Source organism: Sturnira hondurensis, unplaced genomic scaffold (assembly GCF_014824575.4).
Source record: "Sturnira hondurensis isolate 20B ecotype Veracruz unplaced genomic scaffold, ASM1482457v3 Scaffold0001120, whole genome shotgun sequence".
In the NCBI taxonomy this organism is placed as follows: Eukaryota; Metazoa; Chordata; class Mammalia; order Chiroptera; family Phyllostomidae; genus Sturnira; species Sturnira hondurensis.
Window position 1 is genome coordinate 3,493,022 of NW_028073751.1, and position 137,533 is coordinate 3,630,554.

Sequence of the window (137,533 nt, forward strand, 5' to 3'; positions counted from 1 at the left end):
TAAAATGAAGGAGAGAATCCTAGAAGCAGCAAGAGATAAGGGGACAGTCACCTACAAAGGAGTACCCATCAGACTGTCAGCGGATTTCTCAAAAGAGACCTTACAGGCAAGAAGGGGCTGGAAAGAAGTATTCCAAGTCATGAAATCCAAAGACCTACAGCCAAGATTGCTTTATCCAACAAAGCTTTTATTTAGAATGGAAGGACAGATAAAGTGCTCCTCAGATAAGATCAAATTCAAGGAGTTCATCATCACCAAGCCCTTATTATATGAAACGTTAAAGGGACTTATATAAGAAAAAGAAGATGAAAAATATGAACAGTGAAAGGACAGCAAACTCACAGTTATTAACAACCACACCTAAAACAAAAGCAAACCAAGAGGACAGCTAGATCAGGAGCGGAAGCACAGAAATGAAGAACACATGGAGGGTTAGAAACAGGGGAGTAGGAGGAGGAGAAGGGGGGAGAAGCTACAGAGAATAAGGAGCATAGATGGTAGGTAGAAAATAGACAAGGGGGAGGCCAAGAATAGTATGGGAAAAACAGAATCTAAATAACTTGTGACATGGACATAAACAAAAGGGGGGATGGTGGGGGAGGGGTGTGCAGGGTGGAGGGGAATGAAGGGGGGGAGTAGGGCAACTGTAATGGCATAATCAATAAAAAATATTTTTATGAAAGAAAAAAACATTTCTCAAAATCCTGTGAAAACTGCTCTGTTAAGAGTGCTTTCATTCATATGTTAAGGGTCCGAGCAGGAAACCCTAAAGTTTCTGCAAAACTCCCTTTCTGACAGACTTTGACTCAGACTAAGCCCTCAGATTTCTTTGAAATGTTATCTACTGTTTGATCCTTGCCGCCTTGTATTCCTGTGTATTACAACCCAATAAAAGCCCCTGGAGGAAGGGGCTCGAGGCCCTTCCCTTTTGAGGGATCGGCCACCTCTTCTCCCCAAGCAGATCATGTCTTGGTAGTGTTTACTTTCATCCGTGGCAGAGGAGGGGACTTGAGGGAAAAGTCACCCCCACAGATTGTGGTTGGGTTCTCAGTCAGTCAGGGCACATGCCTGGGTTGCAGGCCAGTTCCCAGCAGGGAATACACAAGAGGCAACCATACATTAATGTTTCTCTCCCTCTCTCCTTCCCTTTCCCTCTAAAGATAAATAAATAAAATCTTTTTAAAAATGCAAGCAAAAACAATCAGGAAAAGCTGACCTGTGTAGCTCAGTTGGTTGGGCATCATCCCACAAAGCACAAGGTCACCAGTTCAATTCCTGGTCAGGGCACATGCCTTGGTTGCAGGTTCAGTCCCAGTCAGGGCATGTATGAGAGGCAGCCCATTGATGTTTCTCTCTCATATTGATGTTTCTCTCCCTTACTTTCTCCCTCCCTTCTGTTCTCTCTAAAACAAACAAACAAACTAATAAATAAGTTTTTAAAAAGCTAGTGTGGATTTATGTCTGTTTTGTTCATTCCTATATACCCAGGGTCGAAAAGAATGTTTGGCAAACAGGGCATGTGCAATAAATTATTGTTGACTGGGCACCAAATTCATGGGGAAATTACAATTGCCCAGTGAATGTATGAAGGACTCTCAGCTTCACTAGTAATTAGGAACTCATAAATAATATCTCATTTTCCCCATCTGGTGAAAATTTAAATAGATTGATTACAAGTTTATTTGGAGGGTGTTTTCGCATATCTGTCAAAAAATTCAAATCTACAAACTTGCTATCCAGTAATTCCACCCCTAAGCATTCATCCTAAAATCATACTGGCACATATGTACAAATATGTATAATAATGTTTTTTAAAAAAAATATATTTTATTGATTATGCCATTACAATTGTCTTGTTCCCCCCTTCACACCCCTGCCCCACCATTCCCCCCCTTTCATTCATGTCCATGTGTCACAAGTTCTTTAGATTCTGTATTCCCCATAGTATTCCTGCCCTCCACCCTGTTTATATTTTACCCACTGTCTATGCTATTTATTCTCTGTACCTTCTCCCCCCTTCTCCTCCTCCCACTCCCCTGTTGCTAACCCTCCATGTGATCTCCATCTCTATGGTTCTGCTCCTGATCTAGCTGTCCTCTTAGTTTGCTTTTGTTTTAGGTGTGGTTGTTAATAACTGTGAGTTTGCTGTCCTTTCACTGTTCATATTTTTTGTCTTCTTTTTCTTAGATAAGTCCCTTTAACATTTCATATAATAAGAGCTTGGTGATGATGAACTCCTTGAACTTGGCCTTATCTGAGAAACCTCTTTATCGCCCTTCCATTCTAAGTGAGAGCTTTGTTGGATAAAGCAATCTTGGCACCCGGAACCAGTTGGGGTGCGGGGCAGACTGACCGCGGTCGAACATTCGCATACAGTGAGACGGACCACGCAGGCCCCAGGGGGCGAGGGCTGACGGCGGTGGCACACTCGCGTGCAGTGGGACAAAACTCGTGGGCCCGGTGATGGCAGCAACTGTGGCACCGGTGAGGGCCGAGGCGGCAGGCTGCAGACAGGACGCCATAGTCCCTCTTTGACCCCGCCCCCACATACAACGTCACAACCCAGCGACTTAGTTGCCATGTTCTAGAGAACACTTTAGGGCTCTGATCCTGCTATGGAACAGGCACGAACAGCCCAAAAGATGGTGCAAGAAGAACTCAAAGTCCCAGACTGAGAAATTGCCAGCCTCTCAGAAGCACAATTCAAGACACTATTTATCAGGATGCTCAGAGAACTGGTAGATTATAGTCACAAATTAGAGGAACATATGAAGGCTAAACTAATTGAAATGAAGGGAGATGCACAGGAAACCAATAGTGATGGAAAGGAAACTGGGGCTCAAATCAATGGAAGGACCAGAAGGAAGAACAAAATATCCAACCAGAAAGGAATGAAGAAATGAGAATTCAAAAAAATGAGGAGAGGCTTAGAAACCTCCAGGACATCTTTAAACGTTCCAACATCCGGATTATAGGGGTACCAGAAGGGGGAAAGAAACAGCCACGAGTGGAAAATGTATTTGAACAAATAATAAAGGAGAACTTCCCCAGTCTGGCAAAGGCAATAGACTTCCAGGAAATCCAGGAAGCTCAGACCTCAGAGTGAGGTCCACATCTTGGAGGTAAGCCCATAAGCACATACACAACTTTATAGGATCACTCTTCTGATATCCCTTGTTCTCAATGACACTCTGGGGTCTCTTTCTGGTCCTTCAGTCTGAAGGCTGGGGCTTCAGTTTCCATTTTCTGCCCATGATGGTGTCTGCATTAAGGACTGAGAAGATGGGTGACAGAAAGATACCTTTTGCAACAACATAGGTGGACCTAGAGTATTATGCTAAATGAAATAAGCCAGTCAGATAAAAATAGTACCTCATGATTTCACTTATATGTGGAATCTAATGAACAAGATAAACTAACAAACACAGTGGAGACAGACTCATGAATACAGAGAAAAGACTCACAGTTGTCAGAGGGGAGGGTTGGGGGTGAGTGAGAAGGGTGAGGGGATTAAGCAAAGGAAAAAAGAAAGTCTTGTGGACATAGACAAGAGTATGGTAACTGCCAGAGGGAAGTGGGGAGATAGAAGAAGGGGAAGGGGGATAAATGGTGATGGAAGGAGTGGTAGACACAGAATACAATATACAGATGATGTATTGTAGAATAGTTTACCTGAAACTGATATAATTTTATTAACCAATGTCACCCCAATAAATTCAGTTAAAAACAGCCCAGTATACTATTCAAAAAAGTGGGAGGGAAAAGCAACAGGGGTTTGTTCAATGTTTTTGGGTTCACAGATCCTCTGGTCAGAGAGAAGGATTTCCCTTCCTCAGAGTTTTAGGCACCTCCTTGGTATCTGGAGATTTGGCAGGAAAAAAGAAAAAAAGAGAACCCTTACTACCACCTCTGAGATCTACTACTCTTCTTTCTGGTTCCAAGACCAGAAAGAGAAAGATTCTATTGGAACTCTTGTCTTCAGCTGGTGTGCACTTCTGCATTTCAGGCTGCCTTTGAGTTCAGATTGGGCAGTGTCAGAGGAGGAAAATGGTGCTGGTTTAGTGGAACTTCAAATTTTTGTCTCTTTTGCAAACCTGTCTGCTACATTCTATCTAGCATGTATAATTTTATTCACTGGGAGAATGTAACTATATAGGGTGGAGTGTAATTACTCCATTTCCATGGAATGAGAATTTTCTTATATTTTATCAGAATCTGTCTTTTAGAAAAAAATGTATAATTTCAAAAGTTGGACAAATAAAAATTGTCCAGTAGTTTGACACATCATTCATGCAACCAAGACCACAAGTGTAATATTTGGGAACAGATTTCATTTTATTAGGTATGACAATTCCATCATCAAGAAGCATGAGTTGTATTTCATATGTGGAACCAATGCCTAAGATGCTCCTTAAGTATCTGGTCTGGTATCTATTTTGGGGGGCTTATGAATCTTAGCTTTAAAAAGAATAAGGAACATTACTTATTGGCAGCCAAGGAATCATAGAAAATATTAGGAAACCTAGAAAAAAAGAAGATATTACTCACATCCACTGGTGCTGAAGACAGAACCTGATTGAGATGGGTATCTTGGTTTTCTTTTTTTAAAAGACTTTATTTACTTATTTTTAGAGAGATGGAAAGAGGGTAAAAGAGAGAAACATCGATCATTTTCCTCTTCAGTGAACCCTGACCGGGATGGATCCTGCAACCCAGGTGTGTGCCGTGACAGGAAATCAAATCAATAACGTTCAGCTTCATGGGGATGACACCCAACCAACTAAGCCACATGGGTCAGGGCTTGATTTTGGTTTTCTAACGTTGGAACAGACGAGCAAACAAGACAACATATGTGGAAGATAATGAGTATTGCATATGCAATTTACATTCCTTACATGATGTCTTGACAGTTGTTAATTCTATGGAGCTAGTACTGCCTCAGTGCTATATGACTCTGGATTTATTTACCATACCAAGACTTATGTGGATAGTGAATACCCTTCATTTAATCTATAACTCTAGTCAAACCATCACTAAACAAAACCTGGGTAAGACAGCCTTTTAACAATGAAGAATAATATTTCAGAATTATGTATAGTCACATAAAAGGATTAAGAAAATAACCAAAGCATGGAAATGAAGCAAAAAGTTAACAGTATGACTTTTCAAAATAATTTTAGGGTATTTTCTTAAATTAAAAAAAATATTTTTAGAGAAAAGAGAAGGGATGGAGAAAGACAGGAGATCATCAATATATAGATGCCTCTCACATCCCCCCTACTGGGGACCTGGCCCACAACTCAGGCATGTGCCCTGACAGGAAATGGAACCTGTGACTTTTTAGTTTGCAGGCCAGTGCTCAATCCACTGAGCCATAGCCAGGGCCATTTTCTTTTATTTTTGAAAAAAATATTGTATGTATGTATGTATGTATGTATTTTTAGAGAGGGGGGAAGAGAGGGAGAAAGAGAGAGAGAGGGAGGAAGAAATATTGATATGAGAGAGAAACATCATTAATTGTTTTCTGTATGTGACCCAACCAAGGATTGAACCCACAACCTAGATATGTGCCCTGGCTGGGAATCGAACCTGCAGTCTTTCAGTGCATGGGATGATACTCCAACCAACAAAGCCACCTGGCCAGGGCCAATTGTAGGTATTTTTAACTGGGAGGATATTCATATGGGGAATATTATGGTTACAAGATTATTAGAAAGTTGTAAATAGTAAGCTGCACAAAACTAACTTACTGGTAAAACTATTTCCTCTGAGAATGCTATTAGAGATATAGCAGTCTCTTCTATTACCACAATAGTCTTTGGACTCAGAATTACAGAGGGTGGAAACTGAATATGTGATATTGGAATTAAAGAACCAGATTAAGAAATACTACACTTGATTTCAAGGCCTCTATTTTTTGAAATGACTGAAAGTGTGAGAGCATGTTTGAAAGGTGTCTCAACAAAGTTTTTAACCCAAATTATTACCTACAAAAATAGAATTCTGTCATTTTATAAAACAATGTATAATAGACAGAAACTCTGAAAGCAATATCATAAATACAATCCTTTTCAATATTAAGAGAAAATTTGCTTTAATTAGAAATGATGTAATCAGCCCTGGCTGGTGTAGCTCAGTGGATTGAGCACGGGCCTGTGAAGCAAAGGGTCACTGGTTCGATTCCCAGTCAGGGCATATGCCTGGGTTGCAGGAAGGTCCCCAGTACGGGACACACAAAAGGCAACCAAACATTGATTCTTCTCTCCCCCTCTTTCTCCTTCCCTTCCCCTCTAAAAATAAATAAATAAAATATTTTTTAAAAATTGTGTAATTATAAAAAATGTGGCATGACCTTCAGTAATGAATATTGATTTATTCAACTTCAGAGAACTCATACTAGTAAAAAATACAAGGAATATAAAGAATGTAAAAAAGTGCTTAAATTTAATTCACTCCTGATGACACCAAAGAGAATTCATACTGGTGAGAAATTTTATGAATGTTAAGAATGTGAGCCTTGGCTAGTGTAGCTCAGTGGATTGAGTGTGGGCCTATGAACTAAAGGATCGCGGTTTGATTCTCAGTCGGGGCACATGCCTGGGTTGCAGGCCAGTTCCCAGCAGGGGGCACATGAGAGGCAACCATACATTGATGTTTCTCTCCCTCCTTCCCTTCTCCTCTAAGGATAAATGAATAAAATCTAAAAAAAAAAAGAATGCGAGAAAGCTATTATTTGTGTAGATAATTTAGTGAACACCACAAAATTCATACTTGGGAAAAATCCGGTTAACATAAGAAATGTAGGAATGTTTTTAAAACTAATTGAGTTCTTCACACCAGAGAATTTATATTTGTGATAAACTGAATATTAGTAATGTAGGAAAGCCTTTATTGCGTGTGGACAAATTAGTTAACATAAAGAATTTATATTGATGAGATGGAAGGAAACTTGAATTGGGGTGGTAAGTATACAACATAATATATGGATGATGCATTGTAGAATGGTATACCTGAAACTTGTATAATTTTACTAACCAATGTCACTCCAGTAAATTCAATAAAAAGGAAAATTTATACTGATGAAAAACCTTATGAATGTAAGAAATGTAGAAGAATGTTTAGAATAAATTTCGTTCTTATTACAAATAGAGAATTCATACTGGTGATGTGTTTATGGATATTAGAAATGTAATAAAGCCTTAATTGTATGTGGACAATTTCTTCACATTAGAGAATTCATACAGGTGAGAAACCATAAAAATGTAAAGAATGTGAAAATGTCTTTAGACCTAAATGGGTGCTTTCTTCACACTGGAGAATTCATACTGGTGGTAAATCTTATGTATGTAAAGAATGAAGGAAAGCCTTTATTGTGTGTGGACAGGTTAATAAAAATAAGAGAATTCATACAGATGAGTAATCACTGAAATATAAAGAATGTGGGAATGTCTTTAGACCTAACTGAGTTCTTTCTTCAAGCCAGAGAATTCATACTGATGATAACAATTATTAATGTAAAGAATGTAGAAAGCTTTATTGTATGTGGACAAATTAATATCAGAGAATTTTTACTGGTGAGATACCTGACTAGTATAATAAATGTGGGAAGTTATCTTTTTAGTTTTGTTTGTTTTTTGTTGTTTATTTTGTTTTAGCTTTTTTAAGATTTTACATTTGTGAACTTATTTTTAGAGAGAAAAGAAGTGAGGGAGAAAGAGAGGGAAAGAAACATGAAGTGTGAGAGAAACAACAGTTGCCTCTTGCATGCCCCCAACCAGGGACCTGGCCCACAACCTAGGCATGTGCCCTGACTGGGGATTGAATCAGTGACTTTTGACTCACAGACCAGCACTCAATCCACTGAGCCACACCAGCTAGGGCAATGTAGGAAGATATTTGGACTTACTATATACTAGAGAATTCATACTGCTGAGAAGTTTTATTAATATAACAAATTAATTAAAGCCTTTACTGTGTGGACAACTAACACAATATCACATCAATTAATATTGGTAAAAACCTCTACTAATGTAATCAAAGTGGGGAAATGATTACTATATATCAACAAGTTACTTGAAAATAGAGTACTCATTAGGTAAGGAGCTCTTTGAATGCAAAGAATGTGTGAAGGCTTTTAGATACAATTCAAACTTAAATATATGTTGATGAATTTATATTGGTGTGAATTATAATGGATGTGGTGAATGTAAGAAAGTCATTAGTCGGGGAAGACATCCTAAAATGTAAAAGAAATCATATTAATGAAAACCATATAGAATATGTGGAGAGACCTTAAGCAGTAGCTATCAAGTTACCTCAGAGAATTCATACAGGGGAGAAATTCTCTAAGTGCAAGATATATGGCAAGACCTTTATTCATGCTAGAGGTCTTAATTTTTATTATATAATTAATTCTGGTAAAAATAAATTTAAGGAATGTAAAAAAGCCCTTAAGAAATATTTATATCTTTCTCAGAAAAAGAGAATTTATAATATAACTTAATTAACTGATAATTTAATTAACTAAGACCACTTTTTATGCTTTTGTTTTTAAAATATAAGAATATTTATTCTAGAACAAAATGGAGAATGTAGAAATTCTGCATACTAATTTAAGCTCATATATCTTTGGCATAATTTTACCAGGTACAATTTGGAATCACAGTGGTTACTCTGGAGAACAATTTGATGTGGACTAGATTGTATGTTTTGTCTTTTTAAAATATTTTATTGTATTTTCCCATTACTATTTATCCCCTTATACCCTCTTTCACCTCAACCCACCCCCTCCCCAACCCTACCCCCTGCAATCACCATACTGTTGTTCTTGTCCATGAGTTCTTTCTCTTTTTGGCTTGATCACTTCACTCCTATCCCAACTCATTTTGTATATTTTGATACACCTTAGAACAGAAAGGAAATAATATTTCTACTTCCCAAAGGCATGCTTTCTTTAATTGGTAGGAGTATTCCAACTTGAAATTGGACTTAAAACTGCCTTGCCAAATAATTCCTTAGGTAAAGCAAATTAAAAATATGAGACACTTAGAACTACCTCATTTTTAGATCCATAAAAAACCCATTACATTATTTTCCCTATCTCTTTTATTCTTTTTTTAAAGAATTTATTCATTAACTTTAGAGAGGAGAGGAGGGAGAGAGAAACACCAGTGTGTGAGAGATAAATCGATTGGTTGCCTCTCGCATGCCCTCTCACAACTAGGGACCTGGCCCACAACCCAGGCATGTGCCCCGACTGGGAATCCTACTTGCGACCTTTCAGTTTGCAGGCTGGTTCTCAATCCACTGAGCCACACCAGCCAGGGCTCTTTTATTCTTTTCTTAACCTTCCTTCACATCCAGGACCTTGTTCAATTCTCATTGATTCCTTACCTTTACTGCTCCTTCGCCTTTTTTAAAAAAAAATCCTCACCCAAGGATATGCTTACTGATTTTAGAAAGAGAGGAAGAGAGGTGGGGGCTGGGGACAGAGAGAAAAAGAGAGAAAGAGAGGGAGAGAGAAAGAAATATCAGTGTAGGAGAGAGATATCAATTGATTGCCTCCCGTATGCACTGGGGATTGAACCTGAAGCCTAGGTATGTGCCCTGACTGGGAATGGAACCTGAAACCTTTGATGCACGAGTCAATGTTCCAACCAACTGAGTCACCCAGCCAAAAAAGGCATCCTTTGCCTTTTTAAAAATTTTAATTTTTGTTCAAGTACAGTTTTCTGCCTTTTACCCCCATCCCAGCCCACCTCCCAGCCCTCCCCACTTCCCTCCCATTTATACCCCCCTCGTTATTGTCCATGTGTTCTTTATACTTGTTTCTGCTTTGCCCTTTTTAAAACTCACACCATAACCCAAAACAAAAAGAGAAAAATGTCTACCAAGATGATCATGTATTTTTTTCTTTTATTGATATGGAATATTATAATAATTGATTTTCAGATGATGAAAGAACCTTGTATTATCAGGATAATACACCACTAGCCATGATTCATGACCTTTTTAAAATTTCAGTGGTCTATGCTGTTTATTCTCTGTACCATCTTCCCCCTTCTCCTCCTCCCACTCCCCTGTTGCTAACCCTCCATGTGATCTCCATTTCTATGTTTCTGCTCCCGATCTAGCCGTCCTCTTAGTTTGCTTTTGTTTTAGGTGTGGTTGTTAATAACTGTGAGTTTGCTGTCCTTTCACTGTTCATATTTTTCATCTTCTTTTTCTTATATAAGTCCCTTTAACATTTCATATAATAAGGGCTTGGTGATGATGAACTCCTTGAACTTGGCCTTATCTGAGAAACCTCTTTATCTGCCCTTCCATTCTAAGTGAGAGCTTTGCTGGATAAAGCAATCTTGGATGTAGGTCTTTGGATTTCATTACTTGGAGTACTTCTTTCCAGACCCTTCTTGCCTATAAGGTCTCTTTTAAAAAATCCGCTGGCAGTCTGATGGGCACTCCTTTGTAAGTGATTGTCCCTTTATCTCTTGCTGCTTCTAGAATTCTCTCCCTCATTTTAATCTTGGCTAATGTAATTATGATGTGCCTTGGTGTGTTACTCCTTGGGTCTACCTTCTTTGGAACTCTCTGAGCTTCCTGGATTTCCTGGAAGTCTATTTCCTTTGCCAGATTGGGGAAGTTCTCCTTTATTATTTGTTCAAATACGTTTTCCACTCGTTGCTGTTTCTTTTCCCCTTCTGGTACCCCTATAATTCGGATGTTGGAATGTTTAAAGATGTTCTGGAGGTTCCTAAGCCTCCCCTCATTTTTTGAATTGTTGTTTCTTCATTCTTTTCTGTTTGGTTGTTTCTTTCTTCCTTCTGGTCCACTCCATTGATTTTAGTCCCAGTTTTCTTCCTATCACTATTAGTTTCCTGTGCATTTTGCTTCATTTCACTTAGTGTAGCCTTCATTTTTTCATCTAATTTGTGACTAAAATCAACCAGTTCTATGAGCATACTGATCACCAGTGTTTTGAACTGTGCATCTGATAGGTTGGCTGCATCTTTGTTGCTTAGAAGTATTGGCTCTGGGACTTTGAGCTGTTCTGCTTGAGCCATAATGTTTTGGTCTGTTTGCAAGTGTTACATATGAGGAGCGGAGGCTTATGTGTTCACCAGGGCAGGTCTACCCAGTCGCTGGGTCGTGACTGGGGGCGGGTCAGAGAAGGAGAAATGGCATTTGTTCCACTCTCTCTCTGATTTCTGTCCTCTCTGCCACTTCCTACCAGCAAATTGGGCCCTTCTGGTGCTGGGTATGTGGGCTTGCGTACATTCCAGGATCCTGTGGGTCTCCCAAGCAAACTCTCCTGTGAGGCTGGGAGCCTCTCCCAGCACCTCAAACTCTGAAAGTTTTTCCAGTCGGTGCTTTTAGGCTTTATTTCCCATCGCTGGGGCCCTGGGTTGTGCAGTCTGTCTCACTGACCGTTTTTAAACCTGCCTGGTTTATCTGCACGCGAATGTGTGTCTGGGGTCAGCCAGCTACCTTGCGAGCCTTACTGGGTTTTCATCCTGTGCCTGCCCAGTCCAATAACCACTGCCTTTTCCTGCCAGGATCCTTCTCCACCGCACGCTGACTTGGCCCCTCTTACTGGTCTGGATGGATGGTTCATTGTTGTCAGACTTCTGTACAGTTCAATTTTCTGTCTGTTTTGTTTGCGTTTTTGTTTCTAAATCTTTGTTGTCCTTAAATTTGGTTGTGTGAGGAGGTACAGTATTTTCACCTATGCCTCCACCTTGGCAGGAAGTCCCAATTTGTACTTCTTAATTCCTGAACCTTTTCCCCCATTCTCACCCTTCCCCCTCCCAACTGATAACTCTCTGCATCATTTCCATATCTGTGATTCTGTTTCTGTTTTGCCTGTTTGCTTAGTTTGTTTTTAAGATTCAATTGTTAATAGTTGTGAATTTATTGCCATCTTAATGTTAATAGTTTTTATCTTTTTATTAAATAAACCTCTTTAACATTTCATATAATAATGACTTGGTGATGATAAATTCCATTAGCTTTACATTGTTTGGGAAGCACTTTATCTGCCCTTCCATTCTAAATGATAGCTTTGCTGGATAGAATAATTTAGGTTGTAGGTCCTAGCTTTACATCAGTTTGAATACTTCTTGCCAGTCCCTTCTTGCCTGCAAAGTTTCTTTTGAGAAATCAGCCAAAAGTCTTAGGAGAACTCCTTTGTAGGTAATGATCTGTTTTTTTCTTGCTGCTTTTAAGATTCTCTCTTTATCTTTAACCACTGGCATTTTGATTATGATGTGTCTTGGTGTAGTCCTCTTTGGTTCCATCCTGTTTGGGATGCTGTGCTTTCTGGACTTATATATCTATTCCATTTGCTAAATTTAGGAAGTTTTCTTTCATTAGTTTTTCATAAAGTTTTCAATTTTTTGCTTTTTCTCTTCTCCTTCTGGCACCCCTATAATTCAAATGTCAGTATGTTTAAAGATGTCCCAGAGTCTCCTTAGCATATCCTTGTATTTTTGGATTCTTTTTTTCTTTTTGCCATTCTGATTGTTTTTTTCTTCCTTATGTTCCAAATCATTGATCTGATTCTTGGCTTCATCCCCTCCACTGTTGGTTCCCAAAAAATTTTCATCATCTCACTTAGGGTAACCTCTGCCTGAGTCTTTTTTATGTTGTTGAAGTACTCAATGAGTTCCTTGAGCATCCTTATAACTAGTGTTTTTTTATTTTTTATTTTTAGAGAGGGGGAAGGAGGGAGAGAAACATTGATGTGTGAGAGAAACATCAACTGGTTGCCTCCCACATGCCCCAGCTAGGAATCTGCCTGCAACTCAGGCGTGTGCCCTGAGAATCAAACCAGAGACCTTTCAGTTTGTAGGCTGACACTCAGTGAGCCACACCAGCCAGGGATAACCAGTGTTTTGAAATCTGCATCTGATAGATTGCTTATCTGCATTTCATTCTTTTTCTGGAGTTTTGTTCTTTTCTTTCATTTGGGCCATATTTCTTTGTCTCTTCAATTTGGCAGCCTCCCTTTGTTTGTTTTTATGTATTAAGTAGAGCTGCTTTAACTCTCTATCTTATAGTGTGACCTATTGTAGAAAAGTGCACAGGTAATTTGGATGGGAGTCTTGGGGAATTGCCAGGGCAGGGCTACTCGTGTTGTTGCTCTATGGCTCTATGTGAGGGAGGACTCAGAGAGTAGACAGTGCTGGTGCCTGGCCTCTGGAGTTTTGCCCAAGAGTAAGCTGTCTCCTAGCACTCACTCTGATGCTGGTCATATTTATTTCTCCCTGTATGCCACTGGTGCCCTTCCAACTGTTGCCCTGGTGCTGAAGGCAAGAGGGAGCAAGCCTGTGTAACTCCTAAGTCCATTGCAGGCCTTTTAAGAGGAGATTCCTGAGAGGTCTACAGTTTCTTCCATTCCCCCAACTTCCACTGGTTTTTACAGCCAGAAGTTATGGGGACTTATCTTCCTAGCACTGAAACCCTGGACTGGGTGGCATGGTGTAGGGCTGGGATCCATTGCTCCTGATATATCCCTCCCAATTTTTATCTACCACCGGTGGGTTTGGGACTGCCCTTCCTCATCTCTGTGCCTCTCAGCATCTCTTCACTTCTCTGCATCTCTGTCCCTGCTACCCATCTGGATGAATGTAGCTTTTTTAATACCTTGGTTGTCAGACCTCCATACAGCTCAATTTTCTGATAATTCTGGAAGATATTTGTCTTGTAGTCTAATTGTAATTTTTGCTGTGGTTGTGTGAGGATGTGAGCCATGTTTACCTACTTACATTTCTTCTTGAAACATTTGGTAGTTTGTGTTTTCCAGGAATTAAAAAATTTCATCTAGATTATGTAATTTGTCAGCCTGCAGTCATTCAGAAGATAATCTTATCATTCTTTTTATTTTTATAAGATAGAAAATTCATATGACTAATGTTTCCCCTTTTATCTCTTATTTTAGCTATTTGATTCTTCTCTCTCTTTTTAAAATTTTTTTAAAAAGGTTTATTTATTTATCTTTAGAGGGGAAGGGAAGGAGAGAAGGAGAGAAACATCAATGCATAGTTGCCTCTCATGAGTCCCCCACCAGGAACTGGCCCACAACCCAGGTACATGCCCCAACCGGGAATCGAACCGCGATCATGTGGTTCGCAGGCCTGTGCTTAATCCACTGAGCTACACCAGCCAGGGCTGATTCATCTCTCTTTTATTCTTTGCCATTCCAGCTAGAGGTTTGCCAACCTTATTTATCTTTTCAAAGAATTAACATTTAGTTTTATATTTACTTTATTCTGTAGTCTAATTTATCAATATCCACTCTAATTCTTATTATTTCTGCTGATTACTTTGGGTTTAGTTTGCTTTTCTTTCCTTTTTTCTTTAGTGTCTTTAAAAAATTTTTTTGTTTATTTACTTTTAGAGAGAAAGGAAAGGAAGGAGAAAGAGTGGGGAGAGAAACATGAATGTGAGAGAGATACATTGATCAGTTACCTCTCACACCCCCCCCAAATGGGGATCTGGCCCCCAACCCAGGCAACCTGTGCCCTGACTGGGAATCAAACTGGCAACCTTTTGCTTCACAGACTAAAACTCAATCCACTGAGTCACACCAGCTAGGAATCCTTTAGTATCTTAATGTGAAAGTTTGGTTTATTGATTTGATCATTCTCTGTTTTTGAATATAGCCATTTACAGCTATACATTTTCATGTGAGCACTTGTATCATAAAAGTTTTGCTATGTTGTTCTATACTTTAATTTATACCAAACTATAGTGTTTTTTATTTCTTCTTTAACCCTTTTTTGGATTTCCTTCTTTTATGAGTTTAATCCTTTTAAACTTTTTGAGATTTTCCTTATGGCCTAGCAATGTCTATAACCTGGAGAATGCATATCAAGAGTACTGGAGAAGACTGTATATTCTGCTACTGGTGGATAGAGTACTCTGTAGAAGTCTGTTAGTTTGTGTAGACTGTTGTTTAAGTCTTCTATTTCCTTGTTGATCTTCTGCATAGTTGTTTTATACACTATTTTTAAAAAGATTTTATTTATTTATGTTTAGAGGGAAGAAGGGAGGGAGAAAAAGAAGAAGAGAAACATCAATGTGTGGTTGCCTCTAGTATGCCCCCAGCTGGGGACCTGGCCCACAACCAAGGCATGTGCCCTGACCAGGAATCAAACTGTGACCCTTTGGTTCACAGGTCAGGGCACAGTCCACTGGGCTACATCAGCCAGGGCTGTTTTATATACTATTGATAGTGGAGTATCGAAGTTTCTGTTCATTGTTGAATTATTTCTCCTCTTAATTCTGCCCACCTTTGCTTCATGTATTTCAGGGCTATTTTGTTAGGTGTATATATGTTTATAATTTTTATAATTTCAAGATAAAGTGATCCTTTTATAAAGTATAAAGTATCACTCTTTAGCTCTGGTAACACTTTTGTTTTAAAGTCTATTTTGTCTGATATAAGTATGGCCATTTCAGCTTTTGTGTGCTTTCTGTTTGCGTGATATATTTTTCCCAATCCTTTACTTTCATCCTATTGATAGCTTTGAATCTAAAGTTTGTCTCCTATAGACAGCATAGAATCAGGTCATTTTAAAATCCATTCTGGTTCTTTTTGTGTTTTTGCAGTGTAAGGAGTCATGAGCAGCAAATTCTCCAGAAACACCCTCTAGGGGGTGGTGTGGGAACTCCTACAAGGGAACCAGCCCAAGTGTTGGAAGTTTTTGGAGAAGGTGGAGTTGCAGATCACCTTGAAGAACTATAACCCCCGAGAAGGACAAGCGCTTCTTGGGCACCATCAGGCTTAAGTCCACTCCCTGCCCCAAGTTCTCTGTGTGTGTTCTGGGGGACCAGCAGCACTGTGATGAGGCCAAGGCCATGGAAATCCCCCACATGAACATCGAGGTACTGAAGAAACTCAATAAGAATAAGAAACTGGTCAAGAAGCTGGCCAAGAAGTATGAAGCCTTTTTGGCTTCAGAGTCTCTGATCAAGCAGATCCCAGGAATCCTGGGCCCAGGCCTGAATAAGACTGGCAAGTTCCTTTCCTTGTTGACCCAGGATGAGAATATGGTGGCCAAAGTTGATGAAGTCAAATCCACAATCAAGTTTCAGATGAAGAAGGTGCTGTGTCTGGCAATGGCTGATGGCCATGTGATGACAGATGATGAGCTTGAGTGCAACATCCACTTAGTTGTTGATTTCTTGGTGTCACTACTCAAAAAAGAAATGGCAGGATGTCCTGGCTTTGTACATCAAGAGCACATGGGCAAGCCCCAGTGCCTGTATTAAGGCACAGCTCAATAAACCATACTGTTACCAAAAAATAAATATTAAAAAAATAAAATCCAAGGCCCTGGATGGTGTAGCTCAGTAGATTGAGTGTGGGCCTATGAACCAGAGGATCGTGGTTCGATTCCCAGTCAGGGCACATGCCTGGGTTGCAGGCCGGTTCCCTGCAGGCCAACTCCCAGCAGGGGATGCACGAAAGGCAACCATACATTGATGTTTCTCTCCCTCTCCTTCCCCTCTAAAAGATAAATAAATAAATAAAGTCTTTAAAAAATTTTTAAAATATGGAAACATTAATATAAAAAAATAAAATCCATTCTGCCTATCTCTGCCTTTTAAATGGAGAATTAATCCATTTATATTTAGAATAATATTATACTGATAAGGAAGTCTTTACTTCTGTCATTTTGTTGTTTTATGTATGTCTTATAGCTTGTTTGTGTCCCTTATATACTCTATTGCTAGCTTCTTTTGTATTTAGCTGATTTTTTGAAGTTATATGTATTGATTCCCATCTGATTTCCTTCTCTGTTTTTCTATAAACATCTTTGTGATTACATGGGGACATACAACATCCTAAAGATGTAACAGTCCCATTTGAATCAAAGCCAAGTTAACTTCAATTATATACAAGAACTTTACTCCTATGCACCTTCCTATTCCCTTCCTTTATTTTTAAAGTTTTATTTATTTATTTTTAGAGAGACAGGAAGAGAGGGAGAGAAACATTAACGTGTGAGAGAAACACTGGTCAGTTGCCTCTTTCGTGCCCCTAACTGGGGACCTGGCCCATAATTCAGTCATGTACCCTGACTGGAAATCAAACCAGCAACCTTCCAGTTCTCAAGCCAGTGCTCAATTTACTGAGTTACACCAGCCAGGGCTCTTTATGTTTTGATCTCACATATTATATCTTATGCATTGTGTACCCATAAAATATATTTAGATTATATTTATGTATTTGTCTTTTAAATTATGTAGAAAACAAAAAGTAGAGTTACAATCAAAATCACAAAAATATTGACTTTTATATATGCTCATCTATTAACTTTCCCTGGAGATCTTTATATCTTCATTTAAATTTAAGTTATTGTTTAGCATCCCTTGATTTTTTAAAAGACTTTACTTTTATATATAAGGGAAGAGAGGGAGAGAAACATTGATGTGTGAGAGAAACATCCATTGGTTGCCTTTCACATGCCCCCAACTGGGGACCTGGCCCACAACCCAGGTATGTGCCCTGACTGGGAACGGAACTGGTGGTCTTTTGCTTTTGTGGACGACATCCAACCCCCTGAGCCACACCAGTCAGGGATAGCATTCTTTGATTTTGATTTGAAGGTACTCTCCTTTAGCATTCATTGTAGGGCAGGTCTAGTGGTAACAAATTCTCTTACTTTAGTTTATCTTGGCATGTCTCAATTTCTCCATCGTTTTTGGAGAAGTGTGGGAAGAGGGAAAACATTCTATAGTCCTATGATCAAGTCTCAGTTTTTTAGTAAGCCTGTGCTTCTGGACTGCAAATTTCACAAGTGTTTCTCAGTTTTTCTTCCCCACTAGGTAGGTAGGACAGGATGGCTAAAATGCCCTGGAGTTGGGTATTTTCCATCTCCCTCATGGGAGACCAGAGCATACTGGAGTCTGGCATTTTCTTCCTTCAGGTCTCTTAGGCTCTGATAATAACCTAACAGGTTAGTTTCTCATTAATTAGTTTACCCTAAGTGAAGGCCTTGTTAATAAAAATGGAGCTCTCTTGATATTTCAAAATGGTTTCTTTCCCCCTCCTACTGTGGAAGCATGGGGAGATTTTTCTGTTACTTACTGTGGGAATCTGGTCAAGATCCTGGAGGTAAATCTCAAAAGCCTATGACTGCTTCCACATGGAGTTTTCAACTCTCAGACTTATCCACACTTAGCCTCCAGCAACTTGTAAATTACAGTTCACATTGTACTGTACAGTTGCACTGACTCCACAGCGGCTTCTGCTCTTGAATCTCTGCACTGGTAACCTGTTACTTCCTTATTTCCCTATCTGCATCCCAAATATTGGGAGCAGCGCTTTTCCCTGTGCCCTCCCCTCTCTTACACATCCAAGAGGAGTTCCTGATTCTTCAGTCTGTTCAGCTTTATAGTTATTGTTGGGATGGAGCTGCTTATTTCCAAGCTCCTTACTCTTGGAGTTGGATACCAGAAGTCCTTGATACTGTCTTTTCATGGGAAAAATTTAATTTTTATGAAGTCTGATTTGTCTATTTTTTTCTTTTGTTGCCCATGTCTTTGGTATTATATCCAAAAACACATCATGAAATTTTTGTCCTATGTGTTCTTCCATTTTTTTTTACAATTTTAGGTCTTACATTTGGGTCATGAATTCCTTTTGAGTTAGTTTTTGTATGTGGCACTAATAAGGGTAGGTAGGACTTCATTCTTTTGCATGCAGATATTCTGTTTTCCCAGCACCATTTGTTGAAGACTGTCTTTCCTCCCATTGAGTGGTCTTATCTGACTATATATGTAAAGATTTATTTCTGGACCTTCTATTTGATTCCATTGGTCTATATGTCTTTTAAAAAATCCTCATCAAGGCTTTGTTTATTTTTTAAATTTTATTTATTTATTTTTAGAGAGAGGGGAAGGGAATAAGAAAGAGAGGGAGAGAAACATCGACTGGCTTTCTCTCCTGTACTCCCAATAGGCAGCCCACAACTCACGCTAGTGCCTTGACTGGGAATGGAACTGGCTACCATTTGGTTTGCAGGACCAGGCTCAACCCACTGAGCTACACTAGCCAGGACAAAGATATGTTTGTTGACTTTAAAGAGAGAGGAAAATGGGTGGGGAGAGAGGGAGGTGGGTGGGGAGAGAGGAAGAAAGGTGAGAGAGATGAGAGAGAGAGAGAGAGAGAGAAAGATATGAGAGAAAAACATTGATTGGTTGCCTCCCATACCCATATGCACCCTGACTGGGGATGGAACCCACAACCTTTTGGTATATGAGATGACACTCCAACCAACAGAGCCACCTGGTCAGGGCTATATGTTTGTGTTTATGCCAGCACCACAGTTGTGATTACTGTAGCTTTGTAGTAAGCTTTCAAATTACGAACCTGAGTCCACTAGCTTTGTTCTTTTTCAGGATTGTTTTGACTAGTTGGGGGTCTCTTGAGATTTTCATAAGGATTTTAGGGAGGGTTTTTCTATCTATGCAAAAAATTATTGGGAATTTGATAAGGATTACATTAAATCTGTAGATCAATTTGGGTGTTATTGACATTATAACAATAATCAGACTTCCAACCCATGAACATGAGACATCTTTCCATTTATTTGTGTGTTCTTTAATTTCTTTCTGAAATAATTTTGTATTTTTCATCATACAGATCTTCACCTGAGGTAATTTCTGAGTATTTTATGATATTCTCAGTGGAATTGCTTTAATTTTCTTTCAGATTGTTCATTCTTAGTGTATAGTAATACAACTGATTTTTGTATGTATTAACTTTGTTTCCTGATACTTTGTTGAATTTGTTTATTTAAAGTTTTTTTGTATGTGTGTAATCACTAGGGCTTTCTACATAAAAGACCATATCATCTGTGAACAGAGATAATTTTACTTGTTTTTAACCAATTTGGATGCCTTTATCCATTTTTCTTGCCTAATGACCCCGGGAGAACTTCCGTTACGTTGGATAGAAGAGGTAAAAAGCAGGCATTCTTTCCTTGTTCCCGAGGGAGGAAAAGCTCTCATTCTCTCACTGCTGAGGACGATGTTCATTCTGGGTTTTTCATGCATTGCATTTTATTAAGTTCAGGTAGTTTACTTCCATTCCTAGGATTCTGAGCGCCCTTTTATGTGAAAGAATGATGAATTTTGTGAAATGCTTTTTGTGCATCTATTAATACAATCATGTGAATTTCTGTTCATTCTTTTAGTGTGGTGTACTGTATTTATTTATTGCCTTTCATTGAGACATCCTTGCATGGCAGGAGTAAATCCCACTTGCTTATGGTGTATAATCCTTTTAACCTGCTGCTGAACCCTGTTATTAAATATTTTGTGGGGATTTTAGCATCACTCTTCATAAGGAATATTGATCTGTAGCTTTATTTTATTGTAGTGTCTTTGTTTGGCTTTGGTATCAGGGTAATGCTGACCTCATAGGACAAGTTAGAAGTGTTCCCTCCTTTTTAATTTTTGAAAGAATTTGAGATAGATTGGTATTATTTTCTTCTTTAAATGTTTGGTAGAAGTCACTAGTGAAGGCACTGGGTCAAGGACTTCTTTTTGTCAGATTAAAAAAAAATCCTAATTCAGCCCTGGCTGGTGTAGCTCAGTGGATTGAGCGCGGGCCTGAGAACCACACGATCGAGGTTCGATTCCCAGTCAGGGCACATGCTGGGTTGTCGGCCAGTTCCCAGCAGGCGACTCANTACTTTGTTGAATTTGTTTATTTAAAGTTTTTTGTATGTGTGTAATCACTAGGGCTTTCTACATAAAAGATCATATCATCTGTGAACAGAGATAATTTTACTTGTTTTTAACCAATTTGGATGCCTTTATCCATTTTTCTTGCCTAATGACCCCAGGAGAACTTCCGTTACATTGGATAGAAGAGGTAAAAAGCAGGCATTCTTTCCTTGTTCCCGAGGGAGGAAAAGCTCTCATTCTCTCACTGCTGAGGACGATGTTCATTCTGTTTTTCATGCATTGCATTTTATTAAGTTCAGGTAGTTTACTTCCATTCCTAGGATTCTGAGCGCCCTTTTTTGTGAAAGAATGATGAATTTTGTGAAATGCTTTTTGTGCATCTATTAATACAATCATGTGAATTTCTGTTCATTCTATTAGTGTGGTGTACTGTATTTATTTATTGCCTTACATTGAGACATCCTTGCATGGCAGGAGTAAATCCCACTTGCTTATGGTGTATAATCCTTTTAACCTGCTGCTGAACCCTGTTATTAAATATTTTGTGGGGATTTTAGCATCACTCTTCATAAGGAATATTGATCTGTAGCTTTATTTTATTGTAGTGTCTTTGTTTGGCTTTGGTATCAGGGTAATGCTGACCTCATAGGACAAGTTAGAAGTGTTCCCTCCTTTTTAATTTTTGAAAGAATTTGAGATAGATTGGTATTATTTTCTTCTTTAAATGTTTGGTAGAAGTCACTAGTGAAGGCACTGGGTCAAGGACTTCTTTTTGTCAGATTAAAAAAAAATCCTAATTCAGCCCTGGCTGGTGTAGCTCAGTGGATTGAGCGCGGGCCTGAGAACCACACGATCGAGGTTTGATTCCCAGTCAGGGCACATGCTGGGTTGTCGGCCAGTTCCCAGCAGGCGACTCATGAGAGGCAACCATACATTGATGTTTCTCTCTTTCCCTTCCCCTCTGAAGATAAATAAATAAAATATTTTTAAAAAGCAATAGAATTAAAAAAAAAACTCCTGATTCAATCTCCTTAATGGTTATAAGTCTACTCAGATTCTATAGCTCTTTTCTTTGTAGTTAACATGGGGATTGCATTTAATATCTTAAAGTTATAGCACTCTAATTTGGGTTTATACCAGCTTAACTTCAATACTGTACAAACACTGCTTTTTAAATAGCTCTGTCTGATAATACTTTTTTCAAGGCATTAATGCTCTCACTTGTTTTTTTTCTTGAAGATAGTATTGTATGGTCTTTTATTTTCATGATCATTGCAATGATCATGAAGTCCATGGTTAAGTATTGCTTTGTTTTGATTAAGTGTTATCTATTGTAAATGACATTTTTCTAATATTGAGAATAGCTTCAAATTGAGCATTTTTGATAAAAAAGAGGATGAAATTGTATAACATGGTTTGTGGTTGAAATTATAAATATTGTAGTTTTCAATATTAATGAATAATAAATATATAATTTCTAGTTAAATTAGGTATGTTTTAAAAGTAAATAAAGCTTTTCACTGTGGAAAATAAAGTATATTTAATCCAATAGTATTATGTTTAAAATATTTGAATGCTAGTGGATTGTGGTTAGCATTTATTCTATGTTTTCTTAATAGTAATGAAATGTATGTCAAGAAAATTTATAATACATTAAAAGTACTTTGTACATCCAAGTATTGACAGTATTGTTTAAATCTACTGATGTTTAGAAAAGTTCCAAATTCTGAAGTCCCTTCATTTTGAGAGTAAAAGAATATTGGTGTATCTAATATTGCTATACCTTTTGTAATAAAGTAATGATTACACTGAACTATTGATATTATATGCTTGTTTTTAAAAAATAAAATAGCATCATGAACCCTGGCCAGACTAGCTCAATTGTTTACAACATATTCCCATAACAGAAAGGTTGCAGGTTCAATTCCTGGTCAACCACATGCGTTGGTAGTCAATTTAGTCCCAGATAGGGTGCATAGGGGAGGCAACCAATTGATGCTGCTCTCTCCCTTCCCTTCTGTCTTAAGTGAGAATAAAATAAACCCTAAAATGCCCCAGCTGGTGTAGCTCAGTGGATTGTGCGTGGGCCTATAAACCAAAGGGTTACTGGTTTGATTCCCAGTCAGGGCACATGCCTGGGTTGTGGGCTGGGTCCTCAGTGGGGGTGTGTGAGAGGCAACCACCGGATGATGTTTCTCTTCCTTCCTTTCTTTCTCCCTCCTTTCCTCTCTCTCTAAAAATAAATAAACAAAAACTTTTTTAAAAGAGCATCATGTTTTATCTATATCTTAATTGTCAATTTAAACAACGATTTGGGCTTTCTGATTAGGAAGGCATAGTAGATTAATCATTTTTAATATTAATATCCTTAAAAATCTATAGTAGTTTAAGTAGATATGTTAAGGACATTCTTTAAAAAATTAACTAGTGGTAGTTTACCACCACATATTCAAAATTTTGAGGTACACATGGTGTTATTATTATAAATTGGACTGAAGTTTAAAAAGAAGTGTAGTAATGTTTTTCTCTAGTTTCTTCTGAAAATCTAATTATATTAGATTTACATTTAAAATGCTGATGGATTCTTTTCAAGTCCTCATATATATGAACTTGATATTGATTTAATATTCATATTATTTTAACTGAAGTATGACAATATTTTGTCTTAATAAGAGGAAAAATTATATAATTTCCTTAAAACTGGTTCTAGGAATGAAAATCAAATGGACACCAATTTGAGTTGGAATAACAATTTTTGGAGGTCAAAGTTTTAAGTTCAACAATTAGATGTAACAAATGGAAATGTTTCAAATGTCATTATTCTAAGATTTAAAGTATCGGAAAATGGTGCTGTTATTTACACAACACTGAAAGAATCTTAAATATATTTTGTCAAAATTTCTACATATTTTATATATAAGTACTTGACAATGACATATCATTTAAAAAAGAAACACCCAACCTATCCTAGGATAAGGTGAATTTTAGTAGCCTAAGTGCCTTATTTTAAAACTCGTGTTCAGTTATAAGTGTTTAAAAAAGTAAAAATAAATGAGCTAATAGACTGTTTTAAATAAAAAGATGTAGTTATTTATTGCAAATTGTGATTTTCCCAAATCCAACTGTAATATTTTTGTGACCACACCTAAAGGAAAATATTGAATTACTTACTGTTAAGTGATATTCGAAATGTCTGGGCCTTTAAAAGGACATAAAATTGAAAATGATTGCCTTGAGTAAATTGCAAATGAATATGAGGCTATTTTGGAAATCAGTGAATGGATCTAAAAATCTAACATCAGCCGCCACATGATGTCGCTGTATACCACAAAGTCTTGTCAATGGAATTGTACTGAACGTCAAAACTTAAGGAGGAAGCTCCATTTTGTCACCGCCCGAGAGAAGACAAAAACGTTAAGGAGGTAAATTATTAAAAATATGAAGTAAAAAGGCATGATTTTTGACGTAAGGTGAGAGAGGTACGAAAGGTGTAGTGAGTGCTTTTGCGATGCTCTATCCCAGGCGAAGCGGCAAGGGAGCCCGGTGCCTGCTGCTCTCTCTTCTGCTCCTTGCAGCCTGGAAGCCCGGGAGCGGCCAGGTCCACTACTCGGTCCCCGAGGAGGCCAAACACGGCACCTTCGTGGGCCGCATCGCGCAGGACCTGGGGCTGGAGCTGGCGGAGCTGGTGCCGCGCCTGTTCCGCGTGGCGTCCAAAGGCCGCGGGAACCTGCTGGAGGTAAATCTGCAGAATGGCATTTTGTTTGTGAATTCTCGGATCGACCGCGAGGAGCTGTGCGGGAGGAGCTCGGAGTGCAGCCTCCACCTGGAGGTGGTCGTGGAGCGGCCGCCGCAGGTTTTCCATGTGGAGGTGGAGGTGAAGGACATTAATGACAATCCACCAGTCTTCAGAGAGAGAGAACAAAGGTTATTTATTCCTGAATCTAGACTGCTGGATTCGCGTTTCCCGGTAGAGGGCGCTGAGGACGCAGACATTGGTACAAATGCTCTTCTAACATACACTCTCAGCCCCAGCGATTATTTCTCTTTGGATATACAGGCTAATGATGAACTGAGTAAGTCACTTTCACTCAAATTGAGGAAGTCTTTGGATAGAGAAGAAACCCCAGAACTTCTTTTATTATTGACAGCCACTGATGGGGGCAAGCCTGAACTGGAAGGTACAGTCCAGCTGCTGATCACCGTGCTCGACGTCAACGACAACGCCCCGTTGTTTGCCCAGGCCGTGTACAGAGTCCACTTGTTAGAAACTGCAGCAGATGGAACTCTAGTGACCACATTAAATGCCTCGGACGCTGACGAAGGTGTGAATGGAGAAATTGTCTTTTTATTTGGCAGTGATGTTCCTCTTAACATTAGAAAGAATTTCAAAATTGATTCCAGCTCAGGAGAAATTAGGCTAACTGGTTGGTTGGATTATGAAGAAAAAAAATCCTACGAAATTCAGGTAAAAGCAGTTGATAAAGGAAGTCCTCCGATGTCAAACCATTGCAAGGTTTTAGTGAAAGTGCTGGATGTAAACGATAATGCTCCGGAACTGGCGGTCACACTTTTGTCTTTGCCGGTAAGAGAGGACGCTCCGCTCGGCACCGTCATCGCCTTCATTTCCGTGTCCGACCGCGACTCCAGCGTCAACGGCCAGGTGACCTGCACCCTGACACCCGACGTTCCTTTCAAGCTGGTGTCCACTTTCAAGAATTACTATTCCCTGGTGCTGGACAGCGCCCTGGACCGCGAGAGCGTGTCGGACTATGCAGTTGTGGTGACCGCGCGGGACGGGGGCTCCCCTTCACTGTCGGCCACAGCCAGCGTGTCCGTGGAGGTGGCCGACGTGAACGACAACGCGCCCACGTTCGCCCAGCCCGAGTACACGGTGTTCGTCAAGGAGAACAACCCACCAGGCTGCCACATCTTCACGCTGTCCGCGCGGGACTTGGACGCGCAGGAGAACGCGCTGGTGTCCTACTCGCTGGTGGAGCGGCGGGTGGGCGAGCGTGCGCTGTCGAGCTACGTGTCAGTGCACGCGGAGAGCGGCAAGGTGTTCGCGCTGCAGCCTCTGGACCACGAGGAGCTGGAGCTGCTGCAGTTCCAGGTGAGCGCGCGCGACGCGGGCGTGCCGCCTCTGGGCAGCAACGTGACGCTGCAGGTGTTCGTGCTGGACCAGAACGACAACGCGCCCGCGCTGCTGCCTCCTGGGGCGGGCGGCGGGGGCGGCGCTGTGAGCCAGCTGGTGTCTCGGTCTGTGGGCGCGGGCCACGTGGTGGCGAAGGTGCGCGCGGTGGACGCGGACTCTGGCTACAATGCGTGGCTGTCTTATGAGCTGCAGGCTGCGGCGGGTGGTGCGCGCAGCCCATTCCGCGTGGGGTTGTACACGGGCGAGATCAGCACGACGCGCGTTCTGGACGAGGAGGACGAGCCACGGCAGCGCCTGTTGGTGCTGGTGAAGGACCACGGGGAGCCTGCGCAGGTGGCCACGGCCACTGTGCTGCTGTCTCTGGTGGACAGCAGCCAGGCGCCAAAGACCTCGTTGCGAGCGCCTGCAGGGACCGTGATCTCGGAGACCACCCTGGTGGACGTGAACGTGTACCTGATCATCGCCATCTGCGCAGTGTCCAGCCTATTGGTGCTCACGCTGCTGCTGTACACCGCGCTGCGGTTCTCGGCCCCGCCCACCGAGAGCGCGTGCGCGCCGGGGAAGCGAGTACTGGTTTGCTCGAGCGCAGTGGGGAGCTGGTCGTACTCTCAGCAGAGGAGGCAGAGGGTGTGCTCTGGGGAGGGGCCGCCTAAGACGGACCTCATGGCCTTCAGCCCCAGTCTTCCTCCGGGTCCAAACATGTCGGAAGGAAATGGACATCCAGAAACAAATTCGGAACTTTCCGGTAATGTAAGTCCAACATTCAAATTTTGGCTTTATTTATTTATTTATTTATTTTATAAAATAAAATTTAACTTATATAACCACCTTATCAAATTTGACTTTTTAAAATGTATTCAAAGCCCTGGCTGGTGTAGCTCAGTGGATTGAGTGCGGGCCTGCGAACCACAAGATCTCGGTTGGATTCCGAGTCAGGACACATGCCTGGGTTGCAGGCCAGTTCCCAGCAGGGGACACACCAGAGGCAACCATACATTGATATTTCTCTCTCTCTCCTTCCTTTCCCCTCTAAAAATAAATAAATAAAATATTTAGTTAAAAAATAAATAAAATGTATTCAAAGTGTTCACAATAATTGAAACAAATCTTTTTTTAAAATATTTTATTTATTTATCTTTAGACGGGAAGGGAAGGAGAGAGGAAGAGAAACATCAATGTATGGTTGCTTCTCAGTGCATCCCCTGCTGGGAACTGGCCCCTGCCGGGAACTGGCCTGTAACCCAGGCATGTGCCCTGACTGGGAATTGAACCTCGATTGTGTGGTTCGCATGAAACAAATCTTATTATTTTATATAGATATTCTATTATTTGCAGTTGCATCTTTTTTTAAAGATTTTATTTATTTATCTTTAGAGGGGAAGGGAAGGAGAGAAGGAGAGAAATATTAATGTATGGTTGCCCTGCTGGGAACTGGCTTGCAACCGAGACATGTGCCCTGACTGGGAATCGAACCGCCATCGTGTGGTTCGCAGGCTCGCGCTCTGCAGTTGCATCTTGAAGGGAACATGGAAACAAAAAACAAAACTAAAAACCCAAATGTAGAGACAGAATGTCGTATTATTTTAAAAAGTATCCTGCTTTTAACAAATACTGGAATACTAAGTAGTCTTGATTATTAACGCAGGATCTCAACGTAGCCAAATACAGTGATATTTTCAGGTTTATTTAGTACCTGGATCTTGTAGTGAAACGTAAGACCTGGACAAAAATTAATTTCCCTCACCCACTAACATCATTCTGTCCCCATAGCTGCCTTTGCTAATGTCCAGGCTGCAGGTTTCCTTTGGAGACGTGGTGTGCGTGCCTGGGTCCGACCCGCAGGCCACGTGGACAGCCCTGCTGCAGAGCCTGGGACAGGGCCCCGGCGAAACAGCGCGGGCAAGGTCGCTTCCGGGGACCACACTGTAGTTAAAGCGACAATTTTAAACCTATTATTTAAAATAATAACTGGGTTATGAAAAGGCTTGGATTTGGTGTAATATTGCTTTTCCCATTTTCTTTGTACAACAAGGTATTTACAAAGAAAGGTCTTTTTCTATTCATGACTTTAAAAAATACAGCAATCAAACGCTGTTATTATTATTAACAAGTTTTTATAGAAACAAAGCAGATGAATGTTTTTCCTGTATGCGTGAATAGTACACAGAAACTACATGTGTAATTCTCATCGTCTCGGCTAAAGAAAAATACAATCTAACAGGCGGAAATGCCCCGGAAAGAGAAATTAAAATGATCGAACCATCGAGATAGATAGAGGAAACTATTTTGAGGCCAAACTAAAAATCCTGGACAGTATGGCAAAGGCAAACATGTATTTTCTTCTACTGAGCCAGCAGCTGGCATTTGAAGCTAAAATGGCACACGTCGTTTCTTCGAGAATTTATATAGGTTGAGGAGGAGTTATTTAACAATACTCCACTGAGAGGTAACAATAAGATTGTTAATAGAATTGAGCATCATTTGATGAATACCAATAGTCTTTTAATTTTTTGAAAATTAATTCTAGAGAAAGAGGAAGGAGGGAGGGAGTGAGGGCGGGGAGAGAGAGAGAGAGAGAGCGCCGCCGTGAAACACTGATTTGTCGTTCCACTCATCTGTGCACTCACTGGTTGCTTCTTGAATGTGCCCTGACTGGGGATGGAATCCGAAACCTCGGTGCATCAGGATGATGCTCTAATCAGCAGAGCTACCTGTCCAGGGCAGCCTGAAGACATTCAGGCTGCCTTCACACAAATATACTGGGATCACTGACAAAAATGAAATTTTAGATTGATGACTTCGGATCTAAGGACAGCTGAGCAATTCTGTCTGTATCAGGCTTGCTGTTGGGCTGAAGGTGCTGACTTGAAGGTGAATGTTAGTGGTCACTAAAGCAAAAGATGTGGGTTTAAAAAGGAGATTTTTTAAATGAAAAGGTAATTCTGGAATGGAGAAAAAGATTGTCGCAGAGTGATATTATTACTTAGTATTTATTTTAATATCAATAAATGAGTAGATTTCCTCTTGGTCGTTAATATTCTTGTCTCATTCAGAATCTTTGGGTAGTTAACACAAATTTCTCGTTTAAATTCTTTTTGTAAAAAACTCTCACCCAAGAATAGGATTTTTTTGTTGGTTTTAGAGAGGGGAAGGAAAAGAGAGAAACATCAATGTGAAGGAGAAACAACGATCCATTACCTACTGTAGGAGTCCCGCTCAGGTGCTAGACCAAGGATTGATCACGTGACTTAGACACGTGCCCTGACCAGGAACCGAGCCCACAAGCTCTTGGTGTGTGAGACAACTGTCCAACCAGCTGAGCCACCCGGCCAGGGCAGCACAGTTTTCAGTAGTTTTGTCTTTCTTTATAAGATTTATTTCAGGAAATGTATTATGTCAGTTCCTCTCTTTTCTATTAAGATAAACCAGTTGCTTTATTTTCTAACTTTTCAACTGTTCTTTCCTATGATTAATGTGTTATTCATTGCGTATGTTAGTATTAGTAAAAGCATAGAATAATATAGACCCATGGCCAAATTTACTCTTTAGATCTTCATGGTATGTTTACATTTCAAATTAGTCATTCATTTAGGAAATTTATTGACTTAAAAATGGTCATATCCTCAGAAGAGGAAGTTTTATATGATGAGATCTTTTACCAGATTATAATCATTGTTATACAACTGGTTTAATTTTACTTAATATTAATTATCCATTAAAGTTAGTAGCTTCACACTTTTGTTGTCTATCTGAAAACATTAGGCAATTGTCACAGTGCCGAACATACCAAGAGTAATGGCGTTACTCTCACGTTTCTGTGGAGGTTCCAACTTTCAAAGATATCAAGAAAAACAAAAGCTTGCTTTTGTAAAATTTTGTTAACCACATACATTATCTTTCAATTATTTAATTTCAGTAATTAGTTTTTGTTTTATGACTATGATTTTAGGAATTGTAACTTTATTTTCAAGTTATCTTGGTATGATGACACTAATGTAATGCTATTTGTAGAAAAATCTTACTTTTACATCACCTAAAACACAAGACAGATCACTTGAGAGCACTAATTCTTGGTATATTTCTTCTTTAAAAAACAACTTCCTTTCCAAGATTAGGATTCTAATTCTATTTTCTGATATAACAGTAAGTAATTAGAAAGTAAGGTACCACTTCAGGCACTTTTGAAACTTGTGGCCAGTGAAGAAGACAAATAAGAATGAGAAATAGTTGTTTATTTTGATAACAGTATTTTTGTTCTCTTCCCTCTGGGAACACTGGAGGATTTCACTTCCCTGTTACTTTGAGGTGTGACTTTCTTTGGCCAATGAAATGTGAATGTGTCTCACTTCCAAGCAGAAGTGTGTAATTGCCAATGCAAGCCTCTTCTGCTGTCTTATGCAGTTGTGGCAGTTCTGAAAGCACAGGTTGATGTCGAGATGCCGTAATTGGAAGGCAGCTTGGGATGCTGAGCCAGCACGTAGAGGAAAGCCGTCCCAGGCAGTGTCCATAACCAGGAAGACTTTGCAGGAGCCAGAAATAAAACTGTGTTTATTTTAGAGGAAAAACTGAGATAGTCAGTGTGTAGCAACATGTTTGCTGGGGTTCCACTGTCATTAAGCTAATGTGAACAGAATAAATTTTGAGAGGAGAGCATTACAACTGATAGAACATTTTTATTCACCTCTTTGCTAAGACATCTGACCACTAAACAGATTATGTAACTTGGACTCCATGGAAAAATAAATGGTTTATTTTCAAGACAATAAACTATTTAAAATATTCTAGGCACCTCTTGTTTTTATGTCTTGTCCAGCATACCTTCTCTTGNGTGTTTATTTTAGAGGGAAAACTGAGATAGTCAGTGTGTAGCAACATGTTTGCTGGGGTTCCACTGTCATTAAACTAATGTGAACAGAATAAATTTTGAGAGGAGAGCATTACAACTGATAGAACATTTTTATTCACCTCTTTGCTAAGACATCTGACCACTAAACAGATTATGTAACTTGGATTCCATGGAAAAATAAATGGTTTATTTTCAAGACAATAAACTATTTAAAATATTCTAGGCACCTCTTGTTTTTATGTCTTGTCCAGCATACCTTCTCTTGTTTTCTTTTGTTTTCATTCTAGGGCTTTGTTGCAGTTTTATGAAATACTGGGGTGAAGATGTTGCAAGAATAAATACTCTGACACATAAACTTTAGGGAACTGACAGCTGGCTTTGATAAGTGCAAGGGCTATAACTTTAGCAATGGAAACTATATTCATTTCAGAGGGCTGCTGCAACAAACTGCCACAAACTTGGTGGCTTAAAACAACAGAAACTGATTTTTCACAGTTCTGCAGGCCAGAAGGCCAACATCAAGGTTGTCGGGGCCATATTTCCTGTGAAGACTCTAGGGGAGAGTCTTCCTCGCCTCTTCCACTTTCTGGTGGGTTCTGGCATTCCTTGGCTTGTGGCAACTTAACTCCAGTTTCTGCCTCGGTGGTCACATTTCTTTCCTGTGTCTCTGTGTATCTTCTCTTTTTTTCCCCTCTTATAAGGACATCTGTCATAGGATTTATGGCCAACCTTTATCTAGAATGATTTTAGGGTTAGAGTTACTTTAATTATGTCTGTACTCCCTTTATTCCAAATAAAGTCACATGCCAAGGTTCTGGGTGGGTATATCTTTTGGGGGCTGCTTTTCCTTCAACTCACTACAGATGCCAAGAGACGTCAAGCTGGTGACATTTGCTGAGTGTGGCTTCTCAGTCTTCTTTCCCTGTTGGGGGGAATATGCTTGGATTTCTGGCAACAGCACTCTCTCTCTGAGGGAGGGAGAGAGATATGCTAGATCCTCAGAAACTCCGAATAACAGTAGACTATACCATATAGTTGCAGTCATGTAATTCTGAAAATCCGGCAAAATTACCTCCTGGGATTATAAAAATTGCCTCTAGTTAGCCATGTTTCCTAGAGCTGATGTCCAGATCCCAGGTACAGTTTCTGAATATGTCAAGAGTAGCCAGTATGCTGGCCACTGAGTAGCACCTCAGCACCACTGAGCATTATACACATGTGGTTGCACTGCACCTACACGGTGATGGAATGGCCAGTCTGCAGCTCTGTGCCATCAGTTTAAGATTCAGGAGAATTTGGTTACATGAGGCCTTGCAATGGCCTTCACTTCACAAGAGCAACCTCCTCATGTTCATTTGCTCAGGGCTTAGGCAGGGCTTATTTCATCTCCTGGCTGCAACAGTGAGGAAGCGACCCATGTCTGGCCAAGTGAGAAAAAATACGTCTATTGACCACAGGAAAGCTATGTCATCTAAACTGGGTCAAGTGAAGTGATATTTTGGGATTTTCCCCCAGGCTATTAGGAAAAGGGCACTTTCTGTGGAGAGCCATAAATGTCACCTAAAAACACACAGCCTAAAAGCTACTTTGGCCATTTGCCATCCCATGGGCAAAGCCTACCTGAGAAAGAAGGTCAGCAGGAAAAGAAACTTAAATGGGAGATACTGAAGTGTTTATACACAGTTCCGCCTGAAACCAGTAAGTAATTATCCATTTCCATGTATAAAACAGAAAATGACACTCTACTTTCTTAAATCAGTTCACTTGGAGTTCATGGTTAAATATGATTAATATAAATATACACTTCCACATATGGTATGAATAGATACCTTAAGATACTGGACTCAAGGGAGAAATTACTATTGGTTTTTAGCACCAGGAAAAGCTAGTTTTTCTTTAGCAAGGATTTTGCTTCTCTTTTATGGACACTGTAAATTTTACAATTAATTTTGTTTTCTTCTTTGCCCAGAACTAAATGTATGACCTCCTAAGACTAACTGAAAATGATTACTGTGTATTTTGAACACTGACCCACTCCTAAACTTATTTATTTCATCCCTATATTATCTTTATCTTATTTTCATATTGTTTGTATGTTAAGGGGCAAACTGAACATTAATAAAAGAAGATATTCACAAATAATTAACACTAAAAGGCATCAGTTGTATTATTCAAATATCCAAATGTAATATGAAATGTAATATTCTTAAATTAAAATCATATTATCCAAGAAAGAAACCAATTGCTAACTTTTCAAACATCTGCAAACAGTTTAAAAAGCAGAATTAAATCACAAAAACAACAATAAAATATACAAATATATTCCCAATTGACTGAAGTACCCTTGATTCCTATGTGCTCACTTGAAGAAATGGTTAGACATAAAAAGAAATAATGTAAATGAAAGAAAGCAGGCTCTCAGAGGTGGAGTTTCACACCTGTGTTCATAGCAGCACTATTCACAATTGTCAAGAGGTAGAAACAACCCTAATGACCATAAATAGACTGATAAATAGACAAACAAAATGTGGTATACACACACATTAGAATATTATTTAGCTTTAAAGGAAATCCAGTCACATGCTCCAACACCGGTGAAACTTGAGGACTTTATGCTAAGTGAACTAAGCCAGTCACAGACAAGTACTGTATGATTCCACTAATTCGAGGTGCCTAAAGGGGCTGAACTCATAGGAACAGCAACTAGAACGATGGGTGGGCGTGTGGTGGAAAAGCTGGAGTTGTCTAATAGAGTTTCAGAATTGCGGGGGAGAAGTTCTGGAGATGTCTCACGACAATGTGAATATACTAAACTGTATCTTTAAAATGGTTGATACAGCAAATTTAATGTGTTTTCAACATAGAAATGGAAATTATATAGTCCAGAGTTTTAGAATAGCAATTTTCAAAGACAAAAGTTATGAATAAACTTAGATCAGACAACAGTCTAGTTTTAAATCTACAGGATGAGCAGCCGAGCCTACATTTTGACCACATGATGTCGCTGTCCACCACAGAGTGTTGTCTAGGAAGAAAAATACCCAGAGACCCATTGTCACTTCAGAGAAGCAGAACGATAAGAAGCAGCACTAGAAGAGAACATTTCAAATTTTGCAAAACATGATTTTTTAATTTGAGCAACTCACTGAGGATTGGTAATGGTGTCTTCTATGAGAAGGGACCGAGAGGTCGGGCGTCTGCTCCTCTTGCTTCTGTTTCTAGCCGCCTGGGAGACTGGGAGCTGCCAGATCCACTACTCGGTCCCCGAGGAGGCCAAACACGGCACCTTCGTGGGCCGCATCGCGCAGGACCTGGGGCTGGAGCTGGAGGAGCTGGTGCCGCGCCTGTTCCGGGTGGCGTCCAAAAGCCGCGGGAACCTGCTGGAGGTAAATCTGCAAAATGGCATTTTGTTTGTGAATTCTCGGATCGACCGCGAGGAGCTGTGCGGGAGGAGCGCGGAGTGCAGCCTCCACCTGGAGGTGGTCGTGGAGCGGCCGCTGCAGGTTTTCCATGTGGAGGTGGATGTGAAGGACATTAATGACAACCCGCCGATATTTCCAATGGCGGTAAAGACTATCCGGTTTCACGAGTCCAGGCTGCTTGACTCGCGGTTTCCTCTAGAGGGCGCAACTGACGCAGATATCGGAGTAAACGCTCTTCTTTCCTACAAGCTCAGCTCCAGTGAGTTTTTCTCTTTAGATGTACAGACAAGTGATGAACTAAGCCAGTCTTTGTCTCTTGTTCTTAGGAAATCTCTGGATAGAGAGGAAACTGCTGCGATTAATTTGTTACTAGTGGCTACTGATGGCGGCAAACCTGAGCTTACAGGCACAGTTCAATTGCTTATTAAGGTATTGGATGTGAATGACAATGAACCGACTTTTGACCAATCAGTTTACAAAGTACAATTGTTAGAGAACATCGCAAATGGAACGTTAGTGATTAAACTAAATTCTTCTGATGCCGATGATGGGTCAAACAGCGAGATTGTGTATTCATTTAGCAGTGATGCTCCCTCCACTATAAAGACCAAGTTCAAAATAGATTCCAGCACAGGGGAAATCAGAACAAAGGGACGATTAGATTATGAAGAAACAAAATCCTACGAGATTCAAGTCCTGGCATATGACAATGGAACTCCGTCAATGACTGGGCACTGTAAAATTTCAGTAAAGATTGTGGACATCAATGACAACACACCAGAAGTCTCAATAACATCTCTCTCACTTCCGATTCGAGAGGACGCTGCTCTGGGCACCGTAATTGCCCTCATCATGGTGTCTGACCGAGACTCCGGTGCCAATGGGCAGGTGACTTGCATCCTGTCACCCCACGTTCCCTTCAAGCTGGTGTCCACCTTCAAGAATTACTATTCACTGGTGCTGGACAGCACCCTGGACCGCGAGAGCGTGTCGGACTATGCAGTTGTGGTGACCGCGCGGGACGGGGGCTCCCCTTCGCTGTCGGCCACAGCCAGCGTGTCCGTGGAGGTGGCCGACGTGAACGACAACGCGCCCACGTTCGCCCAGCCTGAGTACACGGTGTTCGTCAAGGAGAACAACCCACCAGGCTGCCACATCTTCACGGTGTCCGCGCGGGACTTGGACGCGCAGGAGAACGCGCTGGTGTCCTACTCGCTGGTGGAGCGGCGGGTGGGCGAGCGTGCGCTGTCGAGCTACGTGTCCGTGCACGCGGAGAGCGGCAAGGTGTTCGCGCTGCAGCCTCTGGACCACGAGGAGCTGGAGCTGCTGCAGTTCCAGGTGAGCGCGCGCGACGCGGGCGTGCCGCCTCTGGGCAGCAACGTGACGCTGCAGGTGTTCGTGCTGGACCAGAACGACAACGCGCCCGCGCTGCTGCCTCCTGGGGCGGGCGGCGGGGGCGGCGCTGTGAGCCAGCTGGTGTCTCGGTCTGTGGGCGCGGGCCACGTGGTGGCGAAGGTGCGCGCGGTGGACGCGGACTCTGGCTACAATGCGTGGCTGTCTTATGAGCTGCAGGCGGCGGCGGGTGGTGCGCGCAGCCCATTCCGCGTGGGGCTGTACACGGGCGAGATCAGCACGACGCGCGTCCTGGAAGAGGCGGACGAACCTCGCCAGCGCCTGTTGGTGCTGGTGAAGGACCACGGGGAGCCGGTGCTGGCGGCCACGGCCACTGTGCTGCTGTCGCTGGTGGACAATGGCCAGGCCTCGAAGATCTCGTCTCGGTTGTCGAAGGAGGCCACGGACCCAAAGCTGGCACTGGTGGATGTGAACGTGTACCTGATCATCGCCACCTGCGCAGTGTCCAGCCTGTTGGTGCTCACGCTGCTGCTGTACACCGCGCTGCGGTGCTCGGCCCCGCCCACCGAGGGCGCGTGCGCGCCGGGGAAGCGGGTGCTGGTGTGCTCCAGCGCAGTGGGGAGCTGGTCGTACTCTCAGCAGAGGAGGCAGAGGGTGTGCTCTGGGGAGGGGCCGCCCAAGACGGACCTCATGGCCTTCAGCCCCAGCCTACCTCAAGGCCCATGCTCTGCAGAAGAAAGACAACAGCCTTCACAATCAGAACACTTAGGAACGGTGAGTCTTAATTTTTTTTCAATTCTAAAATACTACTGATTCCTTAATTCTTTATCAGTCTATTAATTATTTTGATTCAAAGCCTCGCCTTTAATTTATATCGTTATCTTACTGTGCAACACATAGAATGGATTAGAGATTGTTTTTTTGCGTTGAAAACAATTTACCTAAATGGTTTTGTTCTTTTTACATTTTGGCTTTTCTATAATTAAACCTATCCATGAATAAAATAAACTTTTAAAAAATATTTTATTTATTTATCTTAGGGGGGAAGGGAAGGAGGGAGAGAGAGAGAAATATCAATGTATGGTTGCCTCTGGTGCATCCCCTGCTGGGAACCGGACACTGGCCTTCTACCCAGGCATGTGCCCTGACTGGGAACCGAACCGCTGTCGTGTGGTTTGTAGGCCCGTGCTCAATCCACTGAGCTACACCAGCCAGGGCTGAATAAAAGAAACTTTAAAGGTTGAAAAAACACTTCAGTAAAATTTGAAAACTGAACAGTACCTGTGAATATTTTTTTCTCGAATTAAAAAATTACAATTGGAACATTTTATACAATATGATTATATAATACATATTTCTCAAATATGCTCACACCATCCATTCTTTCAGTCCGAATATGTTTGAATAATACTGTATTATATATCTGAACAAGTCCTAAATAATTCTTTCAAGCAAGAATTGATTTGTCTTTGTGCAACAATTAATAAGTTAGTTTTTCTTTTCCTTGTGTTTGAAAGCAGGCTTAATGGATCTTTTAATGCCAACTCCTCGAATATTACCTCTCATAGGTCATTACTTTGGTATGGCTTTTAGTAGTAAAAATAAATTGCTGTTTGGGATAGAGATTTCACATGTGCAAAGTCCTGGATATTTTAAGGCACAACAGAGAGTTCATTGAGAAAAGAGCCCCTCATCTCTGTTATTTAATTACATAATTTAACCCGAATATCATGTAGTGGGGTGGTCAGGTGTTGGGACTTCTTCTTCGCACAAATGGAAATTGCGCTAATCCAGTCCTTATGTTTGCTGCTTGCTGGTCATTCTTCCAACATCAGCACCCCTGGGCTATATGCAGGGCTGAGTAGAGATTGGTCACCTTCCCCTGGCACCACACTCCTGACCTAGGATAAAGTTTTCTATGACTGGGAGCTCACTCGGTTTTACCTGGTGGCACCCAAATTCCTGATGAAGTGTTTTGTTTTGTTTTGTTTTTTTAAGGTAAGGACTGGTATTAGTTTGCTATATTTTCATTGGAAACTCCTGTCTTGGGTAATCAACACACTAAACTTGGCAAATAAATTTTACACTTGGAAATAATATTAATTTTTTTCAACCAAAGGAAGATGTCTTAGGATGAAATAACTGTCTTCTACTGTTTGGTTCTTAGTTATTTACTGTTTTTCCCCCAAATATGTGTGGATATTGATGTATCATAGAAATTATTTCCCGTGCGTGATCTTAGCCAGAGCCACTTCACAGATAGGCCATCTGGGATCTGCTTTCAGAGGAATTGAGGCGTTCAGTGAGGAGATTTTGAATTCCATTCAAGAATAGTCTGTTCCTACAGGAAACTTATTAGCTCCTCAGTACTGATAAGCCTCAAAATTTAGAGTATATATTTCTCAGGAATGAGAGAAGTTCATCTGAGGCTTTATATGTGTGCACAGAAAAACAAATAGCTTGAACAAATGAGAAAGAAGCTTTTTCCTGGAAGGAGCTACCCCACCCAGAGCACTGTAGCTGCTCAGCACCCTGAGACTTGTGTGTAGAATGTGTGAACAGTCGGATGGAGCCCTTCTTACTGGAGGGCGGGCCACTGCATTTCTACTATAGGTAAGTGGTAAGCTTTTAAAACTATCTCCAAGTGTGCCCAGCAGGAGTCAAATTTTATTGCTGTACAAGTCCTTAAGGATTGTTATTACTTCTTTACATTTTCCTTAAGTTCCTTTATTACATTCTTAAGTGTCTTGAAATGTATGGTATTACAATAGGCTGTCAATTAATAGTATTACAATTACTGTGAAGCCCAAGATGTTTAATTTTTTAAAGATTTTATTTATTTATCTTTAGAGGGGAAGGAAAGGAGAGAGAGAGATAAATATCAATGTATGGTTGCGTCTCGTGTGTCCCCTGCTGGGAACTGGCCTGAAACCCAGGCATGTACCCTGACTGGGAATTGAACCATGATCCTTTGGTTCGCAGGCCCGCGCCCAATCCACTGAGCTACACCAGCCAGGGAGATGTTTTAAAAATTTAAGTTTGTCTTTCATTTTAAAACTCACTGCCTTTCAAGATTTATCAAAGAATTAGTATATTGATCTCAATAATTATTTTCTAGATATATGCATTTCCAAAATACTTCTTTTTTCCAAAGTCTTAAATGTTTACTTTTTCATGAACTAACACAACAGAATCAGTTAGAAATTAAGTAAATTTAATATTAATAAATATTATTAATGTAATTTACCTGTTTACTCATATTACTTGAATAAATTAATCAGAAATATTTACTTACTTATTCATTAAATATTAATTGATAATTCATTGTATTCTAAATATGAATGATAAAATATGAGTAAATTGCAAGCCTGGCTTGCATTCAATGAGTACACAGGAAAAAACTGGCATGAAAAATTTTCTCCTAATACTTAAATCACATGTTGGATTTCATTCAAAAAGGGTCTGACTGTAAGCCAGCTTTGGACATTCCCTTACCTCTGAATCCCACTGCTTCCTGTGGATTCTCTCTGCTCAACTTCCAAGTGCTCACGCCTCTCACGAGTTCAGAGATCTTCAGAATATTTCATTACCTTAACTTATATATGCTAAGTAGCGAATCATGTGCTAAAATGACTTTTCTCTTTTTACTGATTAGTCAAATCACCAATACTTTCAAGTAAGAATGTTTTGAGAAACTGGAATCCAGAAATTTATCCAGAGTGGGGATGATTAAATACACAATTCTTTGATGTCATGAACATTTTAGGATATACAGATAAATCCAAATAATAAATGATGTGGACATGTTGAAAACTAACATACTCTTGCTTGGCGTAATGTGAATGTAACAAGTAACCAAATCACACGGTGTCGTCATGCAGCAAAACAACTTTACAAAAGAACTTCACTGTAAAGGACTGATTTCTGGTATCTGTATGTATTTGTATAAATAACAGCTGAGACACCTAACAAGGATGAAATCACTGGTCAAAGAACATGAGAGGGACTTACAGACATCCTACAAATAAAAATAAAGTGAACATATTTGGTAAATTAACAATTGCCAGAATAATATAGAAGGAAATATGTGTGCATCATATGTGGGTATGTATATGCACGTTTTCAATGTCTCAGTGTTTTGATAGTCATCAGTACAAAAGGCCTGAGTTTTTTATAAAGTATCGACTAAGAGGCCAAGTGGTTAAGATTATGGCTCCCCAATAAGATTTAGATCCCTCCCCCAAATCACCAGTTAATATCATTTTTAAGTTACTTAACGTGTATATAGGCTCCCACTTCCTTGTTTGTAAAAAGTGACACACATTAATATCCACCTTAGAGGATCGCTGTGAAAATCCTCTAAGGATTTTGTGATGAATCCATTAAAGCAAATAGAACAGTGCTTGTCAAATGGGAACTATTTCCAATCGCTGTCCACTGCTGTTACAGCAATGGTCACTATTTCATTATATTTTACACTATGTCGTAGACTAGCAGGGCGGAAAATAATGAATTAGTATAAAAAGCTGTAAGAATGTATTTTGATATAATATAAGGACTTTGAGGAGTGCTTGAAGGAAATTATAGTGAAAAGAATAATTTGGGAAAGTTCAAACGAAATATATGGAAAAGACGACATTGGTACTTACAACACACTTTCGCCACATGATGTCGCTGTCTACCAGAAGGTCTTTCACCACAAAAGATAATACAGCGTGCGTTACGTACACAGAAGCCGCTTTTCCTCACCGTTTCCGAAATACGGGCACGGTAAGATTATTTAAAAAATGGAGAATAAGGAACTCAAATTATTTTTTAAATCTTGAATCGATGCAAGAAAGACTAAGTATTTGGGAAAGGGTTGCAATGGTGTTTTCCTGGAGAGAAGTTCTAGGAGCCCGGAGACAACTGCTTTCGCTTCTGCTCCTCACACTCTGGGAGGCTGGGAGCGGCCAGATCCACTACTCGGTCCCCGAGGAGGCCAAACACGGCACCTTCGTGGGCCGCATCGCGCAGGACCTGGGGCTGGAGCTGGAGGAGCTGGTGCCTCGCCTGTTCCGGGTGGCGTCCAAAAGCCGCGAGGACCTGCTGGAGGTAAATCTGCAGAATGGCATTTTGTTTGTGAATTCTCGGATCGACCGCGAGGAGCTGTGCGGGCGGAGCTCGGAGTGCAGCCTCCACCTGGAGGTGGTCGTGGAGCGGCCGCTGCAGTTTTTCCACGTGGAGGTGGAGGTCAAAGACATTAATGACAACCTGCCAGTTTTCCCAATGCCTGTAAAAAAATTGTTTCTTTACGAATCCCGGCCGCCTGGTTCTCGGATTCCGCTAGAGGGCGCATCAGATGCAGATGTAGGAATGAATTCTCAGCTGACCTACATTCTTCACTCCAATGAATATTTTACCTTGGATGTTAAGAGGAATGATGAGGAAATTAAATCCCTTGGGCTCGTGTTGAAAAAACTGTTAAATCGGGAGGACACTCCTGAGCATCACTTACTCATAATGGCCGTGGATGGTGGGAAGCCCGAGCTCACCGGCTCTACTCAATTGATCATCACGATTCTAGACGTGAACGACAACGCCCCCGAGTTTGAGAAGTCCATCTACAAAGTCAGATTATTCGAAAATGCACCAAATGGTACCCTAGCGGTGATTGTTAACGCCTCTGATTTAGATGAAGGAGTGAATAAGGACATTGTATATTCTTTCAGCACAGACACATCTGCAGATATTCTGTCGAAATTCCACTTGGACCCGGTGAATGGATACATCAGTGTAAAGGGTAACTTAGATTTTGAGGAAACCAAGTTATACGAAATCCAGGTGGAAGCAACAGATAAAGGAACTCCCCCAATGGCAGGTCACTGCACTGTCCTAGTGGAAATTTTAGACACCAATGATAACGTACCTGAGTTGGTTACCAAATCACTATCCTTACCTGTATTAGAAGATACTCCACTTGGAACCATAATTGCCCTGATTAGCGTCTCCGACCGTGACTCTGGTCCCAATGGGCAGGTGACTTGCACTCTGTCACCCCACGTTCCCTTCAAGCTGGTGTCCACCTTCAAGAATTACTATTCCCTGGTGCTGGACAGCACCCTGGACCGCGAGAGCGTGTCGGACTATGCAGTTGTGGTGACCGCGCGGGACGGGGGCTCCCCTTCACTGTCGACCACAGTCACCGTGTCCGTGGAGGTGGCCGACGTGAACGACAACGCGCCCACGTTCGCGCAGCCCGAGTACACGGTGTTCGTCAAGGAGAACAACCCACCAGGCTGCCACATCTTCACGGTGTCCGCGCGGGACTTGGACGCGCAGGAGAACGCGCTGGTGTCCTACTCGCTGGTGGAGCGGCGGGTGGGCGAGCGTGCGCTGTCGAGCTACGTGTCCGTGCACGCGGAGAGCGGCAAGGTGTTCGCGCTGCAGCCTCTGGACCACGAGGAGCTGGAGCTGCTGCAGTTCCAGGTGAGCGCGCGCGACGCGGGCGTGCCGCCTCTGGGCAGCAACGTGACGCTGCAGGTGTTCGTGCTGGACCAGAACGACAACGCGCCCGCGCTGCTGCCTCCTGGGGCGGGCGGCGGGGGCGGCGCTGTGAGCCAGCTGGTGTCTCGGTCTGTGGGCGCGGGCCACGTGGTGGCGAAGGTGCGCGCGGTGGACGCGGACTCTGGCTACAATGCGTGGCTGTCTTATGAGCTGCAGGCGGCGGCGGGTGGTGCGCGCAGCCCATTCCGCGTGGGGCTGTACACGGGCGAGATCAGCACGACGCGCGTCCTGGAAGAGGCGGACGAACCTCGCCAGCGCCTGTTGGTGCTGGTGAAGGACCACGGGGAGCCGGTGCTGGCGGCCACGGCCACTGTGCTGCTGTCGCTGGTGGACAATGGCCAGGCTTCGAAGATCTCGTCTCGGATGTCGAAGGAGGCCACGAACCCAAATCTGGCACTGGTGGACGTGAACGTGTACCTGATCATCGCCATCTGCGCAGTGTCCAGCCTGTTGGTGCTCACGCTGCTGCTGTACACGGCGCTGCGGTGCTCGGCCCCGCCCACCGAGGGCGCATGCGCGCCGGGGAAGCGGGTGCTGGTTTGCTCGAGCGCAGTGGGGAGCTGGTCGTACTCTCAGCAGAGGAGGCAGAGGGTGTGCTCTGGGGAGGGGCCGCCCAAGCCGGACCTCATGGCCTTCAGCCCCAGTCTTCCAGCTGGTCCATTTAGCGGTGACAGAGAAGAACAACTGGATGCGGATGCTGGTGTTTCTACCAAAGTGAGTACTTTTTAAAATTCTTTCAATAATGGCTTTTTCTTTTATTCCTCGATGTATCTACTCCTTTGTAAATATATTACAATTAAATACTCTATGTTTTTGGTAGCTGAAGTTCTCCAGGTCCTGATTTTGTGGTTGAAATGCTTGAAAATCTTTTTACTAATGTTTTTGAACTAAATCAGGAATAAGTAGTGAAAACCATACTTGCAGTTTGTTTTATTTTGTAAGTAGGTGCAATAGTAGGATTTTTATCACTAAAGGTCTGGATAGAAATTACATATATTTTCCTGTACGAGTTGCATTATTTAGAATATTTGACTCCAAATGTGGTGTACCAGTGCTGCACAGTGCTTCAGGAGCTTTTGCCACTTCTCATTTGGGATTCCTGCTACATCTCATTTGTTTATTCTCAGAAAGAGAGGAAGGGAGGGAGAGAGAGGGAGGAAACATCCATGTGAAAGAAACAGTCGGTTGCCTCTCACATACCCCCCAGCCCTGGCCCTGGCCCACACTCATTCCACACCAGCCAGGCATGGAGTTCCAGCTAAATTTTAGTCCAGATGGCACAGGCCCATTTTATGACCCAGCCTGCATGCTTCCACTCCCTTTTTATTATGCGCTATTACTTCAGTTTCAAAAGTCGTTTATCAAGCCTGTTATCTCTTATAGAGCTTCCATTGGCTCACTTACTTCTGTATCTGGAGTCTCCATTCTTCCTTTCTACTTGAACATGATTCATTTCGGCCTNAGCCCTGGCCCTGGCCCTGGCCCACACTCATTCCACACCAGACAGGCATGGAGTTCCAGCTAAATTTTAGTCCAGATGGCACAGGCCCATTTTATGACCCAGCCTGCATGCTTCCACTCCCTTTTTATTATGCGCTATTACTTCAGTTTCAAAAGTCGTTTATCAAGCCTGTTATCTCTTATAGAGCTTCCATTGGCTCACTTACTTCTGTATCTGGAGTCTCCATTCTTCCTTTCTACTTGAACATGATTCATTTCGGCCTTTGTGCTCACATTTGGCAATATGTGTATTGTTGCTAGTTTCCCAACTGGGTAAAAAAAATAAGCAATAATTTTATTGCTTTGGGAATTGTATCTTTGTTCATCTTAATTTTCTCAGTGCTTTTAATAGTAAGCATTAAAGTCAATAGGAAGTGAAACTGTAACATTCCCTTTGTATTATCATATAGAAAATATTCTTTTTGAAAGAATATTATTAATCTTGTTAAGAATTATTATTTCCATTGAGCCATTTGTTGAAAGTAATACTTCTATATATTTTAAAAACCGTTCTACTAGAGAAATTTTTAATCACTAACATGTTTTGCCTGTGGCACTAAGGATGCTAATGTCCAAACAGTTCAGCGCGTTTGTGTCATCACTGGCGGTCCTCCCCTGAACACCAACCTGACCGTTAAAGTGTCTCTTGTAGGATGTTTAAAGCTCCAAGTCATTTGCACCAAATTCAATGAAACTAAAGTGAGATTATTTTTCAGTCATTCTCTTATTTGATATTTGGTCATTTCCTTGAGCAAATGGTTGGACTCCCATTCAAGTTTTCTTACCATTGGAAATCTAAGCTTGAGCATATTAGAGACTGAAGAAGAGTCTAGTATTTCTGAATCATAAGAGCAAAATGAGAAAACCAACCTTGCTTGTGGAAGGTGAATGGGTTCTAGTGTGTGCAATTACATGAAATACTTTCCATGCAAGTAACATGCTATAACTTTCTACTTCCTCGTTCAAGCTTCCTTGCTGGAACCTGGTTAATGCTCAGTGACATTTTGGGGGAGGCTAACATATAAGTCGGTGAGATAATTCTTTCAGTTCTCCTTTTCATTTAATTTTTCTGGCACTATCCTTTCCTGCTCTCTGTGTATCCAGTATTAGCCACAACTTTTCCAACTTCAGTTCATGATTTTATTAGGTCTCATTTTCATCCTATTATAAATAATAGGGTCATGCAAAGTTCTGGTCTCCCAGGATATGGGACTTTAGCCTTCGAACACATGCCCCCTTTTAAAATTGTTGACTAAGAAGTTCTCGGTTAATAAGACATTTTAAAGACTTGCATTTTTTTCCTCTTAGAGATGTATTGCTGCTATACCAGGTGAATACTCAATAGTTTCTGAATAAATATTCTCTATATTCTGTTTCATTCTCATTTATGTATTTAATTATTTTGCAAAATAAATAGACAGGGAATCCTTTTCACTTTCTTCCAGTGTGTTTGACACCTTATGATCCCTTTGTACAAATCTGCAGTTTGGGTCTTCAGTGAAGACTGAAGATGTCTGATTTATGTTTGATTTATGAAGATGTCTGATTATTGCTCTGATTTATGGTTTAATTCAGAAGGAACTTATGAGTGCAGCTCTCCATAGAATGGGACACTAAAGTCATTTTCACTACACTGATTTTTTAAAAATATATTTTATTGATTATGCTATTACAGTTGTCCCATTTCCCCCCCTTCATTCCCTTCCACCCTGCACACCCCCTCCCACCCACATTCTCCCCCTTTAGTCCATGTCCATGACTACACTGATTTTTTGTCCTAGACAACCATGGGGAAAAGAGGCTTATGAACATAAGAGGCAAAGAAAGTCTAAAAATGGTGGCCAGCCCTGGCTGGTGTAGCTCAGTGGATTGAACGAGGGCCTTCAAACCACATGATCGCGGTTCAATTCCCAGTCAGGGCACATGCCTGGGTTGCAGGCCAGTTCCCAGCAGGGGACTCATGAGAGGCAACCATACATTTATCTTTCTCTCCTTCTCTCCTTCCCTTCCTCTCTAAAGATAAATAAATAACATCTTTAAAAAATAAAAAAATAAAAATGGTGCGCAACACGCCCTATATTAAGTTTCTCTATGTCAGGAAATTATATTGTGCTGTATTAATTGGGGCTTATTCCTTGACTATTAAAACCCAGATGTCTCAAAGTTCATGATTACCAAGAGCTGGAATGAAAATGAAGCTAAATTCCAGGTTTTCAATATGGAAATCCATATATTAATTAGGGCAATACCTAAGGGTACTATTTTTATATTGTTGAAAAATTATAGAGACTGCTGATACATCATATTTTCCTGACTGGCTATGCAACCACCTTAATTTAATGGATTTCATCAGTCAATTTCAGAGAACTAAACCATTCTAATAGGTACCTATTCAGCAAATACTGCTTGAGTGTTCTGAATGATTAGACTATTAAGACAAAATGATTCCTTTAGAAAGTTTAAATTTCAGAAAAGATGATTAGACATACATACTAAAATGCCCATAAAAAAGAAATTAATATAATAAGTGGCCCAAGTGATCCAATCTGGGTGCAATAGTATATAAAAGAAATTAAAAGTGTGTGCCCAATTTGTTTTCATCACAAAAGTCTTTATTGGTCAAGAAATTTTAAAATAATTATTAAATGGGGAAAGTTGCTTTGCTAAGAGTTTGGAAGTGATGGATATTATACAAGCGGGGCAAAATGAATATGTTTGTTTAGTGAAAAATTTTGTTGGAAGTAGAAAAGTAACCACTTTGATGAAAATATATGAGCAATCTAGGAGAAAATAGAAGTTTGGGCATATTAGACACTGGAGATTGAGCAAATATTTGTAAACCATGTAACAAAATGAGAATGCCAGTCTTGATCATGGGGAGTGAATGCATTCCAGTGAATAATATTCTTTAGAATACTTTTTTCCACACATGCATCATGCCACAAAACCCTACTTCTTTGTAAAATCTTCCTTGTACCTTCAGCCCTTAGATGACTTAAGGAAGACTTTGAATTAAATGTGGGTCTTTTCTTCCTCTTTTGGCTATTTTCAAAATTCCCTTTCAATGGCTTATTCTTGGAGCCAGAGGTTCCTTATATATGGATTCTCTAAAGATGGCAACACCTGAGGTATGAAATCCGAAGATGAAGGGTGTGTCTTCATTAACAACAACCTCCCTGTATTCTCAGAAATGCTGGAGTTCTCCTAAGCATCACTTTACAGTTGTGTGTGTAGAGTGTGTGTAACTACAGTTGGGCCTCTGTAAACACGTAACACCTGTGGGGAAAAAAGGTTTCCACAGAAGTAAGAGCTGCTCCTGTGGTGAAACTAAGAATCACACTCAACCAGTGGTTCAAATGTGTACCTCAGTAGTACACAATGTGTTTCTGTTCTCCAAAGAGATGAAAGAATGCAGGATGGCTATAAGAATAAGTAAGGTTTAGCAGCTTAAGAGTACGAAATTCCAGAATCAATTACTTACCGTTTGGAGCCACATGAGGTCGCTCTGTTCCATCAAATCATCTGATGGAGAAAGGAGAAAAATCCCTTCTTATTGTGAAGAAGCTGCATCCACTATCCAGATACTGAAAAATGGAGGATGCAGCGACATTGGACTGAATGGTCAGAAGATATCTATTGATTTTGAAGTAAGATCCCTTAATGAGAACAAGTACTGCGGGCTTGAGATGGAGTTTTTCCCGGAAAGAGGCCAGGAGTCCCGGCGTCTGCTGCTCTCTCTTCTGCTCCTTGCAGCCTGGAAGCCGGGGAGCGGCCAGGTCCACTACTCGGTCCCCGAGGAGGCCAAACACGGCACCTTCGTGGGCCGCATCGCGCAGGACCTGGGCCTGGAGCTGGCGGAGCTGGTGCCACGCTTGTTCCGCGTGGCGTCCAAAGGCCGCGGGGACCTGCTGGAGGTAAATCTGCAGAATGGCATTTTGTTTGTGAATTCTCGGATCGACCGCGAGGAGCTGTGCGGACGGAGCGCGGAGTGCAGCCTCCACCTGGAGGTGATCGTGGAGCGGCCGCTGCAGGTTTTCCACGTGGTGGTGGAGGTGAAGGACATTAATGACAATCCGCCAAGGTTCTTCCGACAAGAACAAAGATTATTTATTTTAGAATCAAGAATAGCAGATTCCCGGTTTCCGCTAGAGGGCGCATCTGATATGGATATCGGAGCAAACGCAGAACTGAAGTACAGGTTAAATTCTAATGAATATTTTCATTTGGATGTGAAAACAAGTGAAGAAGAAACAAACATTTTAGAGCTAGTACTGAAGAAGCCAGTAGATAGAGAAGAAACCCAAGAGCACCGTTTATTATTGATTGCAGTTGATGGAGGAAAACCTGAACTAACAGGTACTGTTCAGTTATTGATTAATGTTTTGGATGCAAATGATAATGCCCCGGTATTTGATAAATCAATTTATAACGTTAAACTAGTGGAAAATGCACCTAATGGGACATTAGTTATTAAATTGAATGCCTCAGATGCAGATGAGGGTATTAATAAGGAAATAGTGTACCTGTTTAGTAATCTTGTCCTGGACAATGTAAAATCTAAATTTATAATCAATTCTAATAGTGGGGAAATAACAGTCAAGGGAGAACTGGATTATGAAGACTGTAATTTATACGAAATTAATATTGATGCTGTGGATAAAAGGTCAAGGGAGAACTGGATTATGAAGACTGTAATTTATACGAAATTAATATTGATGCTGTGGATAAAAGTCCATTCCCATTAACTGGACACTGCAAAGTAATAGTGAAACTCCTGGATGAGAACGATAATAGCCCAGAGATGGTCATAACCTCCCTGTCTCTGCCTGTGCACGAGGACGCTCCAATGGGCACTGTCATTGCCCTGATTAGGTTGTCAGACCGCGACTCCGGTGCCAACGGGCAGGTGACCTGCACCTTGTCGCCACACGTTCCTTTCAAGCTGGTGTCCACGTTCAAGAATTACTTTTCACTGGTGCTGGACAGTGCTCTGGACCGCGAGAGCGTGGCGAACTATGCTGTAGTAGTGACCGCTCAGGACGGGGGCTCCCCTTCGCTGTTGGCCACAGCCAGCGTGTCCGTGGAGGTGGCCGACGTGAACGACAACGCGCCCACGTTCGCGCAGCCCGAGTACACGGTGTTCGTCAAGGAGAACAACCCACCAGGCTGCCACATCTTCACGGTGTCCGCGCGGGACTTGGACGCGCAGGAGAACGCGCTGGTGTCCTACTCGCTGGTGGAGAGGCGGGTGGGAGAGCGTGCGCTGTCGAGCTACGTGTCCGTGCACGCGGAGAGCGGCAAGGTGTTCGCGCTGCAGCCTCTGGACCACGAGGAGCTGGAGCTGCTGCAGTTCCAGGTGAGCGCGCGCGACGCGGGCGTGCCGCCTCTGGGCAGCAACGTGACGCTGCAGGTGTTCGTGCTGGACCAGAACGACAACGCGCCCGCGCTGCTGCCTCCTGGGGCGGGCGGCGGGGGCGGCGCTGTGAGCCAGCTGGTGTCTCGGTCTGTGGGCGCGGGCCACGTGGTGGCGAAGGTGCGCGCGGTGGACGCGGACTCTGGCTACAATGCGTGGCTGTCTTATGAGCTGCAGGCGGCGGCGGGTGGTGCGCGCAGCCCATTCCGCGTGGGGCTGTACACGGGCGAGATCAGCACGACGCGCGTCCTGGAAGAGGCGGACGAACCTCGCCAGCGCCTGTTGGTGCTGGTGAAGGACCACGGGGAGCCCGCGCAGGTGGCCACGGCCACTGTGCTGCTGTCTCTGGTGGACAGCAGCCAGGCGCCAAAGATCTCGTCGCGAGTGTCTTCCAGCCTCTCAAGCTCGGAGACCGCCCTGGTGGACGTGAACGTGTACCTGATCATCGCCATCTGCGCAGTGTCCAGCCTGTTGGTGCTCACGCTGCTGCTGTACTCGGCGCTGCGGTGCTCGGCCCCGCCCACCGAGGGCGCGTGCGCGCCGGGGAAGCGGGTGCTGGTTTGCTCGAGCGCAGTGGGGAGCTGGTCGTACTCTCAGCAGAGGAGGCAGAGGGTGTGCTCTGGGGAGGGGCCGCCCAAGCCGGACCTCATGGCCTTCAGCCCCAGCCTACCTCAAGGCCCAGGCTCTGCAAACAATGTGAGTCTCAAATATTTTATCCATTGCAATTTCTTTTGGTCATAAGTCTTTAATATTTCCCTCCATCTTTTTACTTTAAAGTAGGGTGTTAAACTTGCTACTCTTTTAAATGTAAATTTTCTGTTGGTACTAACTCATGTACTTAAAATTATGCATAAGCTTAAAATTAACTTCAGTTTTTTGGAGCTAATTGCTTTGAAGTAAAGAGTTTATTTCTGTATCATTCCTCCTTTTTATTAAGTTTTTAAGGTCATAGTTAATATATTCATTTTTTCCATGATACAAAGTATTTCTGAAATTAAATTTTAATAAATATTTTAATTTTCAGCCTTAGAAAATATAGGGAGATACTTGTAAGATATATTTCGAGTTATTACTTTTTCTCAAAGCTGTATATTATGGTAGATGGAAATATTTTGACATCATTGAATCAGGTTGCCTTTTATTCTCCATTAAATATTAATTTTTATTGATTTTTAAAGGATTTTATTTATTTGTTTTTAGAAAGGGGAAGGAGGGAGAAAAAGATGGAGAGAAACATGAATATTTGGCTGCCTCTCACATGTCCCCTGCAGGAGACCTGGCCCGTAACCCAGGCATGTGCCCCAGACTGGGAAGCTGAGAGGCAACGCTTTGGTTTGCAGGCCCTCACTCAATTCATTTAGTCACACCAGCCAGGGCAGAATATTAATTATTTTAGTGTTTTTATTATGCCAATACAAGTTCTTTTTAAAGTATATTCCATTGATAATGCCATTATAGTTGTCCCGTTTTTTCTCCCCTTTCTCCCCCTCCACCCTACATCCCCTCCCTCCAGCATGCCCTCTCAGTTCATGTCAGTGGTCGTTCATGTAAGTTCTTTGGCTTCTCCATTTCCTATACTATTCTTAACCTCCCCCAGTCTATTTTGTACCTACCAACTATGCTTCTTATTCCCTGTACGTTTCCCCTCATTCTTTCCCCTCCTCCTCCCTGTTGATAACCCTCCATTTCTGTGATTATTGTTTGCTTAGTTTGTTTCTGTTTTTTAGATTCAGTTGTTGATAGTTGTGAGTTTGTTGTCATTTTATTGTTCATAGCTTTGATCATCTTTTTCTTAGATAGATAAGTCTCTTTAATACTTCATATAATGAGGGCTCAGTGCCCTGGCTGGTGTGGCTCAGTGGGTTGAGCACCAGACTGAAAACCAAAAGGTTGCCCATTCAATTCCCAGTCAGGGCACATGTCTGCGTTGTGGGCCAGGTCCCCAATTGGGGGCATGTGAGAGGCAGCCACACATTGATGTTTCTTTCCCTCTCTTTCCCCACCCCTCTCTAAAAATAAACAAATAAATAAAATCTTTTTTTAAAGGAGTTGGTGATGACGAATTCTTTTAACTTGACTTCATCTAGGAAGCACTTTATCTGCCCTTTATTCTAAATGATAGCTTTGCTGGTTAGAGTAATCTTGGATGTACGTCCTTGACTTTCATGACTTTGAATAGTTCTCGATGGTCCCTTCTTGCCTGTAAGGTTTCTTTTGACAAATCAGCTGACAATCTTATGGGAACTCCTTTGTAGGTAACTGTCTCCTTTTCTCTTGCTGCTTTTAAGATTCTCTCCTTAACTATAATCTTGGGTAATTTAATTATGTTGTGTCTTTGTGCATTCCTTCTTGGGTCCAGCTTGTTTGAAACTCTCTGAGCTCCCTAGACTTGAATGTCTATTTCCTTCTCCAGATCAGGGATATTTTCCTTCATTATTTGTTCCAATACATTTTCAATTTCCTTCTCTTCCTCTTCTCCTTCTGGCAGCCCTATGATTCAGATGTTGGAACATTTAAATTTGTCCCAGAGGTTCCTAAGCCTCTTCTCAGTTCTTTTTGAATTTTTGTTTCCTTGTTCTGTTCCAGCTGAATGATTATTTCTTCCTTCTATCCCAAATCATTGACTTGAGTCCTGGTTTACTTCCCTTCACTGTTGGTTCCCTATATATTTTTCTTTATTTCATTCTGTATAGCTTTCGATTTTTCCTTGATTTTGCATCCATACTCAATCATCTGTGAGCATCCTGATTACCAGTGTTTTGAACTCTGCATCTGATAGGTTGGCTATCTCTTCATCAGTTAGTTCCTTTTCTAGAAGTTTGATCTGTTCTTTCATTTGGGCCATATTTCTTTGTCTAGGTGCACCTGTGAAGTTGTTAGAGGGCAAGGCCTTAGGAATTCATCAGGGCATGGCAACCCTCTTTGCTGTGGTGCTATATGTGGGCTAGGGGTCAGAGATGGAACAGTGTCACTTTCTGAGTGCTTGCCCTACTTTCAGTCACTTTCCCTGCTACCCACAACCCAATTAGGCCTTTTGGTGCTGATTTTCAGGTGGGTGGGCTTGTATACTCTCTGAAACCCCATGGGTCACTCCAACAGATCCACCTGTGAGACTGGGAGTTTCTCCCACTGCTGCAACCTACACAGAATTTTACAGCCAGAGGTTTTGAGGCTTTGGTTTCCCATGCTGGAACCCTGGGTTGCATGGTCTGTCTCGCTTCCCAATTGTTACTCTGGGTCTGCTAGCTGGCGACTTGCCCCATGTCCTCTCCACCCAGGCTGCCCAGCTCTGCCCCTCCTATCAGTCCGGATGAATGTTTCTTCTTCATCTCCTTGGCTGTCAGACTTTCATACAGTTCAGTTTTCTGGCAGTTCTGCCTGATTTTGTTTTGAAATTAATCGTTGTTCTTCTTTTGGTTGCGTGAGGAAGCAATGTGTATCTACCTATGCCTCCATCTTGTACAGATGTCCTCTTTAGTAATTTCTTTTTTCAGTAATGTTTGTGTACTGAATGATTCTTTTCAAGTTTGTCTAAACAGTCTTGCATACTCATGATAAATTTATACTTTAAATATATACTTTAAAATATTTAGCATCAGTAGTTTCATTTTTTAATTGAAAATACGTTTACATGGTTTAAAATATTTCCCTTCCATTTCCAATATCAAGCCATTTAATATACTTTCTTGAATATTTCAAATGCTAGGATAGCTTGCTTATCTTTCTGAAGATACTTTCTTTATATACAAATAAACTGTTGCCTGTTATTTAAATCCATAATACTCATATTGTTTTTCCTTTTGCTTTCCTCAATGTATCTTGGTGATCAAGACATATTATTACTTAAGGGGGTGTCTCATATTTTTTCCATATACACGGTGTCCTATTTTGTAGATATATCATAATTTTCCCCCTTAACATCATTGGAACAATGATTAGTTTTTTTAACTTACATTTTTTTCAATTTACAAATTATTATGTTGGCAAGGGGTTGTTGTGAAATCTCATAGTTTGGATAATCCTAAATCCTAATATTTTTGAATCAGAAAATTTTGGTACTTATGGTTGCTTTTTTGTTTTAACATTAAATAAGTGTACTCTGACACCAACCTCCCTCTTAAGTTGGTTGTTTACCAATACAATTGAGTATAACAAAACTGTGTATTTGAATCTCCCATAGACAAGGGTGCTCTCCATCTCAAATACAGAGAATTGTTTTTCTATACTTGTTAAAAAAACAGTGGGGGCTTAGCAGGTAGTTAATATTTCACATTTCATATTATAAAATTTCAATTTGCATTTTTATTGCTTTGCCTATTGCTTGCATTCTCACATGTATTTAATTTTATAAATGCACTGTATTGTAGTATTCAAGTATTTCTAATACCCCATTACTTTGGGGGGAATCCTAGAATTTGAGAAGTGAGTTCTCACCACTGTGTAAACTTGTAGTTAGAAATGGTCAGACTTTATGAAATCAAGTTAATGTAGTGTTAAAATATAAATTCTTTGATTTATGTTATAACTGCAATCTTTCTTCACTGGGAAAAGAAACTGTTCATAGATTGACTAAACCTTTTTTATCTACATAATCTTTTCCCTTGAATAGAATGAATTATTTCTTTACAAATAAATTAACAAGTATGTAATTTGTTTCTTATGAGAGAATCAACATTTTTCTTCCCTATGCTAATTTATTTTACATAAAAGATTTCAGTAACACTGTATATTTTCTATTAAAGCAAATAAACAATTATTATATTTATTCCACTTAATTGCATTAAATGATAAATTTCTAGAAGTTGCTAGGAACTGCAATGGAATAAGAGTTGATATTTAATTTAGTAAACTAATTAGAAAGTTGAAAGCTGAAGAGACTCTTCACTTAGGGCAAAACTTACGAAACGCCTTAACCACATTAGACACCTACAGCAGTAGGACTACAGGCTGGTGTATCATTTGTCAAGGCTTGATCTCCCTGCAAGCAAAGGAACCTTTTCTTTGGGGGGTTATTACTGTTAGCAAATGAACTCTTTGTTTACCCAAAATAACTGCAATAGAAAGTCAGCAGCAGGGACTACTACACAGGTCTGAGTTATTACTTCGAGGTGTGATATATTGGGAGCGGCTTTGATTACAGTTGTCTGTGAGGATTTTACAAGCATATCAGAATTTTGAAGGAGGGTGGATTTGGCGTGCATCTATTTGAAAAGTCCTTTTTTGTGACTCTGTTTTCTCCTTTTGAGGAAAAGTGTAATGAGGTACAGCTGATGACATTAAGGGCAAATTCATGGTGAAATTTGGGCTTTACTCTAATATGAAGGTAACATTTTTATAGGTAAAGATAAAGGTAAGTTTATAAAAACAGCTTGAATAAAGATCATATTGAAGAAGAAGACAAGGAAGTGATTTATACTGTCTGCATAATGGAATTCATATTGGAGAGTCATCAAAAACAACACCGAACAGTTGGCTTGTGATCACACATTAGGCCACGGAGAAGTGACTCTAATGTCTTGGAACTTCTGAGTTGATTGCACTGCAATCAGTAGAAGCTGGGCTCATGAAGGCGAATGTGGTGGCACGTGAGGAGAAAGGTGGACTGTAGGCAGATTCTGAATAGGGCAGGTAAGGGAGAGGGAGTAATAAAAATTCATATTGGTGACATGAGAATGTTCATGCCATGAAAATGAAAATTTCAAGGGTTGATTTAGGGTTACTAATAATTTCTCTTCATAATCTTCAAGTTGTTATTAAACTATTCTCTAGGAGTCATCATCATGTTTGGGGGAAATGACAATTGTAACCATACAAATGAGAGAAGATGTGGGTTTTGGAATACCTTCAATAAAACTATTTTTTATAGTTTACTTTTTATGTGTTTTTCCCATTACCATTGATCCCCCTTACACCCTCTTCCCTGTCCACCTATCACCCCTCCCCAACCACTGTTGTCCATGTCCATGGGTTGTTTTTTTTCCTTGATCCCTCTAACCCCCAACGCTGTCAGCCTGCTCTCTCTGAGTCTGTCTCTATTCTGCTTGTTAGTTCAGTGCATTTGTTAGATTCTACATATGAGTGAAATCATATGGTATTTTTATTTCTCTGACTGGCTTCTTTCACTTAGCACAATGTTCTCCAGGCCCATCCATGCTGCTGAAACACTGGGAGTGAGTGGGGACACTTAAAGGAAAGCAAACAAAAGGTTCAGGTTGAGAGAAAAAGATGAGGTGATTGAGGAACATCTGAAGGATCAGGATATCAAAGTACCATGGGTAGGAACTTCACTAGATTTAGCAATGACTGAGAAGTATGTCAAGGAAAAAGTTTTCTAAATTTTTGTTTATTTATCTTTAGAGGGTCAGGGAAGGAGAGAGGGAGAGAGATATCAATGTGGGGTTGCCTCTCATGCATCCCCTGCTGGGAACTGGCCTGCAACCCAGGCATGTGCCCTGACTGGGAATGGAANAGCTGAGTGCACTGCAATCAGTAGAAGCTGGGCTCCTGAAGGCGAATGTGGTGGCACGTGAGGAGAAAGGTGGACTGTAGGCAGACTCTGAATAGGGCAGGTAAGGGAGAGGGAGTAATAAAAATTCATATTGGTGACATGAGAATGTTCATGCCATGAAAATGAAAATTTCAAGGGTTGATTTGGGGTTACTAATAATTTCTCTTCATAATCTTTGAGTTGTTATTAAAGTATTCTCTAGGAGTCATCATCATGTTTGGGGGAAATGACAATTATAACCATACAAATGAGAGAAGATGTGGGTTTTGGAATACCTTCAATAAAACTATTTTTTATAGTTTACTTTTTTATGTGTTTTTCCCACTACCATTGATCCCCCTTACACCCTCTTCCCTGTCCACCCATCACCCCTCCCCAACCACTGTTGTCCATGTCCCTGGGTTGTTTTTCCTTGATCCCTCTAACCCCCAACACTGTCAGTCTGCTCTCTCTGAGTCTGTCTCTATTCTGCTTGTTAGTTCAGTGCATTGTTAGATTCTACATATGAGTGAAATCATATGGTATTTTTATTTCTCTGACTGGCTTCTTTCACTTAGCACAATGTTCTCCAGGCCCATCCATGCTGCTGAAACACTGGGAGTGAGTGGGGACACTTAAAGGAAAGCAAACAAAAGGTTCAGGTTGAGAGAAAAAGATGAGGTGATTGAGGAACATCTGAAGGATCAGGATATCAAAGTACCATGGGTAGGAACTTCACTAGATTTAGCAATGACTGAGAAGTATGTCAAGGAAAAAGTTTTCTAAATTTTTGTTTATTTATCTTTAGAGGGTCAGGGAAGGAGAGAGGGAGAGAGATATCAATGTGGGGTTGCCTCTCATGCATCCCCTGCTGGGAACTGGCCTGCAACCCAGGCATGTGCCCTGACTGGGAATGGAACCACCATCCTCTGGTTTGCAGACCTGCGCTCAATCCACTGAGCTACGCCAGCCAGTGCTGAAGGAAAATGTTTTAAGAGGAAGGTGTAATATAAACTGCAGAATAATTTAAAATGTAAAGAATATACAGTAAAATCTTTATCTTCCACTATTAAAAAAATCCATAGGAGGACTTGGATTTTATTGAACAAAAAAAGAATGAACTTTAATAATCTCTAAAGTTTTAAAAATTTGGATAAAATATGTTAATTTAAAATTGCATTCTTTTCCAAGAGCAAAATACAACAACACGTTCTGTGCAGAAATATATGCAATGTTTATTCCTCTACATAACAAGTGCGGGAGAGTTTTCATTTCTAATATCCAAACCTAGTTCAAATCACACAGAAATTTTCTCTATTGGTTGATAACAGCATTTAAATCATTGGAAGGAAAGTTGTTTCACTTTGAATAATTTGACCCCTTAATTTACTCTAAATTATAAAAGAAGTCATACAAGATTTACAAACATGAGGAGATATACTATTAAAAGTAAAGCAGTTTTATTTTACAACAAAGAACTACAGCATAACTCGGCTCTAAGAATTCATTTCTTACTTACCCTTTGGCGCCGCGTGATGTCGCTGTCTACCATGAAGTCACATTGAGCTAATATTCAAACGTATTCTTCCTATTACTGTGTCGCTCTGCCAGTGCTGAAGGATGGCGGGCGCAGGAGATTTGGATTAACAGACACAGATTGTACAGTATTTCACCTTGATGCTGAGAGAAGGTCTTCTGTTGGAAATAAAACAACTGTTTGACATGGTTATTACTCTGGAAGGCCGACTGGGATCTCGGTGTCTGCTTCTCTTGCTTTTGTTCCTAGCCCTCTGGGTGACCGGGAGCTGCCAGGTCCACTACTCGGTCCCCGAGGAGGCTAAACACGGCACCTTCGTGGGCCGCATCGCGCAGGACCTGGGCCTGGAGCTGGCGGAGCTGGTGCCCCGCCTGTTCCGCATGGCGTCCAAAAGCCGCGGGAACCTGCTGGAGGTAAACCTGCAGAATGGCATTTTGTTTGTGAATTCTCGGATCGACCGCGAGGAGCTGTGCGGGCGGAGCGCGGAGTGCAGCCTCCACCTGGAGGTGGTCGTGGAGCGGCCGCTGCAGGTCTTCCACGTGGAGGTGGAGGTGAAGGACATTAATGACAACCCGCCTGTGTTCCCGGTAAAGGAACAAAGAGTGCTGGTTTACGAATCTCGGCTGCCGGACTCTCAGTTTCCACTAGAGGGAGCGTCGGATGAGGATGTGGGCTCAAACTCTGATTTAACCTATAAACTCAGTTCCAGTGAATATTTCTCGCTAGATGTGAAAACAAACAGTGATGGCAATACACAAGTCGGGCTCCTGTTAAGGAAATCTCTGGACCGAGAGGAGACTCCCGAACATAATTTACTGCTCATGGCCACGGACGGAGGCAAACCGGAGCTCACTGGCTCCCTTCAGGTTCTGGTCACTGTGCTGGACGTGAACGACAACGCTCCCAGCTTCCAACAGTCTGAATATGAAGCAAGAATATTCGAAAACTCACAGAACGGAACAGTAGTCATCAGAGTGAATGCTTCTGATCCTGACGAAGGATCTAATCAGGAGATTTTTTATTCTTTTAATAGCCTTGTGCCACCCATGGTAATTGACCAGTTTAGCATAGATTCGAATACTGGAGAAATAACAATTCGAAAGAATCTGGATTTTGAAAAAGTGAATTCCTATAAATTCCGCATTGACGCCACGGACAGAGGCCACCCACCGATGGTGGGTCATTGTACAGTTTTGATAAAAGTCTTAGATGTTAATGATAATGTTCCTCAGATTTCCCTGACTTCGTTATCCCTTCCAGTGAGGGAGGACGCCCCACTCGGTACTGTGATCGCCCTAATCAGCGTGTCCGACCGTGACTCTGGCACCAATGGGCAGGTGACCTGCTCCCTGATGCCTCACAGACCCTTCAAGCTGGTGTCCACCTTCAAGAATTACTTTTCACTGGTGCTGGACAGCGCCCTGGACCGCGAGAGCGTGTCGGACTATGCAGTTGTGGTGACCGCGCGGGACGGGGGCTCGCCTCCGCTGTCGGCCACAGCCAGCGTGTCCGTGGAGGTGGCCGACGTGAACGACAACGCGCCCACGTTCGCCCAGCCCGAGTACACGGTGTTCGTCAAGGAGAACAACCCACCCGGCTGCCACATCTTCACGGTGTCCGCGCGGGACTTGGACGCGCAGGAGAACGCGCTGGTGTCCTACTCGCTGGTGGAGCGGCGGGTGGGCGAGCGTGCGCTGTCGAGCTACGTGTCCGTGCACGCGGAGAGCGGCAAGGTGTTCGCGCTGCAGCCTCTGGACCACGAGGAGCTGGAGCTGCTGCAGTTCCAGGTGAGCGCGCGCGACGCGGGCGTGCCGCCTCTGGGCAGCAACGTGACGCTGCAGGTGTTCGTGCTGGACCAGAACGACAACGCGCCCGCGCTGCTGCCTCCTGGGGCGGGCGGCGGGGGCGGCGCTGTGAGCCAGCTGGTGTCTCGGTCTGTGGGCGCGGGCCACGTGGTGGCGAAGGTGCGCGCGGTGGACGCGGACTCTGGCTACAATGCGTGGCTGTCTTATGAGCTGCAGGCGGCGGCGGGTGGTGCGCGCAGCCCATTCCGCGTGGGGCTGTACACGGGCGAGATCAGCACGACGCGCGTCCTGGAAGAGGCGGACGAACCTCGCCAGCGCCTGTTGGTGGTGGTGAAGGACCACGGGGAGCCCGCGCAGGTGGCCACGGCCACTGTGCTGCTGTCTCTGGTGGACAGCAGCCAGGCGCCAAAGATCTCGTCGCGAGTGTCTTCCAGCCTCGCAAGCTCGGAGGCCGCCCTGGTGGACGTGAACGTGTACCTGATCATCGCCATCTGCGCAGTGTCCAGCCTGTTGGTGCTCACGCTGCTGCTGTACTCGGCGCTGCGGTGCTCGGCCCCGCCCACCGAGGGCGCATGCGCGCCGGGGAAGCGGGTGCTGGTTTGCTCGAGCGCAGTGGGGAGCTGGTCGTACTCTCAGCAGAGGAGGCAGAGGGTGTGCTCTGCGGAGGGGCCGCCTAAGACGGACCTCATGGCCTTCAGCCCAAGTCTGCCTCCCTGCCCGGCAGTATCGAATGTAGGAGAGCCTCAGGATTTAAATGATGATCGTTGTGGCAAAGTAAGTGAATCTTTATTTCTCATTTAATCGTTATTTTGAAATATTATAATTGTTTTCCCCATGTTTCTCTTTACACTTTTCTATTCTTAAAATTTTTATTAATTTCACATTATATACTACTTTTCTGTTTTTAAAGATTTTATTTATTTATTTTTAGAGCGAGGGGTAGGGTAGGAAAAAGAAAGGGAGAGAAACATCAATGTGTGGTTGCCTCTCACTCACCCCCACTGGGGACCTGGTCTGCAGGCCAGGCACGTGTCCTGACTGGGAATCGAACTATCAACCCTTTGGTTCCAGGCCGGCATTCAACCCACTGAGCCACACCAGCCAGGGCTATATACATTTTTTCATTTTTCTTTTAATTATGATCTTTTGGTTCATTATTAAACTTAGTTTAAAGTGTTGTCAGACATTAACATCATTCTGCAGCAAAAGAATTTTTCTTCAAACTCAAAAATTTTTTGCTGTATACCTTTCTCATCTATTTAAATGGGCATTCATAGTAGTATGTTTAATTCTCTAGAATTGTCATATCTTTCCATTCAAACTTCAGGGGAATTATTTCTCCTTTACTCATTAATGTTTTATCATTTTAACACCACTTTATCACTTATTCTTTTACCCTTTCTGTTTCTCTTTCATTTCATTTCTTTTTCTTTTTTGATGGTGAATTTTATTTAAACAACAATGTCAAGTTATCCATTTTGTCTATGTACTCTGTCCATATTATTCATTAAATTTTTAAAAATGTATATATTTTATTTTTAGAGGAAGGGGAAGGGAAGGAGAAAGAGAGAGAAACATCAATGTGTGGTTGCTTCTCACGTGCCCCCTAATGGGGACCTGGCCTGCAACCCAGGCATGTGCCCTGATTGGGAATCCTTTGGTTCACAGGCCAGCACTCAGTTCACTGAGCCACACCAGCCAGGGCTTTATTATTCATTTTTTTAAAAAGATTTTTAAAACTTATTTTTAGAGAGAGGGTAGAGAAGGAAGAAAGAGAGGGAGAGAAACATCAACGTGTGGTTGCCTCTCCAATGCCCCCCACCACCACCACCACGCACTGGTATACAGCAAACCAGGATTATGCCTGGACTGGGAATAGAATCAGCAACCCTCTGGATCGCAGGCCATCTCTCAGTGCACTGAACCACAACAGCCAGGGACATATTATCTTGTTCTTTACATTCCCTTTGACCCCAGTGATTCCTAGAATCTGTAGTGTTTGTTGTTGGCCTTTTAAACCACTTAGAAATAAAGGACAGGAGTTTAGTTAGCAGACTCAATTCTTCTGATTGGGATGAGGGAGTGAGAGGGGAAACTTCATACTCCTTTAATTACCATGTGACACCCACATTATTGCCGAGTATATCAGGGATCCAAACATGGGAGAAATAATAATTCAAGTGAATCTGGACTTTGATCAAGTAAATCTATTTAAAATCTGTGTTCCTTAGACACTGCCAGTTTTTTAAGGGAGAGCTATATCCTCTGATTTAACCCATTCACTATTCTTTCTGTACTATGATTTAAGCTTTTCACTATTTCCTACATGAAAGTAGCAGATTATAGTGTTAAGTGTTGTAAATTTTGAAGTCATTCTTTCTTTCCTAAATTTTATGCCTACCAATTTTGTTCTGTGTAGGAAGGATAATTGTTTAACCCCCCCCAGTTCTCCAGCTGTAAAACTGGGATGATAAACAGTATCTGTCACAAAGAACTTGAAGTATTTAGTAAGCTGATACTTATAAAGTGCCCATATTAACATTTGTTAATCAGTGTTTAGCAAATTAGCTACTATTTTGTGAAGAACAGGACAATTTTAAATATCAGGACGTTGTTGCCATGGCTTCTACATTAATTTTATGTGAACATTATTACACGTTTTACCGTTCATGGGGGAGCCATAATTAGCAAGGTAATCCAAGATGTCTCTAGCATTTTGAATGCCATGTGCTATACTGAAAAGATAACTTAAAACCCAGTTTTCAAAGTTGAAAATTGAATTCAGACTTGGAAGTAAAAAAATGTTTGCTTTCATAAAAGACATTTAATCTGCTGAACCCTCAGTGCTTTGCTGAAGGTGATTTTAGCTCCTTGTGTTGTCCAAGTTTTACCAGAAAATACTAGATTATCTTTCATTGGAATGGTGTATTTTCTCACATTTAAAAGTTGCTCAAGATCGTGAGAGGACTTGGTTGGGGTTCATGTTTTCCATAAATGTATTCGTTTTCCATTCTTGAAATTGCAAAACCATTAATAATGTTTTTTAAAATAAGTAAGCATATAAATTTTTAAACACACACTTAAAAGTGACAAAATAAGCCCTCATTATACTAACCAATAAAGAGCATCATTTGAGTAGATAATTATATATAACAAGCTTACAAACAACATGCTTTCTCAGGAAACAGGCAAGCCATAGCCATTGCTCTTGAAGAAACATTTTTAAAAGGTTCCAAGCAGATCTTCAAGAGCACAGTGTTGTGCCAAGACTCACCGAATTAATAAGACCAAGTCTGGCCTCAAGAAGTTTATAGAAAAGTAAAGATATATGTCATAGAAAAATATGACCATTTTAGAAGGCAAAATATTGAGGTACAAGCAAAGTAAATCCCTGTGGTTGGAACTGAAAAGAAAAATCTGCCTGTTTTCCTTGTTGGAGGAACCCATCAGTAGTTACGGTATTTTTAGGGTTTTCCATGGAGGAGTTTCCCCTGGGGAATAATGAATATAACAGGGATTCGTGAAAACAGATGAACTTAAATAAATGAGTACATGGAAATTCCAAAGGTACCTGGAAAGGAGTAGTTTGTTTTCATCAAAACATATGGTTCTCATGGGAAAGAGTATGAAATAAGACAGGAAAATTAATATGAGAGAAATCTTTTCGGTAACTGTGAGCACCACACAAAGAAATTTTAACTCACCTCTAATGTCAGCGTGAAGCAGTAAGAATAAAAGGTGTTTTTCAGGAAGACAACCATCAGGGTTAAGTAAACAGTAAATGGCGTTATGACAAGAAAACACAGTCAGATGCAAATTGCAATAATTCAGGATAGCAGCAATATTTAGAACTCCTTTAGACATAGATCAATCTTGGGAAGCATTCGAATGCAGATGTAGTTATTTTACTTGTAGTTAGGAACATGGGAATGACCACTTGAAACTTGCTCTGTTAACTACCATAAAAAGAATGAAACACCCAAAGCTTGATTAAAGGACTGCTCTAGTATGACAAATGAGTACCAACATTTATCTAATTAAGTAAACTTACATGGTGAAATAAATAATCTAAGTCAAATTGAAGATTATAAAAACAGTGGATATTCATAAAACACGAGGCTTAGAAAGGATGGACAGAAAAAAAGAGATATAAGAACCATAAACTCTTGAAACAGAATACATAAATTGTGGTGAAAAGAGAAACTCAGAATACTTCCTCCTTACAAAATTCACGTAATACAAATTATTTCCCTTCACAGATCCCCAAAACTGACCACTGTGTTTTCTTAAGAAAACTATATGAATTAGTTGTTTATATTCCTTACTTCTGAAAAACGACCTTTTTAAGATTCTCTTCCATTGGTAGGTTCTTGAGATCCTAAATCCCCAGAGAGACCAAGAATTTTCTTATCAGAAGTCTAAAGAAGTGTTTTCTGAATCTGATCAAAGGATTTTAAAAGTAACATGATTTGGACATCACTTAGACTTTTTAAAAGTTTTTACTCATTTACTTTTAGAGATGGGGGAAGGGAGGGAGAAAGAGGGACATGCCTCTCCCATGTCCCCAGCTGGGGACCAGGCATGTGCCCTGACTGGGAATCAAACCAATGACGTTTTGGTTTGCAGTCCGGGGCTCAATCCACTGAGCCAGGGCGTCACTTAGACCTTTATCCTTATTTTAAAACTTTCTGGAAATGCCTGTTGTTAAAGCATAAGGAAACACAGTTAGGATCATACTAAATATTCAGAAGTTAAGTTTCCTAAGAAAGCCCTTAGCGAACATGAGAATGTTTTTTTTTTAACAAAAATAAAGGGAAAAATCAGAGGTTGAAATAAAACTTTGCATCTTACTATATCAAGTTGAGTTTTGTAATTCGTACTTACTATTTGGGCCACATGATGTCGCTCTTCACCGTGAAATTCTCTCATATTAAAGACGAAACTAAGTCATCCATTTTCGCGTTGGAAAGACTCCCCGCATTGTTACTTTGTCCGGAAACTGAACAATGAGGAGCAAATCGGGAGACTAGAGAAGGAATAAGAAGATTCGTATGCTTTTTGAAACAAGTCACGCCGACTAAAATTAAAAAACAATAATTTGAAATGGTGGATTCGAATCCAGGAGACTCGGGGAACCGCCGTCTGCTGCTGCTGTTGATAATTCTCACAGCCTGGAAGGCGGGGAGCGGCCAGGTCCACTACTCGGTCCCCGAGGAGGCCAAACACGGCACCTTCGTGGGCCGCATCGCGCAGGACCTGGGGCTGGAGCTGGCGGAGCTGGTGCCGCGCCTGTTCCGCGTGGCGTCCAAAAGCCGCCGGGACCTGCTGGAGGTAAATCTGCAGAATGGCATTTTGTTTGTGAATTCTCGGATCGACCGCGAGGAGCTGTGCGGGAGGAGCGCGGAGTGCAGCCTCCACCTGGAGGTGATCGTGGAGCGGCCGCTGCAGTTTTTCCACGTGGAGGTGGAGGTGAAGGACATTAACGACAGCCCGCCGGTGTTCCGGAGAACACAAAACAATCTGTTTATCTCGGAATCCAGGCCTCTTGACTTTAGGTTTCCACTAGAGGGAGCATCCGATGCAGATATCGGGGAGAACTCTTTGCTGACTTACAGACTGAGCCCCAATGAGCATTTCTCTCTGGACGCCCCAACCACAGACGAACAGGTAAGATCTCTTGGACTTGTGTTACGGAAACCTTTAGACAGAGAAGAAGCTCCAGAGATTTTCTTAGTGCTCACGGCCACTGATGGCGGCAAACCTGAGCTGACAGGCTCCGTTCAGCTACACATCACGGTGCTGGACGCCAATGACAACGCGCCAGCTTTCGACAGAACACACTATGCGGTGAAATTACCAGAAAACGTTCCCAACGGAACGTTGGTAATTAAACTTAATGCCTCGGATGCAGACGAGGACTTGAATGGGGATATCCTTTACTCATTTGCTAGTGATATTTCTCCAGATGTGAAATCTAAATTCTATATAGACCCAGTAAGTGGAGAAATACTGGCAATAGGGCATATCGATTTTGAAGAAACTAGAGCCTACAACATTCGAGTAGAGGCGACTGATAGAGGCTACCTTCCACTGGCTGGTCACTGTGCCGTCATTTTGGAAGTTATGGACGCGAATGACAATGCTCCAGAGTTGACCGTCTCTTCTCTGTCTCTTCCTATCTCGGAGGATGCTCAGCCTGGCACAGTCATAACCTTGATAAAAGTGTCTGACCGCGATTCTGGCGCCAACGGACAAGTCACCTGCTCCCTGACGCCGCACGTTCCCTTCAAACTGGTGTCCACCTTCAAGAATTACTATTCCCTGGTGCTGGACAGCGCCCTGGACCGCGAGAGCGTGTCGGACTATGCAGTTGTGGTGACCGCGCGGGACGGGGGCTCGCCTCCGCTGTCGGCCACAGCCAGCGTGTCCGTGGAGGTGGCCGACGTGAACGACAACGCGCCCACGTTCGCGCAGCTCGAGTACACGGTGTTCGTCAAGGAGAACAACCCACCCGGCTGCCACATCTTCACGGTGTCCGCGCGGGACTTGGACGCGCAGGAGAACGCGCTGGTGTCCTACTCGCTGGTGGAGCGGCGGGTGGGCGAGCGTGCTCTGTCGAGCTACGTGTCCGTGCACGCGGAGAGCGGCAAGGTGTTCGCGCTGCAGCCTCTGGACCACGAGGAGCTGGAGCTGCTGCAGTTCCAGGTGAGCGCGTGCGACGCGGGCGTGCCTCCTCTGGGCAGCAACGTGACGCTGCAGGTGTTCGTGCTGGACCAGAACGACAACGCGCCCGCGCTGCTGCCCCCTGGGGCGGGCGGCGGGGGCGGCGCTGTGAGCCAGCTGGTGTCTCGGTCTGTGGGCGCGGGCCACGTGGTGGCGAAGGTGCGCGCGGTGGACGCGGACTCTGGCTACAATGCGTGGCTGTCTTATGAGCTGCAGGCGGCGGCGGGTGGTGCGCGCAGCCCATTCCGCGTGGGGCTGTACACGGGCGAGATCAGCACGACGCGCGTCCTGGACGAGGCGGACGAACCTCGCCAGCGCCTGTTGGTGGTGGTGAAGGACCACGGGGAGCCCGCGCAGGTGGCCACGGCCACTGTGCTGCTGTCTCTGGTGGACAGCAGCCAGGCGCCAAAGATCTCGTCGCGAGTGTCTTCCAGCCTCGCAAGCTCGGAGGCCGCCCTGTTGGACGTGAACGTGTACCTGATCATCGCCATCTGCGCAGTGTCCAGCCTGTTGGTGCTCACGCTGCTGCTGTACTCGGCGCTGCGGTGCTCGGCCCCGCCCACCGAGGGCGCGTGCGCGCCGGGGAAGCGGGTGCTGGTTTGCTCGAGCGCAGTGGGGAGCTGGTCGTACTCGCAGGAGAGGAGGCAGAGGGTGTGCTCTGGGGAGGGGCCGCCCAAGACGGACCTCATGGCCTTCAGTCCCAGCCTCCCACAGGGTCCCAGTTCTGTGGACAAGGTAAATCTAAAGAAATTTTATTTTCGGCAATTTAAAAACACATTTTAAAGGTTTTTGGCTAAAATATTTCTTATATAACTTATTCTATTTTTAATGTAATGGCTCTATTTACACTATTTCTTTACTCTGAATATAGTTATGTTAAATATGCACTTTTGTGCTACCTTGGAGTTTAAAATTGGCGATTTATATTTGTGTTTTATTTTTTGCGTAAAAGTTTTACTAATTGGAATTATAGGTTCTCTTTGAGTTATATAGTGGAATTCCCTAACTGAATCTTTACATGGTCATACTTTATTGTAAAGTCTGTAAATTTTTAAAGTCTAATGATATATTTTCCCTGACTGGTTTGACTCAGCTGATTGGGTGTGTAGTCTTGCAACGCCAAAGGTCCTCCGTTAGATTTCCAGTTAGGCACATGCCCCGGTTGCAGGTTTCATCCTGTCCAGAGCTTACAAGAGGCAACTGATTGATCGATGTTTCTCTCTCACATCGATGTTTCTCTCCCTGTATCTTTTTCTCCTTCTTCCTCTCTAAAAATAAATAAAATCTTTCAAAATAATAAAATAAAAACAAATCATATGTACTTGACATATTATATAAAAACTTATGTTTTGCCCTGGCTGGGGTGGCTCAGTGGATTGAGGTCTGGCCTGTGAAGATCGCCAGTTCCATTACCAGTCAAGGCACACGCCTGAGTTGTGGATGGGGATCTCAGCTGAGGGAGTTCGAGAGGCAGCTGATCACTCTATCTCTTGCACATCGATGTTTCTCTCCCTCTCTTTCTCCCTCTTTCCCCCTCCCTCTAAATAAATAAATACAGCCCTGGCTGGTGTAGCTCAGTGGATTGAGCACGGGCCTGCGAACCACAGGATCTCGGTTTGATTCCCAGTCAGGGCACATGTCTGGGTTGCAGGCCAGTTCCAGCAGGGGACTCACAAGAGGCAACCATACATTGATATTTCTCTCTTTCTCACCTTCCCTTCCTCTCTAAAGTTAAACAAATAAAATCTTTAAAAATAAATAAATACATACATAAATAAATAAAATTTTAAAGATATATTTTAACATCATCTCTTCAATATTGCCCTTTTAATGCTTACCCTAAAACTTGAATTATCCTAATTTCATATCACACTAATTTATTTTCTCTTTTTTCATCTTATTTGTCTAGTAACTGACTTCTTTTTAACTTACCATGTAGAATTTTGCTCTGTCCATGGTGAATAGGTTATATTTATAACTTAAAATGTAGTTTAAATGACATTTCAATATTACATTTATTTTGTTTCTTGATTGTATAATTAATATATTCACATTCAAAATTTCAAGCAATCGCCCTGGCTGGTGTAGCTCAGTGGACTGAATGTGCGGGCCTGTGAACCAGAGATTCCCAGTCAGGGCACATGCCTGGGTTGCAGGCCAGTTCCCAGCAGGGGACTCGTGAGAGGCAACCATACATTGATATTTCTCTCCTTCTCTCCTTCCCTTCCCCTCTAAAGATAAGTAAATAAAATCTTTTTTAAAAAGTTAAACAATTTTTCAAGCAATCAAATCTACTATATAGTGATAAGTCTCACTATCACCTTCAACCCTAAATTGTTTGTTTTAAACTCTCTGAATTGCTGAAATATTTAGAAAATTTTTAGTTTCTGTCAAGATTTTATATGTATATAAGTATATACACTCTGCCTTTATTTTAGGCAGAATAACTTAAAATTCTGCACTCATTTTCCCNACCTTTTTAAAAAAGTTAAACAATTTTTCAAGCAATCAAATCTACTATATAGTGATAAGTCTCACTATCACCTTCAACCCTAAATTGTTTGTTTTAAACTCTCTGAATTGCTGAAATATTTAGAAAATTTTTAGTTTCTGTCAAGATTTTATATGTATATAAGTATATACACTCTGCCTTTATTTTAGGCAGAATAACTTAAAATTCTGCACTCATTTTCCCACTATATCTTGGTATTTATGCCACATTATTTAATTGAAAGATTTCTGGTTCTTTGATTGTTTTTGATATTTTTAAAAATCTGCATTTTTATTGTATGGATATATAATGATTTATTTATTCATTTCTCTTTTTATACATGAGTGGAACAATATCTTAATTATACAAACTAATAGCCATTGGTATTGTCAACTTTTACAGTTTGTAAAATATTAAAATTATTTTTGATTGGTTAGAAATTATTGTCAACTTTTATAGTTGGTAAATCTTAGCATACCTTTGGAAGTTATTTTAGGGTGTCTGTTTATTGTTTTTAGTGTTCTTTCACACACAGGTAGAGATTTGAAAATTCAAGAACTTTTCCCAGATTCAATGGAATTATTTACCATTGACCAGTAATTTGTATCCATCATAACCAGACCAAATTTGCTGCTCTTGTTGAAAGAAGGCAATTTTGTAAGAAAAACCTATAAATATTCTAACTCTTGATGATGGTAATTGTTCTCCTATTTTTTACTGCTTTATTTTTGTTTTATTCTCAGGTACATTACACACTTTTTTCCAAGCATATTTAAAGAATATTATAAAATTTTACTTTGGGGGTGGGGGAATTACTAGAAGTTGATAAAATTCCTCCCCCAAACTCCAATTTTTATTCACTTCCTTATTAAAGTACTTTGTTTTTAGAAATTTAATCTCTGACATACTGAGGCTATGGAATTTCCTTTTGTTGGTAAAAAGTTCTCATAGAGATATTTAACAATGCAATTATCTGTACATAATCTTTCTCATTATTTTGAAGATAGTCTGAGTATGTTAACTGAGGATAATGTAAGTAATTTCACATAAAATGTTTATTTTCCCCTTCCACATTGCTTGTATTTATGTAAGAATTTTAAATGTATTGATTTTTATCACCAAAAAATGTCACTGTGATTACATGTTAATCACATTTCCACACATCTGAATTGCTAGGGACTTGATTAAAAGCCATACATGCTGCTTTACATAAGTTTTAAGAATTAGAAATCTTCAGTTAGATAAGAATGAAATTCTCTTACCTCCCAAGAAAACCTTTAATGTAAAAGATGCGGGTTAATACGTAAAGTCTTTTCTGATTTTAAGAAAAGGGTTTCTTTGTTGTCCCAAAATAGCTAAAATAGAAAGTCAGTGATAAGTGTCTCTATAGAGATTCCAATTAAATATATTAAGACAGATCTCATTGAGTAAAGGTTTTTTTAAAAATCACAGTTGCCTTTGAGGGTTCAAGTATTCCAAACTCTTGAGTGATGGGAAGACCACAAGTTGTTTGAAAAGTCTTTACCATTGAGAATTGCTAATATATGAATTCAAAGGAGAGCTTAAGCACCTACTGTTGAGTCATTTAAGATGAATAAATTAAGTACTAACTTTTGAGGTGGACATATCAATGTTTAAAATATTGAGAAGAAATTTCTGTTTGAGGAAAGACAGCCCCAGCTGGAACAAAATTAATGTAAGGAGCCAGATGATATAAATGCCTCTACAATTGTTAAAGGTGAAGAGTAACTATTACATAGGATAAGGAAAAATAAAATATTCACTGAATTAAAAGAACCCCGTTCTAGAGAAGGTAAGTGAAATCAATAATTATTACCCTTCAGAGCCGCATGATGTCGCTGTCTACCAAGAAGTTCTGCCTAGCCAAGCTCCAGCCTTCTCCACCAGTCCCGTACAGTCTCTAAATGCTGCACACTGGCGGAGGCAGCGGAACTGGATTAAACACTCAAGGCATTGCAGTAGTTCGTCTCATACCAGTCAGGCTCTTTAACAACAATAAAACGAAAACTTGACATGGTGTTTTCTTGGCGAGGAGGCCCGGAAGCCCGGTGTCTGCTGCTCTCGCTTCTGGTCCTGGCTGCCAGGGAGACTGGGAGCAACCAAGTGCACTACTCGGTCCCCGAGGAGGCTAAACACGGCACCTTCGTGGGCCGCATCGCGCAGGACTTGGGGCTGGAGCTGGCGGAGCTGGTGCCGCGCCTGTTCCGCGTGGCGTCCAAAAGCCTCGAGGACCTGCTGGAGGTAAATCTGCAGAATGGCATTTTGTTTGTGAATTCTCGGATCGACCGCGAGGAGCTGTGCGGGCGGAGCGCGGAGTGCAGCCTCCACCTGGAGGTGGTCGTGGAGCGGCCGCTGCAGGTCTTCCACGTGGAGGTGGAGGTGAAGGACATTAATGACAACCCGCCTGTGTTCCTGGTAAAGGAGCAAAAGCTATTTATTTCAGAATCAAGATTGCCAGATTCTCGGTTTCCGCTAGAGGGTGCTTTGGATGCAGATATTGGAGCTAACTCCGTTTTAACCTATAAGCTTAGCTATAGTGATTACTTCATGCTAGAGGTGAATTCGAAGAGTGAAGAGAATAAGCAAGTTGAGCTCATCTTAAGGAAAACTCTGGACCGAGAGGAGACTCCCGAACATAATTTACTGCTCATGGCCACGGACGGAGGCAAACCGGAGCTCACTGGCTCCCTTCAGGTTCTGGTCACTGTGCTGGACGTGAACGACAACGCTCCCAGCTTCCAACAGTCTGAATATGAAGCAAGAATATTCGAAAACTCACAGAACGGAACAGTAGTCATCAGAGTGAATGCTTCTGATCCTGACGAAGGATCTAATCAGGAGATTTTTTATTCTTTTAATAGCCTTGTGCCACCCATGGTAATTGACCAGTTTAGCATAGATTCGAATACTGGAGAAATAACAATTCGAAAGAATCTGGATTTTGAAAAAGTGAATTCCTATAAATTCCGCATTGACGCCACGGACAGAGGCCACCCACCGATGGTGGGTCATTGTACAGTTTTGATAAAAGTCTTAGATGTTAATGATAATGTTCCTCAGATTTCCCTGACTTCGTTATCCCTTCCAGTGAGGGAGGACGCCCCACTCGGTACTGTGATCGCCCTAATCAGCGTGTCCGACCGTGACTCTGGCACCAATGGGCAGGTGACCTGCTCCCTGATGCCTCACAGACCCTTCAAGCTGGTGTCCACCTTCAAGAATTACTTTTCACTGGTGCTGGACAGCGCCCTGGACCGCGAGAGCGTGTCGGACTATGCAGTTGTGGTGACCGCGCGGGACGGGGGCTCGCCTCCGCTGTCGGCCACAGCCAGCGTGTCCGTGGAGGTGGCCGACGTGAACGACAACGCGCCCACGTTCGCCCAGCCCGAGTACACGGTGTTCGTCAAGGAGAACAACCCACCCGGCTGCCACATCTTCACGGTGTCCGCGCGGGACTTGGACGCGCAGGAGAACGCGCTGGTGTCCTACTCGCTGGTGGAGCGGCGGGTGGGCGAGCGTGCGCTGTCGAGCTACGTGTCCGTGCACGCGGAGAGCGGCAAGGTGTTCGCGCTGCAGCCTCTGGACCACGAGGAGCTGGAGCTGCTGCAGTTCCAGGTGAGCGCGCGCGACGCGGGCGTGCCGCCTCTGGGCAGCAACGTGACGCTGCAGGTGTTCGTGCTGGACCAGAACGACAACGCGCCCGCGCTGCTGCCTCCTGGGGCGGGCGGCGGGGGCGGCGCTGTGAGCCAGCTGGTGTCTCGGTCTGTGGGCGCGGGCCACGTGGTGGCGAAGGTGCGCGCGGTGGACGCGGACTCTGGCTACAATGCGTGGCTGTCTTATGAGCTGCAGGCGGCGGCGGGTGGTGCGCGCAGCCCATTCCGCGTGGGGCTGTACACGGGCGAGATCAGCACGACGCGCGTCCTGGACGAGGCGGACGAACCTCGCCAGCGCCTGTTGGTGCTGGTGAAGGACCACGGGGAGCCGGTGCTGGCGGCCACGGCCACTGTGCTGCTGTCGCTGGTGGACAATGGCCAGGCTTCGAAGATCTCGTCTCGGATGTCGAAGGAGGCCACGAACCCAAATCTGGCACTGGTGGACGTGAACGTGTACCTGATCATCGCCATCTGCGCAGTGTCCAGCCTGTTGGTGCTCACGCTGCTGCTGTACTCGGCGCTGCGGTGCTCGGCCCCGCCCACCGAGGGCGCATGCGTGCCGGGGAAGCGGGTGCTGGTTTGCTCGAGCGCAGTGGGGAGCTGGTCGTACTCGCAGGAGAGGAGGCAGAGGGTGTGCTCTGGGGAGGGGCCGCCCAAGACGGACCTCATGGCCTTCAGCCCCAGTCTGCCACCCTGCCCCGTGCCAGTGGTGGAGGTGGAAGAACAGTCTATTGGAGGGGATCACTCTAAAAAGGTGGGTATTACTTTTTACCGGTAATTTTCATATTTTGTTTTTTGAATAACATTTTATTTCACTATTCCCCGGTCACATACATATCTTGGGATATTTTCATCTTTCTACAGCATATGTCTATAATACCTTAAGTATATCTAGTAATACCTATTGCAACACAGTTTGTTTTAAGTTCACTTTATGTTTGTCTATTGTACTCTATGCATCGACTTTTGCTTGATACTTCTATTTTAAAAAATATACCATTTATCCTGATTTATTTATATTTTAATACAAATATTTCATGCTGGTTATAGGTTGTTTCATGTTCCATTATCTTTTTAATGTTATAAATATTTGTAGGATCAGTACTCTAATTCATAAGTTTACTCACTTTTCAAATCTAAATTTTATTTTATTTTTAAAAATGTTTTATTTATTTTGGGGGGAAGGGAAGGAGAGAGGGAGAGAAATATCAATGTGTGGTTGCCTCTCATGTGTCCCCCACTGGGAACTGGCCTGCAACCCAGGCATGTGCCCTGACTGGGAATCGAACCGCGATCCTTTGCTTCGCAGGCCCGCTCTCAATCCACTGAGCTACGGCAGCCAGGGCTCAAATCTAAATTTTAAAATGACCCTGTTATAGTAAGAGAAAAACTGATCTGATCAATTCTTTTTCTGATAAAAAGTGCTTTTTGCTCCCTTAGTAAAGAATATGTAGTGTGCTCTGACTGGTGTAGCTCAGTAGACTGAGCATGGGCCTGTGAACCAAAGGGTCGCCAGTTCAATTCCCAGTCAGGGCACACGCCTGGGATGCCGGCCAGATCCCCAGTAGAGGACACAGGAGAAGCAAAACCATACATTGAATTTCTCTCCCTCCTTCCTCCTCTCTCTAAAAATAAGTAAATAAAATGTTTTAAAAATTAAAAAAGAATATGTGTAGTGTAATATAACTTATAATGTGTAATAGAAATTTAACATTCAGAAATTATATTTTATTCTTTTTTGCTATTTTTATCATTTATTTATTTAGTTTTTATTTATTTTATTATATTTTAATTGCTCAAGTACAGTTTTCTGTCTTTTACTCCTATCCCAGCCCCCCCATTTTATTCTTAATAGTACAGTATGCAGATTGGAAGTTCATTCATTAAAATGTTCTAATCTGTGTAATTAACTTGTGTTTTGAACTTTAAACATTTTTCATTTTATTCTGATATGGTGGTACTTGTGTTAGTGTGTGTTATCACTTATTTTAGTAGTAACACCTTGAAGTTTCATAGTTATTTATATAAATGTATCCAATAGCTCTTTATCTTCTACTCATTTATTAGGGAGAGGTGTTGCTTGTGATAGTCAAGCATTAGCTCTTCCACTTTGAGGAAGGGGTCACGATTGTGTTTACTAATGGAGAGCATTTGAAAGTCACTTTTAGTTTTAGGAAATTGAAAATGGTTACCTTCATCCAAATTAATGCTGGGAGTTTGAAGAAAAAAACAGAATTACTCTTTTAGAATGTTTTCTACTTCTCTGGTGTTGTGTAGAGCAATTTAGTCTGACAGCTTCTCTTGTCATCTGAAACAGGGTTGTATTGGGTGATGTAGATTCAGAAATGCAAGACGATTCACTTTTATGGTAGCCAACACTACCCTTTTAGCTAGGCCCGATGTCTGTTATTCCATTTAAACATTTTCATTAATTTCAGAGTTACTAAATAGCAATGTAAGTCCTTCATTATCCTGACTCTGGTTTTTAGCAATTACTTTTTTCTTTCTGGATGCAGACTGAGTTTTTACTCTATGTGCTTCATAAATAACTTCCAGTAAAACTTGACATCTCAGGTCAAGTTTAGGAACACTAAAATGAAAATTGTGTCAAGAATTTAAGCGTGGCGTTGCCTTCAATGTTAATACTTTCCATGGCTCTTAGAGATTATAGGTGGTAAGTTATGCAGAGTATTTCAACTTGGGTAAAGAATTCCTTCCCCTCATATCTGCCCTCTCTTTCAGACCTTCATAATGTCAGCGGGCCCCTCTGCAGAAAAGCCTTGTCTAAAGATAACTCTTGATGTGAGCTATAAATAAAACATAGAATTATGTGTTTACTAATTTCATCCTATTTGTTTACTTCACCTTCTTTTGGATATGTTTCCTCAAAAAATACAAGTATCCCCCCCCAAATATTAACATAACAGATTAGGACTTTATCCAGCAGTACAATAATCCTAAAGTCTATGGAAAAGAAAGTGCAGAAAGGAAAGGAAATGATGAAATAGTTCAGAATGAGAAGTTGAGATAGTAAAGACAAATTTTTCTGATATTAGTTTGACAGTGTCTTTCTCTGGCTCTGTTAATAGAGATAAATATTCTTTAAAACTTTGTAAGTAGTCTCTCGCATTCAATGCAGAATGTTTAAAATTTCAGAACAAAAACAAATTTTCTCAGATGAAGGATTTTTTAACATAACTAATGCCAAAAATTAGCCCATTTCATTTAAAACTATAGCATCCCACAAAAGAGTAAAACTATAGTATCTTATTCTTATAATCATATTTAACCTGCTCTTTACTAGATGTTATTAAAGTGAGGCTAATCACAGAGTACTCTTAAACTCTGGTGATATTGTAGTTTTGATAGTCTGTTTCAATATGAGTAGCCAGCCCTTAGGTTTATTGACATACTGTAGTTATTTAGCAATATGGACACCTTGAAATGTGGGGGCTTTAAAGGTATCTTTCATATATACTTAATTAATGGAGTAGCTCTTTAAACCAAAAATGAAATGGTCCTTCAGCATGGAGTCATTCCCAAGAGATGAAATTATTTCAATCAGCAAAAGAGGTCTATTTCTTAGTCATGCCTTTTTTGAATTTGTTCACTTCCATGTGCTAAAATTTTTCTTGCTCTTCTTTAGGCAAATATTTTGGTCTTGAATGGGTGGCTTTCACAATTAAAAAAGAATCAGAAGTAATTCGAATGATAAAACTTTGGCATAGATTCACTGAAGTAGCAGTTTAAAAAGCACTTAAAATGGAGAGTGCATTTTTACATAGAACCTTAGATTCCCTTGGGTATCCACTTACAATTTTTTTAATAGAAAAATTTGGGTTTTACCCAATGGCTGCCATCTTAGTGGACAGATTTCAGATATTGGATAGTTGGTTCCTCAGCAGTCTTGAGAATGATTAAAACATTTTTCTTTTAAAAAAGATTTTATTTATTTACTCTTAGACAGAGGGGAAGGGTGAGACAAAGAGAGGGAGAGAAACATCAATGTGTGGTTGCCTCTCACATGTCTCTCACCAGGGACATGGCCTGCAGTCGAGGCATGTGCCCTGACTGGAAATCCAACCAGCGACACTTTGGTTCCTGTGAGCCAGTGCTCAATCTACTGAGCCACACCAGCCAGGGCTAAAACATTTTTCCTTTTAAAAAGACAACACTGATAAACTTTATTGTAATTGAACAGGCATGAAAATCTCAATGTATTTTGTTTGTATTTGAGATGAAAACAGTAAAATAAAATTGAATGAATGAGTTTTAGAATGGCCTTCATACCATAGTTTCTTTAAGCCAATTCTGGAATAAAATGGGTATAAACAGACAAATACAGCAAATATATAAATATTTAGTAGTGTGGGTTTTTTAAATGATTAGAAGTAGCAATGGAGGTAATGCAAATTGAAGGTGTCCTTCAGGATGAAACAACAATATTCACCCAAGAGAAAAGACAAGATTTGGGGGGAAAAACACTTTAAAATGAGACAAAGGTAAGTATACTTTGTATTTCCAGAGACCAGTACTTGGTAAATTCATTAACATCAAAGTAATTAAATCCTTGGATGAACTGATAAGTAGCTTACACATCAGCAGTGATTTAAAATATCGTTATGTTAAAGAGGTAACTTAGAGAACTGGCATCTTGAGTTTTCCTTTGCACCACTGGACTAAATGTTTAGAATAATTTAATATCTTACAAGGGTTAAGCAATAGAAAACTTAGAATGTTAGCAATGGGGTAAATTTAATAAGAAACCATACCAAAAATGATCAATTTCTAAAAGTCTAAAAAGAACAGTATCACGAGCAACCTACAACGTAGTTTTCATCTTCATACACATGGTAATACAGCTGTGCGGAAGTACATCCTCTTAGATGTCTACATGCGAGGTAAAACTCTTCTTGGAATTCTAACTTATAAGAGAAGTCCACCTTTAAAGAGCTAGTGGTCACACACAAGGAACGGATAAAGAATTAAAGGCTCGCAAAGGAAAACATGGACCAATATGAAGAAATCACGGAAGCAGCAATGTAAGTGAAACACTCCCCTAAACACAAACGTATTTCCATTTTGAACCACAGGATGTCGTTGTTCTCCAAGGAGAGGATTGTTTTAACAAAGAAAATTAACGATTATTCCCAGGACCAGAAAGATTCTCCACCGTTCCGGAGCTTTAAAGACTATAAACACGACTCATATTGTTAAGATCACCTGGGATCTCGGAAATAAAGACTCAAAGGAAAGGTCTCAAAAAGAACTACATCGTTCTGCTCCTGAAATGTTAATTTACTAACCAGAATCAAGGCATAATAATGTTAGCCTCAGGATCAGGTGACCAGAGAGCCCGGCGTCTGCTGCTGTCGCTTCTGCTCCTCGCATGGTGGGAGACCGGGAGCTGCCAGGTCCACTACTCGGTCCCCGAGGAGGCCAAACACGGCACCTTCGTGGGCCGCATCGCGCAGGACCTGGGGCTGGAGCTGGCGGAGCTGGTGCCGCGCCTGTTCCGCGTGGCGTCCAAAAGCCGCGGGGACCTGCTAGAGGTAAATCTGCAGAATGGCATTTTGTTTGTGAATTCTCGGATCGACCGCGAGGAGCTGTGCGGGCGGAGCGCGGAGTGCAGCCTCCACCTGGAGGTGGTCGTGGAGCGGCCGCTGCAGGTTTTCCACGTGGTGGTGGAGGTGAAGGACATTAACGACAACCCGCCTGTGTTCCCAGCGACACGAAAAAATCTGTTTATTTCCGAAAGTAGGGCTCTTGACTCTCACTTTTCACTAGAGGGCGCCTCTGATGCAGATACCGGGGTCAACGCCCTGCTGACTTACAGACTGAGCTCCAATGAGTATTTCTCTTTGGAAGTACCGACCAACGAGGACCAGGTAAAACCACTTCAACTGGTACTGAAAAAACCTTTAGACAGGGAAGTAGCTTCGGAGCTTCTCTTGGTGCTTAAAGCAACAGATGGGGGCAACCCTGAGCTGACAGGTACTGTAGAGGTACAGATCACAGTGCTGGATGTGAATGACAACGCCCCCGTGTTTGACAAGGCAGTCTATCGTGTAAAATTACTGGAAAATACAAGGAATGGTACCCTGGTTATTAGACTTAACGCCTCGGATTTGGACGAGGGCTCGAACAGCCACATTCTTTATTCCTTTGCAACTGATGTCTCCCCAGATACAAAAGCATCTTTTTGCATAGATTCTGCCAGTGGAGAAATAAAAGTAAATGGAAAAATAGATTTTGAAGAAACTAAATTATGGAAGCTTCGAATAGAAGCAGTTGATAAAGGAAGTCCCCCAATGTTTGGTCACTGTACAATCTTGATAGAAGTCTTGGACATCAATGACAATCATCCAGAGTTGCAAGTGACCTCACTATCACTTTCTGTTCCTGAGGATGCTCCGCTGGGGACCGTCGTCGCCCTAATCAGTGCGAACGATCCTGACGCTGATGACAATGGTCAAGTTATCTGCTCACTATCACCCCATGTCCCCTTCAAGCTGGTGTCCACCTTCAAGAATTACTATTCCCTGGTGCTGGACAGCGCCCTGGACCGCGAGAGCGTGTCGGACTATGCAGTTGTGGTGACCGCGCGGGACGGGGGCTCGCCTCCGCTGTCGGCCACAGCCAGCGTGTCCGTGGAGGTGGCCGACGTGAACGACAACGCGCCCACGTTCGCCCAGCCCGAGTACACAGTGTTCGTCAAGGAGAACAACCCACCCGGCTGCCACATCTTCACGGTGTCCGCGCGGGACGTGGACGCGCAGGAGAACGCGCTGGTGTCCTACTCGCTGGTGGAGCGGCGGGTGGGCGAGCGTGCGCTGTCGAGCTACGTGTCAGTGCACGCGGAGAGCGGCAAGGTGTTCGCGCTGCAGCCTCTGGACCACGAGGAGCTGGAGCTGCTGCAGTTCCAGGTGAGCGCGCGCGACGCGGGCGTGCCGCCTCTGGGCAGCAACGTGACGCTGCAGGTGTTCGTGCTGGACCAGAACGACAACGCGCCCGCGCTGCTGCCTCCTGGGGCGGGCGGCGGGGGCGGCGCTGTGAGCCAGCTGGTGTCTCGGTCTGTGGGCGCGGGCCACGTGGTGGCGAAGGTGCGCGCGGTGGACGCGGACTCTGGCTACAATGCGTGGCTGTCTTATGAGCTGCAGGCGGCGGCGGGTGGTGCGCGCAGCCCATTCCGCGTGGGGCTGTACACGGGCGAGATCAGCACGACGCGCGTCCTGGAAGAGGCGGACGAACCTCGCCAGCGCCTGTTGGTGGTGGTGAAGGACCACGGGGAGCCCGTGCTGGCGGCCACGGCCACTGTGCTGCTGTCGCTGGTGGACAATGGCCAGGCCTCGAAGATCTCGTCTCGGTTGTCGAAGGAGGCCACGGACCCAAAGCTGGCACTGGTGGATGTGAACGTGTACCTGATCATCGCCACCTGCGCAGTGTCCAGCCTGTTGGTGCTCACGCTGCTGCTGTACACGACGCTGCGGTGCTCGGCCCCGCCCACCGAGAGCGCGTGCGCGTGCTCGAGCGCAGTGGGGAGCTGGTCGTACTCGCAGGAGAAGAGGCAGAGGGTGTGCTCTGGGGAGGGGCCGCCCAAGACGGACCTCATGGCCTTCAGCCCTAGTGTTCCCCCTGGTTCGAGTTCTGGAGATAGTGGAGGACAACAGGAGATTTGCGGGAACGTAAGTACAGTAATTCTGGGATGTATTTCATGCCTTAATGTCAATCACATTGTAGTTCAACCAACATATGCTGTAAAGGTTATTGCTTCATTTGTTTCTTTTGGCCTGTTTTCCAATGGCTTATTTTAAAGCACACTGGACGTCCAACCATTTTTTTTATTACTTTTCACAACTGTCTTTATGGACACACCAGGAATGCTTGTTGATAGAAATAATAGTAGTAGTAATAGCAGTACTGAAATATTTGGCTAGAGCTCCCTGTAAATGCATACATTTAAGTGAGGAAGGAGGCCAGGATCACTGATGAGAAATGGAGGGTGTGGGCAAGGCTTAGTTATTTACTTCTCAGTTTTGCAGAGAGGTTGTTCTTCGTACTCGTTTTCTTGTTCCAAGTGGGATCTTCACTCATTATGTTTACACATTCAAAGTTATATAATAATGCATAACTTTATAATTTCATTCATTAAAGTTCAAACATTTAAATGCTCACCTTCCTATAAATGCAGAGGTTTACTTGGTACTAACCGGCATGGGCTGGTGAGGTGGCCTCCTTTCACGAGCCATTTTGTTTCTTTATAATCAAAAGCATGCTTCTTTCAGATAGTGGGTGGAGTTCTTCTCAACTTTAGGGATGATTTTACTTCTCTTTGTCTTTATCCCTGCACACAGTTTCAAGCTCAAGTTTCTTCATAGTCTTCAATTGCTTTAGATAAATATTTTAAAAAATATTTTATTTAATTTTAGAGAGAGGGGAAAGGAAGGAGAAAGAGTGGGAGAAAGAGTGGGAGAGAAACATCAATGTGTGGTTGCCTCTCATGTGTCCTCTACTAGGGAGCTGGCCTGCAACCCAGGCATGTGCCCTGACTGGGAATCGAACCAGCAACCCTTTGCTTCACAGGCCCGTGCTCAATCCACTGAGCTACACCAGCCAGGGCTAGATAAATATTCTTCTTTATTTCCTAATATAAGCTTAGTTTTGCTAATTGCCTGTTGAATCCATTGCTGTTCTCCAGATTAATTTATTGAGCTCCTTTTTTGTATTTGGAAGATTCTTCTGAGAATTGATTTTACTTATATTTCTTCCATTTATGGTACCTGCCGTGAGGCTGTGTGGAAATCGTTTAGGGTAGGAAAATTTATACTTCTTTGTTCTTTGAGTTTAAGAGCATCTTCCCATGTATGGGGAAGTGGGATACTGCTTCCTGTGTTCACCAAACCGCTTGTCTTCAAAATGACATTGCTTTAAATAACTTAAACATGACAATCATGGGACTTCCATTTGACATTTCCACTTGGCACTAGTACTTGACGATGATGTTGTCAATTGCATTTCAGTATTTAACATAGAATACTTTAGGTGCACTTTTTTTTGTCACAAAGCTATAGTCATGTGGAATTTCTTTAAAAAGATCACAGAGAACTTTTATTTAGCGATGTAAGGGTGTGAATCAAATAATGTGGAAGGTTTTTTTGTTCTTTTTAGCTCTAGTATACAAATTAGAGATCCTTCAACTGGATTATGTGGAGAAATAAATTATATATGATAGCCTGTGGGAGGAGAACTATGTTATAGTAGATATCTTCAAAGAAATGTGGAGAAGGCATGTGTGGTCATTTTCTGCCTAAAAAGTGGGATGATCTCCATGAAGAGGAGCATTAGCAAATCTTCAGAAGAGGGACATCCATGCCCAGTTATTGTGCTGGAATTGTCTCTATCCTTATCCGTAGAACAGAACCACAGCAAATGCCAGCCACCAACTACAGCAAACCATCCGATTTGAACTATTTCTATTTGTTAGACATGGTGTGAATGTGAAAGGCTTAAAGTAGGTTATTTCATTTGATTCTTATAACAATATGTAAATTACACATGACTATCCACATAGTCATAGTTATTTTAAAGATTATATAAGAGCTGGTGAGATACCTGTCTTGTCCACTGCCATCTGGCTAGTGCATGATAGAGATGACATTCAATTGTGTATCTGAGATTCCAGACCCATTCGTTTATCACTTCAGGGCTTTCTGCAGTAAATCTTTTCTCTGACCAGGTGTACTTCTGGCTAGGGAAAATCAAGCACAGCTGTATACAAATGAACCCTCTTCTCCATTTTGCTTAGAAAACAAAACCATCATGATTATCTTCATGATTAGTTTTGTACAGTGCCATGGGAAGTAAGATGTTAAGTGATTTTTCTTCAGAAGAGTTCATGATTATCATTAACATTTGTGTTAATGCCACACTGAGAAGTATTTACATTATTCAATCAGTAAACAATTAAGTGTTGTCCTATAAGGACTATGGGTCAGTCATTTGGAAGTGATGTGAATAATAATAATTTCATAGATGAGAGAAATCAGAAGACTGTGGTCTGCAATGTTCTTGCAGAATACCAAACCCAGAGGACACATACGAAGATGACCTTGCCCTTTTAACAGCTGTGAATAAGGATGATATTTTGGACAAATATACGTGGTAATATGATTATTTCTGGAGTCCAGAATATCAACAAAGGATTCAGAAATGTTTCCAAAATTGCGTTTTCTTTGAATGCGTTTAGGTCTTCCAGGATTCAATCTTCTTCAGTCTTATTGTTGTCTGAGAGGTTTGTGCCAAGTAAACAAATAACCTGTGATCAAACGACTGTATTCACCTGAACAAGCCATGAGAGCACAGAGTGCGCACCACTTAGTACAGCTCATAGTTTTGTTAGTACGATGTTGAGTAGCACTTCTAAGCTATTGATTTTGAAGAATCTCCTGGGTTTCTAAGAATGACTCCAGGTTTTATTTCTTTGTTTTTTGTTTTCAATAAGTAATAGTACTAGACCCATGATGACATATTAGTGTATGATGAGGATTAGTAGAACACTGAACTACGCACTCTAATACATGACTAGAGGGGACCCAGTTGGAACTTAAGACTAACCAGATTGGTTTAGTAAGGTCAGGCACAAAGTTCCCCAGTCTTTTCAATTGATTCTACAAAATCAGTTTATCGATTACCATATATTGATGTGTCTTCTTGGCATTAGCCTATTGCCAGATCACTGGCCCATTCGCAAAGATGAGTTCAGAGACAGCATAACATTGAGTACTTGAGATACAGTTGATGCAAACACTTTTTTTGGTCACAAAGCTATATTTGTGTGAATTTTCTTAGAATGTCTTCTAAGAGGACTAGTTGAGGTGGTGATAGCAGAAATATTAGAGCCAAAATGCAAAAGATGAGTCATTGGCTTATATATAAAACTTTTATGATTTGATGTAGGTCCAGTGTCACTTCATATACTCACAAAATACAATATTACTGGAAGGTAATTATTTTTTAAAATATTTTTATTTATTTATTTTTAGAGAGAGGTAAAAGGAGAGAGAAAGAGAGGGAGAGAAACATGAATGTGTGAGAGACATTGATCAGTTGCCTCTCACACTCCTGCAACTGGGGACATGACCTGCAACCCAGGCATGTGGCCCACCCAGGGATTGAACCAATAACCTTCTGGTTTGTAGGCCAACACCCAACCCACTACACCACACCAATCTGGGCTGGAAAGTAATTCTTTTTTTTTAAAGATTTTATTTATTTATCTTTAGAGAGGAAGGGAAGGAGAGAGGGAGAGAAATATCAATGTGTGGTTGCTTCTCATGAGTCTCCTGCTAGGGACTGGCCTGCAACCCAGGCATGTGCCCTGACTGGGAATCAAAATGAGATCATATGGGTTGCAGGCCCGCGCTCAATCCACTGAGCTACACCAGCCAGGGCTGGAAAGTAATTCTTAAGTTAACATCTGGCTTTAATTCAGACATGTAACATCATTGCCTTTGGGTAAACTTTCTTATGTCCATTTCTCTATCTACCTTTGAAGATTTCACATTGCATTAGAGACTCTGAACCCCTAATTTCCATAATGAAGTGGTTGAAGGTCTATTGCTTCCTTTTTCTCCAAAAGAGACCTGACAGGCAGACTTTAAACATCATGTGAAATCTACTCTTATCTAGTATAATGTTATATTTTGACTAGTGGGGGATAGAACTGATTGTTTTACAGATGTATAACACAATTCAGTGCTATAAAAGGTGATGAGTCTGCTTTATTAGATTTTTAAAGAAAGAATTCACATTTACTTTAATAAGAATTCTAGCAGAATAATAATATCAAGACAAAAGTAAATTTGAAAAATCTGAAATTGGAAATAGCATACATGGTAGGGCAAAAGTAAGTTTGCAGTGATAAGTACATGAAACACAGTTTATTCTTGTATTATTTATTAATTATTATATTATTTTGTCAAACAACTGTAAACCTATTTGCCCCCACCCTGTATTTATACACATGTGTGTATATTCAAGGCAAAGAAAATTAGTAATGTATAAATAAATATGCTAGTAATTTTTCATATATCATTGTAGTATGTTTAGATTGGAGATAAAACATCAAAACTATAGAATAAAATACTAAAACTAGAGTGATATATTTGGAATCACTTCCTACTCTTCTGCTTCCATCATATCCTCTTTTCCCACACTTCAATCCCAAAACTATATGAAAATATAAAGGATATGTAATCAAATTACAACTTCAGACAATGAAAATGCACAACAATTTCCATTTTCTACTTGTTATTTTTATGAAATTGAATTTCCACAGACACTAAAGTCATTTCCCATTTGGTTGGATTGTTTGATTATTTATTCTTTTGGTGCACTGGTAGGCACATAAAGAAGATATAATTATAAATTATTTCCTGTGGTTTAGATAAACCCCAAATTCTTTCAACAAGAAACAGGTCAGTTCTTTTCACCAACATATTTTCTGTAGACATACAAGAACCAATGTAGGTGACTTGGAAACACCAGTGTGGTATAGCCATTGTCATGGTGATTTTTTTCATTGAATGAGAATAGGAACCATTCTGCAGTTGAAAGGTGACTGTTGTCCTCTCACCAACACCATTACATCAACTGTCATTTTGACACCTCATATTATACAGTTTGTAGTGCAATTTACACGAGAATAGAAAATTTACATGGAATGTAAGTTTAATCTGCATCAGTAAGTGTTTTCTTTGTGAATTCCTTGTTTTAAGTTACATTTGAAAATACATTTTTGTTTTTCTTATTGTTTTTCAATGGATATGAAGGTGTTTACAATAAGATAACAATTAAATGCAAATAATAAAGACTCAGATCTAAGGAAAATGTGAGTAGAAGGCAAGTGCACACAGATGGGAACACAATATGCAGGACTTAAGTGGTTGTTATGAAATTAATTTTGCCTTTGAGTTTCCTAGCAGGCAAAGTAACAAGGGAGACTAGAAGTAAAAGAATTCAAATTTTTATATGAGGAAGAATATCTTTAAGAAGTGTTAAACCATAGTTTTTCATTAATTTCTCTTAAAATTGATCTCTCTGTATATATGTAGATAAGTAAAAATAATTTTATAATTCCAAATCAAACATAAGAACAAAAATTTAAATTTGATGTTACTCTATACTAAAATGCCATTTCCCACATATGACTTAAAATCTGAATATTACATAAGTAAACACTTTGAAAATAATATTTTTGGGTTTAAATAGCAGGAAATTAATTAATTTTCCCTCTTTAAGTAAAATTCTGTGGTATTGGATGTATTTAGTGTACGGTACTCACAAGTTCAGGCACAAGGTGTCGCTCTTTACTAGGTGGAAATAGTGCATTCAAGGAGTGGTCAGACCATCCACGAACGCCCCATTCAAAACGACTCCATCATGCCGGTCGCTACTGTTAAGGGATCTTTTAAAGCTTCTCAAAAATTCAGCGAGATTTTACAGCCGAAACTGGAGTCTCTGGTGCTGTAAGTGTAAAGAATCTTATTTTGCAAGTCAATGCCGTGTGCGATGTTGGAATTTCAAAACAGGGGATTGGGCACTCAGCAATTGCTGCTATCGCTTCTGTTCTTCGCACTCTGGGAAGCTGGAAGAGGTCAGGTCCACTACTCGGTCCCCGAGGAGGCCAAACACGGCACCTTCGTGGGCCGCATCGCGCAGGACCTGGGGCTGGAGCTGGCGGAGCTGGTGCCGCGCCTGTTCCGCGTGGCGTCGAAAGGCCGCGGGGACCTGTTGGAGGTAAATCTGCAGAATGGCATTTTGTTTGTGAATTCTCGGATCGACCGCGAGGAGCTGTGCGGGCGGAGCGCGGAGTGCAGCCTCCACCTGGAGGTGGTCGTGGAGCGGCCGCTGCAGGTTTTCCACGTGGAGGTGGAGGTGAAGGACGTAAACGACAACCCGCCGGTGTTCTCCCTGAAAGAACGAAAGCTGCTGATTTCTGAGTCTAAGCAACCTGACTCGCGGTTTCCTCTAGAGGGCGCTTCTGATGCGGATATAGGAGAGAATGCCCGATTGACTTACAGCCTAAGTCAAAATGAGTTTTTTTCTTTAGAATTACTAACAAATAGTAAGCAGACTAATAGACTGTCGCTTGCATTAAAGAAATCTCTAGACAGGGAGAAAACTCCCGAAATCAGTTTGTTACTGACGGCTGTAGACGGGGGGAAACCGGAGCTAACTGGCAGGGTTCAGCTTTACGTCCATGTCTTGGATATAAACGACAATGATCCGGAATTTGAACAATCGGAATACAAGGTGAGCTTAATGGAAAACGTAGATAGTGAAACGTTTGTGATAAAGCTGAATGCTACAGATCGTGATGAAGGAATCAATGGGGAGGTAACATACTTCATACTGTCAGTTAAGCCCAGTGGAAAACCCTTATTTACAATAGATGAAAAAAATGGAGAGATGAGGGTCAATGGAACTTTAGATTATGAAAAAACCAAACTCTATGAAATTGAAGTGCAAGCCACAGATAAGGGAAATCCTCCGATGGTAGGTCACTGTACAGTCTGGGTAGAAGTCTTAGATGCCAATGACAACGCCCCTGAGATCACTGTGACTTCCCTGTCTCTCCCAGTCCCAGAGGACACTCAGCCTAGCACCGTCATTGCGTTGATTAGTGTATCCGACCGCGACTCTGGTGCCAATGGACAAGTGATATGTTATTTAACTTCCAAAGTTCCCTTCAAAATCATGTCCACATTCAAGAACTACTATTCACTGGTGCTGGACAGCGCCCTGGACCGCGAGAGCGTGGCAAATTATGAGCTAGTGGTGACTGCGCGGGACCTGGGCTCGCCTTCATTGTCGGCCACAGTCAGCGTGTCCGTGGAGGTGGCCGACGTGAACGACAACGCGCCCACGTTCGCGCAGCCCGAGTACACGGTGTTCGTCAAGGAGAACAACCCACCCGGCTGCCACATCTTCACGGTGTCCGCGCGGGACTTGGACGCGCAGGAGAACGCGTTGGTGTCCTACTCGCTGGTGGAGCGGCGGGTGGGCGAGCGTGCGCTGTCGAGCTACGTGTCGGTGCACGCGGAGAGCGGCAAGGTGTTCGCGCTGCAGCCTCTGGACCACGAGGAGCTGGAGCTGCTGCAGTTCCAGGTGAGCGCGCGCGACGCGGGCGTGCCGCCTCTGGGCAGCAACGTGACGCTGCAGGTGTTCGTGCTGGACCAGAACGACAACGCGCCCGCGCTGCTGCCTCCTGGGGCGGGCGGCGGGGGCGGCGCTGTGAGCCAGCTGGTGTCTCGGTCTGTGGGCGCGAGCCACGTGGTGGCGAAGGTGCGCGCGGTGGACGCGGACTCTGGCTACAATGCGTGGCTGTCTTATGAGCTGCAGGCGGCGGCGGGTGGTGCGCGCAGCCCATTCCGCGTGGGGCAGTACACGGGCGAGATCAGCACGACGCGCGTCCTTGACGAGGCGGACGAACCTCGCCAGCGCTTGTTGGTGCTGGTGAAGGACCACGGGGAGCCCGCGCAGGTGGCCACGGCCACTGTGCTGCTATCTCTGGTGGACAGCAGCCAGGCGCCAAAGATCTCGTCGCGAGTGTCTTCCAGCCTCTCGAGCTCGGAGACCGCCCTGGTGGACGTGAACGTGTACCTGATCATCGCCATCTGCGCAGTGTCCAGCCTGTTGGTGCTCACGCTGCTGCTGTACACGGCGCTGCGGTGCTCGACCCCGCCCACCGAGGGCGCATGCGCGCCGGGGAAGCGGGTGCTGGTTTGCTCGAGCGCAGTTGGGAGCTGGTCGTTCTCGCAGGAGAGGAGGCAGAGGGTGTGCTCTGGGGAGGGGCCGCCCAAGACGGACCTTATGGCCTTCAGCCCCAGTCTTCCTCCGGGTCTGGATAGAGAAGATGCAGGTGAAAGGCAGGAGGCAGGATCAAATTATCTTGGGCCGGTGAGTTCTATAGATTCTCTCTATGTGAAGTCTAAGTTAAAATTTGAAATAATCCAGTTTCTATTATAGAAAATGTTAAGAACTACTGTGTATGCTGAGTATTCTTTTAAAGAACAATGTTAGTGAAATGCGGCATGATACAATTTTGAGCATATGAGGAATATGAATTATTAGCAAATAAATGTCTAATTTCTTCTAATATCTTGTTAGAAAATGTTGGAAAATGCAAGATTGACTTTTCCATGATCACTTTATTAGAAATATTTCTATTTATCACAGATCTACTCAGGTCACTTTGTTTTATCTCTAGTTCTCAGCGTTGTAAATTATCACCATTCTCATTCCCCTTGTCTTTAACAGCCTTTGCCTTGAGAGTTTCATGTTATTAGATCACTTGACTTCTCTCACTTCAGGCTTGTATTGAAGATGCAACACTATTACAGTTGAAAGGATTCACCTCTCTTTTTCTGTGGTGTTAAACATTCATCGTACACTTATTGTCCATCAGATAACCCCTAATTTTGCTCTACTAAGATAAAACTTGCCTTAATATTATTTGCGGTAAAAATGCAGTCTTGCATTCTAGTAAGCTGCTTTCCTGAAAAAAATATCATTAAGAATTCCGTTTATTTTATTTTATCATTTATATATTTTTAAATTTAATTCTTGTTCAAGTACAGTTTTCTGTCTTATATTTCCAGCACTGCCCCCCCAGTGCTCCCCACCTCCCAAGAATTCCGTTTATTTTAAATTTTGTTCCATGAAATGGGTAGAGATTTATCTACTACATACTCAGAACTCCCAGATTCAAGCTTCCAACGTAAACTAGGCAAATAAAGTTGCTTATATTACTCAACCAAATCATTCAAACTTGTCAAAGGCATGTGTTTAGGTTTATCATATCTGCAAAACATGCTAGTTCGTATTTTTCCTGTTTTTTTTTTAGGTTTACCTAGAAAAAAAGTAAGTTAACTGCCATATTTTGCCATGTTTAATATCCTCCTGTGTATAATGCACATCCACGTTTTTGGCCCATACTTTCAGGAATAAAATCTTTCATTTTAATTTTTAAAATAAAATTACTTATTTATTTATATTTGGAAACAAAACTGATTATCGTATTCCAGGGTATTATTTTGCATAGGGATATCACTATTACTTTCTAGAGGTATACTTTTAATGCATAAGCATAAATAAAAGAATTAAAAACATTTATGTAGATAGGGAATTAGTACTTCCCATGCATAAAAAGCATTCTTATTTTTCCCTCAAAAGTTTGGGTGAACAAGTATACATATACATGGCAAAATATGGTAATAATGTGAAGCCTAGTGGCAATAATTGATTTCATCCATTTTGTGTTTTAAAGATTTTCTTTATTTTTAGAGAGAGGGAGAGAAGGAAAGGGGTGGAGAAACTTCTTTGGTGGATTGCCTCTCAAATGCCCCCTGCTGGAGACCTAAACCGAAACCCAGGCATGTGCTCTGACTGGGAATCAAACCAGTGACCTTTTCGTTTGCAGGCCAGCACTCAATACACTGATTCACACCAACCTGGGTATTTCACCTCTTAAAGGTCCTGTATTTCAATACTTTATTTCGAATGTTTGTGAAATTATCCTCCCATCACATATAATAACATCTGAAGATAGTAGCAAAGATCATTTACATCTTGGTCATTTTTCTAATTCAGTGATTCTTACCTGCCTTCAGGGTGGTCCATTGCTAACCTTTTTGGGAATGCAACAGAAGTCATATGTGGCCACTCCCCCCTTAAAATTCTACAGCATACCATTTGGCATAATACTGAAGGACCCCATGCTGAAGCTCATTCTTAGACCTCCCATCAGGGAGGGATTTTAATAATCTCAGTATTAATTGCCTAAAAAAGTTCAAAGTAGGCAACCAGATTAAAATATGAAATATTTCAGACTCAAAATGGTTCAACCATCACATCTTTTTTGACACTGTAAATATAATAAATGTGCATGTTAGGTAGGGCATACAATGTTATCCATCTCTAAATGAAGTTCTTTGAATGACTCACGGTCATTATAACTTAATAAACAAAGATATTGAGCCCTGGCTGGTGTGGCTTAGTGGGTTGAGTGTCCGTCTTTGAACCAAAGGGTTGCCAGTTCGATTCCCAGTCAGGGCACATACCTGGGTTGTGGGCCACATCCCCAGTAGGGGGCATGCAAGAGGCGACCACACATTAATGTTTCTCTCCCTCTCTTTCTCCCTCCCTTCCTCTCTCAAAATAAATAAATAAAAATTTTTTGAAGATATTGAAATATTTTAAGTAGTTTAACATTTTGCAAATCATTGTCTTTACAGTATATAAGTAATCAATGCAATCAATCAATTATTATTTTTGATAATTTCAAACTATATGAACTAATCTTTAAAAACTTAGTGTTATTATATTTATTCTATATATTGCAGGATTATATTCTTAGTTGTAAAATTATTATTTCAACTTATTTATTTTCTAGTTCAATTGTTTAGCTAATAAACTAAATCTAGGTGTTCCTATCTGTTTAATAGTTTAATTATGTCTAACAGTGTGTGAGAAATCCCCAAAGCACCACTTTTTTTTGTGCTCTGTATTCATTAAACAATAACCCCACCGGTCCCCCTTCCTCAACCCCTAGAAACCACCGTTCTATTTTCTGTCTCTATGTGAAATAAATTCTATTCTATTTGTGAATAGAATAATTTATGTGAATGAATGAAATATTAAGTTTCATTCCCTATTGACTATGTGACTAGTATAGAACCTCATACAAGTGGAATATTATAAAAAGCAGATATTATAGAGTATTTTTGTTACCGATTTATTTTACTTAGCACAGTGTCCTCAAGGATCATACAGCTAGCATGTATAGAATTTCCTTCTTCTTAAAGAGTAATGTTCCATTGTATATTTTGTATATAATCCACATTTTATTTCCCTGCTCAGTAGAGTGGGAAAACTACAAGCTCACTTCCTTACATAACAGTAGGGCAGTAATTAGCACATGTGTGGAGTCTGAGAAACCTGAAGCTAGGACTTTAATTCAAAATTACGAGTTGTTAGGGTAATATGTAAAACAAATTGATTTTGAACATACTGCTTTTTTCAGTACAGTTTTTAGCATTTATGGCACATTGACTATTTTTGAAAATGGAAGATAGAAAATGAAGAAGCTTGGGGGTGATATGAGACAATTTAACAGTTTGACAGCATTGAATTCAAAGTTAATCAATATTTTTGATTAATTAATTAAGAGCCAGCTTTATAGCTGACTTGTTATCTTATGCTTGTAGAACCATTCATGGTTATTATTTTCTGGTCCTGTAAAAATTTCATATCTCAGTTCCCTTTATTCCTATTATACATGGAAGAAATGGTGACAAATTATTGCTTTAAAGATTTTTGCACTGAATTTTAATAAGTTTATAAAATCTACATTTACTTGTTCACAAGTAGCTGTGGGATCTTACTAGTTTTATTTTCTCTTAAAGCTGGTCTTGAATTGATAAATAAAATTACGGAAAATATTTTGATTTTTCCTTTCATTATAGTCACCTAATATTTGTAAAAAGATTTTATTTACTTATTTTTAGAGGGGGAAAGGGGATAGAGAGGGAGAGGAACACGGATTGGGTGCCTCTCGAATGTGCTGGACCAGGCATCAAAGCCACAACCCAGGCATGTGCCCTGACCAGAAACTGAACCAGTGACCTTTCACTTTGTGACATGACACCCCATTAACTGAGCCACACCGTTGGGGCACAGTCACCTAGTTTTCTGAAGAGAGGCATGTTCTGAGTAATGAAGTGTCCTGAAGGGGAAAATTTAGAGGAAAATCAAGGGGTTATTAAGAAGTTCATATTCTTTTGATTTTAGTCAACGAGCTTAGGCTCCAAAACGTTTCACAAGATCTCTTCTGCTACTTAGAATGTTGTGAGATTTAGAGGCATTGACTTAACATTTCACATGGAAACCTTTATACCTGATAGAGTAAACCTTTCCAACACCCGTACCCAAGCTTCATATTAACATGTTATGGGAATGAGAGCAATTGTATGAAAAGTCATTACATTTTGAGCATCAAAGAATAAAAACCAATATTTTCTTCCATATTTATGCATTCTAATATTCACCAGATTTGTGAATAGAATAATTTATGTGAATGAATGAAATATTAAGTTTCTTTTCCTTTACTAAATGAGAGGATTTTTACTTTCTCCTGAAGTCCTACAATGAAGTGCTTCTGTACAATAAAAGTCACTACAAATGTGAAATGTAAGCAATATAGTGGCAGGAGTGGTGATATTATTCTTTATTTTATTCTCCACGATGGCTAAACAGTAGCTTCTGACACACCTATGTCAATTATTATTTTATAATAGACTATGAAGCAGAGTGTTTAAAAAATTGCAGAATGCTAGAAGTGTATGTGCATTGTCACTAACTGCATATATTTAATGATAGGCATTTACAAATGATTCATGAAAATATCCAAAAGGGGAAACAATTTAAAGTGACCCAGAAAGTGGCTAAACTAAAAAAAAATAACCTCAGGATTTTTCTGTACATACACAAGCAGTCACATGATGTCGCTGCACACTCAAAAGGTGAAAAGGGAAAAATCTGTATCCCAGCCCAAAATTCCAGCCATTTACAGAATAGGATCGACTCCACATCAACCGGAATTATGGGTAAAATTAACTAACTATACTTACAGTAAAGGCAGATGGCTCATAAACTTTTCACGAGTGTTCCCTTGAAACGTACAAGGCTACGCCAGAGACCTCCTTATCTGCGATGGTGTTTACAAGGCGAGGAGGCCCAGATGCCTGGTGTCTGCTGATCTCGCTTCTGCTCCTTGCGGTCTGGAAGGTGGGGAGCGGCCAGGTCCACTACTCGGTCCCCGAGGATGCCAAACACGGCACCTTCGTGGGCCGCATCGCGCAGGACCTGGGGCTGGAGCTGGCGGAGCTGGTGCCGCGCCTGTTCCGCGTGGCGTCGAAAGGCCGCGGGGACCTGCTGGAGGTAAATCTGCAGAATGGCATTTTGTTTGTGAATTCTCGGATCGACCGCGAGGAGCTGTGCGGGCGGAGCGCGGAGTGCAGCCTCCACCTGGAGGTGGTCGTGGAGCGGCCGCTGCAGGTCTTCCACGTGGAGGTGGAGGTGAAGGACATTAACGACAACCCGCCGGTGTTCGCTGGAGAACAAAAGGTACTCGAAACCTTCAAAAGGTTTCTGAATCTGCACCTCCGGACTCTCATTTTCCTCTAAAGGGCGCTTCTGCTGCGGATATCGGGGTAAACTCTCTTCTGACTTACAGCTTAAGTCTAAATGAGTATTTCACTTTTAACATAATGACAAAAGACAATAAAAGTATATTGCCTGAACTGATCCTTCCCAAGATCTTGGATAGAGAGGAAATGCCAGAACGTAATTTATTGCTGACCGCCTTGGATGGCGGTAAACCGGAGCGAACAAACTCTGCTCCTGTACAAATAAGCATCCTGGACATGAATGACAACGCTCCAGTGTTCGACAAGCCCTGCTACAGAACAGTGCTGTTTGAAAATGTCCCCAACGACACGAGAGTGATTCAACTAAATGCTTCTGATCTAGACGAAGGACTGAATGGAGAAATTTCCTATGGAATCAGAATGATTTTGCCAGTGAGCAAAAAATGTATGTTTTCAGTACACCCAGAAACAGTTGAAATCAGAATTTTTGGGAAACTGGATTTTGAAGAGAATAATGAATAAGAAATTCACGTTAATGCCATTGACAAAGGGATTCTGTCCATGGCAGGTCACTGCACGGTCCTGGTGGAAGTTCTAGATCAGAATGACAATACACCCGAGGTAATGGTCACTTCCCTGTCATTAACAGTTCAAGAAGATGCTCAAGTGGGCACTGTCATTGCCTTGATCAGCGTTTCTGACCATGATTTCGTCGCTAACGGGCAGGTGACCTGCTCATTAATACCCCACGTTCCCTTCAAAATCATGTCCACATTCAAGAACTATTATTCACTGGTGCTGGACAGCGCCCCGGACCGCAGTTGTGGTGACCGCGCGGGACGGGGGCTCGCCTCCGCTGTCGGCCACAGCCAGCGTGTCCGTGGAGGTGGCCGACGTGAACGACAACGCGCCCACGTTCGCCCAGCCCGAGTACACGGTGTTCGTCAAGGAGAACAACCCACCCGGCTGCCACATCTTCACGGTGTCCGCGCGGGACTTGGACGCGCAGGAGAACGCGCTGGTGTCCTACTCGCTGGTGGAGCGGCGGGTGGGCGAGCGTGCGCTGTCGAGCTACGTGTCGGTGCACGCGGAGAGCGGCAAGGTGTTCGCGCTGCAGCCTCTGGACCACGAGGAGCTGGAGCTGCTGCAGTTCCAGGTGAGCGCGCGCGACGCGGGCGTGCCGCCTCTGGGCAGCAACGTGACGCTGCAGGTGTTCGTGCTGGACCAGAACGACAACGCGCCCGCGCTGCTGCCTCCTGGGGCGGGCGGCGGGGGCGGCGCTGTGAGCCAGCTGGTGTCTCGGTCTGTGGGCGCGGGCCACGTGGTGGCGAAGGTGCGCGCGGTGGACGCGGACTCTGGCTACAATGCGTGGCTGTCTTATGAGCTGCAGGCGGCGGCGGGTGGTGCGCGCAGCCCGTTCCGCGTGGGGCTGTACACGGGCAAGATCAGCACGACGCGCGTCCTGGAAGAGGCGGACGAACCTCGCCAGCGCCTGTTGGTGCTGGTGAAGGACCACGGGGAGCCGGTGCTGGCGGCCACGGCCACTGTGCTGCTGTCGCTGGTGGACAATGGCCAGGCCTCGAAGATCTCGTCTCGGTTGTCGAAGGAGGCCACGGACCCAAAGCTGGCACTGGTGGATGTGAACGTGTACCTGATCATCGCCACCTGCGCAGTGTCCAGCCTGTTGGTGCTCACGCTGCTGCTGTACACGACGCTGCGGTGCTCGGCCCCGCCCACCGAGAGCGCGTGCGCGTGCTCGAGCGCAGTGGGGAGCTGGTCGTACTTGCGGGAGAGGAGGTAGAGGGTGTGCTCTGGGGAGGGGCCGCCCAAGACGGACCTCATGGCCTCCAGCCCCAGTCTGCCACAGTCAGTAAAGGATTGTTTAAATTTTTCCAGTGAAGTAAGTTATTGATATGTATTTGTTTCTTCTTAAGAACTTTCTATTAGGGTATACATACATTCTTTTTCCTTCCCTCCGCCCCCATGCTATCCTTTAAACTGTCAAAATCTTCACTTCTGTGGCATCATCATTCTTAGTCACTTGACCTTTCACGTATCTGGGCAGTTTTTCACGTCTTGACGAATAAAGTATATAGATGACCTAGAGGCCATTGATCACCATGCCATGAACATTTCTATTGCTAGTTCTATTATTTTTCCTATCATCTATGAATGATTGGTCTTGAAAATGGTAGTCCCCTACAATAAAACTGTCTAGGTGTTTGCTAACTCTTAAATTCATTTTTAATTTGAGCTTAGTTTCATGAATACAAAAAATTTGGAAGATGAATACAAAGAGTTTCCAGATATCACCAACTAGATTCTTTTACTGCTTTTTTTATGTGCACAGACTTGTAAAATAGCCTCCTTGATCACCATTTGCATCTCAGAACAATGCTCTTCCATATATTATATCAATAATAATTATATATCATTAATTCTAACATGAATTATTTTGTTATTGTTCACACAAGTGCCTTCTTTCTTTCAAGCAGAATTGACTATTATAATATCTTTATTTACATACAATATAATAAAGTCATTTCATATTTAACATGTTATAATCACCAAAATCAGGGTGCATCTTATAATTGATGGTTTATAATAATTTATCTAGCTGCTTTACTTCTTTGGTGGCACATAAGTAATGATGCACCTTACAATTAATGACATTTTTAGTCAAAAAAGTCTCAGAATACTTACTGATCTCTTATTATTTTCCAGGACCTGTGTTAAGTATTTAATTGGATTATGTCATTTAATTATCAAATCATCTCACTTAATTGTCATATCAGCCCTAATATACCAGTAGAATATTTATCATGGTCATTTTTTCTGATCAGAAACCCAAATATTAAGCTACAGAGAAAGTTTGAAGCGGCTCAAACGCTGTTTTGGAAGGTCGAGAGCCACTATGACATGTTCTTTCTCTGAGACTATTATCAAGTGAATGTTCTAAGTGCATTTTACATGTTGCAACTTCCTTCCACAAAAATACCCAGGGACTCTCTTCCACTAGAGAGTAAGCCTTAAACCCCTCCCCCTGGTCGTGAAGACATCAAGCTCTCTTGCCTTTTGCCTACTACTCTCTCACATATATTTGTTCAGGCCATGGAATAGAACATGCTTGATCAGTACTTTTGAAGTGAATATATGGTATTAAATAAACTGCTTGGGTGATTCCCTCCCTTGTAGGAGATGGGATGGGCTCCAGAGACTAGGCAATGTTTCATTGAAGAGTGCCTGGCGGATGGCTAACCTTTCAACAGGAAGGTGGTACAGAGGCTTAGCAGAGTTTGCTCTCTGCTCTAGTGAATGTGTACTTGAAGGATTGGAGCAGGGGAGATTCTGAAAGAAGGAAAGCTAATAAATAATCTTTACAATACTGTAGGTATCCAGTAATGAAGACTTAAATTATGACAGTTGAAATGGATTAAGGGAAACAAGTGGAAGAGGCATGGGTAAAGGAGAAGCAGCCAGATAATGACCGACTCAATACAATGATAATAAAAAATACAAAAGCAGATGACAATAACTTGTTTAGTTTGGTCACTTGGGCAGATGAGATTGTCTTCACCAAGATGTAGAATATCGTTGGAGAAACAGGTTGTGTTGTTTGTGAAGCCAGGGAATGGAGAGGAACATTTAAAAAATAATTACCCTTGAGGTTCTAGGAGAATAGTGGATTGGAAATATGGATCTGGAACTTGGGAGATTACAGATGTGCACTTGTGAATCATTCTCTTGGGGAAAAAATACATCCATGAAGAAACAAAATCACCAAAAAGAGATGGAAAAATGAAAAGTAGCCCTGTCCTGGTAGCTCGGTTAGTTAGAGCATTGTCCCAATACACCAAGGTTGTGGGTTCAACCCCTGCTCAGGACACATACAAGAGAAGCAACCAATGAAGGCCTCAATAAGTGGGACAAGAAATCAATTTCTCTTCCCCTTCCTTTCTCTCTCTAAAACCAATCAATAAATTTTAAAAATTAAAGAAAGAAAAACAAAAAGCAATGCATTCAAGTAAATAATTTAGATGGGTAGGCATGTTCTTGGGGCTACTGTAGCAAATTACCAAAAACTGGGAGGCTTAAGACAACAAAAACTTGTTTCCTCACAGTTTGGGGAGGCCAGAGATTCAAAATCAAAGTGTTGGCAGGGCCGTACTTGGCCTGGAGTTCAAAGGGGAAATCTGTTGTCTCCTACAGCTTCTGATAGAGGTCAGAGTTTTTTGGCTTTTGACCACACCACTCTGGTCTCTGCCTCTGTGGTCACATTGCCTTTTATTCTTTTCCTCCATATGTTTGTTTGAAAAGGATACATGTGGCTATACTTTAGGGTCCACCTGTATACTCTAGGATCCATGCCTCCTTTCAAGATCCTTAATCTAATCATGTTTTGGGAGGGGGAGCTATATAAAGAAATATCACAGGTTCCAGGGATTAAGATGTGGGTATATCTTTTGGAGGGTCACCACTGAATCTATTATAGTAGGCTTAAAATCATAATAAGATGGTTGACACCCGAAATAAAACTCAAAGTGCAATGTATCAAGTAAATGTTAGAAGGAGATGAAGGAACAGGCCTTTTTTTCAAAAGTATACATATATGCATATGTATATGTATTAGTTAAAGACATTTGAGTATGAGAGAAAGAATCAAGTAAAGAAGGTTCTGAGCATGAAATAGGCAGAAAAAGAATGAGGATTAACATAAAAAACCTGAAGGAGAATGAAATATAAAATAATTTTAAAAGAGTGTATGGTTGGCATGAAAAGTGGGGAACATTTTTCCTTGGTAGGGAATGAAAATAGAGACTATAAAAAATGTTGATATGAGAAGAGAGCTGTTGAGTTTATGTTGATGAATAGAATTTACCTCTTAGGGTAAATCATCCGAGAGAGAGCTGGTGAGAATGAGGTTGGGAATTTGAGATGAGAGGGAGAAGAATATGAAAGAACCTCTGTAAGCATGAAGGAATAATTAATCTTTATTTTCATCTTAGGGCTGTACTGAGGCAAAAGTGAGAGTAAACCTGTGGAGAATATTGTCATCATGGTTAAGTGCCTATCTTATACTGAGAAGCTCAACAGGAAGAATGGAGAAAATGGATAGTTAGGTTGCGTGTTGGAAGCTAGAGAAAGTGTTAGAAGAGTAATAGTATAAGTGGGCGTGTGCCTGGAAGAGGGTGCTTTAAATGGCTGACTTGGTAGTCCAGGTTAGGTGGAAAGATAAGTGAGATAAGGTGGGGCCTAATAAACAAGAATAATTAGAAAGAATCAAGGGATTATTCCCATTATAAGAGTAAAGCTATGTCAATAAAAGTAATGGAGCAGGAGAGGATGATGAAGGGAAGAGAATACCAAATACTTTACCCATATTTTCAAAGTAGACCAAAGATATAGAAGTGAACCCAACTATTATTTCTTGCAGAGTTGTGCACAGAACAGATCAGAGAATTATGGGAGCTATTCTATGTCTTTCATGGCACTATTTGGCCTGGAACTTTGGGGCCTGGTAAAGGTAGTTATAACAATAGACAAAAGTAAGAGTCCCTTTCCTCTCTTCCTTGTTAACATCTCTGTCAATCAGTTGTTGCTGATTGAAAATCAATCAATCGATTTAAATAATAGTAAGATATTCCCCAGTAATGGTGTAAGATGGGGAAAGGAAGAGGGAAGCTTAACCTATTAATAGTAATTTAAATTCTATCAAGCACATAGTTCTTGGCATGCTCATTCTTTGCATGTTTTATACAAAGAGAATCCAGAACTTCAAAGCATTGTTATAGCAAAATGGTCTATATGACTGTGTTTATGCATACACTCCCATATAACCCCCCCCCACATTAGACACTTAATTCAAATACAAATCCACATTTCATGATATATTTGGGGGAATTTATAAACATGACATACTTAGTTAAAATCTGGTTTATTGCTCACCATTATTTTTCCATGTTCATCTGTTTTATTATGTAATTGGTCATGCTTCCATGTGGAGTCGATGGTGGTTGTGTGAGCAGATCTCAAAAAATATTACAGGAAAAGGACATTCTTACCAAAACCTTCAAAGCTTCACAGAATTAGAGGCTGATTTCCAAAAGCGACTGTAGAGTGTTCCCCCTCTTAAAATTCTGCATGGAAGTTTTACACATGCAAAAATATACCTGTGGAAAAGAAAACTCATCGATCAAATTTCAACTAACATTCAACGCTAAGTAGAGTTTAGTAATTTACTGTTTCTGGAAGAAAAACATTTAATCCTCGATTACGTATCTGCAGTGAAAATCGTCACGAAATGCAAGAAAAAAAAACCCCTGTATTAATGGAAAGCGCGAAAACGGAATCATTTTACACTTACACATTCATGCGCATGGTGTCGCTCTTCACTGAAAACGTTTCCCTGAAGAAAAAGCCTTTGCTTCCTTCCTGCAGAAAATTTGGCATACGGTAGAAAACCTCTAGCGAATCCTCCCACAATAGAAGGCCGTAAAATTGGATCTTGAGGGTCCATTTGAGATGTGCTATTCTATACACTTAAGGTATCTCTGAGGTGTTTTGAGTGCACCATGCTGTTTTCCTGGCGAGGAGCCCCGGGAGCCCGACGTTTGCTGATCTCGCTTCTGCTCCTCGCGGTCTGGAAGGTGGGGAGCGGCCAGGTCCACTACTCGGTCCCCGAGGAGGCCAAACACGGCACCTTCGTGGGCCGCATCGCGCAGGACCTGGGGCTGGAGCTGGCGGAGCTGGTGCCGCGCCTGTTCCGCGTGGCGTCCAAAAGCCGCGGGAACCTGCTGGAGGTAAATCTGCAGAATGGCATTTTGTTTGTGAATTCTCGGATCGACCGCGAGGAGCTGTGCGGGCGGAGCGCGGAGTGCAGCCTCCACCTGGAGGTGGTCGTGGAGCGGCCGCTGCAGGTCTTCCACGTGGAGGTGGAGGTGAAGGACATTAACGACAACCCGCCCGTGTTCCCTGAATATAAGAAACGACTTATCATTGCAGAATCTAGACCCCCAGGAACTCGGTTTCCACTAGATGGCGCATCCGATGCAGATATTGGAGTAAACTCAGCCTTGACCTACCAAATCGATCCCAACGATTATTTCGCTTTGGACACACAAAACAATCCTGAGCAAACGTCTTCGTTATCACTTGTGTTGAGGAAATCCTTGGACAGAGAGGAAATTCAGGAACATAGGTTATTACTGACCGTCAGTGATGGAGGTAAACCCCAGCTGACTGGCACAGTTCAGCTGCTGATCACAATTCTGGATGTAAATGACAACGCCCCACAATTTGACAAATTCATTTACAAGGTGAGAGTTGTAGAGAACGCATTTAATGGAACATTAGTGTTCCAGCTAAATGCCACAGATCCTGATGATGGTATAAATGGAGACATAATCTACTCATTTAGAAGGCCTGTATCGCCTGCAGTGTTGAATGCATTCATTATAAATCCCAACAGTGGAGAAATTAAGACAAAAGGTAAACTGGATTTTGAAGAAAAGAAGTTCTATGAAATACCCATAGAGGCAATTGACCAGGGGAATATTCCAATGGCCGGTCATTGTACCGTTTTGGTGGAAATACTAGACATAAACGATAACGCCCCAGAAGTTACCATCACTTCTCTGTCACTCCCTGTGCTAGAGGATGCTCAGGTGGGCACCCTCATTGCCTTGATCAGCGTGTCCGACCACGATTCTGGCGCTAACGGGCAGGTGACCTGCTCATTAATACCCCACGTTCCCTTCAAGCTGGTGTCCACCTTCAAGAATTACTATTCACTGGTGCTGGACAGCGCCCTGGACCGCGAGAGCGTGTCGGACTATGCAGTTGTGGTGACCGCGCGGGACGGGGGCTCGCCTCCGCTGTCGGCCACAGCCAGCGTGTCCGTGGAGGTGGCCGACGTGAACGACAACACGCCCACGTTCGCCCAGCCCGAGTACACGGTGTTCGTCAAGGAGAACAACCCACCCGGCTGCCACATCTTCACGGTGTCCGCGCGGGACTTGGACGCGCAGGAGAACGCGCTGGTGTCCTACTCGCTGGTGGAGCGGCGGGTGGGCGAGCGTGCGCTGTCGAGCTACGTGTCGGTGCACGCGGAGAGCGGCAAGGTGTTCGCGCTGCAGCCTCTGGACCACGAGGAGCTGGAGCTGCTGCAGTTCCAGGTGAGCGCGCGCGACGCGGGCGTGCCGCCTCTGGGCAGCAACGTGACGCTGCAGGTGTTCGTGCTGGACCAGAACGACAACGCGCCCGCGCTGCTGCCTCCTGGGGCGGGCGGCGGGGGCGGCGCTGTGAGCCAGCTGGTGTCTCGGTCTGTGGGCGCGGGCCACGTGGTGGCGAAGGTGCGCGCGGTGGACGCGGACTCTGGCTACAATGCGTGGCTGTCTTATGAGCTGCAGGCGGCGGCGGGTGGTGCGCGCAGCCCATTCCGCGTGGGGCTGTACACGGGCGAGATCAGCACGACGCGCGTCCTGGAAGAGGCGGACGAACCTCGCCAGCGCCTGTTGGTGCTGGTGAAGGACCACGGGGAGCCGGTGCTGGCGGCCACGGCCACTGTGCTGCTGTCGCTGGTGGACAATGGCCAGGCCTCGAAGATCTCGTCTCGGTTGTCGAAGGAGGCCACGGACCCAAAGCTGGCACTGGTGGATGTGAACGTGTACCTGATCATCGCCACCTGCGCAGTGTCCAGCCTGTTGGTGCTCACGCTGCTGCTGTACACGACGCTGCGGTGCTCGGCCCCGCCCACCGAGAGCGCGTGCGCGTGCTCGAGCGCAGTGGGGAGCTGGTCGTACTCTCAGCAGAGGAGGCAGAGGGTGTGCTCTGGGGAGGGGCCGCCTAAGACGGACCTCATGGCCTTCAGCCCCAGTCTTCCTCCTTGTCCGATTTCCTCAGAGGGAACAGGTGAACGAGAAGCAGATTTAGAGCATTTGAAAGAGGTGAGCTCCTGTTTAAAGTTGTCTATTTTCGCCTTCCTCAGTTTTTGGTTTAAGATTCTCCAATGTCAATTTTAAGGTTATTTTTTAATAATGCTAGTCATTTTTATGGTATTTAGTGAGTGTTGTTGGCAAGATTTATTGACTTATTCTTCAGACTGAAATCTCAGTCTGAATCAGTATAAATTGTCAATAACACTAATTCTTTGTTTTATTGTATTCTTAATGGTTGGTAAGTGTGTGTGTAAGCATTCGCAAAAACCAGCACTTGTAAATACTTAAACATTTTGAAAAAAACTCATTTAAATGAAGACAGTATAGAAAATGTAAAGCTCTTTATTTTTACAATTTATAATAAACCTACATACATGTTTTGTTATAAAGAGCATACATTTTTTAAATACAAATGTCTTTTTAAAGGTTCATGTTTCTTTTTAAAAAACCTTGACTTGACCCCACCCCCGTTTTCCTGCAGGCACAGTAGCGCCCCCTGTCAGCTTTCTATAGAAAACCCTTGGATTGAGTGTGGGCCTGCGAACCAGAGGATCGTGGTTCGATTCCCAGTCAGGGCACAGGCCTGGGTTGCAGGCCGGTACCCTGCAGGCCAATTCCCAGCAGGGGACGCACGAAAGGCAACCATATATTGATGTTTCTCTCCCTCTCGCCTTCCCCTCTAAAGATAAATAAATAAAGAAAATCTTTAAAAAAAAAGAAAACCCTTGTAATTTTTTCCTTTCACATTTTATTTACAGTCACATAAATGTGTACACCTAGTGGNAGGCACAGTAGCGCCCCCTGTCAGCTTTCTATAGAAAACCCTTGTAGGCCCTGGCCGGGGTAGCTCAGTGGATTGAGTGTGGGCCTGCGAACCAGAGGATCGTGGTTCGATTCCCAGTCAGGGCACACGCCTGGGTTGCAGGCCGGTTCCCTGCAGGCCAATTCCCAGCAGGGGACGCACGAAAGGCAACCATACATTGATGTTTCTCTCCCTCTCGCCTTCCCCTCTAAAGATAAATAAATAAAGAAAATCTTTAAAAAAAAAGAAAACCCTTGTAATTTTTTCCTTTCACATTTTATTTACAGTCACATAAATGTGTACACCTAGTGGGTTGCTTCTTTTAGAAAGTTTATTATAGCATAGATGAAAATTAATTTTATATTTTTCAGTTACCAGTCTCATGTGGAAATTCCTACAAATCTGATACTTTTTAGAAAAGATTTTATTTATTTATCTTTAGAGGGGAAGGGAAGGAGAGAGGGAGAGAAACATCAATGTATGGTTGCCTCTCATGAGTCCCCTGCTGGGAACTGGCCTGCAACCCAGGCATGTGCCCTGACTGGGAATCGAACCTTGATCGTGTGGTTCACAGGCCCATGCTCAATCCACTGAGCTACACCAGCCAGGGTGAAATCCGATCCTTTTAATAGCTGTACAGCACTCTCAAGTGTAGGTGTATCATTTATATACTTGGTTATTCATTTGTACTATTCCGTACTATCATTTTACATATTTCTCATTAAACACTCTATGCTATCATTTTACATATTTTTAAAATTCACGTTCTTTTATTTCTACAAAATAATTTTCAGATGTGGAATTGCATAAAAAATTATCAATAATTTAATTTTAAGATGCGTTGTTAGGTTACTGTTCAAGTCTTTTGTAGTACTTTTAAATTCCATCAACAAATTGTGAGCACTCTCCCTTTTGTCCCCAAAAGAAATAGTGATCTTACCTTTTGAAAACAAATCTGTATACAATGACATCTCATTGTTATTTAAATTTTATTCCTATATACTACCAATGAATTTGAGCATAATCTCATTTGTATTTTTTAAAAAATTATTAATTAAATTCTTTGCTCAGTCTTTAATTGTAACTTTTTTGTTTTTCAGTTTGGGAAAATTCTCTGTAAAATACAAATATTATCTTATATCTTTTGCCTATATTAAAATATCTTTTTCTTTTTTATAATTTGTTTATAGCATATTTTGCCATGTAAAAGTGTACTTAAATTACTATATTAAAATATGTTTATTTTTTTTCTTATAGATTTTAAAAACCAGGCTTAGTTAGAAATATCTTCCCAACTCTCATACTGAACATTTGTTAATTAAATTCACTTATTAAACACTTATTTTTAAATTAATTTAATTTTAAATTGAGGTATAATTAACCTATAACATTATATTAGTTTTAGGTGTACAGTGTAATAATTAAACATTTGTACATATTGTGAAATAATCTCCATAAATCTGGTTAACACTTATCACTATACATAGTTACAATTTTTTTTCTTGTGATGATCTTTTAAAGTCTACTCTTTCAGCAACTTTCAAACATACAATATAGTCTTGTTAACTGCAATCACCAGGCTGTGTATTACTTCCTCTGACATTTATTTTATAACTGCAGGTTTGTACCTTAACCTTCAAGCATTTCACTTCTCCTTCACCCCCTGCATCTGGCAACCACCAGAATGAGAGCCTATGTGTTTGGTTTTTAGATTCTATTTGGGTGAGACTGTTTTTCTTAATGTAGTTGTTTATTGCTATAATTTGCCTCTTACAACTGCTTTGGCTAAACTTCATAGGTTTAGGTATGTTGTGTTTTCACTTTCAGTGTTTTTTGAGATTTAAAAAATTTCCTTTTGATTTCACTTTTGACCCATTGGTTTTCAGGGATGTGTTGTTTAATTGTCACATATACATAAAATTTCCATATTTTTGCCTGTTATTTATTTCTAGTTTTGGACTGTTGTGGTCAGAAAAAATACTGCATATGATTTCAGTCTTGAAATTTTCAAAGACTTGTTTTGGGGCCTAACATATGATCTGTCCTTAAGGATGTTCCGTGTGCACTTGAGAATAATGTACATTCTGCTGTCATTGGATGGAATGTTCTGAATGTATTTGTTATTTCCATTTGGCCTAAAGCATAGTTTAAATTCAATGTTTCCTTATTGATTTTTCTGTCTAGATGATCTATCCCTTGACAAAAGTGAGGTACTGAAGTCCCCTACTGGTACTGTAGTGTTTTCCATGACTTCTTTCAGATCTGTTAGCATTTGCTTTGTGTACTATGTGCTCTGATGTTGGGTGCTTATGTATTTATAACCGTTATTTCTTCTTGATGAATTGGCCCCTTTATCATTATATAATGACCTTCTTTTTCTCTTATTACAGTATTTTTTACTTAAAGTCCATTTTGTCTGATATGAATGTAGCTACCCCTGCTTTCTCTTTTCTTCTGTTTCCCATTTGCGTAGAATATATATTTCCATCTCTTCGATTTGAGCTTATGTGTGTTCTCAAAGGCAGTGTAAATGTCTTGGAGACAGTGTATAGTTGGGTATTATTATTTTTTTAATCCAGTCAGCCACTTTATGCCTTTTGAATGGGGAATGTAATCCATTTACATTTAAAGTAATTATTGATAGGTAAGGACTTACTATTGCCAGTGTACTAATTATTTTCTGGCTGTTTTATACATCATTTGTTCCTTTATTCCTCTCTTGTTATCTTTCTTTATGAATTGATAGTTTCCCATAATGGTATAGTGGTGGACTTCGATTCCTTTTTTTTTGGTTTTGGTGTATCTACTATAGTTTTTAGTCATTGTCCTGTGGTTATCCTGTGGCTTACTTGAAACATCTTATAAATACAACAGTCTATTTTAAGCTGATAACAACTTAACTTTGATCATGTACAAAGACTCTACTCTCTATTTTATGTTTTGGTTGTTACAATTTATGCCTTTTATTTATTGCATATTCATTAAAAATTATTGTAGCTACAGCTGTTTCAAAACTTTTGTTCATATCCCTTATACTAGAGTTAAGTGGTTATCATACCACTATATTATATTATTAGAGTGTTCTGAATCTGGCTATATACTTACCTTTACCAATGTGTATTGTATATTTTCCTATGTTTTAATTTTTCCAGTTAGCATCCTTTCATTTCAAGTTAAAGAACTCCTTTCAGCATTTCTTGCACAGCAGATCTATTGGTGATAAACTCCCTCAGCTTTTGTTTATTTGGGAAAGTCTTAATATTGCCTTCATTTCTGGACAACTTTGCAGGGTAAAATACTCTTGGTTGGCAGTTTTTTCTCTTTCAGCTTTTTGAATATATGAGTCCACTCTCTCCTGGCTTACAATATTCCTGTAAAAATTTCACTGATATCCTATGGGAGTTCTTTTGTATGCAAAAGTATTTTTCTCTTATTGCTTAAAAAATTCTCTTTTTGTCTTTTTTTAAACATTCTTGTTCAAGTACAATTTTCTGTCTTGTATTCCCAGCCCTGCACCTGCCCCAGTGCTCCCCACCTCCCTCCCATTTCCGTCCCCCACCTTAGTTATTGTCCATGTGTCCTTTATACTTGTTCATGTGAGTCCTTCCCCTTTCCCCCTGTGATTCTCTCCCTTCTCCCCTCTGTACCTTGTCAGCACATTCTGTATTTCAGTTTCTTTGGTTACATTTTGCTTGCTTGTTTGTTTTGTTGTTTAGATTCCTGTTAACAGTGATATCATATGGTATTTGTCTTTCACCGCCTGGCTTATTTCGCTCAGCATTTGCTTTCCAGTTCCATCCATGATGTCGCAAAGGGTAGGAGCTCCTTCTTCCTTTCTGCAGCATAGAATTCCATTGTGTAAATGTACCATAGTTTTGTGATCCAGTCATTGACCGATGGGCATCTAGGTTGCTTCCAGTTCTTGGCTATTGTAAATTGTGCTGCTATGAACATCAGGGTGCATAGGTTCTTTTGGATTCTTTTTGTCTTAAATTATAAAGTTTTATTATAATTTGTCTTGAAGGTGACTCTTTTGCATTGAAATTTGCCTACAAAGCATAAATATTTGAACATTTGAACTACTGTTTTTGAATGAATGGATTAAATAGCTGTGAAATATCAACTTACACTCTCTGAGGTATGGTTGAAACATTACATTCAAATTTAACCCCTGGGAAAGAAAAACACAAATCTTAGTGTTCTATGAAATGTTAAAAAAATCTCATGTCAATGTCTTCCTTCATTTAACTGGTATCATTTAACTAGTGATATGATATGGCAACCATGTTACAGTTGAGAATTTAAGATTTCCATTCTGTTCTTGAGAGGAACACTACTTTCCCTAAAAATTGTTTATAAATTAAAATTTATAAATTCAGAAGCAGAGCTGGAAACCTGAAGAGTTTTTTTTAAAGGATAGATTGTTTTTGCAATGCATCTTGTATTTTGTAAGCATAAAGAAATACCAAATCCAAGCCCTGATTGGGTAGCTCAGTTGATTAGAGCATTGTTTTGATATACCAAGGTTGAAGGTTTGATCCCTGGTCAGGGCACATACAAGAATCAACCAATGAATGCATTAATAAGTGGAACAACAAATTGATGAGTTACACACACTCTCTCTGCCTTCCTCTCTCTCTCAAATCAATAAATCTTAAATTTTTTTTAAGAAATAATAAAGCAAGATTCATTGCTTGGACTTCCAAGATCATATACTGACCTAGCTTACAGAGGCCATATTAGTCTTACCTATAAAAATATAGTTCTTAGCAGATAGTTTTTTTCAAATAGAAAATTATAAGCATTTCACCATCATAAAATTTTGTTATTATCACTGGATAAATAATATACACCATAGACAATTGTATACTTTTCTACCCCTGGATAATGCATTTGCTAACTTCCCAACCAATATGCTGCTATTGTCACTTATTTTAATAATATATATATGTATATATATATATATATATAGTCTTACCAGACAGTGTAATAATTTTATGCAGTCATTATTTATTAATGAACCAGTATTGATACACTATTATTACATAAAATCTGAAACTTATTTGGGTTTCCTTACTTTTTACCTAGTGTCCTTTAATTGTCAGGATCCCATCCAGGATACCACAATACATTTAGTTGTTTTATGTCCTTAGGAGCATCTTGGCTGGTGTTTTTCTCATGATTAGGCTAGGATTTGGGGCTTTGGGGAGGAAAACCACAGAGGTAAAGTGCCATTTTTATCAAGTCATATCNACAGAGGCCATATTAGTCTTACCTATAAAAAATATAGTTCTTAGCAGATAGTTTTTTTCAAATAGAAAATTATAAGCATTTCACCATCATAAAATTTTGTTATTATCACTGGATAAATAATATATACCATAGACAATTGAATACTTTTCTACCCCTGGATAATGCATTTGCTAACTTCCCAACCAATATGCTGCTATTGTCACTTATTTTAATAATATATATATATGTATATATATATGTATATATATATGTATATATATATATAGTCTTACCAGACAGTGTAATAATTTTATGCAGTCATTATTTATTAATGAACCAGTATTGATACACTATTATTACATAAAATCTGAAACTTATTTGGGTTTCCTTACTTTTTACCTAGTGTCCTTTAATTGTCAGGATCCCATCCAGGATACCACAATACATTTAGTTGTTTTATGTCCTTAGGAGCATCTTGGCTGGTGTTTTTCTCATGATTAGGCTAGGATTTGGGACTTTGGGGAGGAAAACCACAGAGGTAAAGTGCCATTTTTATCAAGTCATATCACACTCTCAGCAGGACTTACTACTTTTGAAACCTTGCTAGGTTTCTCCAACTATAAAGTTATTCTATTTTCCCCTTTCCACCCTGTGCTCTTTGGAAAGAAGTTACTAAACACAGTCCACAAGTAAGATGTGGAATAGCTATGTAAGTGCAGAATAGCTGCATAAATTATTGAAATTCTTCTTCATTGGAGTTCCGTCTCCTCTTTCTGATTAATTTTGTTATTTCATTATTTATTTTGTGGACATTTATTTTTTCATTCTGTTGAACATCCTTATAATCATTACTCTAAATGCTGTATCTGACAAGTAGCTTGCCTCTACTTCATTTAGTTCTTCTGGAGAATTCTCTTGGTTTTTCATTTGGGGCCCATTTCTTTGTCTTCCCATTTTTGTCACCTCTTTGTGTTTTTTTCTGTGTATTAGGTAGATCTGCAAAGACTCTGGTGCAGCATATGTCAAATACTGCCTGTGACTGGCCTTGGACAACCTGTTTGGAGCTATCAGGGACCCACAGCTTGTATCTCCTTCTGCTGGACTTGCATGAGTGCAGAAAAAAACCAAGCTGTGCACCAAGGCCAGCTTTTACCAGTACTGGGCCCAGGGCAAGGTCAACTAAAGTCTCAAAGTCCCACAGAGATATGTCTTTGCCTGCAGGCTTTCTATTAGCTTTAATCACTTTCTTTCACTTTCTTAGTGAAAGTGCTTCCAGTGGTACTGCTCAGCAGCCCAGCTTAAGTTCCAGAGGTTGGGCTCAGAGGGATTCCTGTGGATGGGGCTATTGCTTCCCCTAGGCTGATGCTGCATGGATGGGAGTGCTTTGCTGGAGAAAGATGGCTTCTGCAGTACGGGAAATGACTGGTGGCTGACCCTTCAGCTCACTCCCCAGAGCCACTGACCCCAGATTATTTAGCTCTAGTCTGCTCTGCCCTCTCTCTGCTGGAGCCCAGGGTAAGTGTCTATGAATGAAATTTTGTGTGTTGATCCTTTAAGAGGCTCTCTGCCTCTCTAGCTATCTCTTCCTAGTGGACAGAAACCCCACTGCTTTCACACCTGGGTGTTATTTGGGTTCCTTTCCTTGTGCTGGTGCTCTAGGCTGGGAGCCCAGTTTGGGGTTTAGACCCCATACTTTTAAGGGGGGACCCCCCAGATGCGAAAATACCCTTTTAGAACTTTAGCTGCTGTCTGTGGGAGCCCAGCTTGTCCTCTTGCACCTCCATACTTTCTACCAATCTTGATGTGGTGATGTGGTTTTTTCCATAAGTCCTTGGCTTCTGTCCAGCCAATGTTCAGTTGGTTATTCAGGATGATTTTTCTATAATTTAGTTGTAATTCCAGTTTGGCCTTAGGAGGGTGGTTTCTACCTATCCTGCTACCATTTTGAGTCTCTCCTGGACATTTATTTTATACTTTGGGTTATAATGCAATTTTGCTCAAGTTGTTCCAGCTTTGGCCATTAGGAACTCTTTCATTTGGCTCCTTGTATTCCTTTGATATAACACCATTATTGTGGGCTTGTTGTTTTTGGGCTTTAAAAAAAACCCTAATTTTTTGGTACTACAAGATCCTTCAAGCTTTTTTTGAATATTTTCTGCCTCAGTCCTAGGGTCAACCATTTATCCAAGAATCCCTGGTTTCTTTTATTGGATAATGGTGTTAGATATCAAGTTCTGAGCGCTGGGTATGCTACTAGCTACTATAGTGACATTGCTTCTAGTCTTTCTCATCTGACAGAGCAGGGACATATATGTGTATACACTAACCTGTGTATGTATAGATATCTACAGTCTACAGTATGTACACAAATATAATACAGATAATGTAAACATCTGTTTCTATATTAAGCTAAATATGAGTTTATACTAGTGTCTCTAATCTGTTAACATGTAGATTGCTCTAACTTTCTCTTCTTGCTTATCTGTAAACTCCCTCTCCAACAGGGAGAAACCTGTTCCAATTGTCTGCCATTTACTCACTTAATTGTTCAGTTCCCATGTGCATGTATAATAAATTCAGAATTGTTAACCTGTATCCTGTGGACCACAACTTTACCAGCCAAATAACAGTGCTTATGTATAGTTTCTTTGCTTTCAGTCTTACAGACTTCGTTTGTTTCCAAAGTCACTTGGGTCAGCACCTTTTTTTCCTCCACTCTCTTCAATGAGGTTTTTTTGATACATATACAACACGACTGGGTTGTTTTGGTTCTTCTCTGTTTTTAAAAAATTCTTTTGTTTTGTCACGTTTCATTCTGGGTATTTTCTTCTGACCTATATTTCAGTTCATTAACTCTCTCTTCTACCAGGTTTGCTATACTATTAAAAACCATTGGGTTCTTCATTTTGATTATTATATTTTCTAGTTATATACTTTTCAGCTCGGCTCTTTTTAGTAGTTTTCAGTTTCTTCTCAAAACTTCAGTTAGGCTTGTTATTTCCTTGAACATATTAAATCTATTCTATGTCTCATGACTTTATTATGTGAATCCCATGTGAGTTTGCTCACATTGTTTTCTTTTTATTTGTTTGTGATTTCTTTGTCTTATTTCTTCTTATGCTTGGCTGAATTTTTATTGAATTCTGGAAATTCAATAAAAATTTTGAAAAAATGTCAGGTAAAAAGAGGTCTAAGATAGTCTTCTCTGAGAGAGAATGTATTTTTGCTCCCAGCAGGGCCATAGGGCTAATTAGGGCCATTAGAAGTCCCAGAGACCTTAACTTAAATTTAAGGACTGAGATAATTTGAAGCAGGACTTCTGCTATTGTAAAGATTTATTTATTTATGGTGTATTGCCCTTTTGGGGGTACCCAAACCAAAGCATGGGGGATTTCCAGGGCTCTCCTTCCTGGAGTATTCAGGACACCAGTTTTTGTCTTTCTAACTCAGCACCCTCAAAATCTCTGCTCAACTTCTCAGTCACCTGTTTTGTTGCTTCCTGTGTCAAATGACTTATGTAAAAAGAGGTAGTTGGCTCAAATGATGCATAAGACCCTTAAGTACACAGCACTGAGTTGTTACTAGAAATAGTTCCCACTTATTTGTATTTTCATATTAAGACTAAAGTATACATAGGAAACACTGAACCAATTGTGTAGTGGAGAGCTAAATTTCGTGGCATAGACAAATACAAAATAGTAGAATCTGTGGTAAGCTGGTTCTGATACAACATAAAGCTTTTGGGACAACTGTAATTGAACAACAATTAAAAAAATAAGCACAAAATGTGTACAAAAGGAGAAATTAGTGAGGTTTGCTGTCTTCACCATGGAATTGGAATCACTGACTCCCTGCCCCTATTTTTTACACTTTCATGTCAGATATACTCTTTGGTCAGATAGATATGTGACCCAATCTAACGGAATTTTAATTAAAAAACATTTAATAAGTTAAGTGTGTTTTTGTTTGGTGTTGGAGAGATAGCTCTATTTTAAAAATATTTTATTTATTTATCTTTAGAGGGGAAGAGAAGGAGAGAGGGAGAGATATATCAATGTATGGTTGCCTCTTGTGTGTCCTCTGCTGGGAACTAGCCTGCAACCCAGGCATGTGCCCTGACTGGGAATCGAACCACGATCCTTTGGTTTGCAGGCCCGCGCTCAATCCACTGAGCTACACCAGCCAGGGCAGATATCTCTATTTTTAAGATATCTTTTTCCACGGGCTTTTAGAATTGGACCCAATTTCCAGTTCTTTGACTTCCCTTTACAGATTTTTCAGGAGCCTTGGTGTGGTTAGAATTCTAGCCCTAACTTTGTGTATTTTTAACTATGCGACATTTTGAGCTTCAGATTCTATATCAGTAAATTGAGTGGGATGTAGAAATGAATGTGAAAGCTTACTGAAGGCTGAAAAATCACATGTGAATTATGCATTATTAGTATTTTGGGGAGACATTCCATCAGATTGTGAGCCATAGAGATAATGATAAAGTTAAAAAGCTCTGGATATGAGAAGGTAATGATGATACTCTGTTAAAAGCTGATTGAGACCCTCAAAACTCCAAAATGTAATTTTTAATTTATTCATTTTAATATTTATTCATCCATTTACTTATTTAAAAAAGAATTGCTACATATCTTAAATGGGCATGGCACAGGATGCTGGGGATTAGAGAGAAAATATGCATACAATCTTTGTCCTTGTATAGTTTAGTGAGATAAAAATAATCAAACAATCAACCTAATAAGTGTAAATTTTCTTCAAAGTCCTACTTTGAAGGAAAGGACAGTGTTATTATGATAGGACATAAGAGGGGGATAAAGTGTTTGACTTGTTGAGTGAAGTGAAGGGGAACATGCTCAAGAAAGTGATGTTTGCTGTGGGACTTGAAATACAGGAATTAGCAGAAGAAGGAAGTACATGGAGAAGGAAATAAGAGTATTTCAGGCCAAAGACTACCATCTGCAAAAGTCCTCAGACGAGGAAGGAAGACATGTTCAAAGACCTTAAGGAAGACTAGAATATCTGGAAGGCAGGGAGCAAAGAGGAAGTGGGGCCTCAGTTGGGACTGAGAGACAGGCAGGCTCCAGACTGTGGGGCCATGGTAAAGGTTCTGGCCTTCATCCCTAGGGCAGTGGGGAAGCCATTGAAGAGGATGATGTCATGATGAGGATACTGTATCCCAGGGATCAGGTGATATTTGGGCAGAGATGGCTTTCATCAGGCTTCATATCAGCTAGTTGAATCCTTAATTTTATAACAGTATGTTTACAGAGAAGAGTAATTTAAGGGAAACTCTTCAATACAGAAAGGGATTTGTAAATTCATGCCTGGAGTGCATTATCAAAAAAGGTACTGCATATTAATTCTAGATAACATTAAAAAATCATTAGACTGTGTTCATTTACCCAATGAATAAATGGTGCCTATTATGCAGACATCATTAGAATAAAAATAAACCAAACTGGACTTTAAGTTACATCTACTAAGTACTCATTTAAAAAACAAAGACAACTTCCGGCCAAGATGAAGGCATAGGTAGACACACTGTGCCTCTTTGCACAACCAAAATAAGGACAATTTAGAAACAAAATAACAACCAGAACTAACAAAATTGAACTGTATGGAAGTCCAACAACCAAGGAGTTAAAATAGACATATTCATCTAGACCAGTAGGAGGGGCAGAGTCAGGTGGCTGGGTGGAGAGGGGTCACAGCAAAAAAAAGCGGTGGCATCGGGTACACAAGGCAGCATCTGACAAACCCGGGCATGCAAGATGGCAGCACGTGGACCCTGGGTGCACAGGTGGTGGCTGGAACCCAGGCGCAGGGTGACAACAGGCAGACCCAGTGAGGCGGCGATTGTGAAGCTGGGCATGGCGCACAAGGTGGCTGGCTGGCCAGATGGTCCCACATTTGTGTGCCAATAAACCAGGCAAAACTGGGGAGCAAGACAGACCATGCAACCCAGGGCCCCAGTGCTGGGAAATAAAGCCTCAAAACACCAATTGAAAACACTTGTGGGGACGGAGGTGCCAGGAGAGACTCCCAGCCTCACAGGAGAGTTTGTTGGAGAGACCCACAGGGTCCTAGAATGTACACAAACCCACCCACATGGGAATCAGCACCAGAAGGGCCCAGTTTGCTTGGGGGAAGCGCCAGAAGGGACTGAGATCCCACAGAGAGCAGACCCCGCCACCACATGCAGCATCACAAATCAGCAACTGGGTTGCCTCACCCACGTGAACACGTAAGGCTCTGCCCCTCAACACATAACAGGTGCGACAGACAGACAACAGGCATTCTTCTAAACGGAAGAAGAGATCAAATCTCCAGAGCAAATACATCTAAGTGATGAAGAGATAGCCAACCTATCAGATGCACACCGTTCAAAGCACTGGTGATCCAGATTCTCACAGAATTGGTTGAATTTGGTTGCAAATTAGATGAAAAATGAAGGCTACGCTAAGTAAAATGAAGGAAAACGCACAGGGAAACAATAGTGATGGAAAGAAAAGTGGGACTCAAATCAATGGAGTGGACTAGAGGAAGAAAGAAAGAACCAAACAGAAAAGAATGAAGAAACAAGAATTCAAAAAAATGAGGAGAGACTTAGGAACCTCCAGGACATCTTTAAATGTTCCAACATCTGAATCATAGGGGTACCAGAGGGGAAGAGGAACAGCCACAAGTGGAACACTTATTTGAACAAATAATAAAGGAGAACTTCCCCAATCTGGCAAAGGAAATAGACTTCCAGGAAGCTCAAAGAGTCCCAAAGAAGGTGGACCCAAGGAGGAACACACTAAGGCACACCATAATTACATTACCCAAGATTAAAATGAAGGAGAGAATCCTAGAAACAGCAAGAGATGAGGGGATAGTTACCTACAAAGGAGTTCCCATCAGACTGTCAGCTGATTTCTCAAAAGAGACCTTGCAGGGAAGAAGGGGCTGGAAAGAAGTATTCCAAGTCCTGAAAGGCAAGGACCTACATCCAAGATTGCTCTATCCAGCAAAGCTTTAATTTAGAATGGAAGGGCAGATAAAGTGCTTCTCAGATAAGGTCAAGTTCAAGGAGTTCATCATCATCAAGCCCTTATTATATGAAATGTTAAAGGGACTTATCTAAGAAAAAGAAGATAAAAAATATGAACAGTGAAAGGACAGCAAACTCAGAGTTATTAACAACCACACCCAAAACAAAAGCAAACTAAGAGGACAGCTAGATCAGGAGCAGAACCATAGAAATGGAGATCACATGGAGGGTTAGCAACAGGGGAGTAGGAGGAGGAGAGAGGGGGAAAAGGTACAGAGAATAAGTAGCATAGACTGTGGGGTGAAAATAGACAGGGGGAGGGCAAGAGTAGTGTGGGAAATTTAGAAGCTAAAGAATTTATGACACATGGACATGAACTAAAGGGGGGAATGTGGGTGGGAGAGGGTGTGCAGGGTGGAGGGAAATGAAGGGTGGGAAATGGGACAACTGTAATGGCATAATTAATAAAATATGTTATTAAAATTTTATTGGGGTGACATTGGTTAATAAGACTATATAGATTTCAAGTTTACATTTCTATGATACATGATCTTTATATTGCATTCTATGTTCACCACTCAAAGTTGAATTATCTTCCATCACCATATGTTTGACCCCATTTACCCTTTACTACCCTCACTATCCTCTTCCCTGTGGTAACCACTATACTGTTTTCTGTGTCTTTGAATTCATGTTTATTTGTTTTCTTTGTTTATTAATATGTTGCTTTCATTTTTATACCCCACATTTGAGTAAAATCATGTGGTTCTTAACTTTTTTGTCTGACTTATTTTGCTTAGCATAATATTTTCAAGATCCATGTACGTTTTCGTTAATGGCAGTATTTCATCTTTTCTTATGGCTGAATAATATTCCATTGTATATATGTATCACAGGGCTTTTGTTTGTTAGGAGTTCTTTGATTACTGCTTTGATCTTGTTACTTGTAATTGGTATGTTTAGATTTTTCTTCTTGATTCAGTTTGGAAGATTGTATGTTTCTAAGAATTTATCCATTTCTTCCAGATTGTCCAATTTGTTGGTATATAGTTGTTGGTAATATTTTCTTATAATCCTTTGTATTTCTGTGATGTTGGTTGTTACTTCTCCTCTTTCATTTATGATTTTATTTATTTGGGCCCTCTCTTTTTTTTCTTGATGAGTCTGGTTAAGACTCATCTATTTTTTATCCATCTTGTTTATCTTTTCAAAGAACCAGCTTGGTTTCATCAATCTTTTGTATATTTTAAAGATTCTATTTAGTTTATTTCCATTTTGATGTTTATTACTTCTTTCCTTCTACTGTTCTGGGCTTTATTTGTTGTTATTTTTCTCATTCCCTTTAGGTGTAAGGTTAGATTGTTCCTTTAGGTGCAAAGTTTCTTGTTTCTTGAGGTGGCCTGAAATGCTATGAATTTCCCTCTTAGAATTGCTTTCCCTGTGTTCCGTAGGTTTTGGGTTGTTGTGTTTTCATTTTCATTTGTCTCAAGGTATCTTTTGATTCTTCTTTGATCCTGGATTGTTAACCCATTTATTATTTAGTAACATGTCATTTAGCCTCCATGTGTTGGTGTGTTTTTCAAGGGTTGTTTTTTTTTTTTTTTTTTGGTAACTGGCTTCTAGTTTCGTACCCTTGTGGTTGAAGAAAATGCTTGGTATGATTTCAGTCTCCTTAAATTTTTGAGATATGTCCTACCTAACATGTGGTCTATCTTAGGAAATGTTCCATGTGCAGTTTAAAGGAATGTGTATTCTGTAGCTTTTGGGTGAAATGCTCTGAAAATATCAATTAAATTTATCTGACCTAGTATGTTCTTTAAGGCTGCTGTTTCCTTGTAGATTTCTGTCTGAAAGATCTATCTATTGATGTCAGTGGGGTGTTAAAATCTCCTACTATGACCGCTCTTTCACTTTATGTCTGTCAAAATTTGCTTATATAATTAGGTGCTACTGTGTTAGGTATATAAATGTTTACATGAGTTATATCCTCTTGTTTTATTGATCCTTTTATTGTTATGCAATGTTATTCTTTGTCTCTTATTATAGATTTTGTTTTAAAGTCTATTTTGTTGGTGTAAATATTGTTACCCCAGAGTTTTAAAAATTTCCATATGCATGAAATATCTTTTTACAGCCTTTTACTTTCAGTCTGTTTGTGCTTTTCTTTCTGAGATGGGACTCTTGTAGACTGCATATGTGGAGGTCTTGTTTTCTTATCCACTTAGGCACTCTATCTTTTGACTGGAGAGTTTAATCCATTTACATTTCAGTAATTATTAATAGGTATGTATTTATTGCCATTTTCTTGATAATTATATTCCTTTCTCTCTTTCACTTAAAAAAGACCCTTTAACATTTTTCTTATAATGTTGGTTTGGTGCCTTTTAGCTTTTTCTGATGAGGGATTTTTATTTCATGCTCAATTTTAAATGATAGCCTTGCTGGATAGAGTCATCTAGGTTGTAGATCCTTGCTTTTTATCACTTTAAATATTTTATGCCGATCTATTCTGGCCTGAAATATTTCTGTTGAGAAATCAGTTGACAGCCTAATGGGAGCTCCCCATTAGACTGTAGTTGACTCTCTTTCTTTTGCTGCTTTTAAGATTCTCTTTTTGTCTTTAACCTTTGTCATTTTAATTATAATATGTCTTATTGTGGGCCTCTTTAGATTCATCTTGTTTGGGAGTCTCTGTTCTTCCCAGACTTGTGTGTCTTTTTCCTTCACTAGGTTAGGGAAGTTTTTAGTCATTATTTCTTCACATAGGTTCTTAATCCCTTGCTCTCTTTTTTTCTCATTATGGTACCCCTATAATGTGGGTGTTATTATGCTTGACATTATCCCTAAGGTCCCTTAAACAATCCTCACTTAAAAAACTTTTATTTTCTAAAAAAAATAACCCTTTTTTTTCTTTTTGCTGCTTTATTTTTTTTGTCACCTGGTCTTCCAAATTGCTGATTCAATCCTCTGCTTCACCTAACCTGCTGTTGGTTCCTTCTGAAGTATTCTTCATCTCAGATATTTTGTTCTTCATTTCTGACTGGTTCCTTTTTTATGGTTTTATGTCTTTTTTAATGCTTGCTATCTCTTTGTTTAAATTCTCACTGAGTTTATACATTTTCCCTCTAAATTTCTTGAACATCCTTATAACCATTGTTTTGAACTTTGTATCTGGTAGATTGCTTGCCTACATTTCATCTAATTTTTCTGGGGATTACTTCTGTTCTTTTATTTGGGTGTATTTCTTTGTTTTCTCATTTTGGCTGCCTCTCTGTATTTGTTTTTGTATATGAGGTGGATCTGCTGTGTCTCTCAGTCTTGGGGTGGTCACCTTATATACTTGTTGTCTTGTGAGGCTCAGTGGCACAGTCTTTCTGATCACTCGAGCTAGATAACTCCAGGAATGTCGCTGTGTGGGTTAGGTGAGTGAGCCTTCCTGTTGTAATTGAGTCCTTATTACTGTTGGCCTCCCCATGGGTGGGGTTGACCCTCAGGCTGACTGACTGTGAGGAGTGACCCCGACCACAGCATATGGACTGCTGTGTGAGGGCTGGCCCCATGAAGTGAAATTTGCCTCAGCAGGGTCTGGTGCCTTTCAAGATCTCCCTTTGGGAGTGCCACTTGTGGAGCTAATTGGGTGATTCTCTGATATGGTCTAAACCCACCACCAGGTGTTTTGGTTCTGGAGCCTCTTGGGAGAGACTCTGATGCATTGTTTTGTGAAAACTGCCAGATTTTTATCAAATTTCTTTTAAGCATCTACCATAATGGTGACCTGGCAATATTTTGTTTAGCATTTTAGGAAACTGTTATATAATATGAGACTTGTATAGATTCTTTTTTGGAGACTGTTAATAGTATCTTTGTCAGATTTTTATTTCAGGTTAGACACCATCTAATAAACTTATGTCAGGTAGGTTGGTGGGTAGTAGTCACAGGTCTTCCTTTTCAGCCACATTTGATGAAACATTTCATCTGCAGCTCAGAAGATGATCTAGTGTGACTGCTCACCAAATGTGTAGGAATATGAAATTTGAATGTAGGTAAATATATTCTGTGATTAATATATTTAAATTTTTAAGCAAAAAAAAAAGTAAGCATAACAGTCTAGGATATTTTCATCTGTGGCTAAATAACACCTAGGAAAAATGGATGTGAATTTTAGTTTTCAATCCATCATTAAAAAGTCTGTGACATAGTTGTCTAAGCACCAGATACCGTTTTAGCCTCCATTCCTTGATGTGTGGTACTTAGAATCAAAGGACTAGATCTCCACTTCCTGGATCTGATTTAACCAATCTGGAGTATGACTTCAAGTTCTGAGGGCTACACTTTGAAGATGAAATGGAAAAATATTTTTATAAAAGGGTAATTTTTGAAAAATGTGCACATAATTATAAAAAGCAGTAAGTAAGCACAGAGTAGAGTTCATTAAAGTGAAGATTCATGAAGCAAGGTCCAAGACACTTTGGCTGGTACTGTGTCATGGAGAGAAGCTAGTTCCTCTGTACTAGAAACGTGAGAAAGAAATTCTGTAGTGACATGTTAATGGTAAAGGGGTCAAGTGAAGAAAGAATGACAATGTGATACAAAGAATTCCCAGGCTGTTAGACTTGATTTGGACACTTTATGAAGATATTTTACTAAATTAAAATTTGCTTAATGTGATTGTGAAGTCCTATCTTTTAACTTAGTTTCCATAAGTACATAATAAATTCCCAAGGAATAATATTGAGCACTAAGAGAACTTGTTTAAAGTACAATATTCTTTTGATGACAAACTTTTGGGTGGAAATTAGATGGACTGTTTGTTTTCCTTTTTTTGTTTGGCTTCAAGCAACAATGTGGATGTTGCCCTGACATCTTCCCCCGACTTCCCCACATTGTCCAGATTTCTGTTCAGGAGACTGGCTTAAAAATAGGAGCTTATCCATATGGCTAGAAATGTTTTGAATTTATAGCTTAAGACTAAGTTTGGTGGGAGAGATTTAAAATAATAGTCCTGGCAATAGAGCCCAAGTGGTGATCAGGACTATGTTTTTGCACCAAGTCCACTTAAAGTTGTACTTGCACTTAATTAAAAACTTGAAAATGCCTGACCAATGGAAACTATGCAAAATGCCATAAAATGGCAAAATGAATATCCCCCAAAAAAAGTTCTGCTAAAGAAATATTTTGTTAATCCACAATTTTAATGTTTATCTAGTGACCTTATACAAAAGGAAAAACTCTTGAGACTGCTCTTCTTTGGGGTTCCCAAGTATATCCTAAATGCTGCTTTCCCATAAGTCACAGTTACGCCTAAACAGATGGAGTCAGATGGTGGGACAAATTCTACAGGTACGTGCTGTCTACTTATTCTTGACACAAATTAAATCCTTTGAAATTAGACTCCAGTGGCCGTTTAAATACAGAAATGTGAAAAACGGAAGCCAAAAGTCTGAGAAATGTGTGAAGGGGAAACAGTTTTTGTCACGGTGCTTTTCCTTCTCCCCAGTTCCTGATCTGCACCCACACACACTGTCCTAGATGCAGCTCCGAATTCTAAAGCCTGCACAATTGGAAGCCGATTGGTAAAAGTCAGGTCCCTCCAGATGTTGGGTCCGTCCCCTCAGGTGTATTTCTCCTGAGGCTAAGGGAAAAGTAAAAGAATATAACCTTTCACCCCAAAGCAGTTAGCTTGGTTAGCAGCATTACATAAAAATGAGGAAACACATATTCTAACCTCTGGCACTGAAGTAGGCAATTAGTTTTGGTTCTGAAATTTAGTGAAGGATGTTTTAATTTTTATGAATTATTTCACATATTAATGAAGATCCTCAACGATGGCTATACTTACGACTCTCCCTAACACTTCAGTGGGCTGACACGTTTCCTGCTTTAATTTCATCTGAGACTTGGTTCCTTCAATCAGAAAGAAGAATTAGACAGGAGCATTTACTGCTTATGTTGCAGTCCTCCCTTTCCCCCTGGAAGACAGAAGGACCGGGTTTGTGATGTTCCCAGGAGGTGATTGGTTCTTAGTGGCTCAGGAGAGTTATCAACCCTACTTGTGGTAGTAAGACCAGAATGCTGGAGCTGCCTGTTCCCACTCCATTTTAATCAGTAATTAAAAAGTTATTTTAGAAATATTTAAAGTTACATTAGAGTTGAGAGAACCATGTAATTAACCCCCATGTATCCCACACTCAGCTTTAATAATTAACAATACTTTTAGGTCGTTTTCTGATTAGAAAATGGAATTCCCTGAAAGCTTCCACTCCTGATTTGTAGTCAGCCCTTGTCTTTCAAATTTTGGTTCTTGGAACTGCGTACTGCAATTAAAGGAAGGATTTGAGTGAGGAATTTAGTGTTTAATAGTCATTTAAGTCAGTCTCTTTCGGCTCTCCCCCATCTCCGGGAAAGCCGCTTGTTGTAGGGTGCTAGGCAGAGTTTGGAGGTTGTGCTTGTAGCTCACGGCTGTTTTTCATAACTGATCATTGTCTGGATTTCTGTGCAGGAGACTGGCTTTAAAACGAAAATGGGCGAAGTACGGGCATCTAGCGGGTTCTTACTCCGCTTCATTGCTGTTTTCCAAATGGAGAGTAGTTTCCTGGTCACGCTCTGAATAGTATCTCAGTACTTCGCAAGTACTGAGATAACAGTATCCCTTCCACTTCACGAGTCCTGTTTGGAAATAAGTAGTCCATCTTTGTGAGTTTCTGGTGTTTGATATTGACTGGCTCCAGACCTCTTTTCTCATCCAGAACGTTAAGGGCCGCTTGCAAAACGCTCCCAGTAGGGCCTCCCAGAAAAAGAGAAACTGATGACCCACCAAAAGAGGAACGTAGGACCCTGAGCCTTGCGCTCTCCTACTTTGTTGCATCACACAAGCAAGAGTCGGGGGAAGCTTGAGGGAAGTTACTGTTCCCCAACTTGCCCCCTTCTGGATGCTTGTATTGAAAATTGGTGGCTCCTGGGATTATTCTGAGGCGCAGGAGAGACTTTAACCCTCAGCAGAGAGGTTGGGAATGGAGCACGGTAATGCACCGAAGCACTAGGTTTGGGGTTGCTAGTCTTGAAGGGCTGGTCGTTCACGGTCAAGGTTGCGCTCTCACCATCTCCGCCCCGCGGTTCCCCTCGGAGTTCCTCCCTCTTCCGCGGGCACTTAGCGGGGCGGTGGGTCCGAACGCCGGGAACTGGAGGCTCAGCTCTCCAACAGTTGGTGAGAGAAGCTCAGGGGCGCTCAGCCCTAGTTACAAGCAGTCCTCAGGCAGAGGTTGTGGAGACTAAGCCTCGGGTGGCCTCGTGGCGTTGTTCTGGGAAGCACCCATTAAAGGTTCCCGGAGTCTTTCTTGCCCGCCCAGAGCCCCGCTACCCGGGCTCGGGGCGGGATCCCAGCCGGCAGGCAACCGCGAGCGCGCTTCCCCACCCCGGCCGTTCGCCGGTCTCTGCACCCCTAGGCGGCGCTGCGCCCCTCCGCAGCCGGCCGGCTCCCCAGACGGCTGCCAAGCCTTCCAGTCCAGCAAGTCCAGCTCCCCGCCGGCCAGTCCGGGGCAATCCCGGGATTCAGAAAGCGGAACCACTAGCCGGCAGCGGCGGCCAGTAGGCTCGCGTTCTTTACCGCGGCTCGTGCTTTCCGGGAGTCCGGAGCATGGTCCCGGGTCACCGCCGGTGGAGCGAGGATGGCAACAGAGAGGATGGTGGGCTGGAGGGTGGCCGTTCTCTGTTTCTGGGTCTCCTGCGGCTCCGCCGCGGGACAACTGGAGTACTCGGTGCTGGAGGAGACTCAGCGGGGCGTAGCCGTCGGCAACGTTACTGCGGACTTGAGGCTGTCAGCAGCAGCTCTGTCCTCGCGGAACTTTCGCCTCTTTTCCAGCCACAAGGAGCTCTACTTTGGGGTGGATCTTGCCAGTGGTAGCTTGGTTGTCCTAGAGCCGGCGGACCGCGAGCATCTGTGCGGGGCCAAAGCTACTTGCGTCTTGACCTATGAGCTGGTGCTCCGGGACCCGCTGGAGCTGCACAAGATTCGCGTTCACGTCCTGGATATCAATGACAACTCACCTGTCTTCCCTGCTGGCGACGTGCAGCTGCACATCCCCGAGTTCCTGATGCCCGGGCCCGCTTTACTCTCCCTAGTGCCCAAGATGCCGACGAGAGAAGCAACGGGGTGCTAAGCTACAGCCTGAGCTCCAGCCAGCACTTTCGCCTGAACATGGGGTCGCGGGTCGACGGCAGGGAATACCCGGAGTTGGTTTTGGTGAAAGCTCTGGATCGTGAGGAACACGCCACCCACCGGCTGGTGCTCACCGCTCAGGACCGCGGGCGGCCCCCGCGCTCCGGAGACACACAAGTCACCATCATTGTGGTGGACACAAACGACAATGCCCCCGTATTTGAGCGCACAGTGTACCACACCAAGGTGCCGGAGACTGTACCCAATGGGACTGTGTTATTCCGAGTTCAGGCCTCGGACCCGGACGAAGGCTCCAATGGGGAAATCCGGTACTCCTTAGGCAATAGCACGCAAGCAATGCGTAGACACCACTTTCACGTTCACCCCAGAAATGGGGAGGTGAGGGTAGCTGCTTTACTAGGTCCTCCTGAAACGTTGTTGGAAGCATACATCGAGGCGAGGGATGAAGGCGCCTTTGGTCTAGCCAGCACCGCCAAACTGGTGGTGGAAGTGACTGACGTGAACGATCATGCCCCTGAGGTGAACCTGCTGACTTTCTCCAGTCCAGTTTCAGAGGACACCGCCCCTGGCACGGTGATTGCTCTCCTCAGTGTAAGCGATGAGGACCTTGGTCCCAATGGTAAGGTCACTTGTAGCATGTCTAATGGAGGCCCTTTTAAGCTGAAGGCTTCTTTTGACAATTACTACAGTTTGCTGACTGATGGGCCACTGGATCGGGAGCAGGTCAGCGAATACCAGGTCCTGATCACCGCCTCAGATGGTGGCTCACCACCACTTAGCACCCGCAGGACACTGACTGTGTCAGTTGCTGATGTGAATGACAATACACCAAGCTTTCCTCAACCAGAACAAGAACTTTTTGTGGCTGAAAACAATGGCCCTGGAGCCTCTCTAGGCCGCGTATTTGCCCAGGACCCAGACCTGGGGAAGAATGGCCTTGTCTTCTATAAACTGTTGGATCTTACCTCTGAGGGGCAGACAGCCTCCAGCTTCGTGGCAGTAGAAGCATCCAGTGGAGCTATCACTGCCAAAACTTCCTTTGACTTCGAGCGGCTCAAGGGCTTTTGCTTTCAAGTGGAAGCCCGAGATGGTGGCATTCCTCCCAGAAGTGCATCGGTGACTATGAACTTGTTCGTGGTAGATAGGAGACAATGCTCCAGTCATCTTGTTTCCCTTGACCAGAAATGGCACGATCCCAGTGGAAATTGTGTCCCGCTCTGCCCGAACTGGACACTTGGTCACAAAAGTAGTAGCAGAGGATGCAGACAGCGGCTCCAATGCCTGGCTTTCCTATCATGTCTCTCAGACTTCTGACTCTAGCCTTTTCCGAATTTCAGCTAATTCAGGAGAGCTCCGTAGGGCTCGCTTAGTTCTCCCCACTGAGGCAGTCAGACAGAGGGTGGTGGTAGTGGTTCGGGATCACGGAGACCCAGCACTCTCCTCCTCAGTTACGCTGGGCATGCTACTGAGCAACTCTGCCCCTCAGGTCCTTCCAGACTTTGAAGATACCTGGGAAACAGGAGGGCACCTTTCTGCCCAGAACCTCTATTTAGTCATTGCTCTGGCCTCTATTTCTTTTTTATTTCTGGGGTGCTTACTTTTCTTTGTGTGTATCAAGTGGAGCCAGAGCCCAGGTTGTTGCTCTCAGAGTTGCTGTCTCTCTCCAGAGGAACTGAGGTGTGGAAGGAACATGGCTTCGCATCCTTGCATGTCATCAACCACGATAGATGTCACTACGGTTGAGAGACTTTCTCAGACCTATCTCTATCGGGCCTCCCTGGGACTTGGTCCTGGTAATAACAGTTTGCCGTGGCGTGGGGAGTGCAGTGCTGCTGACTGGAGGGACCTGGCCACTGGGGTAGGACTGGATTTACCAATATCCTGTATTCAGATTCGGAACAGGAAAGATCATGCAAATGTCAATGCCATGGTAAGCAAATTTTATGGAATTTGATTGCCTTGACCAGGAGATGGCTGCCAGGTCTTTAAAAATGTTTCTTAGATTATCCTTTGGCAACACTTAATTCATTGAGTTGAACACTCCTGCTTAGCAGACCCTTTACTAAGAATTCTGGGAGTTTATAAAAAGTATTAAAAGATTGTTCCTGAACTGAAGGACATTATAGTTTGTTTTTTAGAAACAAAGGTAAGGCCCTGGCTGGGTGGCTAAGTTGGTTGGAGTGTTGCCCCCATACATCAAAAGTTTGCGAGTTTTATTCCTGGTCAGGGCACGTACCTACGATGTGGGTTCGATCACCAGTTGGGGTGCATACAGAAGACAACTAACTGATTGATGTTTCTCACATCGATGTTTCTTTCTCTCTCTCTCTCTCCCTTCCTCTCTCTCTGAAATCAATAAACAAATCCTTGGATGAGGATTAAAATAAAATAGAGTAGGACTAAGGATAAGAAATTCATACCTATTAAAGAACAATAAAAGTAATATAAAGGTCTAACAGTAAAAATAATAAAGCACAAAAATTTTTGGTACAAGTAATAAATTAACCAAAATGTTTTTAAATAACTCCTTTTAGGATTTTTTTAAAGGAATTACTTTTATTTTTTAAATGTTTTGACTTGCAGGGATTTTTAAAAAGATTTTATTTATTTATTTTTAGAGATGGGGAAAGGAGGGAGAAAGAGAGGTAGAGAAACATTGATGTGTGGTTGCCTCTCACACACCCCACACTGGGGACCTGGCCCACAACCCAGGCATGTGCCCTGACTGGGAATCAAACTGGCGACCCTTTTGTTTACAGGCCAGTGCTCAATCCACTGACCCACACCAGCCAGGGCTAAAGGAATTACTTAAAGCAAATATCCCTTCATTCAAAAAATATTTTTACTAACAGGTATGTATGTAAGACATTCTGATACCAAAAGTGAGAATGAAGATATGTTATTCTTTGCATAATACAAGCTTAAATTAATATCATGCAAAGTAAGACATTTACTCAAACTTTATAATACATGAGTAAAAATGATGAAAACCTAAAAAATGTAAAAATAAATCACAATGGATGTTCAAAGAAGGGAGAGAGAGAACATGAGAGAACATGTAGGCATGCAGGAGGGACTCAGAGATGGCATTTGAATTGGATCTTGAGTGATACACCACTTCATAAGATGTAGCACAGGCTGTACTTTGCATGAATGTTATTTAGGCAAAGTAGTCTTTTTTCTTTTTTTTTAGAGAATAATACTCCACATCATAACTAATAGCTCCATGCAGTGTTAGTAAGAACATAGAAATTATAAGCATCTCTCAGAAAACCTATTTATAGAGACAGAGGGATGATGGCATTGTGTATAGGACCTGACAATCCTTTTTTGTGTGTTTTAATTCATGTTTCCCAAGAAAGAAGAGCAATTATTATGTCAGGAACATGGATATGTTCAAAGGTTAACTTACCATTCAAAGTCTATTCAACTTGAATTTAATGTTCTTATTATTTTAGAAGCCAATATACTTATAAGTAAGTAAATACCGTATTTGAAAGTAATGTATCTAATAAAAGTTAAATTATTCAAATACTTCAATTTATCCATAGTGGCCCTTGGCATTTCAAAACTTTTTGGATGGCCCTGAGCAGTGTGGCTCAGTTATCTGGGCACCATTCTGCGAAGCAAAAGGTCTCTGGTTCAATTCCTGGTATAAAGAAATTAATATATATGAGACATGGGTAAAGTAAATTTTATAAATCTGAAGTATTTGTAATTCACACAGGCATTTATTATTTACTTTTTTCTGTCCAATTGCTTATTGATCCAACTTTGATTCTTTAGAAAAAATGTCATTGAATGTCTTAATAACAATTACAGAATTTTGGAAATAAAATACTTATTGCTCAAATTTTATACAACAAAAGCCCTTTGAAAAGGGTATCATTTTATAATAATTTTCACTGTGTGCCTGAGTTGTACAGAGTCATGTTGATGCATGTGTTTATATTTTGTTCACTTCCTAAGCTCTTCTGTCGTATTTTAGTTTATAGTGCATTTTAATACAGTTTACAGTACTAAAATCTATCAGTGTAAGAAACTCAGAAAAACATTCACATCCATCTCTCTCCTGTTGATAATATTTAACAGATATAATAAAAACTGGTTCACTGGCAGCAACCAGACAGCATGTGTCTCATGTCAATTTTTCCTTTTAAGATTTTTGGTGGACACTGTCAGTGTGTTCTTCATTTCCATGTCTCTGGTTGTATTTTGCTTTCTTGGTTGTTTTGTTGATTAGTTTCCACTTATAGGTGACATCATATGTTATTTGTCTTTCACCTCCTGGGTTATTTCTAGAGGGGAAAGGGAGGGGGATAATGGGGGATAGAAGGGAGATGGTCAAGTCGAGGAACACATAAGAACACCCATGGACAAGACATTGGTGGGGGGGGGTTGAATGTGAAGGTTGGGGGAGGGCAGGGGAGAGTAATTGAGGAAAAATGGGGAAAAACCATGAATGAACAGCAATAAAAAATTTAAAAAAGATTTTTGATGGACAATTTAACTTCTTTAGATTGTTATATCTAAAGAGATATAAAGTTCTACTTAGCACTTAAAATTAATTTCATTGAAAAATGCTTAGATAATATTTCTGTAGCAAAATGTAGAGGTGTACAACTGACTTTATTAAATATTCCACATGAAAATGATCATTTAAATATACCGGTGTTATTTTAGTGATCTTGTTATTCTCAGACAACTTGCTTTGGCTAGGGTACATAGCACACAAGATATTCCCCCTTAGTGGTGTCATTTACCAACAGTTGTAGAATGTTTTCGGCATTCTAGGTGTTTTTATTTGTTAATACATATTCCGTAAGTAGACTTTTCCAAAGGCTAACCAGATGTTTCTTTACATTTATTTTGACTTTGAAGCTGGTGACCACACTGAGAAACTTTAGAGGCTGTGACTAAGGGAGCTTTCATGGCATATGAAATACATTCAGATTTTTAAAAACGCACCATGTAGACGGTAAAATAATATTTGTTGTATGATAGAGAGGTTTCAAATATTGAAAAGGAGAGAAAAGAGCATTATATAACTTTAGTGGACAGAAGGGAAAAGCAATGCCTGGGAAATGTATGAATGGGAAAGTTTTAATAACGTGTCTGAGAATGTTCACGACCTACTGATTTTTGTTGCCTTCAGTATTTGCAGTTAGAGGGAAACAATACTATTTCAGAGACTAAAAACACTTAGCTGTGTTGGGATTAAGGTGAACTAAATTGCTACAAGGTTTTTACATTGCTCAAATGCACATGATGTGAATATCATAAATAACTCTTGGCAGAATGTCAAGTGAATATGGATGAGTCTGGGGTTTTGACGGAAGTATTACAGGAAGTTAGGAATTTGCGGGTAAGAATTATTCTTAAAAACCTAAGCTAAATGATAAAGGTGGTTGCTCATTTTGTTCCTAATTTTAATTTATGAAATGAGAATGGTTCAGGATATAAATAAACTTCATGTCTCTTTTATATGCATTTGTGGAAGAGAATTAGGATAATAATTCCTTCCTTAAGCTATAAATGCAGGTCATTATTCAGCTGGAACATGGCTTGGAATCCAGAAGTACGTACATGGTCACGCAATCTCCTGAGCTGCAAGAAAAGAGAAACACCTTTGTACCCCATCTCAAATTCTTGGCTGTTCCCAGAGCCACCTGGTTGCTAACTACACATATACTATTTTCATAGCATAGCTCTTTGTGACATACCCTCAGAAATATTCTCTCTGAATTCAGGCACATTATGCTTATTCTTTAGCATCTTTGAGCAAAGATCACAGCTGTTTCATTTAGACTCAAAATGATGTTCATACAAAATAAAACCAACCAATTAAAACATCTCAATGGTGGGTTTTTGCATCTATATTCATCACTTGCGATTGCCTTGTCATTTTTCTTTCTCGTGAGAAGGGTTTGATATGCTGGCCCTATTAAACAAGTTAGAAGTTTTTCTCTCTTTTTCTCTTCTCTAAAGGACATTATTTGTTAATATTGGTGATATTTCTTTTTAAAGTATTCAGTAGTATTCACTAGTGATGCTTTTTGTTCCTTAAATCTTCTCCGTGGGAAAGTTTTAAATCATGATATTACTTTATTAGTAATAAAATTATTCATATTTTTATTATTTCATTTTTGGGAATTCTGTTTTTCCAGAAATATATTAATTTCATCTAAACTATATTTCATTTATTTTGGCATAAAGTTGTTCATAATGTCATCCTGTAATCTTTTAACATTTGGGGATCTGTAGTGATAGTTCCCTCTTCAATTCTGACGTTAGTTATTGTCACCTCTCATTTTTCCTGACTAGACTTGGAAGCAACCATGTATTAATTATATTATGTTTTCAAGGACTAACTTTTTTGCCTTTTGGGATTCTCTTTTCTTGTATATCTGCTTTCTATATAATTGATTTCTGCTTTATTTCTTTCCTTATATTTTCTTTGTGTTCAATTTGCTACTTGTTTTCTAGCCTCTTGTTGAGCTTACCGACTTTCAAGTTTTGTTGTTTCTAATGTATGGATTTAAAGCTGAAAAATTTCCAGTAAGTGTAGTATTAGCTGCTTCATATAAGTCTTTTAAAACTTTTAACTGAAGTATGACATAAAGGTTCATATATCAAAAAGTGTATGGTTTGATCCAACACTTGGAGGGAACTGCCACGGAGGTAAAGGAGAGTATCACAAGCACCTTCCACCTCCCTCAACCCTCCCCTATAATTAATTACTCCCTCCTGAATATGACCATTATTATGAGTTCCAACACTATAGACATAGAATTGTATGGTATGATTGTGTTTCTCTGTCTGGCTCTTTGCAGTCAGTGTTATGCATGTGACACCCATCCAGGCGGCTGTGTGTAGCAGCACTTCATTCATTAAATTGCTGTTTATGGCATTGTATGAATATATCTCAGTTTATTTATCCATTTTTATGTTAATGTATTTTTCCATTTTTTTGCTATTGTGAACGGTTTTGCTCTGAACATTTTTCTCATGTCGTTGGATCACATATATTTGCATTTCTATTGGATGTGCAGCTAGCAGTGGGAACTGTTTGGCTATTAGGTGTGAGTATGGTCAGCTGTCATAGGTATTGCCAACAGTTTCCCAAATTAGCAGTTCCAAATTACTCTCCCACCAGCGGTACTTGAGAGTTCCCGTTACTCCATGTTCTTGTTATACTCAGCATCATCAGCCTTTAAAATTTTCATCATTATAGCGGTATGTACTAGTATCTCATTTTTTTTTCAGTTCTAGTTTTGTTATTTCTTCATGCAATATAATAATTTAATACTGAACACTTTACATAAGTGACTATTAAGATGCTAATACCATTAATCCCTTTCTTACATTATATGCTTTTTATTAAGTATTTTATTGTTGTTCTATTACAGTTGTCTCAATTTTTCCCCCTTCACTCTCCTCCACCCAGCCTACCCCCCACCTCCCACGGTCAGTCCCCACCATTTCCCTGTCTGTGGGTCATTATATACTTTTCTTTTAAAAATACTTTTTAATTTATTTACTTTTAGAGAGGGGAAGGCAGGGAGAAAGAGAAAGAAAGAAACATTGATGTGTGGTTGCCTCTTGTCACCCCCATCTGGGGACCTGGCCCACAACCCAGGTGTGTGCCCTGACTGGGAATTGAACCCAAGACTCTTTGGTTCACAGGCAGGCACTCAGTCCACCAAGCCACACCAGCCAGGGGCATGATATGCTTTTCTAAAAGTCAAGTTTATCCGTTGTTTGGGAAATATTTGTTCACAGACCTATACAAATCTTCAAAAAGTAGACACATTTTATTATACAGTAACAAAATATCACATCTGTCAATACCATTACTGACCCCACAAAATAGACTTTTTGTATTGGGAAATAGCAAGCTCACAGTGGACACAGGTTTTGCAAAATTATAATTCTCACTCAGAATCTTAAATGTCATTTGCAGCAAATACTTTGTTTTCCTTTCAGTGACAGACTAACTTAATTCATTTTTTAAAAAATGAAGGTATCACTTTTATTTTTCTCATTTTTTATTGTTGTTCAAGTACAGTTGTCTTTACTTCCCCCACCATCATTTAATTCATTCTAAAGAGAATGTCTGTTTTCTAGTATTAAAAGTATTCAGGTTCATCTTGTAAATTTCCTGCGTCAGAGTCAACTATTCTTGAAGGATCCTTCAGTTCCTTTTTGATGGAGACAATTTTTAGAGATAGAATCTGGGCAGTAAGTACACTTATTGCTACAGGGTTGAGTCAGTGTTTCTAGATATTTTCAGTTACTCTGCATTTTTAAAAAGATTCTTACATCACAAAGTCAATTCTAATCTTTCCAAGTTAAGCACTATATAGTGTTTACCTAATTTCATCAATCTTGAGTTTGAATCTCCTTTCCCCCCCAACAAAAATCCTGCTTTGCATTTATATCAGTATAATTACTCATTGTTACCCCACACTACTCAAACAATAGACTTTTAGAAAACAATACCAGCACCACACCAACAATATGATTACAGTATCACTTTAATATTTTTGCCATTCTGTTCATTTTTAGGTTGTATCTCACTGGGCACGTATGATACAAATTACTGGATTTTAAAGTATTTTGGAATAGTTCATCTCTGCACAGTTAAGCCATCAACTACATACAAAGTTAGGTTTGGTTTTTTCAAATTCCTTTCACATTTAGGGCTTGCTTTTTAGCACAGTTTTAACATATTTTTTAGATTTTATTTATTTATTTTCAGAGAGAAGGGAAGAGAGGGAGAGAAACATTGATGTGCAAGAAAAACATCAGCTGGTTGCCTCTTGCACACCCCCGACCGGGGACCCAGACGTGTGCCCTTACGGAATCAAACTGGCGACCTTTTGGTTTGCAAGCAGGTGCTCAAACCGCTGAGCCACAGCAGGCGGGGCTAATTTTTAAGTTATGTGAAATATTTACATGGTTCTATAATAAATTTATAAAACAACGTGTATTTAGAGAAATCTGGCATCTACTATCCCTGTTCCTTCACTCTAATCCTTCTCTCCCCTTATAGATAATCTCATTTTATTATTTATCCTTTTACTATTTGCTTTTTCATGTAAACATATATAGAGAAAATGTAAGTAAATATATATGTGTCTATCTTCTACTTTTTAAAAAAGATTTTATTTATTTATCTTTAGAGGGGAAGGGAAGGAGAGAGGGAGAGAAATACCAATGTATGGTTGCCTCTTGTGTGTCTCCTGCTGGGAACTGGCCTGCAACCCAGGCATGTGCCCTGACTGGGAATCGAACCCCTATACTCTGGTTCACAGGCCCATGCTCAATCCACTGAGCTAAACCAGCCTGGGCCTATCTTCTACTTTTAAGATAAATTTTAACATACAATACACATTCCTTCTAATTTTGATTTTCACTTAAAATATGAATTTATGACCACCCCATAGTACTATAGTATATAGAATATTCCTTGTTTCTTAATCATATATTTGATTAATAGAAGCTTCTAATTTTAATGAGATCCAATTTATCAATATTTTATTTTTTACTTAGCACTCTTTCTGTCCTTTTTAAAGAAAATGTACTCTACTTCAAGGTCGTGAGATATATCCTGTGTGATATTCTGGAACACTGTTGTCCAGTAGAAACTTCTTGTATGTTGGAAGTATTCTATTCCTGATTCTATATAGGACATATGGCTACTGGGCACTTAAAATGTTGGTAGTTGGAACTGTGGGACTGAATTTTTTATTTTAATAACATTCAACTTAAGTTTAAGTAACAATATCTGATTGTTGGTTGCATAGTTCCAGCAGACTTCTTGTTTTAACTTGCATATTTAGATTCTTAAATCCACCTGAAATTGTTTTTTTTTTTTTCAGTAGGGTGTAATGTAGGAGCTGAAATTCATTTTTTTTCTATGTGTAAATCCAGTTGGACTTTCTATATACGCAATGCCATTTAATAAAAAGACTAATTTTTTCTCACTACTCTGCAGTGCTACTTACATCATAAAGCAAGTGACTGTTTCAGGACTTGATTCTGTTTCATTGGTCTGTTTCATTCTTAAGCCATGCCATCCTGTGTTTAATAGAGTGGCTTTGAGTATTTATTGACATACAATGTGTAAGTTCTCCCACTGTGTTCTTCTGCTTCAAGATTCGTTTAGCTTAAGATTAATGTTTGGGCCCTGGCTGGCGTAGCTCAGTGGATTGAGCGAGGGCCTGTGAACCAGACAATCGCAGTTCGATTCCCAGTCAGGGCACATGCCTGGGTTGCAGGCCGGTTCCTTGCAGGCTAACTACCAGCAGGGGATGCACAAAAGGCAACCATACATTGATGTTTCTCTCCCTCTCTCCTTCCCCTCTAAAGATAAATAAATAAATAAAATCTTTAAAAAAAAAAAAGATTAATGTTTGGCCTTTTGCATTTCTGTGTATATTGTGGAATCAGTTTGTCAATTTCTACCAAAAAACCCTACTCAGATTTTAATTGATATTATATTAAATTTATAGAAAATACAGCACATATTGACACATTTTATTTGGATTTTGATATTTACTCTGTAAAAATATGGGGTTTATTGACATAGTAGCATTATATGACCATAAACATCTTTTACAGTAACATGGTGTATTCTTCCATTTATTTTACTTATTTTCTTTCAATGTTTATGTGTTTGTGTGAGTGTGTGTAGAGAGGTATTGCATAACTTTCATGAAACATTTTGATGCTATTTAAAATTTCTCATTTTATATTTGGTTTTTGTTGCAGGTACATAGATATAAAATATATTTTATATAACTCTATATCCAGGGTTCTTGCTAAATTTATTTTAAAAGTTCACATTTTTTAAAGGTTTTATTTATTTATCTTTAGAGGGGAAGGGAAGGAGAGAGGGAGAGAAGTATCAATGTATGGTTGCCTCTCGTGTGTCACCTGCTGGGAACTGGCCTGCAGCCCAGGCATGTGCCCTGACTGGGAATCAAACTGCAATCCTTTGGTTTGCAGACCCGCACTCAATCCACTGAGCTACACCAGCCAGGGCAGAAAGTTTTAAATATTTAATATAAAATACATTTTTTGATTTTTTTCAGAGAACTTTTATCAGGTAAAGGAAATTTCCTTCCTTTTCTAATTTACTAAGAGTTTTTAAAATCATAAATGGATATGAAATTTATCATGTTTTAATGTTTATTGAGGTACTCATATGATTTTATCCTTTCATTTATTGAAATTATGTATTCTATTAGTTGATTCATTAATAATAAACCAACCTTGCATCCTTGGAGTAAACCCCAGTTTGTAGTGATGGATTATCCTTTATATTAGTGAATTTAGTTTTCTAAATTTTGGCTTAGAATTTAAAAAAATTGTGTTTATAACAGAAATTGGCTTGTAATTTTCTATTGTAATGTTTATGTCAGAGTTTGTTATCATAGCTATGTTGGTCTCATGTAAGTAAGCTGAGAAATATTACCTTTTTTTCACTGACTTGAAAAGTCTTTGTAAATTAGTATCCTTTTCCCCATAAACATTTACAAGAATTAAGAATAAAGCTTTAGTGCTGGTTGGTGTGGCTCAGTGGATTAAGTGCTCGCCTGCAAACCAAAGGGTCGCTGGTTCCATTCTCAGTCAGGGCACACGCCTGGGTTGTGGGCCAGGTCCCCATTAGGGGGCACTGGAGAGGCAACCACATGTTGATGTTTCTTTCCCTATCTTTCTTTCCTCCCTTCCCCTCTCTAAAAATAAATAAATAAAATCTAAAAATAGCCCTGGCTTGTGTAGCTCAGTGGATTGATTGCAGGCCTGCAAACCAAACAACCAAGGTTCTACTCCCAGTCAGGGCACATGCCTGGGTTGCAGGCCAGTTCCCAGCAGGGGATGCATGAGAGGCAACCATACATTGATATTTCTCTCCCTCTCTTCTTCCCTTCCCCTCTAAAGATAAATTTTTTAAAAATCTAAAAATAAAAAATAAAGCCTAAAAATATTTTAAATTATAAATTCAATATCTATAATAGCATAGAAATATAAAGGTCTATGTTTGTAGTTATATCAGTTTGCTTAATTATGTTTCCAATAAATTTGCACCTTTAATTTAAATTTTATAGTGTATGAACTTAAAGTTGTTCACAACATTTCTTATTTAATACTGTAGGTACCCTAGTGATATTCTTTTACACTCCTCATACTGGTATTTTTTTATTTCTCTTGTTTTTGGTGTAAGTTTTGCCATAGATTTATTGGTTTTATTAGTTTTTTTCTTCCTAATGAGCCACCTTTTACCACTGGGAAAAAGAAGACACATTTCCTTTAAATTAACAATAATAAGATTAATGACTAAGTTCTCAAGGAAAAAAGTAGAAGCCAAAAAACAATAAAGTGACCTCTTCAAAAGGCTTAAAGAAAACATCTGCAAACCTAGAATTTTATACCCAGCAAAAATATCCTTAAAAAAACTGAAAGTAGATAAAAATAATACTATTTTCAGCCCTGGCTGGTATAGCTCAGTGGATTGAGTGCAGACTGTGAACCAAAGGGTTGCCAGTTCAATTCCCAGTCAGGGCACATGCCGGGGTTCCAGCCAGGTCCCCAGTGGGGGCCACGTGAGAGGCAACCACACATTGATGTTTATCTCCTTCTCTTTCTCCTTCCCTTTCCCTCCCTCTAAAAATAAATAAATAAATAATAAATAAATAAATTAATTAATTAATAAAATCTTTTTAAAACCCTATTTTCACATGAACCAAAAATGAGGAAATGCATCCCAAGCAGATCTGTAGTGAGAAAAATAGTAAGAGATTTCTTTAAGTATATGGAAAATATTCCCAGGTGGAAGCATAAAAATGTAGAAAGGAAGAAAGAAAGGAAGGAGGGAGGGAAAGAAGCAGGCAGAGAGGGAAGGAAGGGAAGAAAGAAAGAAGCAGAAGTAATGTATTCACTGAATCAGATAACCATAATATGTAGAATTTAAAATATTAAAAAAATGGAAATATATTAAAACAATAACATAATATATTAGTATGATGAGAGGTAAATAGAATTAAAAGATTTTAAGGCCATTGCATCATCATTGCATTGTCCTGGAAGTGGTAAAAGTAAACATTTATGTTAGACTTCAATAAGTCAAGAATGCATGTTTTTGCTCGAACAAATAAACGAATTTGGCAAAACAGTGGGATACAAAGTCAATATCCAGAAATCAAAGCCATTTTTGTGTACCAACAATGAAACAGCAGAAGCAGAAATCAAGAAAAAAATGCTATTTGATATAGCAAAAACAAAAATAAAATACCTGGGAATAAATCTAACCAAAGAGGTAAAAGACCTGTATGCAGAAAACTATACAACACTGAAGAAAGAAATCAAGGAAGACACAAACAAATGGAAACATATACCATGTTCATAGATTGGAAGAATTAACATCATCAAAATATCATATTACCCAAATCAATTTACAGATTCAATGCAATATCTATTAAAGTACCAATGGCATATTTCACAGACATAGAACAAACACTTCCAAAATTTATATGGAACCATAAAAGACCCTGAATAGCAGCTGCAATTTTGAGAAAGAAGAACAAAGTAGGAGGGATCACAATACCTGATATCAAACTGTATTACAAGGCCACTGTAATCAAGGCAGCCTGGTACTGGCATAAAAACAGGCACATAGACCAATGGAATAGAACAGAGAGCCCAGAGAACCCCAAATCTCTACAGTCAATTAATATTTGACAAAGGGGGCCGTAACATAAAATGGGGTAAAGATAGCCTCTTCAACAAATGGTGTTGGGAGAACTGGACAGCTACATGCAAAAAAATGAAACTCGAGCACCAACTTACACCATACACCAAAATTAATTCAAGGTGGATAAAAGACTTAAATATAAGCCGGGAAACCATTAAAGCCCTAGAGGAGAGCACTGGCAGGAAAATCTCAGATATTCCATGCAGCAATATTTTTACTGATATGGCCCTAGAGCAAGGGACATAAAGGAAAGAATAAACAAATGAGATCTCATCAAAATTAAAAGCTTCTGCATGGCTAAGGAAAACAGTATCAAGATAAAAAGAGAAGCAACTGTTTGGGAAAACATATTTGCCAGTGATATCTCAGACAAAGGTTTCATCTCCAAAATATGCTAAGAACTCACACGACTCCACTCAAAGAAGACGAGCAACCCAATTAAAAAATGGGCAAAGGACTTGAACAGACACTTCACCATGGGAGACATACAGAGGATACATGAAAAGATGCTCAATATCGCTAGGTATCAGAGAGATGCAAATTAAAACCACAATGAGATACCACTTTACACCAGTCAGAATGGCTATCATAAACAAAGAAACAAACAACAAGTGCTGGAGAGGTTGTGGGGAAAAGGGGACCCTAGTTCACTGTTGGTGGGATTGCAGACTGGTACAACCACTATGGAAAACAGTATGGAATTTTCTAAGAAAACTAAAAATGAA

General features: G+C 41.2%; 11 protein-coding genes and 2 pseudogenes across 11 annotated transcripts in view; all 13 read left to right on the plus strand.

Annotated features, from left to right (window-relative positions):
- Positions 1-15,623: 15,623 nt before the first annotated feature.
- On the plus strand, positions 15,624-16,322 carry LOC118998802 (60S ribosomal protein L10a-like; annotated as a pseudogene).
- A 7,784-nt stretch (positions 16,323-24,106) lies between these two features.
- LOC118997239 (protocadherin alpha-1-like) lies at positions 24,107-30,284 on the plus strand. The gene is made up of 2 exons (XM_037060845.1): positions 24,107-26,628; positions 30,257-30,284. Exons 1-2 carry the CDS (start codon positions 24,212-24,214, stop codon positions 30,282-30,284), a joined length of 2,445 nt encoding a protein of 814 aa, XP_036916740.1. The 5' UTR covers positions 24,107-24,211.
- Positions 30,285-33,647: 3,363 nt separating this feature from the next.
- Positions 33,648-36,245, plus strand: LOC118998192 (protocadherin alpha-2-like). Its single transcript, XM_037062200.1, is given in 2 exon segments — positions 33,648-36,130; positions 36,132-36,245. Coding segments are annotated over 2 exon segments (2,385 nt in total). The 5' UTR covers positions 33,648-33,859.
- Positions 36,246-40,186: 3,941 nt separating this feature from the next.
- Positions 40,187-42,751, plus strand: LOC118998197 (protocadherin alpha-3-like). Its single transcript, XM_037062213.1, has one exon. The coding sequence runs from the start codon at positions 40,307-40,309 to the stop codon at positions 42,749-42,751; it is 2,445 nt and encodes an 814-aa protein (XP_036918108.1). The 5' UTR covers positions 40,187-40,306.
- A 4,265-nt stretch (positions 42,752-47,016) lies between these two features.
- On the plus strand, positions 47,017-49,676 carry LOC118997251 (protocadherin alpha-5-like). The gene is made up of 2 exons (XM_037060851.1): positions 47,017-48,117; positions 48,186-49,676. Exons 1-2 carry the CDS (start codon positions 47,017-47,019, stop codon positions 49,674-49,676), a joined length of 2,592 nt encoding a protein of 863 aa, XP_036916746.1.
- Positions 49,677-57,035: 7,359 nt separating this feature from the next.
- Positions 57,036-59,565, plus strand: LOC118997262 (protocadherin alpha-6-like). The gene has a single exon (XM_037060855.1). The coding sequence runs from the start codon at positions 57,100-57,102 to the stop codon at positions 59,563-59,565; it is 2,466 nt and encodes an 821-aa protein (XP_036916750.1). The 5' UTR covers positions 57,036-57,099.
- A 4,090-nt stretch (positions 59,566-63,655) lies between these two features.
- LOC118997273 (protocadherin alpha-7-like) lies at positions 63,656-66,695 on the plus strand. Its single transcript, XM_037060865.1, has 2 exons — positions 63,656-66,248; positions 66,656-66,695. The coding sequence occupies exons 1-2, from the start codon at positions 63,868-63,870 to the stop codon at positions 66,693-66,695; spliced, it is 2,421 nt and encodes an 806-aa protein (XP_036916760.1). The 5' UTR covers positions 63,656-63,867.
- A 3,303-nt stretch (positions 66,696-69,998) lies between these two features.
- On the plus strand, positions 69,999-72,430 carry LOC118997277 (protocadherin alpha-8-like; annotated as a pseudogene).
- A 4,387-nt stretch (positions 72,431-76,817) lies between these two features.
- On the plus strand, positions 76,818-79,381 carry LOC118998231 (protocadherin alpha-10-like). The gene is given in 2 exon segments (XM_037062276.1): positions 76,818-79,226; positions 79,228-79,381. Coding segments are annotated over 2 exon segments (2,364 nt in total). The 5' UTR covers positions 76,818-76,976; the 3' UTR covers positions 79,342-79,381.
- A 5,707-nt stretch (positions 79,382-85,088) lies between these two features.
- Positions 85,089-87,681, plus strand: LOC118997283 (protocadherin alpha-11-like). The gene has a single exon (XM_037060889.1). The coding sequence runs from the start codon at positions 85,210-85,212 to the stop codon at positions 87,679-87,681; it is 2,472 nt and encodes an 823-aa protein (XP_036916784.1). The 5' UTR covers positions 85,089-85,209.
- Positions 87,682-92,424: 4,743 nt separating this feature from the next.
- Positions 92,425-94,773, plus strand: LOC118997295 (protocadherin alpha-12-like). Its single transcript, XM_037060894.1, is given in 3 exon segments — positions 92,425-92,860; positions 92,863-93,679; positions 93,681-94,773. Coding segments are annotated over 3 exon segments (2,346 nt in total).
- Positions 94,774-99,337: 4,564 nt separating this feature from the next.
- The window catches only part of LOC118998204 (protocadherin alpha-C2), a 104,042-nt gene continuing 65,846 nt past the window's right edge, over positions 99,338-137,533 (plus strand). Inside the window, exon 1 of the mRNA XM_037062241.1 lies at positions 99,338-101,806. Within this exon, the coding sequence (XP_036918136.1) occupies positions 99,434-101,806 (2,373 nt within the window). The 5' untranslated portion in view covers positions 99,338-99,433. The remainder of the gene's footprint in view (positions 101,807-137,533) is intronic.
- Positions 122,421-125,003, plus strand: PCDHAC1 (protocadherin alpha subfamily C, 1). Its single transcript, XM_037062261.1, is given in 3 exon segments — positions 122,421-122,970; positions 122,973-124,194; positions 124,196-125,003. Coding segments are annotated over 3 exon segments (2,463 nt in total). The 5' UTR covers positions 122,421-122,537.

Coding starts and splice junctions, on each gene's coding strand:
- LOC118997239 (XM_037060845.1), top strand. CDS start 24,212: ATGCTCTATCCCAGGCGAAGCGGCAAGGGAGCCCGGTGCCTGCTGCTC. Junction 26,629..30,256: donor AGTCCAACATTCAAATTTTG/GCTTTATTTATT, acceptor TGTCTTATGCAG/TTGTGGCAGTTCTGAAAGCA.
- LOC118998197 (XM_037062213.1), top strand. CDS start 40,307: ATGCAAGAAAGACTAAGTATTTGGGAAAGGGTTGCAATGGTGTTTTCC.
- LOC118997251 (XM_037060851.1), top strand. CDS start 47,017: ATGAGGTCGCTCTGTTCCATCAAATCATCTGATGGAGAAAGGAGAAAA. Junction 48,118..48,185: donor CTAATAGTGGGGAAATAACA/GTCAAGGGAGAA, acceptor TGTGGATAAAAG/GTCAAGGGAGAACTGGATTA.
- LOC118997262 (XM_037060855.1), top strand. CDS start 57,100: ATGCTGAGAGAAGGTCTTCTGTTGGAAATAAAACAACTGTTTGACATG.
- LOC118997273 (XM_037060865.1), top strand. CDS start 63,868: ATGGTGGATTCGAATCCAGGAGACTCGGGGAACCGCCGTCTGCTGCTG. Junction 66,249..66,655: donor CTAAAGAAATTTTATTTTCG/GCAATTTAAAAA, acceptor CCCCGGTTGCAG/GTTTCATCCTGTCCAGAGCT.
- LOC118997283 (XM_037060889.1), top strand. CDS start 85,210: ATGCCGTGTGCGATGTTGGAATTTCAAAACAGGGGATTGGGCACTCAG.